At 34.7% G+C, this 144,179-nt stretch overlaps 7 protein-coding genes and 1 long non-coding RNA gene across 34 annotated transcripts in view; 4 read left to right on the top strand and 4 right to left on the bottom strand.

The window, feature by feature from the left end:
* Positions 1-3,174, top strand: part of LOC105346663 (microtubule-associated protein RP/EB family member 1) — an 11,858-nt gene extending 8,684 nt beyond the window's left edge. For 6 of the 9 annotated variants that reach the window (XM_011455388.4, XM_011455382.4, XM_011455404.4 and 3 more), the window contains exons 8-9: positions 4-24; positions 2,343-3,174. In XM_011455388.4, coding sequence (XP_011453690.1) covers positions 4-24; positions 2,343-2,399 — 78 coding nt within the window. In that variant the 3' untranslated portion in view covers positions 2,400-3,174. The remainder of the gene's footprint in view (positions 1-3; positions 25-2,342) is intronic. The other 3 variants (XM_011455412.4, XM_011455420.4, XM_011455374.4) reach the window with 1 other exon arrangement.
* A 1,610-nt stretch (positions 3,175-4,784) lies between these two features.
* On the bottom strand, positions 4,785-30,887 carry LOC105337130 (uncharacterized). 4 transcript variants are annotated; one of them, XM_066066024.1, is made up of 34 exons: positions 30,848-30,887; positions 30,620-30,728; positions 25,143-25,445; positions 24,597-24,908; positions 23,960-24,262; positions 23,242-23,544; positions 22,579-22,881; positions 22,147-22,449; positions 21,539-21,850; positions 20,902-21,204; positions 20,185-20,487; positions 19,521-19,823; positions 19,082-19,384; positions 18,474-18,785; positions 17,837-18,139; positions 17,118-17,420; positions 16,454-16,756; positions 16,016-16,318; positions 15,407-15,718; positions 14,770-15,072; positions 14,051-14,353; positions 13,387-13,689; positions 12,949-13,251; positions 12,341-12,652; positions 11,704-12,006; positions 10,984-11,286; positions 10,320-10,622; positions 9,882-10,184; positions 9,273-9,584; positions 8,635-8,937; positions 7,917-8,219; positions 7,249-7,551; positions 5,378-7,165; positions 4,785-5,281 (listed from the first exon to the last, which is right to left on the bottom strand). In XM_066066024.1, the coding sequence occupies exons 2-34, from the start codon at positions 30,675-30,677 to the stop codon at positions 5,202-5,204; spliced, it is 11,070 nt and encodes a 3,689-aa protein (XP_065922096.1). In that variant the 5' UTR covers positions 30,678-30,728; positions 30,848-30,887; the 3' UTR covers positions 4,785-5,201. The 4 variants fall into 4 exon arrangements, with proteins under 4 accessions (XP_065922096.1, XP_065922097.1, XP_065922098.1 ...); XM_066066025.1 differs by having other exon boundaries at positions 30,824-30,850; XM_066066026.1 differs by lacking the exons at positions 21,539-21,850; positions 22,147-22,449.
* A 5,631-nt stretch (positions 30,888-36,518) lies between these two features.
* On the bottom strand, positions 36,519-38,550 carry LOC136270082 (uncharacterized). Its single transcript, XR_010707754.1, has 2 exons — positions 38,150-38,550; positions 36,519-36,912 (listed from the first exon to the last, which is right to left on the bottom strand). It is a non-coding gene; the product is annotated as an uncharacterized lncRNA (long non-coding RNA).
* A 14,189-nt stretch (positions 38,551-52,739) lies between these two features.
* LOC105337128 (protein wech) lies at positions 52,740-54,645 on the bottom strand. Its single transcript, XM_011441719.4, has 2 exons — positions 54,571-54,645; positions 52,740-54,371 (listed from the first exon to the last, which is right to left on the bottom strand). Exon 2 carries the CDS (start codon positions 54,369-54,371, stop codon positions 52,740-52,742), a length of 1,632 nt encoding a protein of 543 aa, XP_011440021.3. The 5' UTR covers positions 54,571-54,645.
* A 13,655-nt stretch (positions 54,646-68,300) lies between these two features.
* On the bottom strand, positions 68,301-74,828 carry LOC105337126 (guanine nucleotide exchange factor C9orf72). Of its 2 annotated transcripts, none has more exons than XM_066065761.1 (9): positions 74,703-74,828; positions 72,855-73,812; positions 72,558-72,671; positions 72,198-72,326; positions 71,253-71,369; positions 70,791-70,984; positions 70,313-70,370; positions 69,679-69,788; positions 68,301-69,380 (listed from the first exon to the last, which is right to left on the bottom strand). In XM_066065761.1, exons 2-9 carry the CDS (start codon positions 73,389-73,391, stop codon positions 69,182-69,184), a joined length of 1,458 nt encoding a protein of 485 aa, XP_065921833.1. In that variant the 5' UTR covers positions 73,392-73,812; positions 74,703-74,828; the 3' UTR covers positions 68,301-69,181. The 2 variants fall into 2 exon arrangements, with proteins under 2 accessions (XP_065921833.1, XP_065921834.1); XM_066065762.1 differs by having other exon boundaries at positions 71,253-71,333.
* Positions 74,829-74,865: 37 nt separating this feature from the next.
* Positions 74,866-76,642, top strand: LOC105337125 (deoxyhypusine hydroxylase). The gene is made up of 4 exons (XM_011441717.4): positions 74,866-75,148; positions 75,630-75,706; positions 75,832-76,075; positions 76,295-76,642. Exons 1-4 carry the CDS (start codon positions 74,866-74,868, stop codon positions 76,612-76,614), a joined length of 924 nt encoding a protein of 307 aa, XP_011440019.3. The 3' UTR covers positions 76,615-76,642.
* A 2,766-nt stretch (positions 76,643-79,408) lies between these two features.
* On the top strand, positions 79,409-82,612 carry LOC117684381 (uncharacterized). 2 transcript variants are annotated; one of them, XM_066066514.1, is made up of 5 exons: positions 79,409-79,505; positions 80,195-80,275; positions 81,185-81,259; positions 81,434-81,601; positions 81,829-82,612. In XM_066066514.1, exons 2-5 carry the CDS (start codon positions 80,205-80,207, stop codon positions 81,875-81,877), a joined length of 363 nt encoding a protein of 120 aa, XP_065922586.1. In that variant the 5' UTR covers positions 79,409-79,505; positions 80,195-80,204; the 3' UTR covers positions 81,878-82,612. The 2 variants fall into 2 exon arrangements, with proteins under 2 accessions (XP_065922586.1, XP_065922587.1); XM_066066515.1 differs by lacking the exon at positions 79,409-79,505 and adding an exon at positions 79,582-79,738.
* A 16,627-nt stretch (positions 82,613-99,239) lies between these two features.
* Positions 99,240-143,235, top strand: LOC105337123 (axotactin). Of its 14 annotated transcripts, none has more exons than XM_034456220.2 (37): positions 99,240-99,299; positions 109,130-109,197; positions 111,921-112,316; positions 115,261-115,437; positions 116,624-116,872; positions 118,614-118,720; positions 119,365-119,546; positions 121,309-121,463; positions 121,621-121,940; positions 122,072-122,208; positions 122,753-122,865; positions 123,058-123,306; positions 123,552-123,786; positions 124,296-124,388; positions 125,852-125,967; positions 126,227-126,376; positions 126,505-126,678; positions 127,003-127,228; positions 127,407-127,505; positions 127,687-127,829; positions 128,452-128,703; positions 129,508-129,642; positions 129,832-130,005; positions 130,306-130,443; positions 130,611-130,767; positions 131,345-131,415; positions 131,783-131,868; positions 132,931-132,948; positions 134,251-134,410; positions 134,810-135,000; positions 136,405-136,636; positions 137,121-137,363; positions 137,495-137,541; positions 137,871-138,027; positions 138,393-138,490; positions 140,312-140,338; positions 141,695-143,235. In XM_034456220.2, exons 3-37 carry the CDS (start codon positions 111,938-111,940, stop codon positions 141,986-141,988), a joined length of 5,784 nt encoding a protein of 1,927 aa, XP_034312111.2. In that variant the 5' UTR covers positions 99,240-99,299; positions 109,130-109,197; positions 111,921-111,937; the 3' UTR covers positions 141,989-143,235. The 14 variants fall into 14 exon arrangements, with proteins under 14 accessions (XP_034312111.2, XP_065921101.1, XP_065921109.1 ...); XM_066065029.1 differs by lacking the exon at positions 99,240-99,299 and adding an exon at positions 102,015-102,168; XM_066065030.1 differs by lacking the exon at positions 99,240-99,299 and adding an exon at positions 104,627-104,838.
* The last annotated feature ends 944 nt before the right edge of the window (positions 143,236-144,179 follow it).

Below are 144,179 nucleotides of genomic sequence, written 5' to 3'. Positions count from 1 at the left end.
CAGAGTCAAGAAAATGCACCAGTGGCAAGTGTTTATTTGAATAAAAAAAAAAAATGATTATTTTTGATTTTACACAAACAAAATTTTTACATAAAATAAGAAGTTTAAAATGATTTGGGGATAAGGGTGGAGATTTAAGGGACCCTCTACCTTGCCATTTACTATTTGTCATGCTAGGTGACTGTCACATACAAGCCTCAATATACATGTATCTGCATTCATTCCACTCCCCATAACTGATCCAATTGTTCGTAATGTAAATAGCTAAAGATATAAAAACTGTTTCAATGGTCTTTATTAAATAATTTTGAAATTGATTCCATCTTTGCACACTGCACACAAATGCTTCAAAGGAAACTTCACAAATATATAAACTATCCTAAAACACCAATGCTGTCATGTTGCAATGTTCCGTACATGTTTTTGATTCAGCCCTACTCAACATTTAATATGCTTTGTCGTAGTTGCAACTTTTTTGTCAGCTCTCTTTTTCTCTCAGTATTTTAGTATGATTTGCATTGTTTTTCCAGTATTTCAGTAGCAACAGTTACAACAGCTCATCTTAGTAGCTGTGCTTCTCTGTATTTACACTTCATATTGCCTACAAAAGTGTTTTATTGAAAGTTGTTTTACTGAATCCAGACAAGTGGGAAAAAGTTTTTCATTTGTTCTTTCTTCAAAATATATGTGTAGATGTTAGATTTGTAAGTACCACTTAAAGAAGTTTATTCAACTTAATGACCCATTTTATGGACAAGTATCAGTAATTGAATTAGAAAGCTTTGTACAAGCGTAAAATCATGTCAATGTTCTGATGGTCAGCAATGAAATAGATTAATTAAGGGAAATTTGTACTTGCTGGTGTCTATTTTTCTATTATATATAGTAAGTCATTAAAACTTGAAGGAAAAAAAAACAACACATGTAGTACCTGTATATGAGTCTGGAAGTGGCTCTTTCCCTTATTTTATGTAATTTTGCTTTTGTGTGTATTGCATGATGGCTTTACACTTTATAGAAAGTGACTAATTTTGCAACATTAACACTCAGACATCATTTTGTCATATTTGTCATAAATAAGATGTAAAATAGTGAACAAGATACCTAAATTACTTTATCTTGATTACAGTTTTGATTTTGTTGTTGGAATTATTAGTTTCTTATATAAAATTTTGTACCAAAGAGAAGAAGAATCCCTCGTGAGTAACTTTAATCATGAGGAATTTGTGAGAGAGAAAGAAGAGCATAATCTTTATTCAACAAGAATATATTGGTTTTATCTTTTCTCTTAATAATTCTAAAAACCCCACTTGATTTTAGTATGCAACAAATTAAATTCTACCAGTACATATATTTAAGTTGCAGTATGAAAGTTATTTCCAGATTAAAAAAGGGGGCATTGTGCAATTGACATTGGAATTGTTTAAAATAGCAGTATATTTAAGAATTGTATAAGTTATAGATAGAAGTAAAGGAATCCCACTTCTTTCAAGATTAGCTACCTTGTTCAACCATATGTAATGTCCATCAGGTTTTCTGCCATTCAGAATGAAATAATAACTTTTGCAAACAAAGTTGTTAACTTTTAATTTTGGTACTTCTTTCTACAAACAACTTTTCTTCTAACAGACATTGGTCTTTCTGGTTGTGTTATTCCATTTACATTTAACAATGAGGAAGGGGTTCGTTAAATTAGTGGAATTTTTTCTTTCAGTTTCGAAACCTAATTCAAGATGTTTTGGTTTTTTTAATCTTTTAACGAATGTATTAGCTGATTTCCCCAAATACTTGTGTTGAGCAGACTTTTACTCCAAGGGCATAATCTTCTCAAAAATTCATTTTAGTAAACCTCTAAGATGATTTTTTCTTGTTAAAAATAATTATGATGGATATTTTGGCTCTCAGCTGTAAATTCAAGTTATTTTTCTATTTTCAGTTGCCTTTATACTTAATTTTCCCCCATTCATTAAACTGTTGTATAGCAACAGTTATTTAAGTTAATATACTTATGAGCATGATACATGTATGTTTAAACAGGAAAATACTGTGAACCAACCTTTATTTTTGTGCAAGAAATGTGTATGATGTATGCTACATATATGTATACACGAAAATGAAATCGCAAAACACTTTTAAGTTGATGATTCACATAACGAAGCCTAAATTGCCAAAAGATAAAAGTTGGTTTACTAAATATAGGTTGAAAGTTGTTTGCATGTGAACAGAAAGGAATAATTGATAAAGGCTTGAAATTGAGGCACACTGGGGAATGAGTGTCACAAATGCATGACATGATTGGGTCTGAAGGTCACTCTTAAGCTCTGGTTTTGTGTTTTTTACAGGATGGATTCGCTCCTCCCGAGGAGGATGGAAACGTGGAAGAGGAGGAGGAGTATTGAGGGCGTAGGCCACACCCACTTAGTGCTATTTAAAAACACTCATTATTTTGGCTCAACCGGTTGCTTTTGTTCAAAGTTCACTTGAATTCATCTGAAGGGCTTACATTACACCTTATCCAAAGGATTTTCCCTCCATTTCTACATCAAATGGAATTTGGAAGGAAAGCTGTGTCATATGACAATATCAAGTGCTATTGCAGATGCCGCTGATTTTTCAGAGGAATCTCTTGTTTGTTGTATTGCACAGTGTATGTATTATAGCTGTGAAAAATATTTATAAATGTGATAACTTTGTATTATCTTTGACCATGCTGTATTATTTCTCCTTTTTTTCAGCAACTGTGTAATTTTTTTTTTTTATATAACATTGGTTTTTCCTTATTGTTTGTATGTATATCTGTTCACTCAAATTTTGTAAACATTTCTAAAACTAAAGTTAAATTTGGATTTAAAGCAGTTGAGACAATTTAAGAATTATTAGAATCATGCTTTTTTTAATGTTCATTGTTCTTTATTTTTCATTTTTCTTAGCAAATTGTTCAACTCATTTTGACATCATCTTAATTTTTTTGTTCTCGTACTACTGCTGACTAACAAAGAGAAAATTAGAAAATATAAATATAGAGCTAAAGTTTATTATCATTTAGGAAATATATTCAGTTGACTACGATGTGATAACTTCATACAATTTTAATTGTACATGTAATTACATCAAATGCATGAATCAAATTATGTTGAACAATAAACTCAGTTTATTAAAGCTATACAAGATCCGTATCTTCCTATTTATTGACTTTGACAATATTGACCACTGCCTTTATGCTGTATATTTACCAACTCAAGACATAAAGTGAACATTGGAAAACTCATGTCCATCTAATTTCTTGATGTGAAACGTTTCATGGACTGACTTTTAATTAAAGAGAGCTTTGTAAAAGAGAAAATAATTACACCCTAATACATGATTTCTCTCTTCTTGTAGAATACAGATATGATCAGAATATGTCATGTTAATGATATATTGCATAATTTTTTTTATGGAGATGTACAGAATTAAGATAAAAAGGGTTATGTTTACTCGGGGTTTAGTTGACAAAAACAATTATAATTTTTTTTATTTCTACTGGTTTATGCATTCTTATCACCAGATATTTAAAAATACTACAAACACATACAGGTTACTTGTATTTGAGAAAAAAAGTACGAGTTTTCGTGAATGTTGCAGAATAACGTCCGAGGTCTCGAAATGCTGTTTTGAAATATTATATGTTATATTTCAAACAACATTTCGAGACCAAGGAGGTTATCCTGCAACTTTCACGATAACAAGAACTTTATTTCTATTCTACTAACAGCCCAGTATTTCTACAGATCGTTTCCCCTATAGAGAGACGATCTAGGTCATTTTGACGGCTGTTCCGTGTAACCCCAATGGTTTTGTTAGTAATGTTTTCATGTGTATCGATCAAAGGAATCACATGCAGACGACAGAATTTTTCTTTGGATATTTAATACTCTTTACTTATTTATAAAATATCTTTGAATCATGTTCCTAATATTTTAAGGGCAATTTAATACGATTATTACTACTACACATTATATATTTTATGTAAAAACACGCAGTTAAAATGTGCTAGGGAGGTCCTAGGAACAGCCGCATTGATCTCTTAAAAATAAACATTTGAAGCAATACACATCGTTTTGACCGGAACTAACACGAGAAATTGACATAGTTTTAAAACTTTTTACGGTTTGAAGTTTTACTCTCATGGTCATTGGGAGACAAATAGGTATATCTGATCTGATAATTTACTCATGACGTTCGTGGTATATTGGAGAATAATGTCCGCGGCATCTCTTTGATCTCGGCAATAACTGTATTAGAATGCTTTATAACCTTTATATATTTTTTCTAAGTAACCTTGACTCTTTGCGTACAGAAAAGCCTCAGTTTCTGAGATTTTCATTAGAATCGTTATATGTCCTTCTGTCTGTAGACATGGTTTTGTCCTGAGATATGTCCTAAGTATCTAATGCATGTATATTTTTTAAGTATAATTAGAGACATTTAAAAAGTTTTAAAACGATGTTAATTTTACGTCTTAGTTCCTGTCAAAACGATGTGTATTGCCTCAAATGTTTCTTTCGAAAAGTTCAATGTTGCTGTTCAGTGAGCTTCCTAGCACATTTGAACTGCGTATTGTTACACAAAACAAAAGAGTGGCATAAATAATCGTAGTATTAGATAAACCTTAGAATTAAACAGATAAGATTTAAAAATATTTTATAAATAAAATAGGTGTATTTAATATCGATCAAAACATCTGTCGTCTGCATACCCTGTATACATGCAGCTATTCAGAAAATACCTTTTAAATGACATAGTTCGTCTCTCTATAGCATTTAGGAAAAAACAATTTTTTTTATCTGTTAGTAGAATCGAGAAATAAATCTCCTTGGTTTCGAAATGTTGTTTGAAATATAGAATTGTCAGCTTTAATAGTTCGAAATATTTCTCAACCCAAAGTTATTCTGCAAAATTCATGAAAACTAGTACTTTTTTTCTTATTTTGAATTATTTATCCACCGAAAAATGAAATTACCATACGAGAATGTGTTATTTATATACTTTATTGTAACAAATATATTTATTAAGATAAAAAACAAGTGCTATCAACGTATAGAGTTGTCTTTACGCAAGGTATCGCCACATTTATAAGATAGTATTTAAAAAAAAAAGTGTCGTCGTTGCCGGTGTTCTATAGCATTGGCAAGTCATTCTTAAAGTTCACTGAAATATGTCTAATACATAAAAACAAGGCAAAGGACGCTGACAACAGAGCTAATCACAATAAATACGCTTGATGCCATCCTCGTTTCCGCTAAAAAGAAGAAAAAAAGATGTAAATTAGAGCAATGTATAAGTTTTCATGATTTTAATGATGATACCGTATTGAGAAAAAACAACAAAAACCTACCTCCTGCACCCAAAGAATCCATTTGCAAAATACACGACCCTGATCCAGGTTGACAGTTTATAGAGGTAGTCTGGGATTGAGTTGTTTGTCCTGCAGACGGTGTTGTGGTCTGTCCAGCAGATGCCTGGCTTGTTGTTTGGGTAGCTTGAGTTGTAGCTTGTGTTGTTGTCTGTCCAGCAGATGCCTGGCTTGAGGTTATGGGAACATGAGTCGTAGCTTGTTGTGTTGTGGTCTGACCAGCAGATGCCTGGCTTGAGGTTATGGGAACATGAGTTGTAGCTTGTTGTGTTGTGGTCTGTCCAGCAGATGCCTGGCTTGAGGTTATGGGAACATGAGTTGTAGCTTGTTGTGTTGTGGTCTGACCAGCAGATGCCTGGCTTGAAGTTATTGGAACATGAGTTGTAGCTTGTTGTGTTGTGGTCTGTCCAGCAGATGCCTGGCTTGAAGTTATTGGAACATGAGTTGTAGCTTGTTGTGTTGTGGTCTGTCCTGCAGATGCCTGGCTTGAAGTTATAGGAACATGTGTTGTAGCTTGTTGTGTTGTGTGACCAGCTGATGCCTGGCTTGTACTCATAGGAACATGAGTTGTAGCTTGTTGTGTTGTGTGTCCAGCTGTTACCTGGCTTGTACTCATAGGAACATGAGTTGTAGCTTGTTGTGTTGTGTGACCAGCTGATGCCTGGCTTGTACTCATAGGAACATGAGTTGTAGCTTGTTGTGTTGTGTGTCCAGCTGATACCTGGCTTGTACTCATAGGAACATGGGTTGTAACTTGGTTTGTTGTATTTTGCCCAGTAGAAATGTGGCTTGAAGTTTGTGGAACTTGCGTTGTAATGCCTTGTGTAGAGGTTTGCCCAGCTGATGCCTGACTTGTACTCATAGGAACATGAGTTGTAGCTTGTTGTGTTGTGTGTCCAGCTGTTACCTGGCTTGTACTCATAGGAACATGAGTTGTAGCTTGTTGTGTTGTGTGTCCAGCTGATACCAGGCTTGTACTCATAGGAACATGAGTTGTAGCTTGTTGTGTTGTGTGTCCAGCTGATACCTGGCTTGTACTCATAGGAACATGAGTTGTAGCTTGTTGTGTTGTGTGTCCAGCTGATACCTGGCTTGTACTCATAGGAACATGGGTTGTAACTTGGTTTGTTGTATTTTGCCCAGTAGAAATGTGGCTTGAAGTTTGTGGAACTTGCGTAGTAATGCCTTGTGTAGAGGTTTGTCCAGCAGATGCCTGGCTAGTAGTGTAGGAGAATGGCGTTGTTTGTTGATGAGAAGTTTGACTTGTTGAGGGGAATTGAGTCGTGTGTTGTTCTGTCGTGCTATGTCCAGGGAATACTTGGCCGGTTGTTTGGGAGAAGTTTGTTGTTGGTTGTTGAGTATTAGTCTGGGTGTAGGGAAATTGCGTTGAAGCTTGTTGAGTTGATGTTTGTCCTGCGAAGGTTTGCGTTATTGTAGTTTGAGTAGATGGATATTGCGATGTCATATTTTCACATTCTACTCCTGCATCATTTGCCATTGGACAGTTTCCTGTTGTATCTGAATGCTCTACAGGGCAAGCATACACATCAGGTTCCATACCCATACATTGAACATTAAAAATAACTCGATTATAATTATGATCAGTTGGTATTTGTTTCGCAATCCCAGATGGATATCCAAATTGCTGACACAAAACCATGGCGTCTAGATCATCCCACATATAACCACAAACGGTTCCTGTGTAGCCCGTTACATTATGTGATGCCATTACCCTTCCATCTTGCCCAATGTACACCGTATTAACGACACCTGAAAGATGAAATCATCATCAAAATAACAAACAAAAAACACTTTAAAACTTTTAAGAAATACTTTAAAAATACTAAACAAACCTGCTGTTCCATTTTGCATACAACTAACGCCAGCATCGCCAATTGAAGAACAGCTGCCAGTCTTATCGACAGGACATTCTTGAACATGGGTTTCATTCCCTAAGCAACGTACATTGTAAATGTGTCGGTTGAACATGTAATCACGTGGTAAATAGGTCGCTGTACCAGAGGCAAACCCCATCTGACGACAAAGAACGTTCGCATCAATGTCGTCCCATTGATCACCACAGACTGTTCCGGTTCCATTCACATCTTGGGCAAGTACCCTACCTCCTGGTCCGATCGTCACATTGGAGTGACCACCTGAAAATAATAAAATCAATTTGACAGAACTTGTTAATTTTGTTTACTATCAAGTACTAGTACACAATTTCAAAACAATAGTAATAACTCTCAATGGGCTTTGCATTATTACGTTCTTGCAAAAATGAAACTTTTAATATCAAGGAATGTCAAATTATAATTTTCCTAAAAACGTCTACATTTCAAATAATACACTTCTATTACTGTCTCTAACAAAACTCAAGAGTTTACGTTTATAATGCTTGTATGGTGCACAATTTGAACTCGACGTTCAAAACTGTCATTTTATATACGTATATATTTTTATCAATATTTCATATGTTCTCAATGATATTTAATCATCTTCATTACTCAGTTACTCTTACCACTTGTCATTCCAGAACATATAACTCCGGCATCTTCATACATTGAACACAGTCCTGAAACATCATAATCGAAAGCAGGACAGGACTGGATGTCAGTTTCATTTCCTAGGCAGTTGACATTAAAGACAAATCGGTTGAATACAGGATCCCGGGGCATCAGAATTGCTATTCCAGATGGGAATCCCATTTGACGACAGAGAACGTCAGCATCTGTGTCGTCCCACATGTACCCACAAACGGTTCCAGTTCCGTTCATGTTGTTAGCCAACACTCGTCCGTCATGTGCAATCGATGGACTACCTCCTGGTAAACATTTTACAAAATGTATTAAATCATTTATATTCCAGTCAAAATGGCTTTTGACAGAAATTAATTTAAATGTGTATTTTATCAATTTGAAAAATAGTGCATCGTAGATTCCTTATTTTACGACTGTTCTGATTACTTACTATTCCGAAAAACTTGTTGAACCAAAAATACTTTTTTCTGTACTACTTTTTATTTATAGATGTTCTTATTAATTAAGTAGTGTCAAATCTTTATTTAAAAACAAATGTCGTGAATATATCGAGTGGTTATCTCATTATTCTCTCTAGCAAAATTCCAGAATCTGCATTTCTAAGTTTGTATGATCAACATTTGGTTGAGAACATTGATAAAACCATTATTTATACATGAATACATATATTGTTTGATTTTCGTATTCAATTAGCCTTACCACTTGTCATTCCAGAACATGATACTCCAGCATCTTCATACATTGAACACATTGCCGAAACATCATGATCGAATGCGTGGCAAGATTGGATATCGGTTTCATTTCCAATGCAGTTGACTTCAAAGAAGACACGGTTGAACACAGGATCGCGAGGCAGTAGAGTTGCAGTTCCAGAGGGAAATCCCATTTGACGACAAAGGACTTCTGCGTCTACGTCATCCCACATGTATCCACACACCGTTCCTGTTACGTTTGAGGTGTGTGCCAACACTCGACCGTCTGTTGCAAATCCGACAACTGTACCTATGCTCAAACAAAGGGATATGCTTATTTAGGACTTCCCATTTTTTAACACGTATGGTGTCCTCTTTAATAACTATCATTTTAATGATTTGCTAATCTTGTAAGAAGTGTATCTATTCATACACAAATGTATTGATGTCAATACATACAAAAACTATTTCCTATATTCAAAACAGTTAGGCGTGCATATTGTATTTGTTAGATCATTTGTGGTCGACATTTCGTTCAGACTGTTAACAACACACAAATCAAAGCCATTGTATATCATTCATCACAAAAGGAATTTTATCTATTCTTTTTTCAATTTTTTTCTAAACCTTGAAAAATCAACAAACCTGCTGTTCCATTTTGCGCACAAATAACGCCAGCATCACCAACTGAAGAACAGCTTCCAAACATATCAGTCTTATCGACAGGGCATTGTTGAACCTGAGTTTCATTCCCTAAGCAACGTACGTTGAAAATGTGTCGGTTGAACATGTAATCACGTGGTAAAATGGTCGCTGTACCAGAGGGAAATCCCATCTGACGACAAAGAACGTCCGCATCAATGTCGTCCCATTGATCACCACAGACTGTTCCGGTTCCATTCACATCATGGGCAAGTACCCTACCTCCAGATCCGATTGACACATCTGAGTGTCCACCTAAATAAGGTATTTTAGAAACAATTTCAATATTCACTCTTACACGGAGAACATTCATGTTTTCCATATCATTCATGCATATATTTCAAAACTTTCAAACGCGAATGATAACACTGCGAACATTATGCAGGCACAAAACTAAGCTTAAATTTCAATTCAAATTCCGAGAATTTAAAAAAAAAATGCTTAAGGTAATAGCTGTCTCGATTGAAACAAAACATGTCTTTCACATGGTCCACATTTCTAGTTACTCTTTGTCATCTGATTTTTATAGTTTTCGATTTCTCTAATTCTTACCACTTGGCATTCCGGAACATGAAACTCCTGCATCTTCAAACATCGAACATACCAATGAAACGTCGTAATCGTAAGCATGACAGGCTTGGATCTCGGTCTCAGTACCCATGCAGGACACGTCATAGAAAACACGGTTGAACACAGGATCCTGTGGAAGCAGGGTTGCAGTTCCAGTGGTAAATCCCATTTGACGACACACGACATCTGCGTCTACGTCATCCCACATGTAGCCACAGACCGTTCCTGGTCCATTCATAGTGTGAGCCACGACACGCCCATAAACATCGATCGAGACTGTAGTTCCTATAGTTGGAATATAAATCATTGTAGTATTTATTTGATATACCTGCACTTTTTGTTATGTTTTGATTATGATGATGATGATGATGGTGATGATAAAAAATATAACATCTTGTCAAACTTTCTAAATAAACAAACCTGCTGTTCCATTTTGCACACAACTAACGCCAGCATCGCCAATTGAAGAACAGCTGCCAGTCTTATCGACAGGGCATTCTTGAACATGGGTTTCATTCCCTAAGCAACGAACATTGTAAATGTGTCGGTTGAACATGTAATCACGTGGTAAATAGGTCGCTGTACCAGAGGCAAATCCCATCTGACGACAAAGAACGTTCGCATCAATGTCGTCCCATTGATCACCACAGACTGTTCCGGTTCCATTCACATCTTGGGCAAGTACCCTACCTCCTGGTCCAATCGTCACATTGGAGTGACCACCTGAAAATAATAAAATCAATTTGACAGAACTTGTTAATTTTGTTTACTATCAAGTACACAATTTCAAAACAATAGTAATAACTCTCAATGGGCTTTGCATTATTACGTTCTTGCAAAAATGAAACTTTTAATATCAAGGAATGTCAAATTATAATTTTCCAAAAAACGTCTACATTTCAAATAATACACTTCTATTACTGTCTCTAACAAAACTCAAGAGTTTACGTTTATAATGCTTGTATGGTGCACAATTTGAAATCGACGTTCATAAAACCGTCATTTTATATACGTATATATTTTTATCAATATTTCATATGTTCTCAATGGTATTTAATCATCTTCATTACTCAGTTACTCTTACCACTTGTCATTCCAGAACATATAACTCCGGCATCTTCATACATTGAACACATTCCTGAAACATCATAATCGAAAGCAGGACAGGACTGAATGTCAGTTTCATTTCCTAGGCAGTTGACATTAAAGACAAATCGGTTGAATACAGGATCCCGGGGCATCAGAATTGCTATTCCAGATGGGAATCCCATTTGACGACAGAGAACGTCAGCATCTGTGTCGTCCCACATGTACCCACAAACGGTTCCAGTTCCGTTCATGTTGTTAGCCAACACTCGTCCGTCATGTGCAATCGATGGACTACCTCCTGGTAAACATTTTACAAAATGTATTAAATCATTTATATTCCAGTCAAAATGGCTTTTGACAGAAATTAATTTAAATATGCATTTTATCAATTTGAAAAATAGTGCATCGTAGATTCCTTATTTTACGACTGTTCTGATTACTTACTATTCCAAAAAACTTGTTGAACCAAAAATACTTTTTTCTGTATTACTTTTTTTTTTTATAGATGTTCTTATTAATTAAGTAGTGTCAAATCTTTATTTAAAAACAAATGTCGTGTATATATCGAGTGGTTATCTCATTATTCTCTCTAGCAAAATTCCAGAATCTGCATTTCTAAGTTTGTATGATCAACATTTGGTTGAGAACATTGATAAAACCATTATTTATACATGAATACATATATTGTTTGATTTTCGTATTCAATTAGCCTTACCACTTGTCATTCCAGAACATGATACTCCAGCATCTTCATACATTGAACACATTGCCGAAACATCATGATCGAATGCGTGGCAAGATTGGATATCGGTTTCATTTCCAATGCAGTTGACTTCAAAGAAGACACGGTTGAGCACAGGATCGCGAGGCAGTAGAGTTGCAGTTCCAGAGGGAAATCCCATTTGACGACAAAGGACTTCTGCGTCTACGTCATCCCACATGTATCCACACACCGTTCCTGTTACGTTTGAGGTGTGTGCCAACACTCGACCGTCTGTTGCAAATCCGACAACTGTACCTATGCTCAAACAAAGGGATATGCTTATTTAGGACTTCCCATTTTTTAACACGTATGGTGTCCTCTTTAATAACTATCATTGTAATGATTAGCTAATCTTGTAAGAAGTGTATCTATTCATACACAAATGTATTGATGTCAATACATACAAAAACTATTTCCTATATTCAAAACAGTTAGGCGTGCATATTGTATTTGTTAGATCATTTGTGGTCGACATTTCGTTCAGACTGTTAACAACACACAAATCAAAGCCATTGTATATCATTCATCACAAAAGGAATTTTATCTATTCTTTTTTCAATTTTTTCTAAACCTTGAAAAATCAACAAACCTGCTGTTCCATTTTGCGCACAAATAACGCCAGCATCACCAACTGAAGAACAGCTTCCAAACATATCAGTCTTATCGACAGGGCATTGTTGAACCTGAGTTTCATTCCCTAAGCAACGTACGTTGAAAATGTGTCGGTTGAACATGTAATCACGTGGTAAAATGGTCGCTGTACCAGAGGGAAATCCCATCTGACGACAAAGAACGTCCGCATCAATGTCGTCCCATTGATCACCACAGACTGTTCCGGTTCCATTCACATCATGGGCAAGTACCCTACCTCCAGATCCGATTGACACATCTGAGTGTCCACCTAAATAAGGTATTTTAGAAACAATTTCAATATTCACTCTTACACGGAGAACATTCATGTTTTCCATATCATTCATGCATATATTTCAAAACTTTCAAACGCGAATGATAACACTGCGAACATTATGCAGGCACAAAACTAAGCTTAAATTTCAATTCAAATTCCGAGAATTTAAAAAAAAATGCTTAAGGTAATAGCTGTCTCGATTGAAACAAAACATGTCTTTCACATGGTCCACATTTCTAGTTACTCTTTGTCATCTGATTTTTATAGTTTTCGATTTCTCTAATTCTTACCACTTGGCATTCCGGAACATGAAACTCCTGCATCTTCAAACATCGAACATACCAATGAAACGTCGTAATCGTAAGCATGACAGGCTTGGATCTCGGTCTCAGTACCCATGCAGGACACGTCATAGAAAACACGGTTGAACACAGGATCCTGTGGAAGCAGGGTTGCAGTTCCAGTGGTAAATCCCATTTGACGACACACGACATCTGCGTCTACGTCATCCCACATGTAGCCACAGACCGTTCCTGGTCCATTCATAGTGTGAGCCACGACACGCCCATAAACATCGATCGAGACTGTAGTTCCTATAGTTGGAATATAAATCATAGTAGTATTTATTTGATATACCTGCACTTTTTGTTATGTTTTGATTATGATGATGATGATGATGGTGATGATAAAAAATATAACATCTTGTCAAACTTTCTAAATAAACAAACCTGCTGTTCCATTTTGCACACAACTAACGCCAGCATCGCCAATTGAAGAACAGCTGCCAGTCTTATCGACAGGGCATTCTTGAACATGGGTTTCATTCCCTAAGCAACGAACATTGTAAATGTGTCGGTTGAACATGTAATCACGTGGTAAATAGGTCGCTGTACCAGAGGCAAATCCCATCTGACGACAAAGAACGTTCGCATCAATGTCGTCCCATTGATCACCACAGACTGTTCCGGTTCCATTCACATCTTGGGCAAGTACCCTACCTCCTGGTCCAATCGTCACATTGGAGTGACCACCTGAAAATAATAAAATCAATTTGACAGAACTTGTTAATTTTGTTTACTATCAAGTACACAATTTCAAAACAATAGTAATAACTCTCAATGGGCTTTGCATTATTACGTTCTTGCAAAAATGAAACTTTTAATATCAAGGAATGTCAAATTATAATTTTCCTAAAAACGTCTACATTTCAAATAATACACTTCTATTACTGTCTCTAACAAAACTCAAGAGTTTACGTTTATAATGCTTGTATGGTGCACAATTTGAAATCGACGTTCATAAAACCGTCATTTTATATACGTATATATTTTTATCAATATTTCATATGTTCTCAATGGTATTTAATCATCTTCATTACTCAGTTACTCTTACCACTTGTCATTCCAGAACATATAACTCCGGCATCTTCATACATTGAACACATTCCTGAAACATCATAATCGAAAGCAGGACAGGACTGAATGTCAGTTTCATTTCCTAGGCAGTTGACATTAAAGACAAATCGGTTGAATACAGGATCCCGGGGCATCAGAATTGCTATTCCAGATGGGAATCCCATTTGACGACAGAGAACGTCAGCATCTGTGTCGTCCCACATGTACCCACAAACGGTTCCAGTTCCGTTCATGTTGTTAGCCAACACTCGTCCGTCATGTGCAATCGATGGACTACCTCCTGGTAAACATTTTACAAAATGTATTAAATCATTTATATTCCAGTCAAAATGGCTTTTGACAGAAATTAATTTAAATGTGCATTTTATCAATTTGAAAAATAGTGCATCGTAGATTCCTTATTTTACGACTGTTCTGATTACTTACTATTCCGAAAAACTTGTTGAACCAAAAATACTTTTTTCTGTATTACTTTTTTTTTTATAGATGTTCTTATTAATTAAGTAGTGTCAAATCTTTATTTAAAAACAAATGTCGTGTATATATCGAGTGGTTATCTCATTATTCTCTCTAGCAAAATTCCAGAATCTGCATTTCTAAGTTTGTATGATCAACATTTGGTTGAGAACATTGATAAAACCATTATTTATACATGAATACATATATTGTTTGATTTTCGTATTCAATTAGCCTTACCACTTGTCATTCCAGAACATGATACTCCAGCATCTTCATACATTGAACACATTGCCGAAACATCATGATCGAATGCGTGGCAAGATTGGATATCGGTTTCATTTCCAATGCAGTTGACTTCAAAGAAGACACGGTTGAACACAGGATCGCGAGGCAGTAGAGTTGCAGTTCCAGAGGGAAATCCCATTTGACGACAAAGGACTTCTGCGTCTACGTCATCCCACATGTATCCACACACCGTTCCTGTTACGTTTGAGGTGTGTGCCAACACTCGACCGTCTGTTGCAAATCCGACAACTGTACCTATGCTCAAACAAAGGGATATGCTTATTTAGGACTTCCCATTTTTTAACACGTATGGTGTCCTCTTTAATAACTATCATTGTAATGATTAGCTAATCTTGTAAGAAGTGTATCTATTCATACACAAATGTATTGATGTCAATACATACAAAAACTATTTCCTATATTCAAAACAGTTAGGCGTGCATATTGTATTTGTTAGATCATTTGTGGTCGACATTTCGTTCAGACTGTTAACAACACACAAATCAAAGCCATTGTATATCATTCATCACAAAAGGAATTTTATCTATTCTTTTTTCAATTTTTTCTAAACCTTGAAAAATCAACAAACCTGCTGTTCCATTTTGCGCACAAATAACGCCAGCATCACCAACTGAAGAACAGCTTCCAAACATATCAGTCTTATCGACAGGGCATTGTTGAACCTGAGTTTCATTCCCTAAGCAACGTACGTTGAAAATGTGTCGGTTGAACATGTAATCACGTGGTAAAATGGTCGCTGTACCAGAGGGAAATCCCATCTGACGACAAAGAACGTCCGCATCAATGTCGTCCCATTGATCACCACAGACTGTTCCGGTTCCATTCACATCATGGGCAAGTACCCTACCTCCAGATCCGATTGACACATCTGAGTGTCCACCTAAATAAGGTATTTTAGAAACAATTTCAATATTCACTCTTACACGGAGAACATTCATGTTTTCCATATCATTCATGCATATATTTCAAAACTTTCAAACGCGAATGATAACACTGCGAACATTATGCAGGCACAAAACTAAGCTTAAATTTCAATTCAAATTCCGAGAATTTAAAAAAAAAATGCTTAAGGTAATAGCTGTCTCGATTGAAACAAAACATGTCTTTCACATGGTCCACATTTCTAGTTACTCTTTGTCATCTGATTTTTATAGTTTTCGATTTCTCTAATTCTTACCACTTGGCATTCCGGAACATGAAACTCCTGCATCTTCAAACATCGAACATACCAATGAAACGTCGTAATCGTAAGCATGACAGGCTTGGATCTCGGTCTCAGTACCCATGCAGGACACGTCATAGAAAACACGGTTGAACACAGGATCCTGTGGAAGCAGGGTTGCAGTTCCAGTGGTAAATCCCATTTGACGACACACGACATCTGCGTCTACGTCATCCCACATGTAGCCACAGACCGTTCCTGGTCCATTCATAGTGTGAGCCACGACACGCCCATAAACATCGATCGAGACTGTAGTTCCTATAGTTGGAATATAAATCATTGTAGTATTTATTTGATATACCTGCACTTTTTGTTATGTTTTGATTATGATGATGATGATGATGGTGATGATAAAAAATATAACATCTTGTCAAACTTTCTAAATAAACAAACCTGCTGTTCCATTTTGCACACAACTAACGCCAGCATCGCCAATTGAAGAACAGCTGCCAGTCTTATCGACAGGGCATTCTTGAACATGGGTTTCATTCCCTAAGCAACGAACATTGTAAATGTGTCGGTTGAACATGTAATCACGTGGTAAATAGGTCGCTGTACCAGAGGCAAATCCCATCTGACGACAAAGAACGTTCGCATCAATGTCGTCCCATTGATCACCACAGACTGTTCCGGTTCCATTCACATCTTGGGCAAGTACCCTACCTCCTGGTCCAATCGTCACATTGGAGTGACCACCTGAAAATAATAAAATCAATTTGACAGAACTTGTTAATTTTGTTTACTATCAAGTACACAATTTCAAAACAATAGTAATAACTCTCAATGGGCTTTGCATTATTACGTTCTTGCAAAAATGAAACTTTTAATATCAAGGAATGTCAAATTATAATTTTCCAAAAAACGTCTACATTTCAAATAATACACTTCTATTACTGTCTCTAACAAAACTCAAGAGTTTACGTTTATAATGCTTGTATGGTGCACAATTTGAAATCGACGTTCATAAAACCGTCATTTTATATACGTATATATTTTTATCAATATTTCATATGTTCTCAATGGTATTTAATCATCTTCATTACTCAGTTACTCTTACCACTTGTCATTCCAGAACATATAACTCCGGCATCTTCATACATTGAACACATTCCTGAAACATCATAATCGAAAGCAGGACAGGACTGAATGTCAGTTTCATTTCCTAGGCAGTTGACATTAAAGACAAATCGGTTGAATACAGGATCCCGGGGCATCAGAATTGCTATTCCAGATGGGAATCCCATTTGACGACAGAGAACGTCAGCATCTGTGTCGTCCCACATGTACCCACAAACGGTTCCAGTTCCGTTCATGTTGTTAGCCAACACTCGTCCGTCATGTGCAATCGATGGACTACCTCCTGGTAAACATTTTACAAAATGTATTAAATCATTTATATTCCAGTCAAAATGGCTTTTGACAGAAATTAATTTAAATGTGCATTTTATCAATTTGAAAAATAGTGCATCGTAGATTCCTTATTTTACGACTGTTCTGATTACTTACTATTCCAAAAAACTTGTTGAACCAAAAATACTTTTTTCTGTATTACTTTTTTTTTTATAGATGTTCTTATTAATTAAGTAGTGTCAAATCTTTATTTAAAAACAAATGTCGTGTATATATCGAGTGGTTATCTCATTATTCTCTCTAGCAAAATTCCAGAATCTGCATTTCTAAGTTTGTATGATCAACATTTGGTTGAGAACATTGATAAAACCATTATTTATACATGAATACATATATTGTTTGATTTTCGTATTCAATTAGCCTTACCACTTGTCATTCCAGAACATGATACTCCAGCATCTTCATACATTGAACACATTGCCGAAACATCATGATCGAATGCGTGGCAAGATTGGATATCGGTTTCATTTCCAATGCAGTTGACTTCAAAGAAGACACGGTTGAACACAGGATCGCGAGGCAGTAGAGTTGCAGTTCCAGAGGGAAATCCCATTTGACGACAAAGGACTTCTGCGTCTACGTCATCCCACATGTATCCACACACCGTTCCTGTTACGTTTGAGGTGTGTGCCAACACTCGACCGTCTGTTGCAAATCCGACAACTGTACCTATGCTCAAACAAAGGGATATGCTTATTTAGGACTTCCCATTTTTTAACACGTATGGTGTCCTCTTTAATAACTATCATTCTAATGATTAGCTAATCTTGTAAGAAGTGTATCTATTCATACACAAATGTATTGATGTCAATACATACAAAAACTATTTCCTATATTCAAAACAGTTAGGCGTGCATATTGTATTTGTTAGATCATTTGTGGTCGACATTTCGTTCAGACTGTTAACAACACACAAATCAAAGCCATTGTATATCATTCATCACAAAAGGAATTTTATCTATTCTTTTTTCAATTTTTTCTAAACCTTGAAAAATCAACAAACCTGCTGTTCCATTTTGCGCACAAATAACGCCAGCATCACCAACTGAAGAACAGCTTCCAAACATATCAGTCTTATCGACAGGGCATTGTTGAACCTGAGTTTCATTCCCTAAGCAACGTACGTTGAAAATGTGTCGGTTGAACATGTAATCACGTGGTAAAATGGTCGCTGTACCAGAGGGAAATCCCATCTGACGACAAAGAACGTCCGCATCAATGTCGTCCCATTGATCACCACAGACTGTTCCGGTTCCATTCACATCATGGGCAAGTACCCTACCTCCAGATCCGATTGACACATCTGAGTGTCCACCTAAATAAGGTATTTTAGAAACAATTTCAATATTCACTCTTACACGGAGAACATTCATGTTTTCCATATCATTCATGCATATATTTCAAAACTTTCAAACGCGAATGATAACACTGCGAACATTATGCAGGCACAAAACTAAGCTTAAATTTCAATTCAAATTCCGAGAATTTAAAAAAAAATGCTTAAGGTAATAGCTGTCTCGATTGAAACAAAACATGTCTTTCACATGGTCCACATTTCTAGTTACTCTTTGTCATCTGATTTTTATAGTTTTCGATTTCTCTAATTCTTACCACTTGGCATTCCGGAACATGAAACTCCTGCATCTTCAAACATCGAACATACCAATGAAACGTCGTAATCGTAAGCATGACAGGCTTGGATCTCGGTCTCAGTACCCATGCAGGACACGTCATAGAAAACACGGTTGAACACAGGATCCTGTGGAAGCAGGGTTGCAGTTCCAGTGGTAAATCCCATTTGACGACACACGACATCTGCGTCTACGTCATCCCACATGTAGCCACAGACCGTTCCTGGTCCATTCATAGTGTGAGCCACGACACGCCCATAAACATCGATCGAGACTGTAGTTCCTATAGTTGGAATATAAATCATTGTAGTATTTATTTGATATACCTGCACTTTTTGTTATGTTTTGATTATAATGATGATGATGATGGTGATGATAAAAAAATATAACATCTTGTCAAACTTTCTAAATAAACAAACCTGCTGTTCCATTTTGCACACAACTAACGCCAGCATCGCCAATTGAAGAACAGCTGCCAGTCTTATCGACAGGGCATTCTTGAACATGGGTTTCATTCCCTAAGCAACGAACATTGTAAATGTGTCGGTTGAACATGTAATCACGTGGTAAATAGGTCGCTGTACCAGAGGCAAACCCCATCTGACGACAAAGAACGTTCGCATCAATGTCGTCCCATTGATCACCACAGACTGTTCCGGTTCCATTCACATCTTGGGCAAGTACCCTACCTCCTGGTCCAATCGTCACATTGGAGTGACCACCTGAAAATAATAAAATCAATTTGACAGAACTTGTTAATTTTGTTTACTATCAAGTACACAATTTCAAAACAATAGTAATAACTCTCAATGGGCTTTGCATTATTACGTTCTTGCAAAAATGAAACTTTTAATATCAAGGAATGTCAAATTATAATTTTCCTAAAAACGTCTACATTTCAAATAATACACTTCTATTACTGTCTCTAACAAAACTCAAGAGTTTACGTTTATAATGCTTGTATGGTGCACAATTTGAAATCGACGTTCATAAAACCGTCATTTTATATACGTATATATTTTTATCAATATTTCATATGTTCTCAATGGTATTTAATCATCTTCATTACTCAGTTACTCTTACCACTTGTCATTCCAGAACATATAACTCCGGCATCTTCATACATTGAACACATTCCTGAAACATCATAATCGAAAGCAGGACAGGACTGAATGTCAGTTTCATTTCCTAGGCAGTTGACATTAAAGACAAATCGGTTGAATACAGGATCCCGGGGCATCAGAATTGCTATTCCAGATGGGAATCCCATTTGACGACAGAGAACGTCAGCATCTGTGTCGTCCCACATGTACCCACAAACGGTTCCAGTTCCGTTCATGTTGTTAGCCAACACTCGTCCGTCATGTGCAATCGATGGACTACCTCCTGGTAAACATTTTACAAAATGTATTAAATCATTTATATTCCAGTCAAAATGGCTTTTGACAGAAATTAATTTAAATGTGTATTTTATCAATTTGAAAAATAGTGCATCGTAGATTCCTTATTTTACGACTGTTCTGATTACTTACTATTCCGAAAAACTTGTTGAACCAAAAAAACTTTTTTCTGTACTACTTTTTTTTATAGATGTTCTTATTAATTAAGTAGTGTCAAATCTTTATTTAAAAACAAATGCCGTGTATATATCGAGTGGTTATCTCATTATTCTCTCTAGCAAAATTCCAGAATCTGCATTTCTAAGTTTGTATGATCAACATTTGGTTGAGAACATTGATAAAACCATTATTTATACATGAATAGATATATTTTTTTATTTTCGTATTCAATTAGCCTTACCACTTGTCATTCCAGAACATGATACTCCAGCGTCTTCATACATTGAACACATTGCCGAAACGTCATGATCGAATGCGTGGCAAGATTGGATATCGGTTTCATTTCCAATGCAGTTGACTTCAAAGAAGACACGGTTGAACACAGGATCGCGAGGCAGTAGAGTTGCAGTTCCAGAGGGAAATCCCATTTGACGACAAAGGACTTCTGCGTCTACGTCATCCCACATGTATCCACAAACCGTTCCTGTTACGTTTGAGGTGTGTGCCAACACTCGACCGTCTGTTGCAAATCCGACAACTGTACCTATGCTCAAACAAAGGGATATGCTTATTTAGGACTTCCCATTTTTTAACACGTATGGTGTCCTCTTTAATAACTATCATTCTAATGATTAGCTAATCTTGTAAGAAGTGTATCTATTCATACACAAATGTATTGATGTCAATACATACAAAAACTATTTCCTATATTCAAAACAGTTAGGCGTGCATATTGTATTTGTTAGATCATTTGTGGTCGACATTTCGTTCAGACTGTTAACAACACACAAATCAAAGCCATTGTATATCATTCATCACAAAAGGAATTTTATCTATTCTTTTTTCAATTTTTTCTAAACCTTGAAAAATCAACAAACCTGCTGTTCCATTTTGCGCACAAATAACGCCAGCATCACCAACTGAAGAACAGCTTCCAAACATATCAGTCTTATCGACAGGGCATTGTTGAACCTGAGTTTCATTCCCTAAGCAACGTACGTTGAAAATGTGTCGGTTGAACATGTAATCACGTGGTAAAATGGTCGCTGTACCAGAGGGAAATCCCATCTGACGACAAAGAACGTCCGCATCAATGTCGTCCCATTGATCACCACAGACTGTTCCGGTTCCATTCACATCATGGGCAAGTACCCTACCTCCAGATCCGATTGACACATCTGAGTGTCCACCTAAATAAGGTATTTTAGAAACAATTTCAATATTCACTCTTACACGGAGAACATTCATGTTTTCCATATCATTCATGCATATATTTCAAAACTTTCAAACGCGAATGATAACACTGCGAACATTATGCAGGCACAAAACTAAGCTTAAATTTCAATTCAAATTCCGAGAATTTAAAAAAAAATGCTTAAGGTAATAGCTGTCTCGATTGAAACAAAACATGTCTTTCACATGGTCCACATTTCTAGTTACTCTTTGTCATCTGATTTTTATAGTTTTCGATTTCTCTAATTCTTACCACTTGGCATTCCGGAACATGAAACTCCTGCATCTTCAAACATCGAACATACCAATGAAACGTCGTAATCGTAAGCATGACAGGCTTGGATCTCGGTCTCAGTACCCATGCAGGACACGTCATAGAAAACACGGTTGAACACAGGATCCTGTGGAAGCAGGGTTGCAGTTCCAGTGGTAAATCCCATTTGACGACACACGACATCTGCGTCTACGTCATCCCACATGTAGCCACAGACCGTTCCTGGTCCATTCATTGTGTGAGCCACGACACGCCCATAAACATCGATCGAGACTGTAGTTCCTATATTTGAAATATAAATCATTGTAGTATTTATTTGATATACCTGCACTTTTTGTTATGTTTTGATTATGATGATGATGGTGATGATAAAGAATATAACATCTTGTCAAACTTTCTAAATAAACAAACCTGCTGTTCCATTTTGCACACAACTAACGCCAGCATCGCCAATTGAAGAACAGCTGCCAGTCTTATCGACAGGGCATTCTTGAACATGGGTTTCATTCCCTAAGCAACGAACATTGAAAATGTGTCGGTTGAACATGTAATCACGGGGTAAAATGGTCGCTGTACCAGAGGCAAATCCCATCTGACGACAAAGAACGTTCGCATCAATGTCGTCCCATTGATCACCACAGACTGTTCCGGTTCCATTCACATCTTGGGCAAGTACCCTACCTCCTGGTCCAATCGTCACATTGGAGTGACCACCTGAAAATAATAAAATCAATTTGACAGAACTTGTTAATTTTGTTTACTATCAAGTACACAATTTCAAAACAATAGTAATAACTCTCAATGGGCTTTGCATTATTACGTTCTTGCAAAAATGAAACTTTTAATATCAAGGAATGTCAAATTATAATTTCCTAAAAACGTCTACATTTCAAATAATACACTTCTATTACTGTCTCTAACAAAACTCAAGAGTTTACGTTTATAATGCTTGTATGGTGCACATTTTGAAATCGACGTTCATAAAACCGTCATTTTATATACGTATATATTTTTATCAATATTTCATATGTTCTCAATGGTATTTAATCATCTTCATTACTCAGTTACTCTTACCACTTGTCATTCCAGAACATATAACTCCGGCATCTTCATACATTGAACACATTCCTGAAACATCATAATCGAAAGCAGGACAGGACTGGATGTCAGTTTCATTTCCTAGGCAGTTGACATTAAAGACAAATCGGTTGAATACAGGATCCCGGGGCATCAGAATTGCTATTCCAGATGGGAATCCCATTTGACGACAGAGAACGTCAGCATCTGTGTCGTCCCACATGTACCCACAAACGGTTCCAGTTCCGTTCATGTTGTTAGCCAACACTCGTCCGTCATGTGCAATCGATGGACTACTTCCTGGTAAACATTTTACAAAATGTATTAAATCATTTACATTCCAGTCAAAATGGCTTTTGACAGAAATTAATTTAAATGTGTATTTTATCAATTTGAAAAATAGTGCATCGTAGATTCCTTATTTTACGACTGTTCTGATTACTTACTATTCCGAAAAACTTGTTGAACCAAAAATACTTTTTTCTGTATTACTTTTTTTTTATAGATGTTGTTATTAATTAAGTAGTGTCAAATCTTTATTTAAAAACAAATGTCGTGTATATATCGAGTGGTTATCTCATTATTCTCTCTAGCAAAATTCCAGAATCTGCATTTCTAAGTTTGTATGCTCAACATTTGGTTGAGAACATTGATAAAACCATTATTTATACATGAATACATATATTGTTTGATTTTCGTATTCAATTAGCCTTACCACTTGTCATTCCAGAACATGATACTCCAGCATCTTCATACATTGAACACATTGCCGAAACATCATGATCGAATGCGTGGCAAGATTGGATATCGGTTTCATTTCCAATGCAGTTGACTTCAAAGAAGACACGGTTGAACACAGGATCGCGAGGCAGTAGAGTTGCAGTTCCAGAGGGAAATCCCATTTGACGACAAAGGACATCTGCGTCTACGTCATCCCACATGTATCCACACACCGTTCCTGTTACGTTTGAGGTGTGTGCCAACACTCGACCGTCTGTTGCAAATCCGACAACTGTACCTATGCTCAAACAAAGGGATATGCTTATTTAGGACTTCCCATTTTTTAACACGTATGGTGTCCTCTTTAATTACTATCATTCTAATGATTAGCTAATCTTGTAAGAAGTTTATCTATTCATACACAAATGTATTGATGTCAATACATACAAAAACTATTTCCTATATTCAAAACAGTTAGGCGTGCATATTGTATTTGTTAGATCATTTGTGGTCGACATTTCGTTCAGACTGTTAACAACACACAAATCAAAGCCATTGTATATCTTTCATCACAAAAGGAATTTTATCTATTCTTTTTTCAATTTTTTCTAAACCTTGAAAAATCAACAAACCTGCTGTGCCATTTTGCGCACAACTAACGCCAGCATCACCAACTGAAGAACAGCTTCCAAACATATCAGTCTTATCGACAGGGCATTCTTGAACCTGAGTTTCATTCCCTAAGCAACGAACATTGTAAATGTGTCGGTTGAACATGTAATCACGTGGTAAAACGGTCGCTGTACCAGAGGGAAATCCCATCTGACGACAAAGAACGTCCGCATCAATGTCGTCCCATTGATCACCACAGACTGTTCCGGTTCCATTCACATCATGGGCAAGTACCCTACCTCCTGATCCGATTGTCACATCTGAGTGTCCACCTAAATATGATGAATATGTATTTAAGAAACAATTTCAATTTACTCTTACATTGATAGTATTCATATTATCCATGTGATTCATATTTTATTTTTTTTTTATTTTCAAAGCGCATGTCAAAACAAGATGCATCCAAAATTACGATATTTAGGTGTATATTTCAATTCAAATCTCAGTCATTTAAAGTAGCACTTTTCTATCTAATTTTTATAGTTTTCGATCTCTATCAATCTTACCACTTGGCATTCCGGAACACGAAACTCCTGCATCTTCAAACATCGAACATACCAATGAAAAGTCATAATCGTAAGAATGACAGGACTGGATCTCGGTCTCATTACCCTTACAGGACACGTCATAGAACATACGGGTGAACACAGGATCCTGTGGAAGCAGGGTCGCAGTTCCCGTGGCAAATCCCATTTGACGACACACGACATCTGCGTCTACGTCATCCCACATGTAGCCACAGACCGTTCCTGGTCCATTCATAGTGTGAGCCACGACACGCCCATAAACATCGATCGACACAGAAGTACCTATGTATATTATATAAGATAAAATCAGTATATATTATCATTTTTAATATGCATTTTGATAATAATGTGCAATTTTCAATGATTTGTTTGAAAATTCTTTTTACAATTCATAGCTACCGTTATCTATTGTTACTTAAATTCTATGGCATTTAGACTTTTTGTGCAGTTTTAACAGATTCAATGATATTCAGTATAAGAGGAAAATGAATAAGAACAAAAACACCCTCTATAAAAAATCACATTGTAAGGTGTGACAATAGTAGATACGTTTTGGATATCCCGACGCTTCACCTATCATAGCGATTTGAAGGAGGACATACTGTATATATCCGGAATTTTCCCGTGACACAAATTTTGCGAAAATAGGAAAAATATTTAATTTTCTTTCGGTCAAGATTTTTTTATTTTTTATTTTTTGCAATCTAAAAAGTTTCACATATCAAACAATACCGGATACAATATCTGCTTATTAAAAGTTTGGGATGTAAAAGTGAGCACGAAAATTTTATCCTTGCAAAAATTTCTGGGTGCACGCGTCTAGATTAAAAATTTTCACTGTGCTTACTATTTATATGTGCGGTGACAAAAACATAGAATGTTGCATTTGAAATCAGTTTAAGAAGTTGAAGGAATTATGCATGCATACTGGGACAAATTAGTTTTTAATAAGTTGAATCTTCGGTTGGTTTTTACCGTAGCTATATAAAACACAGCCATGAATAGACTAGAGGGAAAATACTGATTGGATATAAAGATGCCGTATTCCATCATAATAATAATGTTTAATATCATTATATACTCAGTCGAGTTTTATTATCAGATAAGGTTGAAAAATAGTTATTCCTGTTAAACCTATTACACGGTCTTCAAATCCCTATAATCTTGCCTTAGTCTTTGAATGTTCTGTTATATATCTGTTGAAAGTTCCACTCATATTTTTTTTATATTAACAAGTGTTCTATTCTTTTTTTTTCTACTGACATGCTAGATACCTTGTGTCTAATCCTTACATTCTACTCATTTACTTTATCGCTTGAATTTATTTCAGGCCGAATGCGGTAAAATAAATTGAAAATTATTTGATTCTCTGAATATTTAACACAGATTATTTCTTATCTCTTTGGTATTATAACGTTTTGAAAGGCATTTAAAGAATTTATCAATTCAGAAGTCTTTCTTTAAACATCACTCTTTGGCTTACAGAAAAAAAACCTTTAATAGCTTCAAATGCCATTATTTACTTATTGCTTTCTTGTTAAATGAAATATTTTCAATTGCATTTGACACAGACTGCATTTGCCATGGACGGGATTCTAAATATCGTCGGTTTCTATTGTGGTAACACTGTGCTTTATAAACAGCAAAACAAGTAACATTGACGTCACACTGTATACTCTTTCCTACCATGGATGAAACTCCTTGAAACAACAAACCTATTTTTAATACTGTATGCTGGTGACAATTTTTAATAGTTCCTTCTTTCACACGTCTGAATTATTAATGGGTCCCTAAATGTAGATGTGTAACAATAACCCCCTCGCGCTAACATCCGTGCCAACGAGAGATACTAGTATCAATTTAATTAAGTTGTAGAACTTGTTTATCAATCGTTGTGAAATAAAGAAAGTTCAGGTTCAGATGTGTAACAAAGAAAAATGATATATTTTAAGCAGTGTTTTTAGGGGCTCTATTTTCTTCATTTTCATTTTAACAATACAATGCATGTACCATGTGAAAATTGTATTATGAAATCAATGTCGTAAGATTAGCTTTATTGATTATAAAAGTTTTGATGGATTTACCATTTAAGGAATTTTCTTGAACTCAGGAGATACTCTTTTTTGAAGTTATCCTCGATGTTAATAAAAAAAATAAATTACCCTGAAGGCATGCCAAAGTAAGTAACTGGGTATATGATTATGTTTTATTATATTTCCAGTGAATAAGCTTAAGTTGAAAAATTTGGAAATCAATCTTTGTAAAATAAATTTAGTTTAACTCAACTGGAAACTCAGCCAAAAAAGATCTTTTACTTCCACATAAAAAAAACCCCAACAAATTCCAGTAGCATAATATCTTAGTTGTAGAACTCGTTAGTAAGTAGATATTGTTCAACTATACGGGAAAATCAGCCAAAAAGATCTATTGATAAAAGCTCTGACGTAACTAAAGAAAGGTAGGACAAAACAGCCTTCTGCATAAAGGCTCTCACTTAGTATTTAAAACTCTGGAACAAGGTGACATCTGATTTGTTTGTCTTGCTCTTCAGTTATATGTGAGAATGTTTAATTTCTGATTAATTCTTCGCACTTCTTTAATCCTGACTGTGTTCTGATGTTTTAAGAAAAATTTCGCAACTAACTGTCTCCCGATTTACTGGTTTTTTTAACACGACCATTATGCATACGTTGAAAACAATACAAACTTGAGAAAGAAAAGTGCAATACCCTTTTATATTATAAAGTCTGTTTGAGAACAACCTTTAGATATCATTTTTCTACAGATATTCCTACTATTAAACATACTCTAAGCAAAATCGTCGTTTAAAGATGCTTATTCCGAATTTATATCAATTTTTTGTACGCTTTTAAATCATAGTTATTCTAAAATGTGTATGATAATAGACATTGCAGTAGTCTCCGGTCAATAAATCCATATTTTAATGAGAAAATTTTGTACGAAAGTTGTTTAAAAAACAAACTTGTCGGAATAAATTACCGCGATATTTCGCCTTTAAAAATCTCCTATGACGTCTAGCCGGGTATGACTGTATTACGACTTTGATATTGCTTTAGCTAAAGTCAGTGATTTTGCAAATAAAAAAAAAAAAAAATGTATACAAATTTTTCACTAATATTTCTAAAGTTTGTTTATGCCGATGCATGATATGCAAGTTTAATAAACCTAACCATTCGGGTGGACGAAACCAAACGGTTCCCTTTGCTAAACATGCTCAGGGTGCATTTTTATTAGGGGAGGGGGGTGTTGTTGTTTTTTTTTTTGGGGGGGGGGGTCGTTGGAGGGGGTGTTTTGGGCTTTTTGGGATCCCACAACGAAATTATTTTTAACGTTTTAGAATATTTCTAACTTTGAAAGGAGACCGATTCTACTGGTGTAAATAGGCAAAAGTCTATAACTTTGTAATATAATTTCTGTACATGGAAAATTACTCATTACCGTTATAACGAAAAATCGGACCTTGCAGCTTTAAATGCGTACATAAACTTTCGAATAAAATCGGACCAAGCAGCTTTTAATGAATAATCGGTCTTATGATAGCATCCTTCTCCAGTATTGTAAACCATGCATTATTAAAACGCACTTTGAAATATTACGCACGTTGAAAAAAAAATCAAATTGCGTTAAATTGTATGTAGGTTCCAGACGAATTTGTTAAGACCCTCAACTGTGGTTGATAATTATTTTAACCTAGTTAATTTAGCTTAATGGGACATTTAAAATAGAAGTCATGATATATTTGGCTATCCTGAATAGCAATTTCGCAATGAAAAGGCTTGTCGAGATCGTTTAAGTTTGAAGAACAACTATTTAAAAGTTGTTAGAGATTGTGTATCAAAATATCACATGAACTGCACAAATTTGTCGTCAGTCGTCCTTCCAACTGTTTTTTTTTATCTCGTAACTATGCGAATATTTCTTATTTTAAGGGAAAATGGTCCATATACTGCGATTATAAGCTTATGAATGAACATGATGACAAAAAACATATATATCAAATACAGTACTAGTTTGATATTTTTTTAAGTTTGGCAAAATATTGCATACTCAAATGCCTATTTTTAGTTGAGATTGCTTTAACAGTTGTACTTGTAAATACTTTATGTATACTTTATGTACCAAAATAATTTATTTGGCTTGAATTTGAGAAATAAACTTTTGTTTAGAAACCTGCAGACATTTCAGTTTATGGAATGAACGTGATGCTTCATTAGGAAAGAGACGGGTGTATTCTTCTAAACAGTGTTTACAAGAAAACATATCAGTTTAGAACGAAGTTCATATTACATGTATGTATTTTCTCAAAGTGCGTTAAATGTATTGATGATAATAAATGTTGAAGTACACTCATAACGCACTTTGAAAACAAAAAAAATATATATTCGAAGGTCGAAGTAGGTCGCTTGGGGAAAAAAAACATTTAAAATAAAATGTCCTTATTTTTCTTTAAACCCCCCCCCCCCCCCCCTTTCCCCCTATTTTTCAAAAATTAGAACGATTCTCCGTTTTTATCGCAATTGTTTTACTAAAACATTTTCAGCATGAAAACCCACACGATGGGGTTCAAATTATGTCCTATGTTTATTCTATCAATGTCTACTATTATTAGCTTTTTAAGAAGAGTGATATTTTGAAATATGTGTTAACTAAATTGATTTAGCTAATATATGTAGTAATTCAAAATAACTAAAAACATTTATTACTACAAATATATATCAATAATATTGTTTTACTGGTAATCCATTTTATTTCGCCAACATTAGTAATGATGAAATGTATTTTAGTACAAATATTTTATCAAATACTGTAGATTCCTTATTTTACGCGATGAATTAATATCTGCGTAAACTCGTCAGAAGCACATCTCGCGAATTTCAAAATCTCCCCATTCTTTTTCTAGCAGTAAACTACATGTAACATGGAAACTAAATAAAACTAATCGGTGTTCGCGATTTTATATATCGTGATTTGATGCAAAAACGGCTAAAACGGAATTAAAAACTTGCAAAAAATAAGAAATCTACGGTTTACTTTAAAAATCCATTATACTGTGTTTCGATATAATGGTATCGCTCAATTAATAAAGTGCGGTATTTGTAACTACTTCATTTGAATCCATATCTTTTAATTGATAATCTTTCAAAAGGAAATTGATACAGATTTATACAATTTTAATATATATATATATATATATATATATATATATATATATATATATATATATATATATATATATATATATATATATATATATATATATATTTACATAAAATGATATATGTATATGTATGTCCTGTTGGTGATTATTTTATTCATCAAATATTCGTTTATCCTAACATAATTACATTTTCTTCTTTTTTGAATCATACAACTTTGAACAACTGACAGGTGCATATGAAATACTCTACATTACTATCTTGAAATCTCAAACTTACATTTTACGGCCCCAAGTCCCACCAGAAAGAGGAGTAAAACTTTTATAAAATCCACCATTCCGTTTTTACACGGAAATCAAACTCGAAAACTGAAGACAGAAATTATGACCTACAAACAATTAGAAAAAAAAATCAATCCATTCATAAGTGTGACCATAAAGAACCATCAGATATCTGTTTAAACTTTCAGCCTTTATTGTATACCTTAAGTTTGTGTTTGCTACATACCCACAACCATCGATTACGCTGGCTTGCAACTAAGTAAATCGTCGGCTGACGCTCTGGCCAAATATACGTCCGAAATTATTTCAATATTTTAAATTCGGATTTTAAATTCAAAATGGACGAGTTCACTTTAATATATGGTTTACTGACTATACAAGTTTTTAACACAAACTGTTGTTACAGCATAGTTACATGCATTCATATCACATGTATAGAACAAACGTGACTGCTGGCATTGAATGCTGTTTTCCAGACTATAGTTCCTTCTAGTTCTTTTCTATGACAGAGATGAGATTCGAAAACAAATAAAAATGAGCCCATGCACCTGAGTGAAGGCTTGCGTGAGGTTTTTTTTAATCAGTTGTACATGTATTCGTGTCATATAGGCGGTGTTGACATTTTACAGTATCACTTTCATTCAGAACCACTTAGCCATTGACGCCGCGAATATACAGAGATATTTTTCCAATCTTCCGGCTCCATAGCTCTGCGTCTCATCTCCGTTGGAGATCGGGAGAATCTTCTTGCCGTAGAATCGTCATTTCGTAGACTTAACAATTTCATAAGATTTCTAATAAAAAAAATAAGATCAGGCTAATATCTAAACGGGAATCTGTTGACCAAATACAAGATTTTTAAAATAAATTATGAAAAACAGTTTAATTTTTTACGATATATTTAAACAAATTTCTTTTCTTTTGTGTTTCGTGCGCGTATGAAAGCATTAGAAAAAATATACATGACCTTCGTTGGCCGGTTATTCAAATTTGGTCTCTTATACTGTATCTAGCTACCTTTATAGCCGGATAAAGTATTTTTATTATTTATATTTACAAAAGTATGTCAATAATTGTTATCGATTAAATATATATTAAGCGACCAATTTTCCATACATTTAAAGGTTCCCATGGAAACTACAGTCTTCTTGGAGTTCCCTGGAGTTCGTGCTCTGGATGTAGTTTTAGTTTTGAGACCTATCAAGAAATAATCCAAACAAAGTGAGCAACAAAACTTTATAGAAGACATCAATTTTAAACGTCAGAAGAATGCATATTCTAAGTATTTAAGTATTGAATCATTATTTTTCGAGAGATGTGGTCGCAACTGCAGCGGTGTGTGCATACAAATTGAATAACGCGCGCTATTCATACGCACCAGATTGGATTTTGTTATGCGTAAATACATGTATCACTCAAATCAATCAATGCAATTTAATTGGGGGAAAGAGAGTGAATGTAAATATTGATCTTTATATTCTTACGCCAACAACTAGGTCATGCGTTGGATTGCGAATATATCTGTTTTGTCATGCTTGCAATACAATCAATTTTCCGTAAGAAATAAGAGAATATTATACTTGAAGGGTGTACATGATGTAAGCATAAGTTATAATGATGAGCTAGTCACTATTTTAAGTTGTTTCAGAAGATGGTAAAGCTTATGGCATAAAGATAGCATACTTGTACACATTTATATTTCACGCTGTGAAACTGTTGTCACTACAAAAAATTGAACTTAATCAGAACCGTATGGGAAATTACTCAATGGCATATCTATAATGATAATAATAATAATAATAGTATAAATTCTTTTATTTAGACAAGCTAGCACAATTTGTATCAAATAGCTAGTTTACATAAGGGTAAAAAAAAAAAATATCTGTAGGGTTACTGTATTTCACAAGAGCATATTGAACCAATCTTGAATCAAAAATAAAAATACTATTCACAAATTTAATCTTGCAGACGAGTTCATTAACTAGCTAAATATTAAAAAGCCTTAAAGCTGCTTGGTCCGATTTTTCTGTTATTACAGTATCAAAAAATTTTTCCATACAAACCATTTATCTTAGAAAGTTATAGACTTTCTCCTATTTACACTAGCAGAATCAGTCTCCTTAGAGAAAATATATATTAGAAATATTCAAAGTAAATAAAAATTATATCTTTTTGGGCAAACGAAAAAACAAAACCAAAATCCATCACGGGAATGTTTAGAAAATGAAACCGCTTGGTTTCGTCCTCCGAATGATTGGGGTTATTCAACCCGCATGCTATGCATCGATTGTAAAGAAAGCGGACTTCAGAAATATTAGCGAACAAAACGTACACATGTTTATTTGTAATTTGTCTGATCATTTCGACCTTTATTTAAAGCGATGTCAAATTCGTAATACAACCATACCCGTCTCGTCGTCAGGGGTGAAATTTAACATGAGGCGAAATAACGCGGTACCTTTTAATGTCGTTTGTTTTGTTAGCAAATTTTGTACGTATTTTTCTTCATTGAAATTTGGCATAATTGACGGGTAAAACTACTGCAATGTCTATCATTATACATATACTAAGCATAGCCATTGTTTAAAAGCGTGCATAAAATTTGATATAAAATCGGACCAAACAGCTTTAATACATGTAGGTTTTGGTTGACATTAGAAGTCGTAATAAATCAATGCCTTTTTAGATTCGGTGTTCCTGTGAACTGTTTGCTTTCTATTCAAAATGCTCGACGTCATTGAAGAGAAGTTTAATAACCTTGATCTACATTGGAAATTACTTATGTACTACAATATTGAAACATGGCTAACTCTAGCTGGAATACTGACACAGATATAAATACACATTATGTATATGCTTGAGTAAATATTTCTCTGTGTCCTTGGTGCGATTTTTTTTTTAAAACAGAAAAGAAGTATATAGTAGCGTATTTAGGGAAGGAAGGGGGGGGGGCTCCCTATTAAGAGGTAGTCGAGACGAGTGGATGGGGATATCAGGATAATCGCTGTGCAACTTTTTCATATATCTAATTATAAGCACCTTACTTGTTCATTTACCTAATTATCTAATCAACCTATAGTACTGGCTTACAGTTTGTTTTAAATTAAAACCCTGTTTTTATGTAAATTTTCACAGAAAAAAAAAACGAAAGAAAAATGCTGGTGGTTAATAAGTAAAGGAAAAAAGATCGTAAAACAAAATATTGTTTTTATAACGAGTCAAACAGTCAAATCGATATTTGGTCTTACATGTGTCTGTTTGTTTTAAAGATTTTAGTCTTGGAAGGTTTCTAAAAAGAGTTTAAGGTAATGGAATATTTCCAATCGTCATTGATTCGACATTTATGAGAGGAGTAAAAGTAATGTCACAGCGTTTAATACGTTTGGATCTTTATTTTTTAAAGGGTGAATTAAAGTTCGAGTGACTTCGAAAGATTCTTATATTCACTATATTAACGATTTTCTATTGAAAACTTATGAAAAGGGCAGTCATATTGAAATATAAATTCCAGTCAATGGGTCTGACAAATATTTGCCTGAACTTAATTTTGGTATTGTACATTTGTTCGACTCTCTGAGAGAGAGAGAGAGAGAGAGAGAGAGAGAGAGAGAGAGAGAGAGAGAGAGAGAGAGAGAGAGAGAGAGAGAGAGAGAGAGAGAGAGAGAGAGAGAGAGAGAGAGAGAGGCAGAGAGAGAGAGAGAGAGACAGAGAGAGAGAGAGAGACAGAGAGAGAGAGACAGAGAGAGGGGGGAGACGCAGAAGCTTTTTTTGAGTCTTTTTTGTTTTGTTTTATTAATTTAGGGGTGTCTTTATGGAGGCTGGATGGTAAATAATTTAGCCATCTGGGTCTTCCTTAATTGTTTAGATATGACGTCAATAGCTATAAACTACTAGTACTATTATTCAGTAAATAAAAAATCCATATATATTATCTTTTAAATTATGTCATTTTCCTATATATTTTTTTATAGAACTCTCCTTTTAAAGGAGATCAAAACAGTCTAAAAATGGCCACGACCATCGATCCCTCTTAATAGCTGGAATTTGTTTTTAGAAAAGAGTGTCAATACAAGTTTAGCTTTAAAAAAAAAAAAAGCTTACCGTCTTTAGAGCAAACCCTAATCAGCATTTAGTTATCAAAAATTCTAATTCTCTTTTTAAATAGATGTCACCTTCCTTTACATAGCATGGCGAGTGGAACATTTTTATGTTATTATGTGTCTTTTAAGCCTATGTGTCTAAAATTGAGAAATGCGTACCCAGCTTGTAAGTTGTGATCGACTATAGTAAGGTAAAAGAAATCTTAGAAAAGGTCGTAGACTCCTATTACTTTGATAAAATCAAACTTACTGATATTACATATAGTTTAACCTATCTAAGGTGCAAATAACTTTACCGATATTAGCTATACCGCATCAATTTACATTTTTGTACTAATATTTGATTAACAATACTTTCAATAAAACAAATATTTTCAATAGATATTATTGAAATTTACTTTTAATTAGTTGGACCTTAAAATCAAAGGCTGAATTTCATTCATAGCAATTTGTATTGCTTTTTCGTTTTCTCACTTTTTAAGAATTGAAATGTTAAGTCGTGAGTGAACCGAGTGAAAAAGATCATCAGAAAATTATCTCCCTTGTGCCGAACAGTATTTCAACCAATGAAATAAATGTAAATTTTCACATCCTTGGAAGACGGTAATAACTTAATGAAACGACTTTGTCTTGTTATCATGTGTAGGAACTTGACACTTAAACACGTTCAGAAGCAATGCTTGAATCTTCAAATTGATTAAGAACATTACCATTATACCGACAAAAAGACAATTATAATGGTCCTACATCTTCTCATATTGAAAATCAGAACAATTGCTCCATAAATCCCGTGTCGGCTTAATCATATTTTGCTGTGAAGCCTCCTAGATTTTAAAATGATTGTGATTCAAAATGTCTTCATATCATTTGAAATGAATTTTTTTTTTTAAAAATAAGATTATTGTTAATTAAAAACTTCTTGCCTTTATTTATTTTGGATCATAAATAACATTAGTTAGACTACTCCAATAGGCACTATATGTAAAATGAATGTGTGTCTGATTTTTTTAAAAAATATATTTGTTTCAGGTAATAATGGGCAATGAATGTATAAATTAGTTTATAAAATTTAATGTATTTTTTCATAAAAGGATAATTTAAAAAATTGGCGAAGTCCAGGGGGTCTAGATATTTGGGGTGAGGATGGATGGGGTTGTCGGCTGTGTCCGCAAGCATATGTGGCTCCAATAGGCGGTTTTGTAAAAGATTTCTGAAGTTGTCAAAATTAAGTATGTGTTAAATATACCGTGAACTACAATCGACTGACATGGCAAGGATTTTAAGAAAAGAAAAATTAAACTTAAATTCTACTTGTCTTACACATATATCTCCTTTCTTTTCGGTTCAAAACTCAAACATGTAAACCGCCCAATCAGGTGGAGAAAAAAAATCATTGTCAAGACTGGTTTTTATTTAATTTTTTCTCTAGTACATCAAGCACTTAACAAAACAACAATGGAATAAATTAATATGTAACAAAAATTAAATGCAACAATAAAATTACTTCTCTAATACACGTAGTTCAAACGAATACATCTACGTGTATGAAATGTGACTTTTTTATTCACCGGGATTTCGATAAATAATCTTGCACTTTATTTCTGCGGGTTTGCATGTTTGTGGGTGCCCTTTAAGCAAGAATGGCCACATTTGAACGCTGTGTGTATAAGTTATAATTCGCACGGTCTGGCGGTGCCAGTGTTACCGACGAATATACAACAAGTTAATTGCAATGAACACACTTGATATCCGTACCTCCTCTCAAACCTGAAGTTGCAACGAGGTTAAATTTGCCTCATTGTATCACAAAATCTTTTTCACTCTCTATCCGTCTCCTCAGATGATGACGCTGTTTCCTGACCTATGACCCTGTTTCGCACCGCTGGAAGTGTCTGTCTCATAAAGTCTCGGATGAGCAGACGAGCTGCTTCCACTTTCTTCTTCATGACGTAACGCTGATACACTGCGCGCACATTCTGAGCGACTCGCTTCCGGTGTTCCAGAGTGTATTTGTATGCCTTGTTTCCACTTTTGGAACAGCGTTTTATTCGGACTTTCAGATCCCGGATTTTGTTGTCAAGCAGACAGAGTTGGGATTTACCGTGCGTTTCCGCTTGTACTATGATCTTCATTCTCTCCATGAGCTCTTTTGGCATTTCTTGGGAATCCATTTCGTCCCAATAGTCTTTAGCTATATATCAAATTAAAACATAATTGAAAACTATTGAAAATAGTAAAGATAATGCTAATATTTATTTCTTCATTTTTATATTTTGTAATGATAGTTAATATATGTATGAAAACCAAATTAATGAAAGTATCATCGAAAAATCTAAAACGATCCGTTACGATAAAGATCAAATTTATTTCTCCATTATATTTTGCTATTCAACTAATGTATGGCATACATAGGCATACTAATAAAAGTTGCTCTTTTCGAGTCAATTTTCAACTAAAGTAACATAGACACTAAATGTTAAAATAGCTCGCAGTGCATTCATACGATCATACTATATATTCATTTATTTATAAGTTTATTGTGCATTGATGGCGATTGTGATTAAAATTGTAAACTCCAAACAGAAAAGGTAGATCTTTTTTTCAAATGTACTAACTTAAAATTTTGAAGAAAAATATTGAAGTGATCATGAAAGGGGGATAATACTTTATTATTACTATAATTTTCAAACGGACCTAAAGACATACGAAGCATCTTTCAAAACGATATCTAAATCATATCTTTGTTCTCTTTTTCTTATTTTTACTTTTTTATCAAATAAGTCTAATATTGAAAAATAAATATTGGTTTGGTCAGTATCGATTATCGTGTCAGATATCAACGAGATATTCACACATCTGTCATCACTTCCTTATGGCCCCAGTGACACATAGACTCGTCATTACACATTACAAAGACTACCTCCGGGCCAGATAATTATCTATGCCTGTCAGCGTGCATATTTTCTAAATAAGGAATTAAAAATACCTAAACCATTATTCTCTGGGTTTTCTATTTCCTTTTTTGTTTTGTTTAATGTACTACTCTGGATTTTTTTTGGGGGGGGGGGGGGGGTGTTTAAAGAAATACACTGAATGAAATGCATCAATTGATTCAGAGACTTAATATCTACGTCTCGGGTAGAAGGAAGCATTAATTACCACATAATCAAAGGAAATTCGCATGAAATATCATAAGATCAAATACTGCACAGTGCAAATCTAAATTAAAAAAAAAACACACTCTAAACAAAACTTAGCGCTTAACACTGTATACTGTACCAGCGTTTTGCATGTAAAAAAAACGTTTCACTATAAATTAATGGTAAACTTTTAAAGTAGAATATTTCCAGTTTCCTACGTACTGAATATAATATGCAATAATATACACTTTAAATACTGAAATTCAAATAAATTGAACAAAATCTTACCATGTAATAGTTCAGACACATTCAAGAGGTATAAGTTGTAAAAGTGACAGATGTAGTATTGTACCGTCTGTGTATATAAATGGACATTGTTTAACGTTACGTAATATCCCGTAATGAGCAATCAAGCAGAACCAACAAACGGTTTACATAATGGGCGAACAAGCACAACAAAGTGAATAGAGCTTCAGCCGTGACAACAAAGGGATTAGTACTGACAATGGATTAGCGGGTTTAACATGTCTTTTCAGGCTTTGTAATTTAAGTTAATGGCTTCAATGATGAGATTAACACGGCATTTTACAGTATCTGACATTTCTATTGAACCGAAATTCACTTTCAAGTAGAATTTTATTAGCAGCTTAACTTTAATTTTTGTTTATTTGTTAAGGGGAAGACCCAGAAAGGGATATGGCTGATTACTTTTCTTCTTTCTTTTTTTTTTTTTTTTTTTTTTTTTTTTTTTTTTTTTTAAATAATGAACTTCAATACAATAGAAAACGAGATGGTTTTGTATTATCATGGTTAATTCGAGGGGTGGTGGGGTTATCTGGCACCTGTTTAAACAAGTATAAAAAAAATAATTCTGTAACTTTTCGTAGGTAAAATGTCGACTTTTTCTTATCCATGTGAGGAAGTATAGATGTATTGATAATCACGAATTTGACCCACCGCGGGATTTTTTCAGAACGATGTCTTGAACAAAAATGTATATTCTATTATTTGATATTGGATTTAGCTAGAAATTGTGGCTTATATTAATCTATGATGGAACTTACAATGTAAAAACAACCAAAAACGATAATCACATTATTTTATCACAAAACTGGGGCTGGGGTATTTTTAGATAGGTACATGTAAATTTATTCAGATAGGATTTTGAGTTTTAACTTGACAAGAAGCATGAAGGATAGTCTGTACGACATATTTCTCATATTTGCAATCCGTATCTTAATAGAGAAATAACAAACAAATATTCCAATATCATCTTTTCTTTTTGAGAGAGACTCGTAAATCACGTAAAATATCACAACAATCTCCCTCCAGGAAAGAAAAATACTGATTTTCGAACTTGTTATGACATTTAAGATTCATTCAAAACATTTACATTTCTCCTTTTAAAAATCACTAAAACGCTTGATTTATTCACAGGCAACTGTTGTTATATATATTTCTCATAATAAAGAATAATGTACCATCTACCTAAAATTAGGTATAGAGGGTATATGAATGATATTTCTTATCATTTAAAAGATATCTATATAACGCATGGTGCTTTTGGATGTATCATCTTGGGTTGTATGATTGGATATTAGGACACCAACTTATTACACATGTGTTTTGTTTTTTGATTAATATTTGTGAGAATGTATTTCATTTTAAATAGCCAAAGGCACTTGTATTAAACACAGCATTGAAAAATTATGCATTAAAAAAAAAGTAATTTAATAGTTTATAAAATTCAGATTTTTTGCTGACACCTCTTTACATAATTATCATCCTGGGAATTAGAGAGTAAAATTAAATGATCTTAAGATTTGTCAAGGAAAATGAAAAAAAAACCCAACTTTTTAGCATTATATAAATATTGTTTGCTTGCCTGTGCAACATTATTTTAAAAAAAAAAAGAGCATTGCCAACCGAGGCGAAACCTGATGATGCATTTCATTATTCAAAGGGAACTCAGATTCTTTATAAACTCTCTTTATCAGCTGTTTATAATTGGTAGAAAACAAAAGATCTGCCACCAGATTTTGAATGATAAACAGGTTCTTTCATTGACCACTGTACTATTTAATTGGAATCTCATAGACTTTACGGTATACTCAAGTGTGCGCTGCGGACTTATCATTTTAAGATTTGAAGACTGTGTCCTTATAAATTGCCCATATAAGTACGATGCGTTTTGATAAGTGTTTAATGGCTAGAGCCTTTATCTTAATGGATTTTTTTTAAATCCCTACACAATCCTTATAAAAAATATTTGCAATTTGAGGTAACTAGTAAATAAAGATTTGTGGATTTCTTTTTTAGAGTTATTGCTCAACTTGATGAAATAATGGAATTTTTTTTAAATCCCTACTTAATCCGTATAAAAAATATTTGCAATTTGAGGTAACTAGTAAATAAAGATTCGCGGATTTCTTTTTTAGAGTTATTGCTCAACTTGATGAAATAAGTTTTCCCTTTTCATGCATATGATTCAAACTTTAATAAAAAACTCGGTGAAAATTTTGAAATAAGCTGTTGTAAAATGTAGGATAGGATTTGACTGCGTTATTTTGCTTTAAAAAATCGTGCAACTTTTTATGCATGTCATTGTTCTATTTAATTCGGATTGAATAACAATACCTGTTTTGAAACATTATTATAATAATGTTATAATGTACAATGTAACTGCGCTTAATGGATGCATCTAAGATCTTTCACAGTTTTTCTTGAACATTAATCAATTCTTATAAAAAAAGCAAATGGATTTGTCTACACTTAGAACACCGTTGCCTTTGTTAACATGAAAACTTTAAGTCCTATTGTGTCGGCCTTTGTTGGATAAATATTTTTAAAAGAAAAGTTACATGTAAATTCTGAAGTAGGCGAGATAGAAAGTTGTAAACGAAAGTGCAACATCTGATAAGAAGGCCATTAATCTTTCAATTTCATATAAAACATCCATTCAAACATATGATAGAAATAAAAACCATTTATTGTGTGATTTTGTTGTCATTTTAAGAATTCATAAAGAGCTGACCTGTCAAGATAATAAGACATTTCGCCTCAAAAAGTATTTTGATCCGATTACCCTGTGAATCGGTCGTAGCAATTTGCTACAACCATGTGAAGTGACAGAGGCAAGGATTTGTTTTACCTTTATCTTGTAAAAATAGCACTTTTATTTCACTAGGCTAGGGAGACCCTGATCAGTAAACCTACATGTACTTACATGTATCAGGGTTGGGACACCTACTTACAAGGAAATGGACGACGATGACACTTCTGACCCGGTAAAACATTCGGTGTGAAAAAAAAACCCGCCATGATCCTCACTTGACTTTCGACTATATGAACACTCTGACATAGAATGGGACAGTAAATCTGGTAAACATAATATACTTTTACTGGTAATCTAAAGGGGGGAGGTAACTAGTCCACAGTGATTCATGTAAACATGCTTAACAAGTAACCAACCAAACAATTCACAATAAAGTAAATTTTTTAAATTGATTTTTGTAAAGATTTTGTTACACAATACAAATGTGTCCCGATTTAAGGTGGCTCACTACACCGTAAAATATTTTCTCAAATCAGCAGAAAATTACTTAATTATGAAAGATATCATAATGGATAAGAAATATTTAAGTCTAATAGGCCAAAATATATGCAATTTTGGATGAAAAATTACATTTTCAAAAATTTAATTCTGTTAACATGAACAAAAGCTCCAGGCGGATACGAACTCATAATCTGCGGTTTAGATAACCACTGACAGAGCTACGACGATAAACAACCCAAATGAACGGTATAAACAGTTTAACAAAACATTTAAATCGCCATCTTGTGAAGTAAGGACTTTAAAGTGTAGTGAGGTACCTTAATTGACATTTTTTTTTAAATTGAGAGTTGTCTTTCTTTGAGTTTACGCGTCTGTGAGAATCAAGGGGTGTATCTGCCGACCAACTTTCTTTTGATAAGTTGTGTGGCACCATTCCAGTGGTCAGAATACAGTGCATCGACTGCATGACCTTACTAACGTTGTTTAGAACCATTTTAACAAGGACTTTGGGTAGTTGTGAACAGCAATGTGACATAGGCATGTATATTTCGTTGCTGGCCACGTAGATATGGCTCTTTGAAATCAACAAGTTCTGCTAAAAATACGCAATCTGTGCATATTTTACGCGAATCGGCGTCATTATTTACTTGTTTTGATGCAAGAAATAGATAGTTACGCCACACCGAAAGTCCAAGGTCTCGTTAAAATAGTTTTATTAATTCATTTTTTTTTATCACCGAAAGACTAAAGGCTGGACCAGGAATTTTCTTCTACTTATAAGTACCATCATCCATATAAGTAGTCTCAGTGCAAATAGTTTCAAACATAAAATATCACAAAAATTGCACCACCGATTACATGATTAGAATGCATCGTCACATCTGAACTGTCACCTTGCATAAAACTACAAAAATAAAGTAAATTTATTGTTGGACCCAAACACGACGATATGCCTGAATGCTGATCAGCTGATCGCCTATTAAAACTTCGTAATCATTGTTACTATAATGAATCAAATATATACATGTATGCAACTTCATAAAGGATAAAAAACTAATTTCTTTTTAAAATCGGACAATTTTTGGAATGTATGTTCAAATATACTCAGTACATGAATATAAAAAAAAAAATTAAAAAATCAAATGTTAGAAAATCATCTTTCAGATTCAGGATTTTTGTTTTTTAAAGTTTAAACTACCACACGCACATGTACACTTAGAGTTTATAGTTTTTGTCATGCCTTATGAAAAATAGAGGCGAAAACTCGCATCCTTTCTACTTGAGTGTGCTTAAGTCTTTACCATAAAAATATACCAAATATGTCTACCCACAAATTGAACGGAAAAAAAGGAAAGAAAAAAAAACATAGTTTTAATAATAAAAGAATTCATGTTAGCTCATATGAGGAAAAGATCGATGCCAAAATAAATAGAAATAAGCAGGGTTTTTTTTTTGGGGGGGGGGGGGGGGGAGGGGGGCGTTCTCATTCATTTATCAACGCTACATGTACAAATGTACATTTCCTGACATAATTTCTCTTCAAATGATTTTTCTTGAAGAGGCCCCCCCCCCCCCATATCTTCTCCTACCACTGCATGGAACATCTGGACTCAAAAGGCGAAAGAAAGGGACACGGATAAAACCAGAGAGGAAGTGGCCAACCAGACAAACAGACCAGCAGGCAAAGAGCAGACTCGAACATGCAGGCATAGTGGAGACAGAAGCAGAGGGGTGACGGGTACTGTACTATGTCAGGAAGTACTCTTAGATGTAGTTAGACGATTAGTAACAACATAGGGATCAATGGGATGGACCAGGCAGAAATAATCTAAATCGAGTAAGAGTGGATGAGAACAGAAGCGACCAAATCCAAGTCCAATTTGCGTGAGAAAAAAATCTAAGTCCAAGTTGCGTGGATAAATCCAAGTCTAAGTTGCATGGACAAGTCCAAGTCGCGTCGATAAATCTAAGTCTAAGTTGCGTGGATAATTACAAGACCAAGTTGCGTCGACAAATCCAAGTCGTGTAGATGAATCCAAGTTGAAGTCGCGTGGACAAATCCAAGTCCAAGACGCGTGGAGAAATCTAGGTCTAAGTCGCGTGGAAAAATCCAAGTCAAAATTGCGTGGATAAATCCAAATCCAAGAAGCGTGGATAAATCTAAATCCAAGTCGCATGGATGAATTCAAATCCAAGTTGCGCGGATAAATCAAAATCCAAGTCGCGTAGACAAGATTACAACAGCATAGAAAAGGCTAAGATGAGAAGGAACTTAACGGATGGAACCACATTATATTAAGTTCCTGTTAAAACTCAAATCGAGTTGCTATAATCAGCAACAAATATATCAAATTGACGAGTAGTGTCTAATTAGCAAATTTTTGTCACTAGCGTATTCATTGAAATCATTTTTTTTTTCAATTTCAAATTCAAAACATATATGTTACGCATTTTTTCTCTATATAGGCAAATATTTATTAGATTAAATTAAATTTAATAGATTCCATTGCTCTCTTGCATGACTGGGACATTTTTAAAAAAAAGTGCACATATTCTTCGATATTATAGTTTGAATATATCTGAAGCCATTTATAATCACAGTCTGGCGAATCAAGACTCTCTGGCAATAAATTAGCTGTTCTATGTACTAGAATGAATTTTATACATATCATTATTATAAATTCATCCTACGTAGAGTAGCCATTCCATCGCCAGAGAGTCTTTGATTCGCCTGACTGCAATTCATTAAACATTTCATTGAAAAATCAATTTTAGAATTCCAACTTCTTCGAAGTCTTTGACCTAGTACAGAACTATCAAAATTCTTGCAAAGTTTTTTCCACTTTAATTAAAAACTGCTCTTGAAAGATACTATGGCATCTAACATTAATCTGTTTCATGCACAGATAGATACATCTCTCTACTAGGATCTGACATACACCTGTTGGTTTAAATAATCTCATCAATTATAAAAGGCTTTAGTTCGATCTATTTATCATATTTAAACTTGAATTAGCCCAATCTTTCATCAAAAAGTTCAATTTTTTTTCTTTCAAAAATTTTCAAACAAGAAATTTATTGCACCCCGCTGCGATGTGTAATTTTACGCTATGGGTTTCATATACGTCTGGAAGTTGCATAACCTGTCATAAAGAGAAGGGGCTGGGTTGAATTAGACATCGGAGTGTCTATTTGCGTTGACAAGATAAATCGTTAAATTGAAATGAAATGGAAATTCATTGCAATTTAATTGTTTTCTGAATCCCTACTGTGGCTATTCTACCATCGTTCCTGAAAGGTTGATGGGTTCATGTCGGCCTCTTTTGTTGTTGAAAAAGTTTTCCATCGATTAAATCATCTGTGCTTCGGAGGAAAACAAGAAAACTACAAGCAACACCAAGGTTCGAGGGGTTTTTAATTTTTTTTGTCAAGTTTCATCGATACAGGGATACAATACACAACCTTTCCTTTCGCCGTAAGTTGAAAACAAATACATAGCCTTTGTCCGCTAATTGGCTGCTGAATTTCTCGTATGCAAATATCGTATTGTGTTTGAGCATCGATCACTAGTAACGACGACTACTCGATATAGCAATGTTTTGACAAGCAACAATATACATGTACATTCAAGGAGAAGAAAAAAAAATGTGATTTAAGGATTAAGCCGTGAACAAAATTTATGGGCAATTAATGACATGTAAAAAAAAGACCTATCAACAAAATCATGACGCTAACTCAAGAGAAAAGGATTATGTCTAAACCCAAAATTGTGTTAAGTGGAGCCGTTGAAAATGGATCGGCGGGAAGAAAAATGATACCCTCTGTTACCGAGAGCGAAGAGTGGTTCACACAAACAGCGCAAAATTCGGCCAGTAAGATTCGCCATCGACGATCAAGCCGCGACATTTTGGTCAGGCTCTACTCCTTGTGGCAGCCCCAAAACAGCGAATCCTACCGACCGAGCGCCGTGGAAAAAGTTCGCAGTCGCTCCACGCGAACACCCGAAAATCCACGAAATCAAAAAGGCGCGAAAAAGGACGGGAAAGAGTCGCGAAATGGCAGGGAATCGTCACGGTCTATGTCCAGATCGAAGCTACGGGTCGTTGAATCTGTGGTAGAGACCATTCACCATCTTCAAAAAAGCAGAAGTAAGAGAACGGCGTCAGAAAGCACCTCGCCGACCAGTAGTGTAGTGAATAGTAAAGCCAAGGAACAGTTTAAAAAGACCGTTCAACAGACTATAGAGACGGTGAGAGGAGAAACTACTTAAAAGTTTACAATGCCTGTTTTCAATCGGTATTGCCTCTTTTGGACTTCAAGGTCTGGTAAAACTCTCAGGAAATTCAGAAGTGCAATTCATAACAGTTACCAAGGCGTCTCTGATTTTGCATGTAGATACAGAATACATGTAGGACGTTTAGACGTATTAATGGATAGCGTGTAACACAGTGGAACGGTGACATATGAAAACAACAGAAGAAGCGCCCACTGAAACTTTTATATTAACAGTGATATTGATGATTTATAGACAGCAGTTTTGCAAACTTTATAGTATTCAAAAAAGTTATATAATATAAATGGATTTCATAGAGTATTTAGATACTGGAGAAAGTTTTTCAAAAAAAGTTATGAATGTGTTTTATATTTTGAAAATATAATTCTTTTATTATCAAAAAATCGTTTTTCTTTCATCGTAATTTATAATAGTTATCAAAGAATTCATATTTTGGCTTTTGTTCGAAACATTTTGGTACTTAATTAATAAGAATTTGCTGTGCTTTGGTCACTTAAGTTTATCTTACTCTAGTGATCATTTGAATGTAACAGACTTGATTGCTTTCATAGCAGGTAAATAAAATAATAGACTGCTAAAATTATGTGTAAAGAAAATGCAAATACTCGTGAAAATTGCTATGGCAAAGTTTAATTCAATCTGTATTACAAAACACAAATTATATGTGTATACAAATTATATATGTATACAAATTATATGTGTAATGTCTAAGTCACTAAATGCATTTCATTTGCAATAGCAACGTTGACTACTGTATAGTATTGAGTGTGTGGTAAATTAACTGTATACATAATCTTAATAAGAAGGGTAGCTTTTAGCATTTTGCCGTGTGATTGCTTTAGGTAGTATGGGTCATATGTCAATATTTATATGGATTATACATCTATACTACTAAAAAAAATTAAAATAATAGACTCCAATTTTTGGCCTTCAATACCGATAAATCGGAAGAGTACTGTCTTTCATTTTATATATTTGAAACATCATTGGAGCTTGAAGATTACCAATTTGTTTTTATATTTTCTCAATCAAGCTTCGCTAATTAAAAATCAACGAAAATTCCTCAAAAAATTACGAAAATCATCTGTTGTTTTTTTTTTTTTGGATTTTACAATTTTGCGCATGCGCATTATATTCACGCTAAGTCACGAGAGGCTCTTTAGTTTATGTTTCCACAATATCACATTTGCATGGATAAACTCAGAAACGATTAAACACATTTGCTATACATTCTGTTCGTCAAAGAAAATACGGGATACAACTCTAACACATGTACAGTGCATTAACTATGAAACATCCCGAGAGTTCCGAATGTCAACTTCGAAGACACGTTGATGAAAAAGTGTTGAATTTTCAATAATATGAATCAAATTTTTAGTGAAAGATTTACAGCCTCAAAATGGTTTGTTATGAATAATTTGACTATTATTTCAATGCAACATTAATTTTTTCCAAAATCGTTTCGGTGCGATTCTGCAGTTTTTTGCTACATTACAGGCATTTTATGGGAGGCATTTTAACTGTGTTGAAGGCCAGTCCCAAGACACAGTTAGATTTCTCTAACTAAGCAGAGTATAGTGATATTAAAAGGGTTATTTTAGGCTTAAAGATTGGTCAATAATACGGTGTGTCGATGTATATCTATTTCGTAAATGTCCGTTATCATATGCAATGTCAACCCGTGCACGCACGGGTCAAAGTCCAGTTACTTTCACCGGTTTAGAAGTTTTGAATTTCACAATATTAAACCAAATAATAAGTTTTAAAAATTTTTAGAAGGGTAAAAATTTTAAAATTCCCAGCGGGAATCGAACTCATGATTTACAGATTTGTAGAGAAACCTCTGACCCACTGCACTACGCAGTTAGATGACAATTTGGGGGAAAGAAACTACATGTATTTACAATATTACACTGGATTTTATTGGGGTTTTTTTTTTATAAATAGTACGTCACAACATGGAGGTGTCCCTTACAACCTCAACGTTTTCGTTTACCTCTACGTTGTCGATAAGGGCAAAAACTCGATCATCCATTGGCCGGTGACATACAAAAGCCCAGAAGGCTAATCTCGTATTTCGAATTTCGAATCTCGAATGAACCTTCTAGGTTTTCGTCTCTCTCTCTCTCTCTCTCTCTCTCTCTCTCTCTCTCTCTCTCTCTCTCTCTCTCTCTCTCTCACACACACACACACACACACACACACACACATGCGCTGAAAGAATTGTATAAAAATATAAAATGCATTAATTGCTAGTTCATTATTTGGAAAAAATTTTCTTAGTAATATAATGCCTTTTGTCAAGACGACTGGGCGAGATAAGCTCCGTAATGTCCATGTATATCGCCTCTTTCAAGAAACATGATAAACAGTTTCAACATGAAATTGAAAAAGTTAATGTAGACTATCGATCATTTAATTGCTGTGTGATGAAATGGCGGCTATTATGCATTTTCTAGCATATATGTACCAGTTATTCGATCTTGCCATGCCGATAAGTGAGTTTAAAGATATAATTCGGCGGCTGTTTACATAAGCTTTTTCATCTACCACCTATTTCAACTTCTCTTGACTTTTAAAAATCTTTATCGGTTTTATATCTTGTATGTTTTTAAACTTTAAGAAATAAAAGTGTCTGAAATTAATGCAACAAAAAAAAATCAATGATTAAAGATATATCCACGCGAAAATAATAATCTTTCTTGGATTAGGCGTCAAGACCCCCATCTAGAGGTAAATCATGAATAAAATATATCTCCTTTTTTTGCATGTATTAAACATATGAACTATTGAGAATGAAAAAAAAGTTTTCACAACTTTTGATTATAGAATATTGAGAACCTTAAACATAAAACAAGAGACGCGTTACTACTAAAGAGATATTTAAAACGTCAAATCATGCATCATTTTCGTATTTAATGCTGTAAACCAACTTTAATTCGCGCGTGTGAGGTTAGCGAGAGCCTTGTCGTCGCGAATATTCCTCGCCGCGAACTAATCCTTTGTCTAAAGTTTTTATAACAATACGGGTCTAGATAAGGCTTGGTCGCAAACATTAGTCGTCACGAACCAGTTTATTGGCAGTTGATCGCTAAATTACGGCGGCGTGGAAGGGCCAGATGAAAAAAAAATTAATCTTATTCGTTCGGACGAATAACCTATTTGTTCGGACGAATAAGTTATTTGTTCGGACGAATTAGGATTTGTTCGGACGAATAAGGATTCGTTCGGACAAATAAATTATTTGTTCGGACGAATTAGCTATTTGTTCGGACAAATAAGTCATTTGTTCGGACGAATTAGCTATTTGTTCGGACGAATTAGGATTTGTTCGGACGAATTAGGATTTGTTCGGACGAATAAGCTATTTGTTCGGACGAATTAGGATTTGTTCGGACGAATTAGGATTCGTTCGAACAAATAAATTATTTGTTCGGACGAATTAGGATTTGTTCGGACGAATTAGGATTCGTTCGGACAAATAAGTTATTTGCTCGGACGAATTAGGATTTGTTCGGACGATTTAGATATTTGTTCGGACAAATAAATTATTTGTTCGGACGAATTAGGATTTGTTCGGACGAATAAGGATTCGTTCGGACGAATAAGTTATTAATAGTGGTACATGTATAAGAGAGAGAGAGAGAAAGAGAGAGAGAGAGAGAGAGAGAGAGAGAGAGAGAGAGAGAGAGAGAGAGAGAGAGAGAGAGATGTCATAATCATGGATACATAAATGTGAAAAGTCTAATCAGTTTACATGATCATGCGCGGATCCACAAAACTTTACCGGGGTGGGGGTGAGGGGGGGGGGGGTCTTAGAGATAATTTTGTTTGCGGGTTGGGGGTCCAAGGCCCCCCGACCACCCCGGCTCTAGATCCGCGTATAGATGTATGCCAACTCTAGGCAGCGCAGGTTTTTTCTTTGGTAACTTTAAGGTTTTTTTCGCGCAATGCCGGAAGAAATGTTTCCAATAGTCATAATTATATGATTCCGCAGGTGGATTTCGATCGCGATGTTTATATTGAAAATGTAGTCATTCTCCTGTTTACTTGGGACACTGGACATACGAAATTATCTCTCGCCTTAACTTTATACATATACATGTATACGATTAAAGTTAACTGATATGCTTCGTGGAATTGTAATAATCGCACAATTACTTAAGTGATTATAAAACAAACTAATTTTACTTATACTATATAATATAAAGTCAGCAAAATAACCCAACATCCTAACTATAATATAAAAAAATAATAAACATAGAATTTATTGATAAAAATACCTATCGTCCGTCAAATAGACCTCTGATGACGTATTTACATGTTAAAATTATCATATGGCTTTGTAAAGTTTTCCTTTGTTTGGAATCTTAGGAGCGCAAATAAAAACGTTATCAATAATCATACAATTGATCATAACTGATTGAATCAAGTTCTGGGGAAAATTTAAATAATTGGACGATTTAAGGTGAAATAAATGCTTACAAAACAATTGACAATTTTATACAATATTTTCAAAAGGTTGTATCTCATTTTTCAAAAATGTTGTTTATGAATCATACTATCTGAAACATCTTACGCCTATTTTCATCGGTCGAATTCGGCATCCAGATTATTCATAGATAGAAACTGCATATAATGACGATTAACCTTGTTTTTGTATCGACGATTTTTGATGCTATGTCTAATTTTAAAAATGAAATAGATTCAAAGTTGACTAAAGAGACAACCATTAGGGTTAACATTAGTTTTAGACTATCGGAAACCCATGGCACCATGATAATATAACTCCAATCCTTTAGATAGATAGAGTTTGAAAATTGAGCTTGACAGCAAAATATGTCAGATATTGCATACATGTCAGATAATATAACACCTATGTCTATATTATTAGCAATTTATCATTTGAAGGAAAGGGGTGGCTTGACCCCCACCCCCCCTTTCATCTACATCATTACCAGAGCAGATAGTCTAAATTACTCCTCACTTAATTCGTCCGAACAAATAACTTATTCGTCCGAACGAATCCTAATTCGTCCGGACAAAAAATTTATTCGTCCGAACAAATCCTAATTCGTCCGAACAAATAACTTATTTGTCCGAACAAATACGTAATTCGTCCGAACAAATCCTAATTCGTCCGAACAAATAACTTATTCGTCCGAACAAATCCTAATTCGTCCGAACAAATCGTAATTCGTCCGAACAAATAACTTATTCGTTCGAACAAATCGTAATTCGTCCGAACAAATAACTTATTCGTCCGAACAAATAAGAATTATTTATTTTGTCATCTGGCCCTTCCACGCCGCCGTACTAAATAAAGTCGCCGCGATTAAAAATTGGTTTACAGAAATTAGTTGTTGCTTTTAAATGGAGTTTTTAAAGGCACAATATAATATATTGATATTATCATTAACAAGAACACAGAAAAATTTTTATGACTGGTCCTATTTTTACTAAACGTGCATAGTGCATTTGGGCATACTTAAAATAGACTTGGATGTTTATTTCAGATGCTGAAGTAGATTAACGTTTTTGGAGCAGGTGCCCTTTGGTGGCCCTATCTAAATTATTATTGGTTCTGTCTTCCAACAAACTTCACTATATGATACATCGAGAGATACTGATGGACTGGACAGACTTTGATACTAGGTTTCAGATGATTGCGGAGGCTGACTAAAGGGTTCTGGAGCAGGTGCTATTTGATGGCCATATACAGATTGCCATTGGTTCCATCTTTACCTTTAGATGAATGATGCATCTAGTGATACTGATGCACTCGACAAACTTGAGTAAATAATAATCCTTACTTATCCAATCTTGCATGGTTGTCTTGATTTTGAACTATGTAAATGAATCACATAGCTAGCTTTATATACGGAGAGTGCACGATCAAGATTTTCCAGATGCTTACTAGGCAAGTTTAAGATTTAGAACAACTCAAATTGCGTTAGGTTCTAGAAGCTGGTTACTTTATGAAATAAAACCTGGATACACCAAACTCGACTTCCACAATTTATATAACATAATAATTATATGATATGATACGATACGATATTGTATCATATATCATTAACTATGATTTTCAAATAAAATAATAATAAATGCTCGTCTGGGTGAGCTTTGTAATATTTGGTTACCTATGTTCATGATGTTGTTTGGGAACCAAGATACTGATATGTCGCAACTATGCTAAAATATTCATGCACACACACAGATTAGTCAAACACACTGCTGAAATTCTTTAAATACAAAGCAGCAATCGGTAGATTTAGTACTAATTCAGTACTAATAGGAATGCTAATTAACTTACAGTAGTGTTAATACGAACAATGAGTTGACAAGTTTGTTATTTTTCTTTTCCATTGCATCCCAAATCGTTTTGAATAATATGTATTCTAACATTATTTTAATTAGATTGAATGATCTTGATACCAATATTTCATTTCAACACAATACAAAGTAGAAATCATCATCAAATCAATGCTTTAATTACCGTTCGTTTAATTTCTGTTTCACTGCGTACTTAAGATTTAAGAAGCTTACAAGACATTTACATCCTATGTATTTGTGTAACCAAACAGTACGGCCATCCAAAAGACAGCCGTTTTGTTTAACAGATTTATTAGACGTTTCAAAGCATTGACCTATAAACAAAGAAAAATACATTAGACAAAATACAATTTTACATGTACGTTCGATATGTTTTAGTTTCGATATTTCGTTGACAATAAGCAACCGTTACTACAATATTCATTTATAAGGTAAAACATGTTTTGTAACAATTTAATAATAGAACTTACAAATAAGTTTTAGAAATTACTATGGCAAGTTTAACTGCAAAAATACGATAAAGTATAAACCTTGCAATTAAAATAATATGCCCTAATCACTATCACGGTAGTAAAGAAATATATAACTAAATATAATATTAACATACCACAAGATGCAGCTGATTTACACTAGATTGTCCGATGTCGTTGAAAATGAAATACTGCCCAATTTTATTTAGTTTGAACGGTTACTTATGGTAATAGAGAATAAACTGAAATACCATCACAAACGATGATGTGACCAACGATATCAGTACAGATACCATAGGGACGAAAGTCTGTCCCCTGACCTTTGTAGGAGAGCCTGTATTGTCCTGATTTATCCACCACCACTACAGCTTGTTTGTTATAATCTGATGTACAGATATCACCGTTGATGTTTTCTGTGATGTAGTGTGGATCACCATACAGTTCCTTTCCTTTGTTGTCCCTTTGTATGGTCTGTATTTCTTTCCCTGTTTTGCTGTACCTGGTAACTTTAGCCTCATAATCCTTTCTCATCCCCACCAGTATGTCCACTTTGATGCGGGAGCAGTATATGCAGATTGGTTCCCAGTCTCCAGTTTTAATGAATTCAGTGATTGTATTATCCCGTGCTATTCTTTTGATGACTTTGTTCTTTCTGTCTGTATAGATGAAATCCCCGTCCTGTGTGAGTGTGTGGTAGCCATATTCACCTCTGGAATGTATCTTTTGTAGCTGATTCCCCTGTAGATCTGTTTGGATAAGGTAACCGCGATCATCACTGACCCAAATTCTGCCAGCTTTACTTAGTGATATATGCCATACACTGTTAACACCTGGTACTGTGTATTCACTGACCTTTGTGACAGGGAAAGACAGAGGCAGTGTCTGTTTCCCACTGTTGTCAAAACTAGCATCTACACCAGATATAAATAAAATATACAGTATACAAAAGAGAACCGTTAAATATAAAGAACAATTGTATAAATTATACTGTGTAGGGGCAGTCTCAATGGGTTTTATCTTTCTGATTCTTGGTTTAGTGTCAGGAACAGTTACTCTACCCAGTAGTTTGGCGACACCCTTCTTGCTGTATTGACCAGCAGTAAATACTGGAGGGACTGGTTTGACTGTCTCTGGTATGGGTTGGATTTTGAGATGGTTCGAAAGGGAAAAAAATATTGGATTGTTATAAAGTTTAGTGGAAGACATGTAAACATGACATTCTTTGACAAGGTCTTCAAGATAGGAAATGTAATCTTGATAAGTTTTGTCCTCAATTTGAAGCTCTTCCATAAGTGACTCTTCCATTTCGTTGACTTGTTCTATATTATCTGACGTCACTGTATCAACCAGACGTTTCATAGATTCGGCTTCTGTCATCAGTGACCTTCTTACACTATCAATGATTTCCTTTATTTGTTTTACATTTTCTTTTATATCTTTCTGCATATTTTGTGAATTTGAGATAAAATACTGATGAATCTTATTGATATTATCTAAGCAAAGCGTGAAATTCTCTGAATGTTTTGTCTGTAAATCGTTTAGCGCGTGTTTTCTATGGTCTTGCATTGCACATTTGGAACATACTGGAATATGACAGTCCTCACAGATTATGTCTATCTCCTTGGTCGGGTGTTCTTTGCATTTCTCCACAGGAAGATGCCGTTTGGGTTGTCTAAAAGGGACCATTTCATGGTTCTTGGTATCTGGACTCTTCTGATGTTCGTCTCTGCATTGTTCACACATTGGTCGATGACAAGAACTGCAGTAAAACTGACATTTCTGTTTACAGTCTTCAGTGCCACACATCAAATAGTGCAGGACAATCAATGGTAAATCTGTCTCGGATAATGGCATCTAAAATCGATATTTTGTTTATCATTTTTCTTAATCACCACAATTTCAGTGAATGAAAGTAGATGTACATACATGTATGTTTTGTTTAATTAGTTATGCGCACTAAGCTTTAATTGTATAATAATTTTTGACATGGAAAATATAGACAAAAATTGTTTCAATGGATTAACAAGAATCATAATTTATTTTGATGACTTACCTTGTTTTGAAAAGGTGTACCGTCACGTTAACGTGTTATAAAAGCCTGGCACGCCTTGTTGGACTTTGATAAAGCGAGACTTTACGAGATTTTTTTTATCTTATTTACCTCCTGGTTTATAGGTAAAAAAAAGATTCAAATCAACGGTAGATCATTCCGACAGATTGTACAAATAATTTACAGGAACGCAATCTCTTTATGTACGTATCTAAATGAAGTTTGAATGAGTTTCGAAAGTCTAACCATAAGAAATAAAACAATATTTTGTTCAACACCCAGTATTTTTTCATAGATTATCAAAAACCAAAACCCAATCACGCTATGCACATCTCTGATAAATGTGCAAATGATCTACAAACAACAACTTCCTATCTTGAAAACTGTATGAGGAATTACATATATCTGTACATTAAGGGTGCCCAACCGCCCTCATGTTTCACCATTTCAGCAACCGGATTTTTGCTTCGGCAAACACGGTTAAAAATATATGATATTCTTGTTTAGTAAAATTTCCATTCGTTTACCGGAAAATGAAATACACCTTTCGATATAAAGGTGGCGACCTTGCAGAAAAAAAAATAACCCGAGTAAACAGGTTATATAAAATTTTTCTGCAATGATCGCTACCTTCATAACCCGCATGAATCATCAAAGAAAGCATTTTATTGTTTATATTTACATGTTCTTTAACAAATTAATAATTTGATTGTAAAAAGTAAGTTAAATTAACTAAATATTAATGTTAATGTACATCACTACGTTAGATAAATAAAACAGCCAAATTGTCTCCTATGGGAATTCGAGCCTGACATCATCATAATTATTTCGTACAGTCCGTGATTTTTCTTAGAGTTTTCGATCAACTGATAAGCGGGGGTGTAGATTTCAGTCCTGTCAGTTTCTATTGAGCTATGAATTAACAATAAGTTTTCGTAAGAAATAGAGAGAACCATACTCGGTTACTGTAAATATATTATTATATACAATGTATATTATTACCGATCAACAAAGTTAAAATTAGTAAAACTAGCGCAATGAACACCTTAAGTTATTGTTTATAGAAGCATCGTAAGAATTTGACTGGAAATAAAAGCTAAACTCCATCAATTTCTCATAAGCAATTTTTATTAGCAATAAAAAAATCTAGAGCCAAACGCCTCGGAATACAAAACAGTAAACCGTAGATTCAGATGATCATTTAATGAACAAGAACAGATATTTATGTCTCGTACAACAACAACAACAACAACAACAACAACAGTAACAAACAATAGGAACATATGCATGTATAGTGTTAATGATAAAAATAAAATAACAAGACGTTCATTTCTTGTTCTTTGACTCTGTGTACTCGTTTGAATAATTGGCTGTCTATCGTAGAGAAGCAAATTTACAAGTTATATCTGATCTTGATACCAATCTTCCCTTTGGCACAACACAAAATGAAATTTCAAATTAACACTGTAATTAGAATCATTTCAGATTCACTACGTACTTAAGCTATACCTGACTGTATTAAGGACATGCATATATTATGTACCTGTAAATAATTAGTTGTTTTAATTTTAAGTAATGATCACTTTAGATACTTGTACACTGTCACTCTTTTGGTGTTCCATCGTCGCATTTTCTGGAATCTGTACATATCATGTGCCATGCGGACCACTTAATGGTGTTTGATAATAGGATATAGGGGTTCTCTACAATCTCAATTTAGCTTTCACAAGTAAGTGGTCTGATGTGTTCGATATTACACCTTCGTGAATAACATCATAATCTACTAGGTGGTTCTTCAACGATTCACTGACAAAGGAATAGTCTAACATTGTTTTACATGGTATTAAAGTATATACATCTTAAATTGCATTGTTCAACATTTAAAAAAAGGGAAAAAAACAGGTTATTTTTTCTGTAAAAGGTCACAAATTTCGCTGATTTATAAGTATTTGTTCTTTCAACATCTTTTTTTTTGTTGAAGGCTTCCATTCATGTCACCAGCCACTATCTAAAATGTGTTAGATATTTGCGCGAAGAAAATAACTTTATCATTCTAATCTTCCTTTTTCAAATAGAATTATACAATCCTGCGCATCTATTCATTATTCCTAATCATATATTAAACTTTTGCAGACCACGTGCTACCCATTTGTTTTTATCGCATACCAAAGCAAGAGTTATCATTCGTTCCTCCAACCTTCCTTTTTGAGATAAACATAAATTCAATTAACATTTACTACATATCTTTGCTATTCGGCATTTTTCACATAAATCAAATTGATATTCATGAACGTATAAAATAGTGTTTATACCAGTTCAAGTTGTATGCCATTAGTTTAAGTGGAAGTACCATAAAAAGGGGGAGTAATTCGACCTGTGACGAAGAAGGTCATGAAATTAATTGCAATAGGTGCTTCCGCCTAAAAATCAGGTAGCTTGAATCCATGGAGATCTTATGTAATTGTAAATAGTATATTTCAAAGAGTGAAAATCACTGTCGATACTTGTACACTGCCACTGTTGTTCCACATGAAGATTGTTCTCATCATCCACACACCGTGCTACATGAATATAGTACCCCTTCAGGTGGTGTGAGTAGTAGAGACAAGAACTGACCGTCCTGATCGAAGGTAACGATCACTGTAGGTTCTTGTACACTGTCACTGTGCTGGTGTTATATGGGGCTACATATGTAGATTGTTTTCATCATCTACATACATACTTAATGGTGTCTGTATACCTTGATGTGGTGTGTGTAGTACAGATAAGAACTGGCCATCCTGATCCAGAAGATGAACTGTGTTACTTCCTAAATCAGACACCAGGATGTTACCGAAGAGATCAATACAGATACCCCAAGGAATACAAGTATACCCTGACCCCTGACCTTTGAGTGAAAACCTGTGTTCTCCTGATTTATCTACCACCACTAACGCTTCTTTGAAATAATCTGATGTACATATATCACCATTGATTTTTTTGTGATGTAGTATGGGTAATCATATAGATCCTGTCCTTTGTTGTCTCTCTGTATGTTCTGTATTTCTTTCCCTTTCTTGTTGTACCTGGTGACTCTAGCCTCTTTACCCTTAACCATCCCCCACCATTATGTCCCCGTTGATGCGGGAGGGTGTATGCTGATTGGTTCCCAGTCTCCTGTTCTAATGAATTCAGTGATTGTTTTATCCTGTGTTATCCTATTTATGACTTTGTTCTTTTTCTCTGTAGAGTCTGTGTGACTGTATGGTAGCCTTCAAAATGACCACTGGTTTGTATCATCTCTAGCTGATTCCCTTGTAGATTTGCTGGGACAAGGTAACCAGTCAAACCACTGACACAGAGTCTGTCTGATTTACTTATAAGTGATATATGATATACACCATCAACACCCGGTATTGTATATTCCCTGACCTTGATGACAGAAGACAGACAGTGCTTGTACTGGTGTCACGTCAGATTTCCTCTGTTTCCCTGTACGGTTGTCAACATCTAAATAAGGTATGAATAAAAGGAATAATAATAAAAAACGCTTAAATATAAGGAATACCTGCCGCTCTGTGTATATTATACCTTGTAGAGGCAGTCTCCATAAATTTTATCTTTCTGTTCTCTGGTTTAATGTCAGGAACATTTACTCTACCCAGAGGTATAGTGACATCCTCCTTGTTGTATTAACCAGCAGTAAATATTTGAGGGACTGGTTTGGTGGTCTCTGGAATGGGTTGGATTTTCAGTTTGGTCAGACAGAGAGAGAAAGAGCAGATTGTTTTGAAGTTTAGTAGAGGACAGGTAGACATGGAACTGTTTAACAACATCTTTAAGATAGGAGATGTAATCTTGATAAGTTTTGTCTCGACTATGAAGATATTCCAGAAGGGACTCTTTCATTTTGTTGACTTGCTCTATAGTATCTGACGTCACTGTGTTCATCAGACGTTTCAAAGATTCGGCTTCTGTCGTCAGTGATCTTCTTATATTATCAACGATCATTTCTTTTATTATTCTGGCATTTTCTTTCATATCTTTCTGCAAATCATATGAACTTGGGTTGAAAAGCTGCTTTTTGTAGATAGTATCAAAGCAAAGCGTGAATTTTTCTGAAAAAATTGCCTCTTTAAAATCATTAAGTGTGTGTTTTTGATGGTCTTGTGTTACGCATTTGGAACATACTGGAACTTGGCAGTCCTCACAGAGCATGTCTATATTCTTGGTCGGATTATCCTTACATTTTTCCAATGGTAATTGTATTTTGCGTTGTCTGTATTGGACCACTTCATGGTTTTGTTGTCTGGACTCTTCTGGTGTTTATCTCTGCATTTTTTTTTACATTGGTCAGTGACAATCATTTTAGTAAAACTGACAGTTTTTATCATAGTTTTCAGTGCCACACACCAAGTAATGCTTGGCAGTCACTGGTAGGTCTGCAACAGTTTTTGGAGCATCTGACTCGGATAATGCCATCTGAAATCGATTACCATAGTTTCTTTATAAATTTTGCTCACTATAATGAACCCTTCAATTTAATCTAAAGTGTATAATTGATTGATTTCTCATGTACATGTACATACTTGTATGTTCTATTCAAATATATGTGCACATAACTTCAAATGTACATATTTACATGGAAGATAATAATAAAATTGTTTCAATTGATAAACAAGCAATGATTTTTATGACCTACCTTGTTTCGACACGTTCTTTCGTTACATAAAGTAAGTGTAAACACGGTCGAGACTGAGACTTTATGAGATTGTTTATTTTATTTACTTCCTGACTGTAGGTAAAAATATATCAAGATCTATTGTCACGAACGGTAGATCATTCCACCAGATCGCACGGATTTATCTTTTACATTTTAAAACAAACTCTAAGAAATAAAAGGTATATACCGGTATATGGCGTAGGTTGGCTATGAAAAATGCGTTTGACTTTTCGTTTTATGCCTATAGGGTACACATGTATCTTGAAAAAAAATTCGCATCATTCAGAGAATTATTCATTTAAATTAAATCAACCATCTTTTATATAAGGAAGGTGTCTTCTCATTATCAACCACACTTCGTTTAATAAGAAATTTATGAAATTTTGACACAGTCAAACAGATCATATTACCAAATGATTCTATCAGTTTAATCAAATTTGTCCTTCTTGTTTTGCATAAAGGTCAGGTCAAGATCACTACCTTTTTCCTCAACTTAAAAGATGATAAAAATAAATGTAGTTCTTTGCAGTTATGTAGACATCTGTTTAAGAAATGAAGATTCTATTCTTCAATGAAATGACAGAATATCAGATGTCTATCAGCTCATACCACTAAATTGGAATAAATATACCGGTATATACTTAAATTTCCTCTAATTTTCTTAAATTTTGAAGATATTTTGATTATTTTCTTATGCTTCCAATATTAAAATATTTCTGATTTTTACGTATTATGAAGACTGCATTTAAAGATATAAATTGACAGAACAGCTAATATATTGACAATTTTTGATAAGAGAGAAAAACTGATTTTAGTGATTTTTTCACACAAATCAATGTATAGAATGGGCGCTTTAAAAAGCTTATAAAAATGTAATTTGATAGGCAAATCATATTTAAAAACATATTCTAAAACCCAATTATCATAGCATAAGTTCACATTAGTAAAAAAAATCCAACATTAATGTTATTGTTTTTAAAACGCTAAAACAGACTCATTGATCTGCAGCAAATCTGAATTGCGAAACGTGATATTTTCCTACGCAAAAATCACGCCAAAAATATAGTCCTTGTTAGATTCTAAAAATTTATTACGATTTCTATGCCAAGTTGTATGATAGTTAAATAAAAGAAAGAAAAATATACTATTTTAATTTCCTTTCATCTTGATCTAAAGAACAATTAATCAAATTTATGTTGGACACCAGAAAAGATTCCTTCCTTAATACATTGGCTTCTTATAGTGATAACATGTACAATAAACATCATCACATTGTTTTATTTTGTTTCGTTTATTTGTTTCTTTTGGGGTGTTTTTTTGGGGTGGGGGGTCTTTACGGTTCCTTTTTTTAAGCTCACCTGAGCTGAAAGCTTATACTAGTATGTGTTTTTCTGATCACATTTATCCGCTGTCTGTCTGTCTTTCTGTCCACCCATCTGTAAACTTTTCACATTTTTTGACTTCTTCTCCAAAACCACTGGAACAATTTCAACCAAATTTCAAATAAAAAGCAGGTGAAGAGGATTAACAAATGATAAAGGGCCACGCACTCTTTCAAAGGGGGATATATTTAGAATTATTGAGTATGTTAGCCTTTTCTCTCTTCTCAAAAACCATTTGGCCAGAAAATCTGAAACTTGTTTTGAAGCATCATCAAGGAGTGTAAATTCAAGTTTGTTCCAATTGAGATCCTTGGTGGAGGGGTGGGCCAACAATTAAGAGGGTCGAATATTTACATAGGAATAATCAGACACCTCTGATATACCAATTGGTCAAAGAAGCTAAAACTTGTTTGTAAGCATCCTTAAGAAGACTGTAGATTCAAGTCATATTTACAATGAAGAATCAAAGTACTGAAGTACTGACGGGAGTTGATTTTATCGATTATCATTTATTTTAAAATCAACTTATCTTGCGTGGCAATTAGTTTCTAGTCTGTATTAAAATTACGCACTTTTTTATAGTATGAATTTTAATTAGACTTTTCAGACAAGAATTTAGAGAAACCCAATATGAATCATGTTGTGTAATATTTAAAGATAGATTTCAAACTATGTATTAGTAATCGAAACAATTCTAAAAATTGTATGGATCCAAGCACTATTGATATTGAACTCCAGTTTCATTCAACCAGACGCTCAGCTGTCTCCGTTAATCTCCGACAAGCAAGAGAGCCTCTCTGTTTGTCGGAGATTTACGGAGACAGCCGAGCTTTTGGTTAAACGAGACTATATTAAACTCTGGCGTATGAATACATGAGACTACATAAATATCTAAATTGTTCATATTATATAAAATCTTACTATTTTCAAAGTGTTTATAGATAAGTTTTCTTGAAAAACAATGCTTCAGCATACATTGCATTGAATTTTTCTGTTATATTCAAGAACTAAGACTTGTCAGCGGTGATGATTTGTGCTTAGGTCCAAACACTGTTTCACTTTCGGTTTGCCAGAGTGACTGCATAGGAGGGTTGATTAAAATCAACTCCCAAAAACCTCCTTGCGCTTACATCCGTGCCATTGAGAGATATTAGTATAAGTTGTAGAACTTGTTTATCAATCGTTGTAAAATAAACGAAAAGTTCAGTTCAAGAAATGCAAATGTAAGTGTCATTTATGTACAATTTGAGCCGAAAATGTTACGGGAGTGAATCACTCCCGCAATTTCACCATTCCGGAGATCCTATGGAGTTGTAGCCCTCTCCCAGACAAAAAGAAAAAAAATCGGGAAAGGGGGCCTACATTATTGCAGCTACAATATTGTAATGTATGGTACTGAAAAATAGTGTATCATATTATAAATTACATGAAAAAATTTACTTAAATTATACAATATTGTACCATATCATATTGTACAATATTTTAACAAAGATCTTTAACCATGATTTTCATATTATAAAGTAAAGGTGATCTAATAGTGATTCCTCCTCTCGGATTGCTCTGTAATTATTGAATACTTAAAAATTATGTAATTGGCTTGCCTTATACATGTTTTTTTGACTTCACACTGTTTGTAATGTAAGTTTTATGCCATTCCTTTTGATGTGAGTCACCTTATAACATTGAAGTACGTGTATGTGATAACGCTACTGTCAGCACTATCAATGCAACATCTACAAATTAAATAGATTGTCGAATGATGTTGCTTTATACACGTACTTATAGAAGTCATTTACATTTAAAATCAGCCATTGAATCAGACCATAGATTTGACTTGCCTAGGTCTAAAACATATCCCAGCCACCAATCCTCAAACCCGTTTCATTTCTTTGGCCACTAGTGTATGAATTAGCAAACGAAACATGTATACTAATAAACCGTTGTATGCGATGATTCTATTAATTGACGAGTTATTGACATACCTCCTCAACGTTAGGAGTAAATATTTTTTGAACTTCAACCGGTTTCTGTCGACAGTTTTGACACAAAAATTGGTTACAGTATTAAGTTGTTCTCTGGTATATTAAATATAATTTCAAAAACTATTTTTACATCATTTATTGTATTTAATATCAGTAAATATATATATTTTTTTTATTCATTGGTATCGAGGATGCAGTTTTTTCCTGATGTTTGTAATACAAGAAATTAGAAATCAGATATTAACCCAAATACATTATGTACTAGCACGACATAAAAATACCGTACAGATTTGTTGCCCACCATTTTGGAACTAAAGAAGACCTAGGGAGATCATTTAAAATCATCAAGCAAAAACCTTGAAAATCTGAACGTTTGATTCGTTTCTCTTTCAGTCATGTTAAAGGTTCTTCTGGATCTAACTGTCTAAATGTTGCAATACATTTTGCTTGGATGTTTTATTAGTTATCTTGTCTTGTTTGTGCATTTTGCTCTGGTGATGAATGTTCAGAGCCTTGAATAAAGCAGTATATACATACATACATCGATATGTATGTAATAGGCACTTTTTTTCATTTTTAGTCCACAGTCTTTCAGAAAATATGATTTTTTTCTGATAATTTAAAAAAAAAAACCAACAAATTATTCTTTAAAAAACCCCATCAAAACAAGTCAGTGTGAGAAAATATAAAGAAGAAAAAACAATATGGAAATGGAAAAGTTGATATCCTTGTTTTATTAAATTAGATGAAGTTTCTCTTTCAGAGCAAGTTGTTATTCTGTGTATTTTTCTGATTTTGCTCCTTATCAGTCGAGAAATAGAGGAAACTTTGGTTTATATGTTAAAATCTATTTAGGATCACAGCGATAGCTCATCAATATCACTGATTTCATTTTAAACAATTATCAGTGTTGACAGAAGCTTAAGAGAGATTCAAAGAGAGGCGTTAGTTAAACTGGGGATTGGGTGCTATATATTTTTTTCATTTTATTATCTAGTGAATCATTATCAACTATTCTTTTAAAATTTTGATGCTATTAGAATCTCTTACTCGTGTAGACATTTCTTTTAAATGTTGAACACCCCCACCCCAATAAAATAAAAACCTCAGAGTTTATCTGACCTTTAATAAATTCATTTCATCTCATAATTCATGTGTAGAATGTATTTTTTGTTGAGCAAAGGGAAATGAGCATAGCCCATTGATTGCAGCACAAAGAAGACCCCCAAACACCGTGGGTAAGGAAGAATTTAAGTCTCCTTAATGCCTTTAACCCTTATGTTTAAATTACGGGATTGCATAATGAGTTATGTTTGTTCTATAATAAAGAACATATGAGATTTCATAAAACGGATTAAATACACCTTTTAAAAGACAATGACAACACGATATATGAAAAGCAAAACCTGACCCAAGCGGGTACACATAAGTTAAAGGACTAAGTTTTTTTTTTAATTCATACGAATGATTTATTCAAGACACAAAACACATACCAATGTAGCTCTTGCTGGCATATCCAATCCATACGGACACACACATATTTTCAATAACAATAGATATCGGAATATAATAATATGTTAACCCTTTCACCGTAATTCTTTTTTTTTCTAAAATTGTAAACTAATGTATCATTTTATCCCTATCACACTGCTTTTTCTTCTATTCGTATTAAGATTAGTCAAATCGATGATAGATTCCCCTGCCTTGACCAGTGATTTCCGGGAAACAGACGACCGTTCGGAGCTGACGGAAGTCGATCTACTCCGAGGTGGCACATAGTGGACAAATGGTCTGTAATTCAAGCTCAGTTGCGGTATCCAGATTTCATACAGACTGTGAATTATTTGCTTAGTGTTTTGCTGACAGCTTCGAACTGAAGTCTGGCTTGACATGGCACTTTTGGTCAATCTGGTTGGGGCGCGGATTGTGGTAAAACAAAACCCAGCCGGACCACCGGGGAGGGACTGGACATTGGGAAACGTGCTGGTTATTTTCTCGTCCTCGGTAATCGACGTCAAACGGTGGTCTCGTCTGCTGGCACTGTGAGCAGACGATGACCGCCGAGTCGCAGACGATGAAAGTGAGTAGTCTCGAGGCCAGCGATTTCGTGGATACTTCAGAATATCATCACTTCTGTCACTCAGCTTGGAAAGATCCAGACTTATTTCACTTTTCTCTGAACTCTTCTTCATTGTTCAAAAATCGATTTCATTCAAGAACAACGGCTTAAGATTTTTGATTTCAATTGCTATATCGAAATCAATATAGTAATAATATTTTTCTTCTTCTTAATATGAGGACCCCTCTGTAAGGACAGCAGAAAAACTGTTATTTGAGTTGTTTAACTCCATGAGAATTGTAAACTCCTTCAGTCTTCGAGTCGCCATCGGTACATCATCGGCATAAAACACAACACTTGATTATTCCCCTACTAAGTGTCCTTTCTTGTCTGATAATTCAACAATGTCAACAGAGTAAGCAACTGCGAACGAGTTGTTGTTTGTTAAAATCCTCTTTTTTTTAAATCGTTAAATAGCGACGTCCCTGCCAATAAAATGAAACGAAAGTATTTGTAATCCACTTAAAGACTTAAGTATGAGTGACTGAAGTTAAAATTTCTAACAATGGAACATATAGAAAAATTTGGTTAAAATTAATAAGAAAGTTAGAAAATTTTGGTTCAAATGAACCTTGTCCCCGTAAAAATATGTGCAAGTAATCTGGTTGAGGTAAAATGCCAGACTATGTAGTATACAATCGGGGAAATTCATTAAAGTTGCAAAGTATTTTCTCAAAAAGGGTTTAAAACGAGTTTTAAAATCGTTGCGAAATGATTGGAATTATGAATGCTAGGGCATAGTAAGGCGTTTAAAGGAAACGTGTATGGCTGTCAATCTATAGATATGAGAATTGACAATACATTTCGAATACAAACACTTTGCTCATTTATGTATCATAATTAATATTTATTCACATAGTGAAATCTGAAAGCTAAATTCCCTATTCGCCTGTGATTTTATTTATTCGAAAACTGTTCTTTTGTTTCCTTTTTTTGAAGCTCTGACTTTTTTTACTTAATTACTACCATTCATTCAGTTACAATAAAGGACACACCTTATATTACCTTACCTACCAATTTTAAGATGACAATTGACAATGTGAAAATAATTTGACCTACCTGTTTTCGCGATCGCCGCAATTTATGTCCATTTCAAATATTTGCAGTTTCAATACTTTAAAGTGAGCTTTTCAATATCGCAATATAGAATAAATAATACACGTCTGGACGAGGAAATTTAAATTTCAATATTCATTACACTTCATGTCTGGTTAATTAAAAACAAAAAGACCATTTTTTACACACGTAATTGTACGAAGAAAATTTGATATGTTTTAAAGATCAACTTTCGACCATGCATTCATTTCAAACAAAGATAAAATACAAAGGGCGGTAGTTGTCAAGTAAATAAACGTTGTTATTCATAAAACATCTCTTTCTCTCTCTCTCTCTCTCTCTCTCTCTCTCTGAACCGCGTTTAATTAATAAGGGATTACTTTAAACAAACAAAACCTTGCTTGTCCGATTAAAAGTTTATGTGTATTTTACCATATGTTCACATGTTCCTCTCGGCAACTAACTCTCAAATCTGTCAAATCTGAAAGTCAGCACTGAAATATTGGAAATAGAAGTCAAATTTTCTTTAAGAGAGAGAATAGCTGTGGCTTTTCTCATGGGAGCTTAATCTTAAATTATTTTTTAAGGATTAAAATTAAGCTAAATATTTGGGACTCGGTCATAAGAGAGAGAGAGAGAGAGAGAGAGAGAGAGAGAGAGAGAGAGAGAGAGAGAGATTTCGCAACTCTTTCTATTACAACCTAATTTTTTGTTATTTATTTAAAATCCTTTATCATTGTTGTTTTGTAATCTGGAATTTAATGAGAAGAAGTACCTTGAATTGTGTATTTCAGTCCCAGAAATGGTCAAATATTACAACATCAACATACATGTACATGCAAACGATAACAGCAAAAGACGTATGCATCACACAATTACATGATGGAACCATTTAAAGGATGAGAATAATTATCTATCTAATTTCCGTCCATTTTTTTTTTAGAAATCCATTTTATAGTCTTTCTCTATTCCACAGTTTTATACATCAATATCATTTGCCAGACGTTCACGACGCAAGGGATTTGGAATCGATATTTTCCTCTCTGTTTTATGAAAAAGATCCATATTTTCATCCCAAAAGGGAAGATACAAAAGACAAAAGAAAATGATACCAAGTTTTTAAAAAAAAATCAAAAATGCATTTACTATTGTGTATAGCACATATTTTATTCACCGTGGCATTGGTTTAGAACGATTAGCAAACAAAATAAATTAACAAAGAATACAAAAATCAAAATGCTTGGTTACTCACCAACTTCAAAATCGTTGTCATTTAACATGCAACTGTATCCAGCACTCTTTCTGTTTTTCAATACAAGGTTTCTTCAATTCATTTGCAAATATTGATCAAATTCACACACACACATGAATACTCATCATAAAATATCTTGATACCTAACCAAAATTCACAGATGATATTTATAGAAATCAAACATGGTATCGCAATCATTTGAAATAAATACTGCTACTTGTTTACCAGTAAATATGGAAAATCTTTTGATATTGTTACATGAACATGTACATTTGGATCCAGTCATCTACCGTTTCATGTAACTATCATAAATTAGTAACCTTTGATTCCCCCCCCCCCAAAAAAAAATATTTTCAATCAAGGTTAGTAGATAAGTATTGAGAGCCTATACAGTATTTAAAAACAATTTACATTCCTGAAAAAAACGCAAACTACATCCACATATATATGACGTATACAAAAATCAACAACAAATACCATTTCTTTCTCCACAGTTGAATATGCAATTCTATAGCATGCAACTCCCTTTTATCTTTCTAGCTAATTCCACTTGTATTCAATGATCATCAGAGACTTCATAATCCAACACTATTCTAGTGATGACTAGCAACTTGACTATTTCTATAAAGCTTTCATCAGTTCTTCCATAAAATATTTAGGCATTACAAAAGATACCTGTTGATAATCAACAAATCAATAAAAAAAAATGAATAAATATATTACAGTGAATCACAGATATATCATTCTATTAAAAACACTCTTTAAGGTGGTGTGGGACACCTCCATGTCGTGACATACTATTTATCGAAATAAACAATAAAATCAAGTTTTATTTTATAAATAGTTTCTTGTTTCTTTCCCCTTATTGTCACCTACATGTAGTAGTGTAGCGTAGTGGGTTAGAGGTTTCACTACGAAACTGTAAGTCATGAATTCGAATCTTATTGGGGATTTTTAAATTTTTACCTTTCAAAAAATCTAAAACATATTTTTTGGTGAAATTTTGTAAAATATGAAAATTCTAAATCGGTGAAAGTATTTTAATTATAATGTACCTTAATCCACATTAACAATGACAGATGTCCCATACCACCTTAAACTGCACACTATTTTACAGATATATCTTTATATAATTAAAACTATCAACCATTCAATGTAAAATGGAAAAAATGCATCCTACAGTGTCTGACCAAATATGTTATTATATCATGAACATAACCATTGGATCAAGAGAAAGTAATTTAAACCCTTTATATTTGCTTTTATTTTCCGAAATGAACATATGTTATCAAAGGCTTTTTATAGTTGAAGTGTTTTGCCATCTTTGAAGATTTTTATTGGGTATATGTAACAGGACACATTTCTTACATTTAAACTGAAATACATGTAGATGTAAACTCAAAGTCAAAATGTACCCTTCCTCTCCCTCTCTCTTATATACTATTATCCAAAAGACAATAGTATATAATTACCAACATTGTATACACACACACACACACACCTATGCATATGCCAAGGAGTACTATATAATAAGTCCAAACAACATTTCTAGTGGGTCCTTAACTTAAAAAAAAAAAACAAATCAAATTAAAACATTCGTTCTTAAAACCAAAATCATCAACAACAAAATTAATCACAGATTGCAACATTGTGGAATGTATTGCCAAATTGATTAAGCTGTCACCTTGCATAGAATCTATAGTAAAAAAAAAGGAGTCCTGACACAGAATAAATCTAGGCATCTCTATTACATATAAACTTTGAGAATAGTTTTATAAATCATATACTGAAACAAACAGAAGTAAAGTATGCTAGATGTTATACAAAAATTCATCTAAATCACATTATTCTTAGAGTTTAATGGCAATTTTGGAAATAAACATCAAGCTATTCTTCATACTTTTTTCTTCCTATTTTGATTAAACACTTATTTTCATTATTTAGTCAATTAAATTATTCAAATATGCAAGAAATTGAGAAATATGATAAAAATTTGCATGCATTGTTTACAAATCTATCTTAACAATGTGAAAGCTTGATGTTTATGAATATTGATATAACTAAAAAGCATCCTATTTTGTTGCTTTTTCAGTTTTCTAAATGGTACTACATGTATCATCATCATCGTACATAAGGTTTACTAGTGGACAAGCCAGAATTTGAATGTTCTCGAGAATATTTTGAATATAAAAATCCAATCAATCCTGGCTTTAGTTTCTCTGCCGCAGACAAATAAATCCTGAAGTCGCCTTCAGAAAGAATGCATACATCCTTTTGGAGTTTCTTATATTCCCCTCTAAATGGAATTGTTCCTGAATTTCTGCAAAGAGAGAACCAGCAAAATGAAATACTGACATGACAGAGAGAGTATAAGCAGAACAGAAGTTTATGTCTATGTTTATATTTCTGAGCAAAACGACAGCATGATTTATTAAAATACTGAAGGAAAAAGAATCTGAACAGCAAGAGTTATTTCCTCCTCTTGAAACTACTTTAGATCTGTTAAGTGTTTCAATAAAACAAAAGATCAGGTAAATATTTTGAAAACTACATGTAGTACATAAACATCTCTTCCCCCCTTCTCCCTCCAAACACCTATATATGGTAACCATACTTACGTTTCGCCCTCTACATATTTGATGATACACAGGGCCTTATATTGTATGCTTCGGTTAAACTGCTGTATGTAAGCCTCTCGTACACCACAATCCGATGGCAGCTTGTCAAGCTGCAATTAAATCACATTACTGTGTAGTGAATAAGGAAAATGCGGCAACATCCAATTTTGATTAGATTTCCAAGGAACAAATAAGAGCGAAAATGGCAAGTAATACATCAAAAAAAGTAGTTAACTTACAGTTTAGAAATACAGTCAAACTTTTTTATCTCGAACTAGATGGGACTGTTTAAAAACTTTGAGATATTCGAGTATTTGAGATATTGAGGGTAAATTACTTAAAAACGAAAGGAATAATATCCGCGTAAAATCTCGCAAATTTTAAAATCTCGCTTTTATTTTTTAAACATACCGGTATGTAAACTTGATAAAACTATAATAAAAATTTGGCATTCGTGATTTTATGTTCTTGTGATTTGATGGAAAACTGCTGAATTGTGGAATTTACTCGTATAAAATAAGGAATCTGCAGTATCCATTGTATTCAAGATATCAGTATTCGATATATCGAAGTTGAGCTGTACATGTACCATAAGGAGAGAGGAAAAAAAGGATTTATAATAAAAGGTACCTACTTCATCAAGTAATCCAGAGACTAGGGTGTCTGATTTTTCATGTTGAGAGAATAATTCTCTGAAAACAAAATAAAACATATAACTTGTTAAAATCTAAAAAGTTATGTCCTTTCCTATCTGAATACCTTCTAGGGTTAAACATGTATAATCAATATTTAATATGGATAGGCATAGTAACAAAAATTGATTTTCTTTGGAGAAGACATATATTAGCTACCCGTTTTTTGCAGTGTGACTATTTATTTTTTCATATCAATTGTAAATAGGCATTAGCATGTATCTACAATTTTTCCTGAATGCGCCACCTCAATCTATGTCTATCTACAATTATATCTCAAACTCTTGACCTTAATTGTAACTTATATATGAATTAAGAACTTGAAAATAATTGCATCAGATTATTTTTTTTACAACTACACAGATGTAGACACATACATACACAGATGTGTACTCAGCATGAATATGTGTATATATTTACCCTTGAGGAATGCAGGGCTCCACCATGCCATATTGTAGTCCGACCAGCTCATTGTACCACTGGTCCTGGGCGTGGGTCACATGTTCGCTGTAGGTAGGGGATTCCCGGACCATTTTCTGAGACAGGTCGATCAGTGTGGTGGGGTAGCCGCTGTATAATATTTCAGGAACAGGCAGATCCAAATGGTCAGATGTCTGATAATATACATATATCACTGTATACATGTACTTATACCCAAGAACCCCTCAACAAAGTTCAACAACTTTCTTGCATGGGTTTAAGGTCCATAGATACTTTGCAAAGATTTTTGGTGCCATTGTATTTTAGAATAGTACTTGCTAGAACTGTATACAATTTTGCAGGCCATAAAATTGAGAGGATTTTTTTTCTATCCAAGTCTTTTATTCTTTTATGCATATTTGGCAAGGTTAAAGATCAAGGCCAGGGGTTAAAAGTTTTTACCTGGACTTGGCCCTGGAGCCACATGTCATGGTGGTACTGGCTAGGTTCATTCTGTTGAACAAGTCTAGAACAGCATCTCTCCTTAGGTGAATTAAACAAACTTAGAGTTTTTAACATCTGCCAAAAAGAAATAAAAGCAAAAGGAAATGAATGTTTTATAGTAGCATGTGTACATTCATAATCAAAGTACTGAAGTACTGATGGGAGTTGATTTTATCGATTATCTTTTATTTTAAAATCAACTTATCTTGCATGGCAATTAGTTTCTAGTCTGTATTTGAATTACGCACTTTTTTATTATATGAATTTTATTTAGACTTTTCCGACAAAAATTTCGAGAAACCCCATATGTATCATGTTGTGTAATATTTAAAGATAGATTTCAAACTATATATAAGTAATCGAAGCAATTCTAAAAAATGTATGGATCCAAGCACTATCGATATCAAACTCTAGTCTCGTTCAACCAGACGCTCGGCTGTCTCCGTTAATCTCCGACAAGCAAGAGAGCCTTTCTGCTTGTCAGAGATTTATAGAGACAGCTGAGGGTTTGGTTGAACGAGGCGATATTAAACTCTGGCGTATGAATACATGAGACTATAAAAATATTCTAGTTGTTCGTATTATATAAAATCTGACTATTTTCAAAGTGTTTATTGATAAGTTTCCTTGTAAAACAATGCTTCAGCATACATTACTTTGAATTTTTCTATTATTTTCAAGAACTAAGTCTTGTCAGAAGTGATGATTTGTGCTTAGGTCCAAACACTGTTTCACTTTCGGTTTGCCAGAGTAACTGCATAGGAGAGTTGATTAAAATCAACTCCCAAAAACCATACAGTATGTCAAAATTGAATTATGGTTTTCAATTTCTAAAAGTTAGAATTCTAATTTCAACTGAACTGTTTAGACAATTTTGCTCAAAAGCATTGATCATTGGCTTACCATGTTAACAGTATCTACTTTGTCCCCAATGACCAAGCTCCTACCAAATGTTGATAGATGTGAGCTGATACAGCAACTCAGAAAGTCTCGGTCTAGATGATGAGCTGGACACAGGTATGTAGAAGACAGCTGAAAGGAACAGGGATCCTGACTTTTTAAATAATCTGTGTATCCCAGATACTAGCATAGAAATATGACAAACAATATTAACTTTAAATCTACAAATTCAATTAATCAAATAAAATTGTAACATTGTAGTTTTCTTGATGATCAATGGATGTACAAAATTATTGAAATTTATTAAACATAATGGTAGCATTTAAGTTTTCCTGATGAGAATGGATGTTTTAAAATCCATACCACAATTTTCTGTGGAAAGACAGACTTTTTCAGGTATCCAATGTTTTCAATGCAAGGATGACAACAATCATCAAAATCCTTGTAAGTACTTTCAAATGTTGAGTCAAGTGAAACCTAAAAAAGGTTCATCTTTCTTAAGCTAAGAATATCATAAGACAAATACCAAGATATTACCACATACATTTGGATTACATGTACTTATTAGAGTAATGTTAGATTTCAAATGAAATACAAAACTAACACTTAATTATTGAATGCTTAAAATACCGAAAATGATTTAAAAAAAAATAAAATTACCTGATCAAGATTAACTTTGAACTTCCGAATTATTCTTTCAAAACACTTCAGAAACAGCTGCTGTATATTTAAAAAGAATGTCATATCTGATTTTTGTATCACTATAGACAGTGTGTGAACACAAGGGCCACTGATACCCATGGCTGTAAAGATAAATGCAGTCACAAAAACATCAGCGTCTGGGATTTCATACATCTTGTGGTCTATGAAACTGGTCACTTCACGGCAGATCTCCCCGCTCAAACTCTGACTACTGATGCGTGACAAGAAACCGGAATCCAAAGAATCGGTTCCCATATTCCAGACATGCACCACTCGTGGTCCAAGAATGTTATCCCAGTGAGACAGCATCATGTATTTGATCAAGTTTTGTCCTGGAATGTCAATGCTTGATTCTGTGAATTTGGATGAAGGACTCAGAGGAGTTATTTCCCCTGAGAAAGAATGAACTGGCTCCTCTTTTTCCTGACTCCCAATCTGGATCACACCAGCACTCATGTTCCGAATGATCTTCTTAATATTCTTGGAAGCTGACATGGTGTTTTATATATATTCTGTGTAATGATTACTCTTAAGAAATGGTTGGTTCAAATTTCAATGAAGTTTTACCCAATTCTCATCACTTTATTCTGATTTCCCTGTGGCTGTTGATAGTATATACAACATAATCGGCCAGTATGATAGTGACAACAACAAAACTGTAGGCAATAAATGAAATAGAATACATTATGTCATTCGGAGGAGATGTTGTATGCGTCAGACACAGTACAAACAATAAACAGACTAGTGAAACTACAGAGAAGAAGGTGTAGTTGACAAAGAGAATAATAAGACCCTCTCGGTTTTCTATTTGTGTCAACCAGTCTTCCCGCATAGCAAATGGTTTCCTTTTTCTTTCAATTGATTGCTATGATAAAAAACATTTCTGACTTTCCTCTCTGGAACAATCTGTTTTACTCTACAAAAAGAAAAAAAAAGTTTCTAAAACAGGTTGCTTAGTTAGATCATTTCAATAATCGGTGCCAGATAGCTCGTGTAATAGAGCACCTGACCAAATATTCAGGGGCAAGTTTCAAATATCCAATAACATTTGGTACTGACAAGATTACCCCTGCTATCTAAAGAAAACCTAGCTGCGGTGTTGATCATTTACATTATTATGTGAGTGGGAAGATGTGACAGGCAGACCAGCACCAGATAGCCCAGTTGCTTGAGCACCTCACTACTGGGGTGCGACCAGTTCTTGCTGAGTACCAGTTCTTGCCAGTACATTGTTACATCATTTTATCAACACATAAACTTGAACATGAAAAATGAAGTAACAATGTCGTTGCAAGAAATGGTACTCGGCGAGAACTAGTTCATCTTTATTTCTCCCCTCTCATTTCATTTTGAACGAAACATTCATGAATATAAGTTTGATTTAAAAAAATGAACAATAGTCAGACTTGAAAAACAAATGTTCATCCCCTATTACATGTACATGCATGTACTATAACTTAAACCAGGGACGTATATACGTCCCTGCTTAAACTGTTGTTCGTGTGATAGCAGGGGAGATCATGTTTCTCTTTTTTCTCACTTTTACACACTAGGATTGTTTGGTGTGACCATAACCAGTACAACAGTAACCAACAATAATCAATTCTTATCTCTTTGGGGGTGGGGACAGGCATAGACTTCATCCAATGGGTGAGGGCTATGCCTGCATGTCCACTTCTCCTGATTAATAGATGTCAGAATGCCAGTCTTTTTCAGTGTTAACCTTTATGTTGATATCACAGAACAAGAACAAAAGAATCATAAAAAATTTGTTTCTTTTTCCCTTTCGAATAAAATATTACATACATTATTTTTTGCAATCAGTCAATCTTCGTCTGTTTCTATCAGATGACAACTCTTCTGCAAAAGAAGAGAACGTTTAGCCTTCACTTCCGGTTCAACAATAACATGAGGTTGTGACATATTGGATAAATTGTGTTTAAACGTATTTGCCTAAGTTGAGACAAACATGACCACAATAACTGACGATACATCAGTTCAAGCAGTTGGTAACATTTTGACAGACAAATCACAGCCTCTAAAGGACAGATTCCGAGCTTTATTCACTTTACGTAACTTGGGAGGCGAGAAAGCCATTGACTATATTTCCAAATGTTTTGATGATACATCTGCGCTTTTGAAACATGAACTGGCATACTGCCTTGGTCAAATGCAGGATAAATATGCCCTGGATACGTTGTCTCGTGTTTTAGCGGATTGTTCCCAAGAACCCATGGTTCGACATGAAGCAGGTAACACCCCATGAAACCTAATTCAGTGTGAGAGTGTATAGTAGAGTAGACTCGGTACTTCTACGCTCCTACTAGCATTACCTTGTGGGTTTACCTTTAGTTCAGCCAGTAGAATATTTGTTTTTAAAATAAAGGGTCCAGGAATTGAGTTTAGTTATGGTCATACATCCTATTCTCAATAATTGTGTGCAAATGCAGAGTTGTACACGCATAGATTTTGATGATGATGTTGTAGTTGAAGGTATACACCTGTTATAGACTGACAAAATACCATTGATCATATATAAAATATCAAGAATTCTGGAATGAATTACCCTAGCTGATATACAATTACTTCCAAGATTTTATATTTTTCAAACATGCATGTTATTCAATTGAATGAGGATACAATAATACAATGTATTATGTTATATCTTGTTAACATTTAGAGAGAAAAAATGTTTACAGTTGAGTTGTAAATAAAAATTTAGGTGTTTTACAGGTGAAGCTTTGGGGGCCATTGGAGCACAGGAGTCAGTTAATATCCTTAAGGAATATCTTAATGATCCTGTTATAGAGGTATGAATTACATTGAATAATATAATTATGTCTATTTAGAACACAACAAAATATAGTGTATCCTCTTTAACATATCTATATGTTATCTCTAACAAATCTTAAATTGATTACATTGATCATATTAGGTAGCTGAAACCTGCCAACTAGCTCTCCAGAGATTGAACTGGTTAAAAAGCCAAGAGGAGGAGAATGACTTGCTACCTAACCCCTACAAATCTGTGGACCCTGCCCCCTCAACTAGTAAAATGGATGTGGAAGATCTGGAGAAAATCTTACTGGATGACACACTGCCTCTCTTCCAGAGGTACAGAGCCATGTTTTCACTGAGAAATCTAGGCACAACAGAAGCTGTGAAAGCGCTTGCAAAAGGTAATTTTATAAGGTTCAATAGCAATAGTATATTACTAAAGAAATTCTTTTGATTCGATTTTTATTCAATATGTCTTAAAATTGAAACATAAAATAAAAGCTTTTCATTTGCATATAAATATTTATCAACCACTATATCTGTACAAAAAAGAGTACGCTCAATTCTTATGATGTAATTTAAATATGACTTGAAATTGACTTATTTTATTTTTAATGCAGGTCTCAAGTGTTCCAGTGCTCTGTTCCGCCATGAGATTGCCTATGTTCTTGGTCAGATTCAGAGTGATGCCTGTGTGGATGAACTCAAGTGTAACCTCCAGGATAAGGAGGAAAACCCCATGGTGAGGCATGAATGTGCTGAGGCTCTAGGCTCCATCGCTACCCCAGAATGCACCAGGATTCTGGAGAACTATTTGAAGGATGAGGAGAGAGTGGTCAAAGAAAGCTGCATTGTGGCACTGGATATAAGTGAATATGAAAACAGTGCTCAGTTTCAGTACGCTGATGGTCTGGCAAAGATGAACAATGTAGCAAGTTAACAAATAATAAAGTATATCTTGGATTTTATGGTTGATTTCTTCTTTTTTTTAATTTGCAATTTTTTGTAATTTCATTTTTCACATTCATACATACACAAACACACAATAGATCACAAGTAATTATACTATGAAGTTGATACAGTCAGAAAAAAATCTATATGACTTCTGCTCTTGTATATCTTATGTATTACAGAGTAGATTTTTCCATTCAGACCATATTGTAATATGTTGGTAAAAAGAATTTCTAATTGCTAGACAACTTTCAATTTCATATCTAAAATGTAAATGACACATCAGCCCAGCAATGTATGGGTTTTTTTTTATTACTAAGACATTGAAAAATATACTGTTCGGTAAATAAAATTAGAAAGTTAATAACTAAATATGACTTTGAGAGAGGAGCCTCTCCAAATAATATATTGATTACGTTAAAACCAATAAGTTGGTTTTATGGTTGATTTCTTATTCATTGTTTCAATAGATTTATGCAAACATGTTAAATGTGAGATATCAGATATTGAAGTTATGGATTGTCCACATTTTTTTCACCTATTTATGAAAGGATGTACACTGTTAATTCTATGTTTAATGTCTTCAAACCAAATCTACAAGGGAGGGCAATAAAGGTTTTCAGCAACAAGTGGTTTCATTCATTTACAATGAACACAAATACAGTAAGTATTCAGGCTACATGTAGATTAGCTGTTGAATGCTCTATCCTGTCACAATCCATAATGTGTCCTAATCATTTCATATTTCTACAGATGGTAGTACAATGTATTTAATTGCAAAATATAAAATCAATCGGCATTGAATATACAATGTAGGGGTTTATTTAATTTTTTTAACAATGATTTCTCTTTAACCTTAGCTCACATATGACAATAAACATTTAATTAACTATGAACAGTCTCATGCTTACTTGAGAGACTGGATAACTCTTTCATTCCGCATCCAATTTGAATTTGTATATATACATGTACATTGTATTTCATAAATCCTTACAGAAAATCATTTCAGTAAAAAAAATAAAACAAAACAAAAGTTAGTTTGTACATACCAAGATAGAGAACCCTAAATTGTTTAATATTTGCATATATTTATTTTTTCATTCTAAAAGCGATTTCTGTTCATAAAATCCAGGGGATCAAGACCCCCCCCCCCCCCCCCGAAAGTAGCGTTGAATAAAATAAGGCACACATACAACTATTCCAAACCTTTGACAAGCATATAATTAATTTCATATTCCGACTTTATTATTAAACATGTATTACCTTTTTATGCGTTTAAAAATGTGCATCTATATAAAAAAATCAACAGCTCTGGGTTCGAACCTAATCAAATCTCAGTATTTGGTCAACCTGCGCAACCACTTTGCTGAACTAACCACGAAAAGGAGTGAGGAAATTTACACACCATTCTAAAAAAATGATATATTCATGTTAGATTTTTAAAGGTATTCTTCTTTCAAACAAAAATAGGAAAAGGCAAGAAAAAATTTACCCTTTTAAACATGAAATATGCAACATTTTTCTTTATAATCATTCTAAAATTCATTTCATATGCACGGTCTTACATGTATAAAATGGAAAAATAAACATGCAACATTCAATTCAAAAAGCTTTTTGTATTGAATGTTGCATGTTTATTTTTCCATTTTATCCGTAATACGTTTAGAAAAAATATCACGGGAATTGCAGGATCTTTGATCCGTAGTATTTTCACAGATAACTACACTGAAGACTGAAAAATATTCGGGGGGGGGGGGGGGGTCTGTGGGCTGCATTTACACGTATGTTTAAGGCGCGTAAAAACAGTTCGCGCAAAAAATCACCTCAAATTCTAAATGATCTGTGTTGGTGGGTTAATTGTGTAGATGTGCACAGTTACGTACATTGATATGATAAAGTCGATAAATGTTGTGAAAAATACTGAGGAGGGATTCAGGGGTCCCTGGTGGGAGTCCCTGATAAGCTCTCTCATTTTAGAAACTTTAAGAGAATAATGAAATTATCCGTAAAATTAGCCTTAATTGGCTCTTCTGTTAATGCAAGAATAAAAATACTTGCAATTGCTTTGAAGACATACTTATATATCAAAAAGAATTTTACATAGCCTATACATGTATAGCCAATGAATTAAAAAAAATATTTTTCATACCTAAAATTTCCCATAAACACCTTCATTGAGAATAGATGTCTTACTGTATATTAGAAAAGTCACGGAAATATTGAGTCAAAACAAAGTCAAAGTCAAACAAAGTAAAATCTTCTATTGTTTTCATTTACACAACTTTACAAAATTTGTTCCATAATAAGATTTATAATTCTAGAATGTATGAAAAAGGTTATGAAGTTTACTGTATAATAAAGTAGTAACATACCTTAAAAGTACATGTACAGCTCTTTATATTACTGAACCTGTTTTCTCTCCATTTCTGTTTCTTGTTCCTTTATTACACTATGAAATTTATAGTTTATTGGGTTTTTACTTCTCCATTTTTCCCTACTTCTGCCACTTTCGGTATTTCTTTTTTTTTTTGAAAAAAGAAAAAAAGATTACGATATCAAAGAAGAAATGGTAGTTTCTCTAAAAAAATGCTACTTGACACTTTGTTATTTCAATGTGGACGAGAGATCAACATATATACATGTAATCACCCAGCTGCAGGTCTGTAGCTCCCCGTAAATGTGATGATTTTATACTTTCTTTCTAATTTTTAAAATCAAAATTAGCCTACTTAGATTAAACTAAAAAATAAAGTGCGCCAAAACAAACGCGACATTCAATTTATTTCATGACGTCAAATTTTATGATAAATGACTCAAAAATCATTTCATCGACTTTGCATCAGGGATTATGCTATTTGGTGGATATTACTTAACTAAAAGGTATGTTAAACGTGTGTGGCGTATGAATTATCCCCGGTATCCAGCGTATGACGTCGTTAAGGGTAACGTCATCACTGTAGGTATATATACCGTTTCGTTTTGGTTACCACGTTAGTTACTGAATTTGATCGGTGGCAATCAGACGTGTTTTTACACATAGCGCAAAAATCTAAGAATTCACTATGAAAAGAGAGCGATCATCCGAGAGAAAGAGCAAGAGCTCGTCAAAGAGGGTAATGGCTCTCAGAATCAACTGTTTTTAATACATGAGCATTAATATAACCTTTTATAAGGTGAATTCTTTCTGTGCACGATGCTGGATGCCATTTTGTCCAAAATGTCGCCATGATGGATATCAAATTATCATTTACTGAACCATTATTTCTCCCATATCACGACTTCCAATTGATATTAAATGATGCAATTGCCCTAAATATTATACAAAAAAATATTTATTAAGTAGGCATTATAACAAATAGTCAACATGATTGGCACGGGGGGGGGGGGGGGGGGGGGGGGGGGGGGGGGACATGATGGATAATATGGTTCTGCAGTGCAATACTTATCTTTTGTCATAAAGATAAAAGACACATTTTAAGAGATTAATTGATCATTCATTTCCATTTTCCAAACAAAGTTGAATATTTAAATATTGGATGGATATTTATATAAAATATTAAAAATTTCAGCATAGCATAGATGCTTCATCTAATCATTCCAATGAGAGACAGTGGTATGATGTGTTGCTGGAACTCCACATCAAATCTAGTGTGAGTACTCATGTAGTCTGGACAGATTAAAAAAAAATAACATTTTGACCTTGCACTATAGATATAAGATTAAATAAGACCTTTAAAATCAATGAATGCTATAAATATAAAATAAAATATGAAAATAATATAAAAATTCTATATTAGAGGGTCATATTCTTTTTAAAACAACAGTCTATAATATGTTAAGAACTATAATACATATACTCTATAAAATATGCAATACATCATGAATTTGGAAAATACACGATATGAATTGAATAAAATACAACTTGAATAAAACACTTGAATGAAATTCAAAGTTATTCAGTGAAACAGTGTCACAAAATGTACATCTCTTCTTTTCTCAGTCTCTGTCTGTCTACCTCTTTCTCTCTCTCTCTCTCTCTCTCTCTCTCTCTCTCTCTCTCTCTCTGTTCAAAGTCCTCTCTCTCTCTGTTCAAAGTCCTCGCTCTCTCTTTCTGTGTACTGTTTCGTTCTCTCTTTCTACTGTTTCATTCTTTCACTCTGTGCTTTATTGTGTCCTACAGCAACAGCCATATTTTGTCTCCTTCCGTCATGCATGGAAAGAGCACATGAATGACTATGTAAGACTTTCTGAGATTTGTGATCATTTCTCATGATTGTTGACCTCCTATCAATGTTCTAAGATCATCTCTACCACAATTTATTACTAGTTGACTTGTCATAATCCATCAGTTTTGCAATATTTCAATTGGCATATGATTCTTTGAAAACTAGCAGCCCAAATTTATGTTTATAAAGTTTTATTAATGATAAACTTGACCTGAGTAAATGCATTGATGAAAATGCAGTGTCAATTTAAAAATACACAAATTTTAAAATATGTGACTCAGTGTACATAACAAAGAGACAATTTCAACTCATTTTGTTGGTTTTGGTTTACAGTACAAACTTACGAGTGCAATCAACAAGTCAGAAGAAAGAAGGGGGTTGCCTACAGTCCCGCAACCCACCCACACTGTATGCATTAACAATAACTGTATTAATATTCATAATTATTGGTACTATGGTATACATATATCAACTGCAGTTAATGCAGGTATTCATGATTGGTACTGTTTAGATAGGGAGTAATATGAATAGAGAACTTCTGAAAATTTTATAATGAAAGTGATCATTCTCTTCTTTGAACAGATTGAGTGGCTGGCTCGCACCAGTTTCAGACATCGCCCCATGCACCTCAATGTTCCGCAACAAAAGAAACTGCCCCAGCAAAGGAAGCACAAAGTTGCCAGGAGACGGTGTGTGCAGCATTCTGAGCTTGACACCTCCTTCATTGTCTACTAAAGGAGGAACTAGTGTGTAAGTATAGATGTACTAAAGTTTGTCTGTCTGTGTGTCTGTGACCTTGATAAAAAAAGTAAAGGTCAAGGTTAAATTCTGATAATCATATACAGGAAATGAATGTGAAATTATTAACAATGTCAAGTGAATAAGAATTGGATTATCATTATGTGTTGGGCACTGAAAGTTTTCAAGATAATTTTCTGATGGTTCTTATCTTGCTTTCTTTTTTCTTCTCTTTTTAGCAATAAAGCTCTGATACCAGTATGGGTAGAAAGTGCTTTGATCATGTGAACCACTGTGCTTGCATGAGAAAAACTGTCTAAAAGACTTGTCTTGTGGGAAAATTCAGAAAACTCGGTGCTCTCATATTCTGTAACGTTTCTGTACATGTGTTAACTGGGAATTAAGAGACAATGGTAACAAGGCGGTGCTTATCTATAGTGTATAAATCCTAGAAGGATTTTATGGCACTTAACACAGAAGAAGACAACTGTCAAAGATATTTTAGTTGTGCAAGTGTACTGGTTTGTGTGGACACTGAGACTTTCAATCAGTTTGATGGACACTCCATCCAGTTTTAGTTGTATATTATATATACATGTAAATATTGAGATCTGTCATATTGACAGAAATGTTGTTTACAACTGTAATCTGTATATTATATATACACATGTAAATATGTAGGAATGATCTGTCTGTCATATTGACAGTTATTGTACATGGTGTAAAATGGTGCAAACTTCAGTTGAATTTGGGTAGTTGTCATACAGATAGGTTAAAAATCATTATACATGTAGTATAGTACTGAAAATGTTGCAATTAGATCTTCATGAAGTTTACCTAGCACATGGATCCAACTTGCACTATAACCTTTTTTTGCAAAGTTCAACTTTTCACAACATGGGATTAAAATAATGAATATTGTAAGGCACAATCAGAGAGAGACTGATATACCTGTACCCCTGGTACATCCTTGATAGGAGGCAGAGAAAAGTAGTTTTTATCTTGGGGGTGGGGAGCTGGAGGCGGGAGGGCTGGGGTGGGAGTGGGGATGTGAACCCTGATGGGTAATTTTTATACTGGTACTCTGGTAGTAACTTTTTGGGGGGATGGACTAGGCTAGTTTAATTTATTCTGATATATGTTATATGTTTGTGGGGTGGACCCCCTCTGGGAAAATTTGTTATACTGCTGCTCTGGTAGTTTGCGGTTGCTCGCATTGTTTGTTTGTTTTTTTTCCTTCAAGCATGAATGATTTGCATTAAATAAAAATAAAAATGAATTTACTTCAATATTTTGTCATTTTGAAATGAATTAAATCTTACTTAGAGTTTCCTGAATACATGTAATACACTGAAACTTAAAACTCTAACGGAGTGCTTAGATCACAAATTAATAGTACTCCCTCCATTTTTTCTGTTTAATGAAAGAAAAATATGAATATTTCATTAATATTGGACTCTTTAGAACCCGGAAGGGTTATGGTATGACTTAAACTGAAAACTTTTTGTAGCAGGTTGATTGATATATGATTACAAATGATAGTCTTCAATTTCAGAGAGGCTCAATAAAAATTCTGCGTAAAAATTGCCAACTATCCAACTCTTCAGATTGTGATGCCCAGAAAAATAAATCTTAAACTTCTTCACTTTAGCTTATTTTTACATTAATTTCACAAATTAAAAGCTTAATTTTGCTACAAAACAATTTTTCTCCATATTAGTTATACAGTCATTTATAAGGTGAAGTATATGAGGGGTAAACTTTTACTAATTGTTTTACAATTTTCTATGAATAGCGATACCAATGTTACTGTTTATATTGCACTGTGTTGGTCCAATGTTTTGTCTTGATTGTCATGTCATATACTTATGTAGTGTTTGTGAAGTCTTCCACTTCCTGAACAGGCCATGATGTCATCCAGCAGGGGCCCCTGCACATGCATATGGACCAGAGACCCACCCCATATCTCTGATAGAAGATGACAACATTGGATAGACTACAGAGCTATATGTATTGGTGTCGGTGAGTCTAGTACCCCACTTTAAGTACACAAACATTATATTGGCACCCAATTCAAAGCCCCCAACTCCAACACTTACCAATATTTGATTTATAATTTTTTTTTCGATAACAGTTTGTCAATTGAAGTCACTCCATTCTATCCCAAAAGTTTAGGGGGATCTGGGGCCCCCATTCTAGTCCCTGCTCTTTCCTAGAGGGAAAGGCCAATGCGTATTATACTTTAATGATGAAGTCTAGTCCTTGCCTGCGTTTTAGTCAAATCCTCTTGAAGTTTGACAAGACCTTGCTTCCTCAGCACTGGATCTGACACTTCAACCTAATTTCCAGCCAGCAACCAAAAAGCAGTGGTGAGTCCCAGAGACAATGGATAGACCCTATGCTTATTCAGCCACTAACATCTTCCCCAGCTTCCAAATATCTATGCTCAGGTCATATCCCATCTGTGTTATGGGGCAGAGGACCAAAAGGAAGGCCAAAATGTATGTTTTGATAGCAAGCTGAAGATGGTAAAAATGGCTGTCAACAGAATGTAATACTTCTGCACTCCTGACAGCGAAGATTGCTCAAGTTGGAGCAGGAGGCAGTTAGGACCATGGCTGACAAATATGATGAGGCTACTGACAGCAAGAAAGACACTAAAGCAGAGAGTAAGAAAAAGGACCTCAAGAGCCATATACAACAGCTGGAAAAGACCCTATAGGGAAAGTCTATGCCACCCCAACCCTAAGTGGAGGCGTCCACCTGGACAAGCCAGTGTTTCAAGTGCGGGAGGACCTGACACTTCAGAAGGAATTGCTCACCAAATGGGGTCCGATCACCCCCTCAGTACCTTGGTACACTTTAGACTGAGAGTTGCTGCAGAGGATCCAAACCTGGAACCAGAGGAGCAAGGGATCGCCAGCCCCCCAGACAGTGTGTATGCTGATGCCTAACAGGGATGCTGGTTTTAAGAAGCAATGGTGAGATGACAATCTCCCGAACCTACCTTGTATAATGTCTGAGTCTGGTCGGTCATGGAAGGATACCCCCCGGTTCCTGCCTGAAGCTTAAGAAGAAACATGTTGGACTTTTAAGTGCATTTACAGAGGCAGTCTACACTGGGGGTTTTCTCTGAGATTCCAGAAGACAGTGTACTGACTCCAATACCAAGCAGCCTGGAGTGACAGGGGTTGCCCAAAGAAGACACAAAGAAGATACAGTGTTCAGGTGCCCTTAGGACAGCTCAGAAAGGGACTCTGTGCAGCAGGTTCAGGGAGCAGTCCCTCAGGATGCCAACAAACTCTATACAGTTAGGCTGAGAATTCAGAAAGCCCATCATAGAGGCTGTGGTGGATACTTGAGCAGGAGTGAGTATTGTTCTTGGGAAGAAGTTTTACAACAAATTGAAGTCCAAGCCCCCATCAAGAAATATCTCACTTTGTTGCAAGCCAGAAATAGAGCCCAACTTAGGGGTAAATGTTGCTGGCCCATTCAACATCAGTGTGGGTCAACACACACATCAGGTTGAACAATATGTAGCCCACATCAAGGACTGGATGCAGTTTGGAATGGATATCTTGAGGAATCGTAAGGTAAGTTGGACTTGAAGCACAGTGTCTTCACCCTGTGTGGGGAAGATATCTAGATGACTTATGGTTGGAATAAGGCCAGAAGTGTCACCTCTGTACTGCTGTTACACAGCACCCAAGCCCTGAGAAGGTCTATATATTACTGAGCAGAGGGAATGTTAACTATACCAGTATTTTACCTGCTAACCTGATCAGTTGCCATAGCCACCTTCCCAGCCCTATCACCACGGGAAGGAGGGGAGTAGAATAACGCAAGTTTATCCACAATCTCATAAGCCCAATCACCTGGTTGATCATGTGTACACCCCTGTACATCTCTAACATGAACCCCTTTCATTTGTAACGCCTTTTCAGGGTAATAATGTGAGGATCCCTGTAACACCCAGCAAACTGGCTTAACCAAGTGGACACTAACAGTGACCTATTGCTCACCTGAATATGTGCAGATCCTGAAGTGAGCTATAAATCAAAAGAGTTTGCCACACCACTCATCAACCCTGGCAAACTAAGAGCCTGCAGTAGACGGTTATAAAGACTTATGCTATGATAGGCAGAGCTTTGCCCACAGACTGCCTATACAATTTGAATGAAGTTTTATGACAAATTGAACTGCTTCCCTGTGGTTTCTGCACTACTTAACCATTTCAAGATGGTTTTCAGAGTACATGACCAATTTAGGGAAAGAGAAGTTATTGGAGTTCTTGCTCATGCCCCATACCTTTCATGCCAAAAGGATATTACCTTGAAGAAATGGAGCCTATTAGGGGACGTGGCAGAGACAGACTTGCATAGACTGGTGCCTCACTTGAGGAGGGTCATCTGTAGTGTAGCAGAAAGTTGGATCCCTATCGAGGTGCCCGCTCATCATCAGGTGCCTCACTTGAGGAGGGAGATCTGTAGAGTAGCTGAAAGTTGGATCCCCTTCGAGGTGCTCGGTCATCAGCAGGACCTTCTATAGAGATCCTCCACAAGTGAAGAAAAACTGTCACAGCTTGCAAATTTACTATCCCAGTTCAAGAACATATTTTCCCACAGCGAATTTGGTTTTGTAAACTTCACTGCTCTAGAGCTTGAGATTGACACTGCTGATGCAGCACTCATTAAGGAGATGATATGACAGCACTCAGATTCTTTGCGGGCAAAGAGGAGCTACACCTACAAAAGATACTCGACGCCGGAGTCATTTAGACTTCTATGTCTAATTGGGCCGAATTGCCCGTATTAATCAGGAGGAAGGACAGGCAGGTACATGTGCATTGGTGGCTCAACTACCGCCACCTAAAGAAGATGATGTAGAAAGACATGCTCCTTATTTCCCTCATAAAAGTGCCATGACAGTCTGTACAGTACATGTATATATGGCCTTTACTTGCTAAGTAAGAGGTTCATAGTTTATCAAAGTCTCGTCTGATTGCTAAACTACCAGGTTCATGCTATCTTGAAGAGCTCAGACAGTGACATAGCACAGACGGTGCCTTATCAATACTGATATGCCATCCCAACCAACACTCCAATCTAGGTGATGAGGTGTGGACTAAGGCATCAACCTCAGCGACTTGCTGTGTGAGGTGCTGCTCTAAGTACACCAGAGCCCACCAGTCATGTATGTATTAGCTGAGGAAGTCAGTGATGTGGCCTTATTTGTGGGGCCAAGAAGCTGGACGTATTTTGGGGGAAGAGTTCAGCATTACAGCTGGCCCTTGTCCCACTGCCAGTGACTAGATGCCTGGCCAGCAACTCTATCAGCGAAATAGCCTTAAGACTTTGGGCTGAACTAGTGGTATCCACTATCCAGAGGTCAACTTTGAGAGTGAGAATTAGTCACATGTCAGCATTAGCAGATGTTCCTGGAAGATGGGGATTTTTTTCTTGCCAGCCCAGCAGTTAAACACTACTTTATTTACCACAGCCCTTTTAGGTTGAATTAGGACAAGGTCATCTGGAAAGAGATAAGGATTAGAAAAAGGGGGAGAGTTTCAGTTGTTTTCAGGGAGTTTAGGCAGGACATCTTGCGTCTCTGTCATAATGTGACTATGGCCTGTCACCAGACAATCAAGCATACTAAAGCTATACTGAGGGAGTGTTCATTTTGGAAAGGAATGATTCGGGTTTTGTTAGTACTAGTGGTCCTTGCAAGAAAAACAAATGCTCACAGCGCCATGCCAGAGCTGAGACAACCACGAACCATACGGGAGCATACATGGAGAGAGTGCACCTTGACTTCCTGGGACTATTTTAGACTCAGAAATGAGAAGGGGAATGGGTATTAGGTATGTTTCAGTCTTGATGGATCAGTTCACTTAGTAGGCGAAGGGTATCTCAGAGGGCTGAGGTCCTAGCCACGGAAGCAGTCAACAAGTCAACAGGCAATGTGAGGTTCGGATGCTCCCTCCAGATATTTACCGACCAAGAGCGAAACTTTGAGAGTAAGCTGTAGCCTGAAGAGGTTGACACTGCACCTGTATAAAGTAAAGAAGAGGACTGCCATGATGGTGACCAACTATGATTGTCTGAAGAAGTGTGCTGATCAGGATATCCAATTTGTAGCTAGATTGGTACAGAAAAAAGTGTGGGGACTCTTAGTTTTCAACAGAGAGCTGCTAAGATGTCAGGTGAAGAGTTGGGTTCCTGCCCCTCTCTTGAGATGGCAGATGTCTGTAAACCATCTCAGCCAATAGATAGTTCCTAATGACCCCACAATGCCAGGGCTGTCACCAAGCAAATTCCTGCTTCTGACATTACTGACGGTCCATCAGTGATGGAAACAGGAGTGTCCTGGAGTTTTGAGTAAGCCCTGCCAGGAGACCAGCTCCCGGAGGGGCCACACACCAACTAAAAGCCAGGTGCAAGAAGGTCCTTGGAACCCACCCCCTCCCACAAGACCAAACTGTTTCCCAGTAAGCGGCCCCAAGAGCTCACAAAGATTAAGGAGTGCAGGCGTGGAGCCCATGGCCTGCAGTACCTCTACCCTTTCCATGGTTGCGATGAGCAGGCACAAATGATTAGGGTTCATCCTTGATGGTTTGGTTAAAAATACTAGCATACAAACCAGAGATGTCTTTAAAGACCCTTTTGCCTGCATCACTTTTGACCTGGTGGAGGGGTTGGACACTCTGTGCAGGCACATTGATGAGGATCCTCCGATGAGCCACTGGTTCACAAGATCCCTCCATCTGGCTCTTCTTCTCCTCCTCCTCACTGCTGTCCTCTTTGATCTCAGCTTTGACATCTACACACCCAAGGAAGTTGATGGGTAGCCCCTCATGGCTTTTGGGATGACTACCATCATCAGTCCCCAGCCAAGACCCAGTAGTCTTCGACACTGTGAAGGAGGAGGCCACACCAGCCAACCAAGCATCAGATGGAGAAGACAATGTGAAAGAAACAAACTAGGCCGGTGGCTCCCTGGTCCCTTGGGAGTCCTGGCACCCTGGAAGAGGAACACCATATGACAAAACCCAGATCCAGCACCCCTACCAATCGTTATATCTAGCTACAGTATCTCTTACCACTCCCAAGATATTGAAGTCAAAAGTGGCATCCAGGTATGAACCTACGTTGAGAGGCTTTTGTGAGTGGTGAACAAACCTTTGTACCTAAACTTGTAAACATGTTTAAGATTTCAAAATTGTTGGTATTCGAAATATTGGATAATTTTGATACTGAAGTGGTCATTAATTTACATGAAGAGGGATCCAAAAGAGACCATACTGAGTATGACGAACTAGGACAGGGTGATATACATAGCCAACAGAAGGAGGATCAGGGACCTAATATGTTGAGATCTCATGAATGCTGTGACCCTGAGGTACATGAATGGAAAATTGCACGGATACTGTCTTTCCTTTCAAATGCTGAATTGTCATTAAAGACAAAACTGAGGGGAACATATCAGTCATTTCACACTGTGTTCCGTGTTGGGGAAATGCTCAGAACCAAGAAAGGGTATTGGCTTTTTCTGCGAGTTTCATAGAACAAGTGAGGACATTTTATATATAGTAAAGTGCAACAAGATCCGGTTTTTAATTTAAGTCGTTTTTTTTTTTTTGCAACAATAGCATCACCTTGAAACAAACAAATGAATATAGAACCATTCAAAATGCATAAAGTAAATAATAAGTCAGACCCTCGTGTCGCTCTATATACTGAGCGATGTGCTGTTACATACTGTCTACCAAACTGTCTATACAGTTCTGATCCAAACGTGTCCACGTTTCCATGATTGTAACTTTTCAGTCTGATATTTTCTGGCTGATTTTTTCCACACGATCTCTCATGATCTGCCAAACATTTTCTATTGGATTTAAATCCGGGAATCGGAAGGCCTTTTTCATTACGGTCACGTGATTCTGTGTATAGGTATAGTATGCTGTGTAGCGTTGTCCTGTTGTAAAACATGAGGTAAATCGTTTGTCACAATATTAGACAAGAGCAATTCCTCCCCCAAAATTTCACAGTACTTGATTACGGATATATTTCTACTCACAGATACAGAAGGAGTTGAGCCTTACTTGCTTATTCAACCCCACACCGTAACAACTGGTGACGAATTCGGCACCATTTTTGGACAATATCTAAATTTTGCCCACCATTTTCAAGTACATATGTTAAAATTAAATCATCTTTCTTTCATAAAAAGCGCTTCAAATTGGAAATCTGATGAACGATACACCATGCCTATCTAAGACTTCCCTTCAAGAAATCTTTTCACATTATTATACACTGTAGTCATTGGTATGTTTGTTATTTCACATAGTATTTGCGCTAAAGTGATAGATTAAGAAGACGTTTTCTATTTTCGGTTTCTGACATTGCTGAAGTCCGGAAACGTATCGTCAGCTAAAAGCGTCATCACGTGACATCACATAGAAATGAGGGGAATTACTCTAAAAGCATCCCATCAATTTGTCGGTGTGAAAAACTTTTTAAGAAATTATATATTTTTTAAAAATCTGTATGCATACGATATTCAAAGAAAAAGCCGGATTGTTTTGCACTTAACTATGGTATTTTTGATCTTTCTAAAGAAGAAAAGTGCAATCATAAAACATTAATGCGAGAAGCTATTTGGCAGTTCACCTAAGAAAAAGGAGATGTGTCCAAGGCTGGAAGACCAAAAAGAAAAACAGAGAGCAATGATCTGCAATATTATGTAATTGCAAACATTGCCAGGCCTCTTCATCACATCTGCGATAATTCTTTTATTTTGGACACAGTGCAGTGGGAGCTGCCCTGGCCCAGGTAGTCAATGACAGAGAGCATGTAATAGTGAAACATTATTCCTGTGTAATAAGGAAAGAGTTGTTAGCAGTAGTAAATGGATTAAAATATTTCCATTCGTACCTTTATGGGCAAGAATTGACTCAATAACTGATAATACAACTGAGAAAATAAATTTGGATGAAGAACTTGAAAAAACCCACTGGTCAGATTGTGAGATGTTTGTAATTCTTAGAAACATACAGTTTAAAAATGATTCACACAGCTTATGAACATAAAATAGTAGATTTTAGCAGACATCCATGCATGCAAATCATTCACGTAAATCAGAAACAAGAAGGAAATAACCAGAAAGATGATAGAGAGCGTTTTCATGAAGATGCCAATCATCAAGGAAAGTCCAAAGTACTACTTCAGCAACTGTCAGATTTTGATATATGCCCTATTCTTTTAAAAAAAGAAGAAAGTGTCATCTAATTTGGAAAGAAGTATCACCAGGTAGTTTCCATCTGAAGACCCTTTGGGCCCCCTGGAATTGTCTCCATGTTATTGTTGGAGTATTGCACAGGACATCAAAAAAAAAAGATTTAACTTATAGTCTCAGCAGCTATGAGACATTGACCTTTAGAAGTACTTACATGACCTTCTTTCTTTCACCAGCACACATAGGCATTGACAAGACTCTTGAAAAATTTAAGAATAGATTATTCTGGCCTGGGATAAAAGAATGTGGTAAGGATTACTGCAAGTCATGTTCATTGTTAAGCCAGAAAACCATCCAGAAAACAAAACAAAGCAACACTAAGAAATTACATTTTTTGGACCTTTTGAGCGAATAGAGATTGACATTTTTGGATACCTACAAATCATAAACTCTGATCATTAATATAAAACATAAACGTATTTGATTGTTTCACAAAGTGGACAGAAGCCATCCCAATACCAGACCAGACCCTGCAGCTTCTTTTGCAAAAGCTTTTGTCAATAATTACATTAGTCACTCTGGATGTCCTCTTCAGATCAGAGAGATCAATTTTAAATCTTAAGTATTTCAAAATACATGTTTATGTGAACCCTTTCAAATAGATTTGACAAAATTGACAAAAAATATAGCCCTTCGACCACAATCCAATGAGAACATTGAATGATTCCAGAGGACACTTGCATCTGTGTTAACTATATATTTGTTAAGAAGACCAAAGTAGATGGGATGATTATTTGCCCATGGTTACGTACGATACATGTAGCTTATAAGTTCTCGGTTTATGCAAGCACCAATCACATTCCGAATAAAATGACATTGGGTAGGGAAAAGGTGATGCCGTTGCAAGCGGTTATTGGACAACTAAGATGAAGACTGGGAGTAGGGAAGAAAATGTTCAGAGCCCTAAGAATAACTTATAGTCAATCCGTAAGCTGGAAAGGTTAGTCTTAAAACAGAGGTTTCAATAACTGAAAGGCATATACATGTATGCCCTTATGCTAAAAAGCGATTAAGGACTGGACAAGCAGTATGGATTTATACGCCAATCAGAACCAAAAGAGTTTGTAGCAAACTGACCACCTTGGAAGGGTCCATTTTTTCGTGACCAAATGTATTGATGATGTTACATACAAAGACAAATATAGCGAGTTACCTTAAAATAGGAGAAATTCTGTATAAGAGAAGAAAGAAAAGCAGGAGAAGTATAGGTACTTAATGGTGGAGCTGTTGTAGGCTAGACTGATCACACAGTATTTTCAATAAGATTGCTTTATTTTTTTCCATTGTCAAATTGGAAGGTGTTTAAGGTTTTATAACGGGGTTATCCAGGAGTCAAAGGTACATTGTTGGAATTTTTGTTGTTATGGTGTTGCCTTATATCTGTTGTGATGCTCCATACCGTTCTGATTGTCCATACCCATAGTTATCCCCCCCCCCCTTCGTTAACGTTTCTTCACTATCTTTGGACTTGAGGCATTTGCACGACGGACGAAGATTCCAGGTTGCCAAGTACACTACCATCTATGCAGTTCAATATAACAATTCATATCAGAATGGCATCCAACTCGATGTTTCCTGTTGAAGGTGTAGTCAGATATTCAAGTCCTTGGATAGTCAGAAGAACCACAAGTCGAGCAGGGACCATGACAGTTTGAGGGTGGTTTTTCCTTTTTATCGAACCTCATGAAGAAGCCTTTGTCTCCGATTATGAAGAGGAATTGGAGCCTCGGACGATTAAGTACCCTCCTCAAAAACCAGCCATTGAAAAGTTTCTCTTTAGACAAATTGTGTGCTGTTGAAATCGACCTCAACCCTGAACTTAAACTACAGTCCAAGGGCCATATACTGTTGTATAAGGTAACCATACAATCTCGCAATGAAGAACCCAAGATGATGGTAATGTATACTTAAGTAAGTGCAAACCTGCTCTACAGATCCTACCTTCTTTTACAATCCAGAAAAAACGCAATCAAAAAACGTATCAGATATGATTGGAGTAAGAAAAAGTGACATCCTGAAAATAAAGAGAGGGGTACAGCCAACATTTCTATATACCAAAAAGAACATTGAAATGAAAAATGCAGTCAGATTATAAAAAACCAGATAAGAGTAAAGACGTGACATTGATGAATTGGGGAAGATAAACTAACGGAAATAACAACACAACGAATCAACAAACAAACAACATAGTGCCAACAAGGATGTAAGCCTCGAAGAAACGTCAGCGAAGCCAAAGGAGTCCATCCAAGATAAGCCTGTTGATTAGGTCTTCTGTTCCACAAAGACTCCATATGTACCTGACCTGACATGTACAGCCAATAATGACGGGAGATCAATCATAGCTGACCAATGTCCTTAAAATTTCCCACAAGAAATCATCTTGGAATTTCCAGTGGAAGAGTTCAGATCCTTTCATGTCCAGTAGACAGACAGCAGAGAGCAATAGAGTGTAAAGCCTTTTACCATGCCAAGCAGAAGTGGGATGGAATTCCGCCAACCACAATTTTGGATGGATCCGTTCTTTTAAAGTGACCTCCGGCAAACTATAAGACATTCTCTCCAGATCAAAAGCAACATGCCTGGAAGATTGCAGTCATTTATATCTTATCAAGGACCGGAAGCATTAGACTTTTCTCCTGACAGAAACTATCTTTTGTCACGCTTCATCTTCCTTGCTCTTGCTGGGCCTTCCATGCCCAAAAGGCTAGACCTATGAAAGAAACATATGACTTTGTAATTATAAAGCAGTCTATGACATTCCAATGTTCAGTACAAAAAAAGTGCAGCAGGAGAAATTCCTGGACATGCGCACAACACCCTGATACTTCTCTGGACTGGATTATATGAGTTATCGAAAAAACATAATGGCAATTTGAGAAGACCTATGAAATTATAATATTTTAATTCAGGGGAATCGGGAAATTAAAGGAGTGGGGGTAATAGTCATTTTAGAGACTAAAAATATAAGAGGTGGATTTTTACTACTTCTACAATTTACCATGAATCATGGTGCCACTGTTTGTTATTGTTTATATTGCATTATAAATTATGTTGGTCCCATGTTTGTCTCTTTTTTGATTTAATATCATGTCAAATACTTATTTCATTTAGAATTTGACAGTTAACTAGATTTTCCGCAAAAAAATTACATGTTATGGATAACGAACCTATTATTATTCAGCATGAAACTGTACTTGTAGTAGTTTCTGTTATGATATACATGTAAATCCTCTTTATAAATATCATGGCTTCTACATTTTTACCATAGTTTGGTGTACTTTCTTCTTTTTTTTTTTGGAAATGTGGGTTAAGGATGACGTTTACTCAGAATGAAAAAAAATTCCACTGATGATAATGAAAAACCATCTATTGAATGTTATATACCTTTAAGTGTAGTGTTATTTTTCCCTTTCAAAAAAGTAGGTCAATGACATACTTTTTGAGTTAATGGCCAATGAATATATTTAAAAAAAATCAAGAAAACCCCTCTAAAATTTTACACTACGATTGAGATTTTCTTTATTGTGATAATATTACAAATATTTAAACACTTTTAAAAATTAAATACAGTTTATGAAAGGTAGTGGCATTAAATAGGTACAAAGTATAAAAATTTCTGCAATATTTTTTTGAAAATATTCCAGCCCGAATTTCCTCTATCAGTTTTCAAATCCCTACCCATTTTTGATCCAATTTTACAACAAAATGAATGATGATAATACAAAAACATTTATAGTATGAAACTACTTATATAGACCTTATTCTGTTGGTGTAACATTTATATGAGGTCAGTGATCAAATTTTTTTTTGATGGGACCATGGGTTTGTAAAAAGGAAAGTATATTGATGACTAGTGGAAGTTAAATTTGTTGAAGCAAATATATGTAGTAGAAGCCGGAAAATGAATAAATATGAAATAAAAATATCATAACAAACAGTCGAAACATTTGTAAAGTGTTGAAAGAATGAGTAATGTTTAGCAATTTTGGGGGGATAGAAGGTCATTTTAAAATAAATATATGAATACAAAATGCAATGTATAGACCTGTACTGTATTCGGACATTTTTTTTTGGCAGAATCGACTGATGCTAAATCAGAAACCCAATCCCACTGCTAGAAAAAGCCTTAAGAAATTGCCCAATTCGGAACTTCTCGGACTTTTCCAGCACACTTTTTTCGCTTCTCGAAAAGGCCCGAGAAGTTGCGATTGGCTACTATAAAATCCTTAAATTCCGGTGGCATACAGAGATGATTTTAGCCAAATGTGATTCAAGACCATACGTCAACCATAGAATAGTATGTTTGCTATTTCAAAACCGATTTACAACTTGAAATTAAAGAACTGCAGCATAGACAACATCGCTAGGAAGATAACAGACAAGGAAAATGTCATCACATCTCAAGAACATCTCATTGCAACACTTGGGGGCACATCTGATTGAGTGCAAAAAAGACAGGAAGCCACAAGACTGTGGGAAGTAACAAATGTCCACTTTTATTCTAGGTCTACTGGAGAAATAAAGCATGCGCACCCAGAAATGCATGCTCGTTTATAAGTTCATGGTCTTGGAGACGAGCATGTCTCTAAATTGTGGGCGGGCGGGCGGCTGCCAAAATGGTACCCTCATTGTACGGATAACTCTTCTTACAGTTTTCAAGATAGGAAGTTGTTCTTTTGCAGATCAATTGAACATATATCAGAGGTGTGCATATTGCTAGGATTTTGATTTCTGATAATTTATGAAAAAAATACCAGCTTTTGAACTTAGTCATTTTTTGGGCAAAATATTGCATATAGGGTTCTCCATTTTACTGGATACGGTAGGTAGTGTTTATCAATTCTGGGTTGACATGGATTATGGATACAGGTCACATAAAAGAAAACCCGGTTTGCTGTCACATTGACAGCTTTTCACTTGTTCATTGAATGAAATGATAAACTTTATTTTAAAACATTATTGCATGAAACACTTGTTCTCAAAATTTTATATTTTCCCTTCACAAATTAATTAGAATGTTAACTAGAGTGCTTATTGCCTTCTGTTCAAAACATTATAAAGAAAACACCTCATTTGCCCCGTTGATACATGATGGGGTCAAGATGAGAAAAAACTTCAATATACAGCATATAACAAAAAGCTTGTTAAATTTTGGATATTATAGGCTATTTGGTTCTTGGCAAGAACTTTTCTTCTAAACACTTTACCCTATTTTCATTCTTTTTTTCCCACCCCCTCCACTTTTTAAATGTGGACCTTGTCTTTCACTTGAACAAACTTAAAAAACCTTCGTCACAAAATATTTTGTGCCTATGCAAGTTTGGTTGAAATTAGCCAGTTGGTTCTGAAGATATACTTGAAATTACTAATATTTATATGTGTGCTGGTTATTCACAATAGTCATATCCTATGAACTTTTTACAATATGCATTAATTGCTCCTGACATAATTTTGTTTTTGATTTGTTTTTTATATTAAAAATGAAAAAAGAATCTGAAAATGATGAATAAGTTAGCCGAGTTCCTTGAATGCTTTTGAAAAAGTAATTCCTACTTTGTTTACAATAATGTGTCTAAAATACATAAGTAATTGATATTTAAAGATTTCCAATAAAATGAAAGAGTGTAAATTTATAAGAAACAGCTTTACTTGCAATATAAAAACAAAAGATCATTTTTCGTAGGCCACTGTTAAAAATTGTACGTGACTGAGATGTAAGATATAGATGCATCATGCCTCAAAACTCCATCATTTGATTTTTAATCAAAGTGTTGGGAAAACATGAAAGACTCGCAAAGTGTTGAGAAAATTAAACGTTCCATTAATGCGCAAACGTTTTGCTTAACAATTGCAAATCTTTTCGAAAAGCCATATTTTGCTTCAATTTGCAAGTTTCTTTGTGCCCCCCCCCCTTTTTTTCATTGACAAAAGAAATTAAGCTCGATGCATGGTATTATTTTGTATTTGTATTAATGCCACATATCCATTTCGCTGCTAAGATATTATTCAAGTCACGGTTAGGAAAGTAAATAAGCAAGGTATTACGCTACTCCTCAATTCCCACATACATCATTAACATGTGTATTAGGGTATTTTAAATTATGATTGGTGAATTTTTTTTCTTATCAAGTTTTTGAGACCCCCCCCCCCCCCCCACACACACACTTTCAAAAGTATACACTTAATTAAAGAAATAGTTTATAATAGTTTTTTGTGTCAACACAAACCAGACACTACCCAAATATATAGCCTACATGTATAAACTCAGGGCAAATATCAAAAGTTAAAAATATCATGTTGTACTGAAATTCAAAAGTAATGAAAGAAACATATTTATTAAGAACTTAATTGATTAAAACATATATTGTACATAAAAATAATTCACTCTTAATGGTAAAGCATTCAAGATAGTAATAATTGGTGAGCGACGAAAGTTTATGCTGCGAATAATACATTGTACGATCGCGTTAAATATCCGGTTCCAGAAATTTTGCAGGCGGGATAAATTGAAATTTGGTGCAGTGCTGTGTGGTTTGTGTATAGATTGTAAAAGAAATCAATGCGGATTATATAATGTAAGTAGTAACGTTAAGTTATAAAGAAAATTCAAAGATTGTCGTTTCCTCTTTTACTTTTCGACCTAATATCGCTTCAGAAGTTACTTTGTATGATGACTTTTCGTAGCTAGACGATCTTTTCTGATCATATTTTTCTGTAGCTGAAGCTAAATGTGTTGCCATTGTCATTAACTTTTCATAGTTTCATCTTCTCTGAAAACCTTAAAATTTGGTTAATACTAGCATTTAAATATTCTTGGTAACCAAGGTATTCTTGGAAGTCTCAAGACGAAGTTTTGTTTTTTCAAATGAGGACAGCACCGCTTGGAAGAAGAGATAATTATAGGGAAAGTGCGAATAATGTAGGGTGTTGTAAAAATAATTGGCAGCAAGCTAATGGATATGGCATTATGCTCGAGTTTGTTACAAGATACTTAGTTTAAACAATATTTATTTAGTGAATTTCATCATACATATTATAATAACAGTACACAGAAGATTGAGAAACAAGCCAAAAGGCTTATGTTAATCTCGCTCTCGTCATTTTACAAATGAGAGGTGGGTAAAATTTTCAATTACAATAACATTGCACATAAACATTGATTAGGAAAAATGTAGGAGAAAGAAAAAAAAAAAGAAAGGCGAGAAAAGAATAGCTGGAATTGAGTATTGGGACAATTGTATCAAACCAATAGATAATGTCTATACTAATAGACTAAGGTTACTTAAACATGTATTAATATTGAACCATAATGTTGCTTAGTAGCTCTAAATAAGCATTATATATCTGTGAACATACAGGTACATACAAATATGGTATTTAATGTAATACAGTAGTTATAGTAAAACAAGTAGTACAAGATACTTGAGGCCATATATAAAGTAGTGTGCATATAATATAATGTCTTCTACAGGATATGAAGTTTGGAAGAAAATCTGACTCAGAGCGACAATTTATAAAAGTATTTTTTATAGTGTAAATTACTGGGATAAGAAAATAGCTACTTTTTAGGGGTGGAGAACGGCATTTTGTAATTGAGTTAGTAAATATAGTAAATATCAATTCATGGGTATTTTGGAAAAGGTTTGACCATCACAGAGCCTCGTGCCCCTGTCTTCAGCTGATATTGCATGATGAAGTTTGAATACCAATAACTGCCATTTTGCAATTTATTTCTCAAAACATAACACCATGTCCACTTCAAAATTAAACCTGTGTACAATCAAGTTCATATAAGTTCTATAAACCATATTGTTTATACTTATACCTTTAAACAAAAATTAAGCAATTTACTTGCCAACTGCCAAGAAAGTATGAAAAGCAATTCTTTAATTAATTTCTATTCACAAGTTAATAGTATGTTTCCATTCACAAAAGAAACTTTTTTGTTGTTTTATGATATGTACTATTAAAGACTATGATATTTACAATTTACCTGTGCACATTTCTTTACAGATTATTGATGGAACCTTTAAATGCTGATAAATATTTGTATCTTATGTAGTAGCTCCTCCCTTATTGCAGACTATGTCAATATAGAACGGTTGGCGCACATTGAGTCAAATGCACTCTCATTAATAAAGGTATAGATTTTTCAGCTGCGGAGCAACAAGCCCAGAGAAAAGAGGATTAACAGGAAGAACTGAATGCAGGTGTAAGGTGTTTCAGTATTTTTATCGTAATTGTAATGTAAAACTTTAAGCATATAGACAAATGAAGACCTTAAAAAGTACACAATGCATCATATATTGCATTTTTGACCCAAACTTATTTATATTACTTTTCATTTTCTCTTCAGGGAAAACTTCATAGGAGATACAGATTTGTTCTACTCTACCACTTTGGGAATGCGCTGCAGGTAATTGCAAGACTTGATAAATTTCTAAATGTTAAAAAGGAAAAAAGGGAATTTAAGTTTTGTGTCAATTGAAATTGATTAATGTACCATTAGATATATATGAAAGTTGCATATATATATTTAAGATTTTAGATTTGATGCGATTTTAGCATGAATGTGCAGAATATTTGTCCAGACATATATTGGAACTATTTTCACAAGCCAAATTAAGGTTGACATTGCCAAGTCATACTTTTGCATTTTTTTTTATTTAGAGAAAGAAAAGCTTGCCTGATGTTACATAACTCTGGAAACGATTAGACATTATAAAGTGATTACGCTATTCTTCAGTATTCCTATCAATATTTATTTGTATTTTATTGGAAAGTTGGTGCAACAAATAGCAGTTTTAGCATTTGGGATTGTCATTCTAGATAGTTTTTTGTTATTATACTGCCGGATAGATTGGGAATTGACTAGACACTTTGTCTGAGTAATAGAAGAAATTAATGGTGTTGTCATATTCCATTTGGTTTGTTCATTTACTATGGAATTGCATCCTGAAAGAATGATGGGATTGGAGATGCTTTTATTTACTGGCGGTACAAATCACACTCTCAAATCACAATTTTTTTTCAACATTTATTGTTTTTAGTCCATGCAGCTTTGTTCAGTGTCTTCAGGTAGATACCCAAATACCACAATGAATAAATGAATTATCAGTAATTCCATATAAAAATATTTTGAATAATTTTACACTGAGACATGAGAAACAGACAATCCCCACATAGGGCAGGCTTGTAAACTTGTTGGAATATTACAAAAAGAATTTTTTTGAATATTTGAAAAGAAGAATTGATTTCTTGTGATTGTTAATGAATTTTACGTGGGTTCCCGGTATATGTACGAGCCAGTAGATATATGGGAGAAAGTTTTGTTAATGTTATGCAAAAGTAGTCAGAATGCTTTTCTTGCAAATTTTAATCATTCTTATAATTCTCACATTTTTTTATTTATAGTAACAATATCATATGATGTTTTGAAGGAAGTGTTCAATATTTTAGAGAGAAGTTCAATTTTTTGACTGCAAAATATTGAACCTTCAAAGGTTAAAAATATTACCATAATGCAGGGTTGTTTCTAAAAATTGAAGTAGAAGGGAGAAATAAAAAAGTAGAAGGGGTTCTGGGGGTCTAGCTTATAGCTAGATTGTGTTTGAAATGCAATAATAGCCGGGTAATTACGTCACTTTAGGCGGGGAAATTCCCCGCCTCCCGGGTCTTAGAGACAACCCTGATATTGTATATTGAAACCGGTTTCAATATTTTGTGGTTATGTACCAAAAAATTAAATGACACAAATATGAGCAGTCATGATGAGTCTTTTTGTAGAATTAATGAATGGAATTGTTAACAGTTATGAAATAACATTGTAAAAACATAAATTTAGATGAGAAATAATTCATTATTATAATTTCAAAAATTCACAAATGCTTATTATTCTAGATACAGATAGTTGTGAAATCATAAAAATCTGTTATATATTAGTTAAAATTAGCAGGGGCATGAATATTCTGAGCAGAACAGGCTGTTTCATGTACTGTATTTTCCACAATTAGTTTTTGTATGAAATATGTACCTTATACCGTAATAGTATGGAATATACATTAAATTCTAGGTCTGTGAGTGGTGAACAGAGAAGCATATTATTTACCGGTACTACTGGTACATTAAATTTTGAAAAATGGTCATCTTTTGATATAACGTTGCGTCATTGTACATGTCTTTGAACAACAAGATCTGAGAGATTTCCGTGGAATGGTTAGATTATGTAATATATAATATGTGTCTGGTATTATTTGGGTAGATTTACTATTCATGGCTGATATTAACACTAATTAAAGAATAGATGATGTAAGCAGTAATGGTTTCCAATATTATATATAGCTGTGTGAGTGACTCTCTTCTTAAGAAGCAGATGGGCTTGCTGCGTACATTTACAATGGCATTAGAATTGAATGAAAGGGCCGGGGGGGAAGAAATTACCCAGCTAGGGTACCCTGACTTAGAAAGAGGGTTAGATATTTCAATTAAACCTATGTGAGAGGTGCCAATCGTTTGCCTTTGTGGTCAGAGTTCAGATCTGAGCTGACAGAAAGCAATAAAAAGGGCATTTATGTTGACAATATTTATGGATAAATGTGGACATTTAAGGGAGCTTTTATTACAAAATTTACTTAATGATTTTAAACTCCTATGGTCAATATAGCCCAGGATCAGGGAAACCAAATATTTAACCAGCTTTAAAGATTGTTGAAATAACAATATTTCAATATCTGGTGTTTGCTACCAACTTATTCTTTGATAATGAATGAAAATTTGAGTTTTGATCTGCTGTGATTTTTAAACTCTGCATGAATTTGGGAGGTAAAAATAAAAGGGGGGGGGGGTGTCTTGTTTCAATGGTATTTTACTGTATACATGCCTGTATATGATTAACACATGCAATGTTGTAATGTTATTTCCAATATTTATTTACTAAAGAATTAGCATGAGTGCTTGGAATATGTTTATACTTGTAACTTAGAAGCTCATTTTGTGCATGTCGGCAATTATTGATTGGTTTACTGTTGGTAAAGGTTATGACCTCATCAATAAATCAGAGTTGTGATTACAGCATTAATAGGGTTTTCTTGGCTTCCTCTGGATACAGAATGCAGATTGAGCAAGAGTGATTTATTCATATGCTTCACTGTGCATGTTAAGAATAAGTATATACCATAGGTAAAGAATATATCTAGAGCAATTTTAATCCCGGGACAAGTACTTGGCTGCAGCTGGTGCAGTTGATGTACATGAATCAGGACTTTTATGATATCTTATGTGACATGGTAAGTCAGGTGTTTAAAAATAAGGTCTTGATTGTAGTGAAAAATATCTTTAGATGTATGTATGAATGTTAGCAATATCAGAACGAGATAATGGTAATACATTCAAAATTGCAGTGCAAAATAATTGAATTCATCTGAAAAATTCTTTCTTTCAAGTTTAGTAACATTTAAATCTATCAGAGCATAAAATTTAATTTGTACTACTATATTAATGTGATTTTCATAGCTAGAAGGAGCAGCTAGTATGTTTTGAATTCGGTCACCATATTATGTTACTGGTTATTTATAAATAGGTTTTAATCTATCCCAGTAAACACTTTGTGTTATTCTTTTTCCCTTAATTCTAGCTGGCATTTAATTCAGTAAAACTACTTAATTAATCTACATGAGAGTCAGCTCTCTTACCTTTATTCACTTGAATCAAATACAGATACATTTATACTGTAACTGTAGATGGTATAAACTACATATCATACATGATTATATCTTTTCTTGCTAAGGTGAGCATCCCAGGGCTCTTTATACTCTTCATTTCACCCTTAGCTGCTCCTCCTTTCCACAAATTTTACATATAGACTCATAACAGTTCTTAATCCTAATTCTCTTTGTGTATAGCTTTATCATTTTGCATCTGTTCTTATGCTCTCCACCCCTTCAGTTCACAAATCAGTGAAAAATTGATTATGTTATGGTTTTCAGATCATTTGTGTTTTGGCTAGACTACTGGTAATTAAATTATTCATGATAGCAAGCAAATACATATTTGTGAAATTGCATAAATGGGATTGACTATTATTCCTTCAGGGAAAGTAGCTTCATGCACATAATATTATTTTTTATTTAAATTAATTTCCATTTCCCTGATTTGTCATCAACACATCTGTAGACAAGAATGTTATTTGTTAGAATTGACAATAATGACTATAACCTATGATGAAACACTGATTGTACTGTACATAAGTACATTGTATTGACTGTTTGCATGCTCTTAATTTTGTCCTTGACTCGTCTGGAATTTCAATATTTTATCTGGGTGCGCTGTGTTGGATTTTTTTTAAAAGTATAAATAGCAAACTGATTTCAGGGGATTGTCTCTTCTGCTTTTATTATCCACCCCAAGCGAGTATCCATGAAGTCTAGCTTTTAAGTGTTTAGATACCTCTATATGTAGGCAGAATTAATTCCTGTAATGTACCTGTGGATTTTATATACCCCCCCCCTTCCCCCACCACTCAAAAAAGGCCACCCATAATTGATTTGTTTACCACATATTCTCCAATGTAGATTGATTATGGGCAAAATAAACAAAGCTGAACTTTTGGCCTTCAATCTGATCTAGGTTTTAATTACTGTTTTTTGTAAAACTGTTCGTGCTGTTGCATTTCAAGTTGATAAAATTTCTCTCGGTAATGCTAATCCTTCAATCTTTTTTTTCCCTTAGCATAAAATGTAAAACTTTTTTGTAGATGCTAGTAGTAATTTGTTTTGAATTGGAATAACATTGAGGTTTATATTGTTTAATTGACGCCTGAATTCAAGGTGCTTATCTGATCAGAAGCTAATCAGGTGCACCGAAATCTGGCTGATTAGGGGGAGTGTTAGGGTGTTGAATGGGTGCCGATTTTCTGATAAAGGGAGGGATGGAATGAGAGGGACCCATTAATTGACTTGGGAACACCCACCAGCATTCAAGTTGGCCTGACCCCCCTACTGTTTGTTTTTCACCTTCAATAAAGACTTATCCGCATGCAATACCAGTAATGGATCAATTATTCAAATGCAAAAATCGTAAAAATGTTTTAAGAAGGGGTTTTGAGGTCCTCTTGAGAAAGTTATTGATTGGCTCTTTGGTGAAAAGTGTCAAGAGTAAGGGTTACACTGAAACACCTGAAATGGCCACTTTTGATAGTGAATATCAGGAGAAATTTGTCACTTCTTTGACCTTAACCTGTCAAAAGAAACAAGAAAACTCTTAATCATGACCGTTTTCAATAAAGGGCTGAAAAATTTCTTTAATGCCTTTGTTTGTACATTCATGAGAGGTTTGACATGAGTTCCATAGCCAAGCATTTTGGGTCCAGGAAAAGTCAATTTCAGAAGAAAAAAAAAATCACCCATTTAAGATATAAATTACTTCAGTTAATTTCTATACTTTAGAGCAAGGTGAATTTCATTGATGAAACTTTCCAGCCCCAAGGATGTTAATGCTCCTGTTGACACACAGTGATATATAATCCTGACATCTTTGGTATTGTAAAGATTCCTGGTTTACTTCTTCCAACATCAGTTTCTATGTGGTGGCAAACTGCAAGCCTTGTTCCATTGGGAACTGCTATGTACATTCTGCAACTATGGAAGTTCTCAAAGCAATGCACACTGAAACATGAGTGAAGTTGGTCTATTGATTACTCTGGCGACTGATTGTGATTTATTTTTAAAAAAAAAATGGATTCTGCACGGTTTCTGTGCTTTTCCCTTGTAACGATAAGTTTCTGACAGTGGCAGGAAGTTCGAGATTCTTTGGCAGTGGATTGTAATTAATACTACAGCAGCTAATTGCACTTACTATCTAGACTACTACTGGAGAAAGGAAAGAACCATATTGTCATTGAAGATGTCTTGGTGTGTTTTCTGTTTGTGAGCTGATGGAAATATAGCAAGTGAAATCAGGTAGGCATTTTGTGTGTTTTTGTTGATCATTAACAGAGGACAAAGCCAGAGGGGTCAGTGTCCATAAATACATTGACAATACAATGCAAATATCATTGAATTAAAATGTCATGAAGTCCATTAGTCGAGCAATTTCAGGCAGAATGGAACTTGTTGACCGCTTTGATAATCAACATAGTAGGGGAAATATTTATCTTCAGATGTAATGCAAGTTAGAGACCATCCAGACTGTGATGAATTTTGTCAAGGGGTAAAAGGAAAATATTAACACTGGGAGTCGAAACATTTTCACTTAATGGTCTGATTACCCAACACATACCCCTATTGACTAAAGAATGACTTTCTAAGTCCTATTTTTGTTGTACATTGTTCTTAAAAGTGTATGAAATTGATCTTTTTAGCAAACCTACAATTCAAACCAACATTCATGCTGTGCAGGCATGGGCATACATGTATATAAAAGTTAATTATTTTTCTCCAATAAATTGTTCGGTGCTAATTCCAGGGGCTGCTTTTTATTTTCACAATACATGGTTCTCATACTTCAATATACAATGTATTTTCTGCTGCTTTTGAGTGTCTGATGAATTTATATTAGGGGCTTGCCTTCTGCAAATTATTAATCCATATCTCATTTGGGTTTTGCAAGCCTATATAATATTGTCTGCAGATAAATATTCTTTGTTGCAGCTGGTATTTAATGGATTTGTTCTCTTGTTGCCTTCCAGCTAGATTAGGATGAATTGTGAAAGAATTCAGAGGAAACTTGAGGAAAATTCATTTATTGACATGTAACAACATCAAAGAAGTAAAAAAAGATGCTTGAAATGCAAACAAGCTGAGCATGTTGCTACAAGAATTCTTCTCTCCCAAAAACAGAATTGCAAATATAGATTTAAGAAAATCAAATTTCTCATATTTCAATTCTCTTGAGACTTTGAGCATTTAAAACAATTACTTGTTTAATATAACATAATGAGTTTTATACTAAGTCTTGAAAACTGAGAATTCTCAGGTTATGTAGAAATCATTAGAAAATTCCTTATTTTATTTAGCATTATGAAGAAAAATGGGCCCTGCAGACTTAAAGATGTCTTTCATTTGTAGTTTGTTGCATTCTAGAGTTGTACTTATGTCTTCAATTGCACCACTTGTGATCTAATGCAGTGAAATGTTTCCTTAATGACAGATAGCGATTTTTTTTCTTGCCTTGAGCCAAACATCTTTCAAGTTCTACTTTCCAATCTAAAAGGAATATGCAAAAACTAAGAAAAGAAAAAAAATCAAACTGAAAAAACCCCCAAACTACTAAAGAGTTAGTGTAATTGATTGAAGGTGACACTTACTAGCTTTTCACATGCTGTACGAAGGAGAGGAAAACAACTTGTGACGAGTAAGTCTGTTGGAGCACCTGACAGTAATCTGAAGGTGTAGTAAATCTTTTATATACAGCTGTGAAGTACTTTTGCCACTGTGCTGTATAAAATGCTTTTGCTTATATAGTCATACCAATTCATTTCTATGAATTTCATGCTGATTGATCTTTAAAAAATCTGACCAGCAGGTATTTTGATTGAATACCTGTGTTAAAAAATTTTGCACTCTTAAGAAATAATCTCTTGATACGGTAACTTTGATTCATATAGTGCGGACTATATTATGGCAGATTAATTAAAATGTCAGACCTCATCTACCGTGAACTCGCTAATCATTGATTCCCAGGTAGATTTTCTGTGGCGTTTTTTTCCCCTTATCAGTCAAATAGTTTAAAAGCTTCAGAATGACATGTGGTTTGGTAGCAGGATCGTAACAGTTGTGACATTTAAAACCCTCATGAATTCGGAGTTACTGAGTTTCTTCCTTTCTTTCAGCTTGCATGTATATAAGCAGTGGTGAAGTGTTGTAATGATAATCTGATTTGATTGGCGGAGATTAGCGAAATAGACTTTGTTATGATATTTCAAAGAGATATTAGGAATCCTTGTTGAACAGTGAAAATGGAGATTTACTGAGGACAACAGGTGCTTGTCTTGTACTGGTAACTGTTAATGTGCCCCTGTGGAAGTTTTAATTTCAGCGCATATAAACAGGTAATTTAATTTCTGGTATTTTAGCAATCGGTTTAATTATTATTAGATTGCAAGGTCAGCAAAAAACTTAATTTAAAATGCTTAACGTGGTTTTAGAAAGGCATTTTCAAAACGGAACTCTGTTTTAAACTTTCACGATGTCCATATATAGGGACAAGTTTGACATCTCCATTAGCACATGTTCTCTTTCATAGAACACTGACTCGTGTGTTGGAAGACTTTCAGGATTTAAAAGATTTACACACAGAAAAAAAAGAAATTTATCATTAATAAACATTCAGAAATCTTTATAACTCTGCAGTTTCACTGACATTGAAAAAAAGAAGTAAAAATAGAAGTATAATGACCAAAAAATAATGAATTATCTTTTATGGCTGCATGAATGTAGAGGTTATGTGTATTGTGGTAAGTTAATAGAGGATGACAGAAATGATTTAACACTTTCTCATGCAAATTCTGGGTTTTTTTTAATCTGAAGACCTTGATCCAGGAGCTATTTTGTACATAATGTACAATCTTCACCAGTAACAGTGAATAAACAGGAATTAATAAATAAACATCATTTATTTAGAAAGTTAGCATGCAGCCACTGTGAAATGAATGAGTTTTGATGTATGAAGCAGGAGTATTATTGGTGCACAAAAGTCTGGCCCTAATTTCTATTTATCATTAGCTCAAGCATCTGTTTGTTTACCTTTGTCTGTCCATAAATAAATACAAGATGCTTCATCTAACTAGCCAGCCCTGATCAATGTGCCACTTTCTTTTTTATTTCCTTTATACTATATTGTTCATATTGTTAGCTTGCCAAAGGACATTAAAAAAAATCCAAGAATATAAATTAAAATTCATGTTAAAATTCATGGTCTTAGAATATACTCAGAGTGAAGGGGGAATTTAAATTTGCACGTAATGCTCTGTGTGAATGAATGCATAATCTCTCATTCCGTTAAAGAGAACATTTGTTATCACAATTACTGGCTTGTGCGTAGAACAGTGTTTATGACATTGCTTCAGTGGTGTAAGAAAAGTTCTGCCAAAATGTATTATCACATTTGTAAAGATTCTTTTGGATCTGTGATGCCAGCGTTTTAATATAACAGTGGAAAATGGTAGGTGTTTGTGAATGAACCGTGAGATTTCTTCTCCCTGGAAAACTTCATTTCATTTATCTCACCTGCGGGATATGTAACTATAGGTGAGAATCAAAGGGTACGTTCGCGGGTATTGATCGGTTTGTGCTGTGTGAAAAATATGGCTTACAAGCATGTGTGTTTGCATACATATATAAGTGGATAAAGATGTGATTTAAAGGCATAAGAGAAATGTTTTTTATTTGTCAACTGGAACAAATAGCAATTGAAATGGAAGTTCTTAAATCCTGTTTCAAGTGGGAAATTTGTTGTACATGTATCATTGTAAGAAAGGATATTTAATCTTGTTTGTCTTTCCAGTGGCAGATTGGGTAAATGCAATCATCCTATTTTCCAGACGATTCGAGTGATCATTGATCTTGCCGTTTAAAGAGCGAATTACAATAAAATCACGGTGTATGGATATCATTTGAACCTATCTAACATAGTTTCAGGGTAATTCTAAACTCTTTTCCTGAACCAGCAACCATTTTAATGAACAGCATCACATAATGGACTTGATTTCTATCCTGAATGCAAAATAACCCAATTTACTCAATGTTTTAACTGTGCAGACAGGAATAGGAAATCAATTTTCAAACGCTCAGACTATAATTCAGACGACTCGGAATATTTTTTTTTCCAGTGAGTATGAATAGCCTTCGGATTTAGTCACGATTTCATATCAGGAATGCATTCTCAAAGCAGAAGAGTGAAAGAGGTTTCCTTGTATTGGAGTTCACTATATTGACGTAAAATGTTGAACCTCATCTTGCAGGCAACAACTGCATGCTCTAGTGCAGGGTTTTGTGTGCCACTTGTATGACAATATGCAGCAATTGTGATTGGGTAGCTTTGCTTTATCTCTGCCGCAGATGTCAATGAATACCCAATTTATTTCACTGAATGAAAATTAGATTACTATTAAAATTTTTGTGATCTCTATCTGGAGTGGTATTATATAGGCAGGAATATAAGGATGTACCGATTATTTTCTCAAGAGGATTTTCTAAACATGTACAGACTTTTATTTAAAGTTGGATTGTGATTTTTCATTTTTTTTTTCAGATATACAAATGGAACTAGATATCTGTAGTTATGAAGAAAATGCACATTTCATTTGACTATTGAATCAGGTCAGTACACCGAAGTAATATATTAGAATAATTTACTGGTAATTATGGTAAATACTGCCATTTCTTCTCCCAAAAATGAATGAATGAATGAAAGTGGGATTTTGAATGCTATGACATGCATTTTACTGCAGATAGAGTTGAATAGGGAGTTTGAGATTTAGCAATTTGAAATGATGTATTCCATGCACTTTCTTTTATTACTGTTGTTCTCAAAATATCACTCTTCTTTTTATTAAAGATTGCTATCAGTCATGTTTCTGTTGTGTGGCAATTTTATTACCGGTACTTGATAAATATCAAGACAACATATTTGCAGGAAGAATGAAAACTGGAAAACTGTGTGTAATGTGAAAATATCTTTTGTGCTAGCTATACCAGTTCATTCTGTTTCGTATTAAGATATGAATAATTACTACACAAATTTGATACCTGAGTGAAAACATTGTTAAGAATTGGGAGATTTAGTTGTATTAATGCTCTCATAGGAAGAGGATCCTGAAGAATATACCTGAATTTGTTGCAGGCAACCACTTTTGATCAGCCTAATCAAGTTACCTTATAGCGCATCTGGTTTAGATCAATAAACAGCTAGAACATGCATGTAGAGAGATTGTCTCTTCACATGCAATTCTATCAATATTTCACTGCCAGATTTCAAGAGCTCGGGATACATTTGGTTGATTGCAGGGGAAACTCAAAGTAATTAAAACAATGAGTTTCATCCTTGCTGCACAATCAGTTAATTTAAGGGGTTAATTAAAGCAGTCAGAGTTTCTCAGCTGCTTCAAAAATAGTAATGATATATTCCCAGGTGATGTAATTATCTCTAGGGAGCCCCCCTCTCTCTCTCTCTCTCTCTCTCTCTCGCTCTTGCACACACATACTTTCTCTTGCCTGTTTATATATAAACATTTTGTCTCTCTACTTTAAAAAGAACCATTTTCATGAAATATTTATCACTCTAATTGGTGAGTTAAAGCATTCTTATGACCCAGTCCAGCTGTGTCGGAGCACAGCAGGGAGGCATTGCAGATAATGGAACAGCAAATAACATTAGTGTGTCCAAAGTAATGGCTCAGCATCCAGGTGTGTTTTAAGTACAAGGGATCAATGCCTACCTCTGGTTCTAATTGATAGGACAATCAGAGTGATCTCAGGTAAAAGGACACACCGTGTTTGTGTCTGTTTATTGGATATTAACACATTGACCAATTTTATGGTCTGTTCGGTGTCAATAGTGGTATGTAAACTTGGGACACTTTGAAGTAGGTCTATCATAATTAATAGGTATGATGTAGTGGACATTAATTATCAGAAGTCGGCTGTAAAAATGTCAGTGAGGAATCCATTTACATTGTGACTGAGCATATTTCTGTGTGTTCTTGAGGCTGTAAAATAGGTGAGGGATTTATCATGAGCTAATATGATGCATGATGAGGTATTGTCTGAAATTTATTTATTTAGGAAAAAAAATATATTGAATCATTAAATGTGGGGGAGAGAGTGGGATGAGGGAGGTGTTTGTTTTCTGCATTAAGTTCAACTTGAATTGGTGTGACTTTTAAAACTCTCGATAAGTTTTAAAGGATTCATTATTCATGTTTGTTTGCATAGTGTTTTCGATTGATTTTTTCATTCTATTGTGTCAGTGGCCGAGGAATATTTGGAAATTCCATTTACGGTATAAGAATATTTTATGCAAGCTTGGGTAGTCTCTGAGACAAGGCCATAGATAATATACTAGAGTTACTACCCAGAACTGAATAAAAAAGAGAAGTACCAGAAGCAAGTTGTTATGGTATTGTAATTTACTGGTGCTGTAGCACAGCAGAATGCCATTAGGTTGATTACCAGAGTAATTACAATGACCCATTCCAATCAATCTTTGCCACCTTCCAGTATCCCCCAAAGCAGATCGATTCCGATATGCTCCACTTGCTTACATAGCAGACCAATTAGTGAAACCCTCCCAAGAGGTCACAGGGAAACTGGGGGGTCAGGAGTAGAGGATTACTTTATCAATAACTGATCCAGACTTGCAGGAAACTCCTGTGTTGACATTGCAGGGATGATCACTGTGCTGGATGGCTGCAGTTGTAAGGCTTTTGTGTTTGTTTTTTCCAGAGATGAGATTGGGAGTTATTGAGGTAATCAAGCTGTTGTTTTTTATTTCCATTGAATTTATCCTCTTGGAAGTCAATGTAGCTATGGATTTGTTCTGCTATTTGAATTAGTTTATCATAACATGCTTCTGGAGATTTCTGTTTTGTCATCTTTATGGCAGTGGCCATGCGAGTGGAATGTCGGGTCAATAATTGGATAAAAGAGCAAATGATTTGAATTGTTTTCCACCGGAATGGAATGGGTCAAGATCCTAACCAACGGGGGTCTTTTTTTTCTATAGCTACAAAAGTATCTCTTAATTTACAGGAATATTGGTCTGATTTGGTTATGTTTAGATATAGGATGTTGTCTCAATCTTTTCTCGCTTATTTTACTAAGACCTAAGTAACCTGAAATCAAAGCCACAGGGGTCTTGTTGGATGTATTGTATTCCTTGGTGTACATTCTGTATTACGAAACTTGACAATCATTTTAAGGAGAACCATTTTTAAACACTATTTTAAATAATTGACAGCTTCAGGAGAAAATGCTTTTAGGTTCCAATAATGATTGATTGGTTAGCAATTTTCTTGACATATATTTTGTTGATGTAATTGCAGGCACATAGGATGAGCTGATGGATCAAAGATATTCCTGTAACTCCATCATTGGGAGGTTACTCCTTCTGTTAATATGGACCAGTGGCTACCTGACCCTAGAAAGCACCACCCCCAGTGTAAACCCCCACCTCTCCTCCTCAGGATGGACATTCTCAAGAAACCAGTCTTTTGTGGCCTTTTCACCCAATCTTACTCTAGAACAGGACCAGGAGATAATGTTCAACTTCAGGACGCGGTCACCTAATGGATTACTGTTTTGTCACTTAGTGGAGCAGTTTAATCAAAGTGTTCACCCTTTACTGAGGGATTATCATTTCTGTGCAGAATTAAGCCATGGACATTTACAAGTGAAATATAACCTAAATCAAAAATCTGATGTCTTGGAGTTGGGAAGAGGTAAGCACAGAGCAGAGAGAGAGAGAGAGAGAGGGAGAGAGAGAATTTAATTTTAAAGATATTTTAGTTCCTTGCAAAAAGATATTACATACACAGAATGTATTGTCCATATCACTGCATGATGAGTCACTTGACATTTATAAAAGTGATAGTGAAATATATGTAATGTCTAAGTTGACACTTGTCCATCACCACCCTTCATAGTGCAATGCCATATTAAAGGCCAGTGAGTGGATTTCAGTTTGCTATGTGAGCATATTTTTGGTGTGTATATTGTTGCTTGCAGTCATGCACAAACCCCAGCTGAGGCACACTTTTTTGTCTCTATCAATTCAATGATTTTTTTTTTATTTGCATGTGCTAAATTGCAGGTAGTTTTTTGTGCATGTAGAGCAATTATGTTGAAATTTCCCCTCATTTTAAAGCATGCGTTTCTCCGATAACATTACAAAAACCTGGAGCTATCAAGAATTTAAAGTCTGCATGTTACATCATGTGAGATAAACTTGTAGTCATGAAACGATTACCACTACACTTTCAGCATGCCTTGAAATCATTTCCCAAGTTCCTTGGTATGCAATGTCAATGAAAAATGACAGGACAAATAAATCATTTTACTCCAGATCTAATTTGGATTTTGCAGATTAGGCAAAGCACCAAGAATTTATTACCGGCATATTGACATTTACAGAAATAAATATTGTACAAATTAGGTAGATCAACATAAAGATAACTGGATTATTGGAGCAGCAGCTTGCGACACAATAATCCCATTGTAAGGGGGCATTGTTGGTGTAATCAAATCAATTTTCCAGTTGCTCCCTCTTTGTAGCAGCTATCAGTCATTATAGTTTGTAACCCCCATCAGACGTGGGAGGGTGATTGTGAGAAATGAATTCTACTATCTCAAGGACCTGGTGTCAATCTAGACAAATCATTTCATTGAAAAGCTGTCTCTATGTTCAAAGAGCTTGTTTAAGATGTCAGTACCAAATTGTATTTATTTCATGGTATTGCTACCAGTAGATGTTTTCCTTATTCATATTCAGTTATTTTAAGTGCTTTGTAAGTAATAATGAAACTGTAATAACTGTTATCCTAAATTCAAATGCTTTTTATATAAATATACAAAAATAAGTCCTCAAAGGAGACCAAGTGTTAATGCTCTAGAAATAAAATTCCTCTTTTACACGGGTTCTTTGTAAAGTATATGTGGCATCTTATTGTGATTGGATGGGGATAAGTCTGGACAAGATGCAGGCTAGACCCTCTATTTTCACTCAGGTGCTTTATCAACTTGGGAACTGCATGAACACCACTATGGCACCACTGTAGATTTAGAATCATTGCCTAACAGAACTAGTTTATCAAATCATCAGTGGATAAGATTTATTTTCTGGACGCCACAAGGATAAGCTCCTTTAAATAATTATTTCTTTTTTTTTTTTGTTACCCACGTTGTGCTTGTTCAAGGCAATGTCAGCTATTGGCAGGAAATAAGAAAAAAAAGACATAGCTGGTTACTGAAATTATATTGTTGTCTGTGATATTAAGCTGTTAAATGCCAGTGGACACTTTCTTTGATACTGATCCTCTAATTGCTATCAGTCTATTAGCTCCTTTGATAAAATCAGGTAGGTCCCTTTGTCCTGTGATTGTCCTGGTGTCAGGACAATGGAGTTCTCTATTATTGATTAAGTCCACACCTGAAGTAAATCACAAAATCAATTGGATAGGGACTCTCTGGGGATTCCGTCTCAAGATGATTTTCAAAAAGCCCTATTTGGATACTATTACCCATTCCTGTTTAGATCTGATATGAGGTGTGACCTGGTACTTTTAGCTTCAGACGCACTGGGCAGTAGCTAAGTGACTGTCAAATGGTCGGTGCCACTAGCAGCAGGGGCCTTATATATCTATGATTCATGAATGCTAGTTGAAGGGTAGATTTATGGCTGTTCCTTGGTAAAATAATAATCAAAGGTGTTGGAAAGGAAGTGGAGACAAAACAGAATGAAAGAAGTGTAGGATTTCCTGTTGTGAGCTTATCTGTGTGGCATTAGCAGGAATTAGTGATTTGAGATTATGATGGTCCCCGTCTGGGGGTAGTTCTTGAGTTAACTCAAGTTTCAGTGTTTAAAGGGACTGAAGATATTAAAGATTTCGGGAATTCCCGTTTAAAATTTACATGCTAGTGATGCTACACTGATATATATATATATATGCAAAAGAAAGTATGCCAATAACATTAAAATATGAAAATGAATGGAAAGATTCATTACAGACTTTAGTTACGTAATCTGGGTCACTTGCATGAGTGAGTTGATTACAATAATATTCAAGTTTTTGAGTCATATGTGATATAGCTCCCAAAGATTGACCTTGACATGGCCCACTTTAAACATGCTCATTTATTGAAAATATTAGCTTTATAAAAGAAAATTCTTTGCAGGTGAATGGCTATTTTTTTTTAACAACCATGACATTTTTTTTTTAAAAGAATGATCAGATTAGCAATGTAGTACGTAGTGTATAAGGCCACACCAATATAATTTCTTTTTCATTGGACCTTGCATGCTCGTATTTAAATAAAACTCTAGAAATTAAATTATTAATTTCCAGCATTTAGGAAATTCTGCACTTGTTTTCTGTTCTATTTCCACTTTTTTTTTTGGTATTTTAAATAGTTTCAATTTTTAAATCAGAAACAAGAAGAAAAAATTTAACAGTCGGCACAAATTTATTTGTGTACTGCCTAAAAAATTTGGCAACAAAAAATAATTTTTGCCCGCACTTGTACGTTTTTTCACTGGATGTCCGAGGAACAAGAAATTATATTGGTGTGGCATGATAGTTTTTTTTGATTTGATGAAAAAGAAGTTGTGAACAACAGTACATGACATTCTAATAATTGTCTTGACATATGCATTTTAATTTTTTACAGCATTAAATGACGACTCTTGGCATTCGGTGGAAATATTCTTAGAAACCTCAAGTGGGAAATTAGTCGTCTCCCTTGATGGTCTCCCCAGCACCTCATTATATCTGAGAGCTTACACCCATTTGGATGTAAAAACTATTCTGGACTGGACTCGATTAAGATCCGTGGTGTCATTTGCAGGTAAGATAAAAGACATGTCTGTCCTCTCTCTCTCTCTCTCTCTCTCTCTCTCTCGTGCACACACAGTGATTGTTGATTAAAATAAGCAGACTAGCTTATCACATGCATCCATTAGCTGTTAGCAGTATTAGTTTGAATAAATAATTTCTTATTAAAAAGAAATAAAATTTGAAGTCTGCAGGTCTGATTTTACATATCTGCACATAAATATTGTTGCTTTGTCATGCTTTTCTTACACAATTCATTAAAGATAATGTTTCCTACCCTGTGATATTTGAAGTGAAGATTTAGAATTGACAATTTTATTAGCCCAAACATTTAAATGTATTAGAAGTTCAAATCCTACTCTTTGCCTTGCAACAACCCGGTAAAACAGCATTTAACCTGTTTGAAAGTTTTATTATGTGCAGAAAACATATTAATTTACAAGTATTTAAGAGAACATCAAAGGGGATATACTTACTTACATTAAAGAATTAACTTCATGCATATTTAATTGTATGTAGGTGTTAAAAATGACTGTGAGATGGAATATGGTGGGTTTTTAATTCAAATTAATTTTGATTATGGTTACAGTTCAGAAAATCTTTTCAAATTTTTCAAAACTAGTTGAGTGACTAGGATATTAAGTATGTGATACAGCAAATTTTCTCATGTTAATTATAAAGTGTACTTTTAACCATCCAAAACCAGTTCTAGGAATATACTCACAAAGAATTCACTTAGATTGATTCATATGATATCATGAAATGTTTTTTAATGATAATCTGTTAATATTGAATACTTCTGAATTAAATTAGTTTTGACATTTGAAATTTCATTCAAGAATCAAGTATCAACCACTGTGTCTATGTATTTTATCTTCTGTATCTCAAACCCTTGGTGACCTCAAAAGTGTTTTTCTTAGTTCTCACAAGTTTGAGATAATAAGAGTTGACTACACATTTATTATACTATGCTAGGTGCTGCATTTCTTGTATCAGTCAACTTTCATAACAGCTAGTCCCAATTTTGGTTGATTTTAGAGGAGATAACAAGGCTGTTGAATTCTTTGATTGCTGTCTTAGTTTATATCATAAAGAATATTCATTGAGACAAATTAATTTAACCTTTGTAGCAAGTGATTAGTATCCATCAAACTGATTGATTTGCGATTTTAATCTTATACACAACATTTGTATCACAGGGTTGATACATGCAGTACCTATAGAACATCACCAATTCATTGGCTGTCTAAGCTCACTGAAGTACCGAGAACTGATCGAAGTCACATGGGAGGTCTCCCCCACCATTGTGATGCAGGCAACCCCTGGTTGTGTGGACCTGTGTCAGGAGAACAATCCCTGTGGGGAGGGGCGGTGTGTCAATCTGTACTCCTCGATACACTGCGACTGCTTCTCTGTGGGCAGGGAAGGGGACAGGTGCCAATACTCCAGTAAGTTTCTTGTACAGTTAAACACTCCTCAAATGAAGTGCCGAAAAGAACCATTTTGATTTTTTTAAAATTATGATTTGTTATGTTCTATAAATTTGTAATATATGTGCTTTTTGAAACTACAGAGAAATGATGCTGATGTCAGTTTAAGGTTGATTTTGTTATTGGAATGTATGCGTTAATCGTATTTTACTGTCTGATATTAAGCGGTTACTTCAGCACTCTCATTGATTGATTACATCTTTTCAAATTATATTAGTTGTTTTGTAAAGAGTTAACCAAGAAAGCAATGGCAAAACAGTTGTAGCAAAAAAAAGGGTTTTTATGTGTGGCCATAAGAGTCTGTACAGACTAAAAACTATTTTGACAAACCACTGCTTGTGGTGCTTAGAGAGTTAACAACAAAGTGCTGGAATGTTGCCTCATGTCTGAGGTCTGCAGACAAAAACGATTGATCGATCTGAAATTACCATTTGTTAATGGTTTGAAAAGAACCACAGAATTCGAAAATTGTTTTCGTAGGTGTATTGAAAACAAATGTTTGTAATGTGTAAAGGGGGAAAAAAATTAATAAAACAGTCTTAAGTGTCACACAATCACTTTGATCAATGAGGTTAATGAATTTCTACCTGCCAATTTAAAAGTTATTTAATCCCATATAGCTTTCACCTAGCCCAGATACTTCTAGTCAGTGAAATAAATTTTATAGGTTTAGCAAGGTCGCTGATCTTTCAGAAGTTATAGCATTGTCAATCCTCCAAGTGATAAAAGGATATGAATGCAAAGAAGTTATTTTCATTTCATCAAACTTTATTTAAAATTTTCCCCATATATTCTGATAAGAAATGGCATGTTAATAGACCAGAAAATCCATTTCATGATAACCTTTTTCAAAATTATTCCATGTAAAAGATTTTATGCACTACTTGCTCTGAAAGTAGGGTGTCAAAATATTGAAGGTGATTTGAATATTTTGGGATTGTCAAGTTAAATCTTAATTGATGCAATCTGTGATGGTAATTTAAGCTGGGTATATTAGCTAGATCACACCTGTTTATTCCGGTTTTCATATCATCATGATTATTATGAAAAATATAAATCAATTGTCAATACATGTATATTGTTGTGAATCATAGACCTCAAAATTATGATGAGAGATTACATTTTACTATTTTAATTTTCTTGTTAATAATACAATTTTTAAGACTAGCTACCAACAAGAATCTCCATTGACATGTATAAATTGATTAGTCAATTTGAAATGATAGAAACTTTTCTTCCTTGCCAAGGAATATTGTCTTTAAGAATATAGCTTGTTTCAGGAGGTTAAACAGAAACTAGTATTTTGGGTTTCTTTAAAAAAATTTTTGCTATTCTAGTTTATATTAGGCTTTAATTCTGCATCAATTATTTTTTTTTCTTTTTGCAAAAATTATCTAACCCCCTACCCCTCCCAACTTAACAATAAAAAAAAACATGAGCGAAAATATCTAAATGCATTCAATAAATTGTTAGATGTAATTTATTTACAATGAATATTTACAATTTGACCTGCATCTCAATTTTCACAATTCAAACTCCCCAGGCCCCTTATAGATGTTCATGTATGTAGAAAAATCACTGGAGGGAAATTTAATAAGAAATTAAAAATAAGATCTCGGCCTCCTTTCATGAATCTTGGTTTCGGTACAATTTCGATCGTTTTCATGTAGGATGAAATCTCATCTGGTTATTGTTGTAGACATCACAGAGATCACTCTACACGGCTATGAATGGCTGACCTACCAGCTGTACTCGGAGCAGGAGAAGACCTTACGTGACAGGAACCGATTCAGCTTACAATTCAAGGTAAGAGCCGGTGTACAAGATTACGCAGGCTGCGCCGCCAGGATTTCGGTGTCTATCCTTAGCTCTTAATTTCTTTTGAAGTCTCTGACGGACGATGTGTAAAGTATTCATGAGAGAAAAACTTGCACTCTAAGTCCTAGCTGCTAATCTATGGGTTATTTTTTTTTCTCTTAGCGCAATTGCAAAGCAAGAGCTTAGCCCTTATTGACCAAACTTGCATCGATTTCTGGTCCATTAGCACCTATATGTGTTGTTCAACTCATTCTTGTACAATTTTGGGAAGTTCAATTTGTATTAGTTATTCTTCATTAAACAGAAGGTTGCCTTTTAGTTTCACGGTTCCATTCATAATATCAGTCTGCCTGGCTGTAATGTGCTAGCAATTTGTTAAAGAATATCCAGTCTTTATAGTGTGAAATTTACCAAAATGATGAATACATTTGGTCCTCTCCTTTGGTTAATTCAAAGTTACAAAGGGCAAGATAAATACTGGTATAGAAATTTTACAGTTTCATGTACTGGTATGTTATAGAACAAACTTAGCTTTATAATATTTCAAATGGAACATATTCTGTTTATTCATTTTGCCTTATAAATTTTTCAAATGACCAAAAATTTATCGGTTAATATTTTTTAAATTTCAGTCGGACCGTGGTTCTGGAGTACTACTGTACGCGGTGGGCAGTATAGACATAGGGGGCGGGGTATCAGGGCAGCACCACTCCCACGTCATCGCCTCTGTCCACCAGGGGACAGTCAAGGCCTCGGTGGCCTTCGGATATGACATACTAGAGCAGACCATGGGGGTCAGTGTGGACGACAACAGGTAGATATTGTACAGGTAGACAGTGGGGGGTGGGACACAGAATTCGATGTCATTCCTTCTTTGTTTGCTCGCTAGCTAGATGATTCATATTTGGATCACTATTTTCAAAAGTCTCTGGCTGCTTATAATGATGCTTTCTGAATAAATGAGTGTAATATACAGTATATGGAAATGAAAGTTAACGGGATATTAAGAAAATTTATTTTTAGAGACTTTCTGATGGGTTTTTAAAGAATTTATAATTTAAAGAGTTGAAATGACTATCAATGGAAATGATCTTCAAAGCCAACCTTTTTAGATAATTAAATGCTAAATTACAAAAACAATTTTATTTCAATTCTTTGATAGATTTACAGTAGTATTAAGTTAGCAAAAAAGGATTTTTTAGATTTTTTCTGTTTTGTTTTTTACACGGAGTCATATATTTTAGTGTGACAATTATCAATAGTGTTAACCCTTCTCTTTCATTTGGCGCAGTGATGGGTAAGTCAGTTGTGCACCGTCGCTTTGCTAACGACCTACCTTACAATGCGACAACGACAATGCCATATTTAATTACCTAGCATGTGTTTACAAGAATGATATAGTTTTTGTCCAAAGAAACTTGATCCTCAGACACTATTAAAAAAAGAAGAAGAAAAAAAATTCATACTCTGACACAAAAATTAATTATTTTCTTCCAGTCATTAGACAATCATTGAACAATGAGTGTCAATTTCCATCAAATTGAAATTCATGTCATTTTTTTCACTGGATGTGTTCAACCATCATGCCTAAGTTCACTGTAGACAAAAAATAAAATATATCATTGACTGTGCAAATGTTGATCATGTTTCATAAAACCCCTTCATTCATGTTTTCATTTAATCTTTACAAGTTGCATTCTATCATATATTTATTTTATATTACCATTAAGTTTTAGATCAATGACTATTGTGTGCATGCATTTTCTAAGTTACAAGGTATACACAATTTTTTCAGAAAGTTGTGATGTTCGTTTTTTTTTATTTCTTTATCATTTTTTTCCCCTTCAAGTTTATAGTTTGGTGTCAATCTTAATATTATCATAAATCATTGTTGTAATGATCGTTGCTTTTATTAAAAAATGATTCAACAGCATAAAACTCACATCAGATGGATGATTATATTAGGAATGTTCATGATGTTAGCAGACCATGGGTTATTTTATCTATAAAGCTTATTCCATGCTGCGTACTACATGTATTTCTTTGGTACTGTTGTTGTGTCACTGATTCACAGATGAACAGTAAATAGACTTATATTTCAAATGTATCAGAACTATAGTAGCTTAATTTGTATTACAAGTGCATTTTAGAAGCTTTTGTTGTTTTGTAAAAGAAAATGCCATAAAAATGTACTGTCTTGCTGCATATTCATATCATATTTATGGACATGTATGTAAGTTACCATATATATATGATGGTGTGGTCAGTCAATGCAGCTAGATATAACTCAAGTGGTAAGGCACCTGGAAGGGACCTGGGTTTTAATTCTGGTGCTCTCTCTCTCTCTCTCTCTCTCTCATATCAACATCATTGTATTTATGAGGATATATAACACAATATTATTAATGGACATTTTAGACAATCTTCATACAATGTTCAACACTATCTGCTCTGCTTTGTATGCTCTCATATTTTTCATTGTTTAAATAGTTGCTTCTTCTTTTTTTTTTTTGTATAAAAACCCCCACATATTTTAAGATCAAAATACCAGTAATTAATTCTGAATTATTTTACAGGTGGCATAATTTGACCATTGTCCATGAAAAAGTGAAAGTAGAGTTTTACCTGGATGGAAAGCGTTTTGTCCATGTAACAACCAACGACTTGTACTATTTAGGCCTGGATCCATTTATCTATATTGGAGGAGGGAAAAACTTTGTTCAGACGTTAGGCAAGTGTAAATGTTAACATATAGTTCAGCAGCCCTTATAGGTTGTGGTTATATACTTAAACTATCACACTTCAGTTTGAGGGAAAAATGTTCATTTACATGTACTTTTCCAGATCAATATCAGACTCTAATATGTTTATTTTCTGTTTATTTTCAGGACTTCAAGTTCGACAGAACTTTGTTGGCTGTTTGAAAAATGTGTATGTAAATAATCGTTCCATCCTGTATGATCTCAGAAGTAACATTTCAACAAGTACTCTCCATGGCAACACAGAAGTCCAATATGGCTGCCACAGAGTGTCCAATATATCTTTGACGTTCCCCAGGTCCAAATCAATCCTGTATTTATCTGGGTACTATGACAGTGTTTTCAACGTGCAATTTGACTTCAGAACTGTCAGGGAAACAGCCCTTTTACTTTATCTCAAAATTCAGACCATTGATTCATTTGGATACCCAGCAAAGGGCTTTGTTGAGGTAAAAATTACATTAACTTTAGTCATATCATTGAATTAAGAATAAAAAAGACCTTTATAGTGCCAAAACATGTTCTCTTTTAATTACTATGTAAATCGTTTTGCTTCCATGCATTTGTTGTATATCACTAGGTCTGGATCAACAAGACTCTTCCCATGATGAAGTTTGTGAGGACGATGTACTATGACAGCATTGCCAACGTCTCCCTTCTTCACGTCAACGTCAGCAATAACCAGTGGCACACACTGTCCCTCCAGCTCAAAAACGGGTATATAATTATACATGATCTAATTTATATAACAAGGTTGTTATTTAACCTAGGAGAAAAATGGTTATAATGTTAATCCATTCTATTATATGGCACACATTACAGTTTTAAATAAACTATGTGTACTCTTATATCAAAGTACCGGGGATGAACAATTTTGATTCATTAAAAAGCGTAATGTTGATTTTATGTTTAGGACTTGAGACTTGGCTTATACATGTACTAGTCCATCGTAGTCATCTTTTAACTTTTGAATACTTTGAGATGGAGTGTTAATGCCTTTTAAAAAATCAAGACTTTTGAATGAAAAAGTTCAATGTCATTGACCAAATTGAAGGCAAGGTACATTTTAAAGTACTCTGAATGATAAGATTGTTTTCTATCTACTGTAAAGCCATTAGTATTAGTAGGACATTAGTATTGAAAACATTTATTGCTTATTAATGGATGTATGTAACACAGTTTACTGTTGAATTATTAGAATGAAAAACATGTTAGACTAGTAAAAACATTATATCATTTCATTGTGAATTTTGACTCCTAGGCAGGTTAAAATTTCTGTGGATAACTTGGCCTTACCTTCCCTTTTTATTGGAAATGGTTCAACAATAGACAAAAGCATCACAGTTGGATATGGGTTTCACAGAAATTATGATGGTATGGTTAAAACTGGAAAAAAGTCATTGCATCAAAATGAAGAGTTGAATTTTGTTTTAAGTTTGAGTATGGAACAATTAAAAACTTTTTAAAAAAAAGGTTAAAAATTAAAAAATAAACTTCAGTAAAATCTAAACTTTAAAACAAAATCTTACGTATAAATCACTGATACAAGTATGATTTTTTAAACAGATTTTGTTGGTTTTGTTGGCTGCATCAGAAATGTGATAGTTCAGAAGGAATTCCTAGACCCCATCAATCTCATGGAGCGACCTTCCTCTGGGGTATCGCAGACGGGCCTCATTCTGGACGGGTGTAAACTGGTGGATCATTGTCTGGTTCACCAGCACTGTCAGCACGGTGGACAGTGCCTGTCCGACTGGGATGGAGTGTCATGTGACTGCTCCAGCAGCGCCTATCAAGGAAAATATTGCCAATTTGGTATGGTTTTGAACCTTTAAACTACATGTACTTGCTATAATTCTCCATTTTTTTCTATTTCACTTCCACAGTTATCCATTTTCATTAGCTTTTAATCTTGTACTCTTTACAATTGCACTGACACAGGGACTTTTGTTAGGATAATTCATTGCATAGAATTAAAATTCTGAGGTGTATGTTTATAATATGTGAGACAGAAAATTACAGAACCTGAGTTTATCTTGTATGTACCTTGTATATCTCAGCACGGTACCACAGTAGTTGTGACAGTTACTATCAGAGTGGATGGAGGAGGTCAGGAGTGTACGTCATCGACGTGGACGGCAGCGGGCCCGTGGAGCCGACTTATGTCAGCTGTCAGATGGGTATCGGTGCGGAGGGAGATTATTACGGACAGACAGTGGTGGAACACAATCTACGTAATCTGACTCAGGTCAGAGGAATCACGCTGCCAGACATGAGGATAAGGCTGACATACAGGTGAGTGGGGGGAGAAGTAGTTCATGTATTTAATGATGTATGTTTGTATTGGTTATAGCAGGGTTGTCTATTAGACCCGGGAGGCGGGGAATTCCCCCACCTATAATGCCTTAATTACCCGGCTATTTCTGCATTTCAAACACAGTGTAGCTATAAGCAAGACCCCCAAACCACCTTCTACTTTTTCATTTCCTCCTTCTACTTCAATTTTTAGAGACAACCCTGGTTATAGTGTGTGTTGGGGGGGGGGGGGGGATTATTTGGATACTAGTATTTTATAAGCTGGAAATGATGTGTGTGTGGGGGGGGGGATTTTTAGACATTTGTATGGTGGTGGTATGTTTTTGTGGGGGGTTAGAAATTTAGAAAATTGCATGATCATGAAGTAAATTTATAAAGAATTATAATTTATGTGTGAGCAGTCATTTGACAAACTTTTTAATAACATATGAGTAAAGTGTATATTTATATATCTAAACAATTATCTCTGGAGTTTTGTCTATTTACAGGGAGATGGGATTTGTTGAGCTACAGCAGCTGACCAAGATATCTTCTTGGTGTGAACAATATATCCAGTATAACTGCCTCAATGCACCACTGAGGTCAGTCCATGTCCTCACAACTTGTATCTGTCTGATATTTATGTCTCCCCTTTCAAAGGGGAGACATATTGTTTTTGTCGACTTTCTTATTCTTCTTCTTCTTATTCTTCTTATTCTTCTTATTCTTCTTATTCTTCTTCATCCAAATTTGTCCAAGCCGTAACTTAAATACCCTTTGACATTGAGACTTCAAACTTGGAACATAGGTAGATGGTATTAAGAAGGAGTGCACGCCACCACAATTTTTGACCTTGACCTATTTTCTTTTTCAAGGTCAAGCGTTTTATAAAAAGATAGAGTTTGGACTATAACACAAGATTCCTTAAACATACAAACTTTTAACTTGTATCATAGATAGATGGTATATAGTCCAGTTGAACCTTACCAAAATTTTTGACCTTGACCTTAAAATTTTATTTCAAGGTCAAATCAGAAAAAACTTCATTGTTCACCTCCTAAATATTCTTTGACAGAAGGACTTCAAACTTTACACAAAGAACAATTATAATACACTGAGGTGTACTATTGATAAACATTTGACCTTGACCTTGTTTTACTCAAGGTCAACTTGAGAAAAAATAATTAAGTTTTGTCTGGGTGGTAACTTAGATACCTTTTGACATTAAGACTTCAAACTTGGAACATAGGTAGATGGTATTGAGAAGAAGTGCACGCCATCAAAATTTTTGACCTTGACCTATTATCTTCTTCAAGGTCAAGAGTTTTATATAAAAATATAGTCCGGACCATAACACAAGACTCCTTAATCATACAATCTTTTAACTTGTATCATACATAGATGGTATATAGTCCAGTTCAACCTTACCAAAATTTTTGACCTTGACCTAAAAATTTCATTTCAAGGTCAAATTAGAAAAAACTTCATTGCTCACCTCCTAAATATTCTTTGACAGAAGGACTTCAAACTTTACACAAAGAACAATTATAATACACTGAGGTGTACTATTGATAAACATTTGACCTTGACCTTGTTTTACTCAAGGTCAAATTAAGAAAAAATAATTAAATTTTGTCTGGGTGGTAACTTGGATACCTTTTGACATTAAGGCTTTAAACTTGGAACATAGGTAGATGGTATTGAGAAGGAGTGCACGCCTCCATAATTTTTGACCTTGACCAATCTTGTGTCTCAAGTGACTTCATTTTCTAAACTGTATCATATATGGATGATATCTAACATATAGCTGACTTCATTCTTTTTCACTTATTAAATTTGCCCCATATTACAATCCTTGGGGAGAAGGGGAGACATGTGTTTTTTTGTATAAAAAAACAATACCCACTAGTTTAAAACTATATATATTCAGATTGGTAAAATTGGTTTAAAGTGTTAACTACCGTATGTAATGGTGGGGAGAGGGGGGTGAGGAGGTATTATTTTTGTAATCATAAATATAAGGTTATACATGTATTTTGTCTCACTGTCAATTTATTAACTGCAGGCTGAGCAATCTGACCCATTTCAAGTCCATAGATGGTGGTGTGGTACAATACATAGGAAAGACTGACCCAGAGTTTACTCCAGGCTGCTCTATGGGGACCTGCAACTGTGATAATGGTATAATGATACAGTTCATTAATGTAGACATTTACACTGTACATGTAATAGGATAGTTATATTTTCTTGAGATTTCCACATGTATTACCTGTATACCACAAACACATTTATTAAAGTGATAATGTGGCCTTTTTTCCACATAAATAAAAATTAAATTTAAAAAAAAATTAAAATTAAAATTTTTAATTTTAAATTAAAAATAATTTATTACAATTTACATATAAGTATTTTATTGGACCCTTACTCATTATGATTTCAGAGGACTTGGTCGCTCAAGAAGATGGTGGATATAACAGAATAAAGAGCCAGTTGCCCATTGGAGAAATCACTGTGTACCAATACACAGACTTTAAAACTCCAGACTCTAAAGGAACCCTTAGCATTGGCCCTCTTAAATGCTGGGGAAATAGTAAGCAGAACTCTGTTCACATTAGAGACTGAAATCAGAATCAACACTGGTAATTTGTATGTTTTGATCATGTTTTGCTGCTGTAGTGATTAGCAAGACGGCAATACTTGATTGGTTTAATTTTACAGAGGACAGCTTGAGTTCGTCGTCAGTGACGTTTGTGACAGAGGACTCCTTCCTGAAGCTTCCGGGCTGGGTGTACGGGGACCTGGAGTTCAGCTTCCGTACACACCAGAGCTCCGCCCTCCTCCTGTACCAGTCTTCCTCCAATGGGGACTGGTTCAAGGTCACTCTAGAAGCAGGTCAGCCGATGAAGAATTACTCTGTCAAATTCTTATACAGTAATGATTTGTAAATACTGAAAGAAAATGCATATACATGTACCTATATAATTTTTTGAACAAAGTTAGGTTTAGGATAATGTATCCGTTCAAAAGATGAAGTGTGGCATATGCTTCTTTTTTTTTTTTCTTTTTTTTTAATATTCAGTAGTTTTAATGATACTATTTATCATCATGTTTGTCATAATCATCTTTGCTAGCTGTGTCTGATTAATGAGCCGGTCCTGGGCTAACAATAAGAGTAAGGATATGAATATTTCAATTTCTTTGTTCTTGTTTCTAAAGAGGATGCCATTAAGATGGAAATGCAAATCAAAGGGAAAGTTATTCTGAGTGAGACGCTAGATGCCAACAGTTTGGTGAATGATGGGGATTGGCACCGTGTGACCTTTGAACTTAGTTCTCATGAAGTCAGGTGTGGACTGGACTCCCAGAGGAGAATTGTGACCATTCCTTTCCACAATAACATTACATTTGATGGTTTACTGTATCTAGGAGGAAAATTGTATAGGTAAGAGATCGATTCATATCTTTCAAAATTTCTACTGGGAATATCTGTCAAGTGTTTCTGAACAAGGCTATGTTTCTGGATGAATTAATCTTAACTCAGTTTTATATAATATGCATTTTTATTTGCAAATACATGTACTTTGATCCTTTCAATTGTAACAAATTGCATTGTATTTAAGCTATGGATCATACAACAACCTGCCTGGTTTGATTGGATGTGTGAAGGGATTAGTGTACAATGGCAAGCTACGGGATCTTACCTTTGATGTTTATGATGAGTATGTACTTTATACTTCAAAATGCACAATGAATGTAACTACATGTACACTTGTATTGAAAAGGCATTTTAAAGACGCATCATCTTCTACTACTTTCATTTTTAAGGCTCATTGAAAATATTTTAAAAGGAGATGCAATTATAGTTAAAGTTTGATAATTTTTTGGGATTTTTTTCTCCAGCATGCCCAACATTTTAAGTGGCTGTAGACGTCATTGTTCACCAGATCCCTGTCAGAACGGAGCCCTTTGTGTGGAGAAGTGGAACAATTACCAGTGCATGTGTACTAACAAGTGGGCACACTCCGGCCACAGCTGTGAGACCAGTAAGTATTCCCAGAATGTTTCCAGAACGCAGTACTGTAAATTCCTTATTTATGCGAGTACAAATGTACTTAATTCCAGGATTCCATTGTTTTGCATCTAATTGTGAGGATATAAAATTGCGAGCACCAATTTTTTTGTCAAGATTTCATATGGCTCAAAACTGTCTGAAAAATAAAAGGTAGATTTTAAAATCTGCAAGACTGCTTCTTGCAATTTTAAGCAGATATTATATCCTCGCGTTTATTGAGGAATTTACGATTTTCAGGATCTGGGCAGAACTTTAGCTATCAAAGAGTCTGAGAGTTTCTTTGCAAGGCTGAATGGGGTTCATGATTTTTGCATAAAACTCTTATGTTTTAAGAATAAAACAAGGCATTGTTTTTATTGTGAGTACATGTAGTAGGAAAAATATTTTGACATAGAAAAACGCCCCCAAAAAATAGTTCTATATTCACCAAACAAAGTTTGTTATCTGACTGAGGTGTGCTTTTCAATATTCCATAAAACTTTTTAAAAATGACAGAATATAGTCACAATAGATACTTATTGTTTTTGCTCAAAACAATAACAAGCCCTTTCCGAAAGAACTTCAAATGATAAACTTATGTCCTTTTTTTGCAGACATCAATGAGAATGCAGTGACCATTACCGGAGATTCGACAGCTTTCTTTGACCTGCGAGTCAGCTCTAACCCCCTGGAGATGGAGGAGAGAATCATCTTCAGCTTCCGCACTCAGGTCTATAAGGCCCTCATCTTCTATATGTACGATGAACTGAACAACTTCATCCAACTGGAGGTAGTGGAAGGCAAGAAACTGCGCTTCACAAGGAACAACTTCCAGCAAATCTTCCACCAAGACATAGAAGTTCCAGGTTTGTTTATAAATGAATCTGTCCCTGATCTTGTTTCTTTTTGTCAGTGTATAGTGCTCATTAAAGGTTTTCATGTTTTTGGTAAAGCCAGCTATATAGCATTCCTTCTAGCTCTGGCTATTAAGTTAACCCTTAGCTTGCTAAGTAGAGTGCTGGATTTGTATATCGGAGTACCCAAGTTCAAACCCCAGTAGAAACAATAAGTGCCTCTGTTACATTTTGATCATGATCCACTTTTTACACTACCTAATATGACGATAATTTAAGGTTCTGTGAGCATCAATAATATAGAGACCCTTTTTTGACAAAGACCTACTGTAAATGTATTATATTTGGTGTGTACGATATTTGGCGGAAATTAGTTTTTTAACAAGTTGGCATGGATTTGAATTAGCATATTTCTGAATTTGACTATTCTTAAACATAAATACATGGCATTTAGCCAGATACCGGTTCTTGATTTAGCGGAAGCTGCATTCCGCCAAAAGGGCTAAATAGAATACACAGCCAAATGTAGTTTGTTGACAGTATTTTGGAGTCAACTAAGAAGAAAAATTAATGAAAAACTATAGTTCAAAACTGTTTCTTTAATCAATTCCAAATAGAAAATTTATCAAAACATTTTGGTTTAAAGTAAAGTACAAGTTCTCCTATGAATTTTTATCAAAAAAAATTGGTAGGTCTATGAGTAAAATCACTAGTATTTCTGAATACATGTAATGATCCATGTGATCTAGGACATGTATTGATAGTTCAATTGAAACAACTTGTTTTTAAAATCTTTTGTGTGTTTTTTCTCTGCAGGTATCATACAGCCTACCTGGAAACAAGTTGTATTGGAGCCAACAAAGATAATTGTGGATGACACTGTCACATTCCTCAGCCTGTCAAACAATAAATTGGAGTCTAGCTACAGAATCGATCCATTCGCAGGGGAAGGTAACAGTTCAATTTATTTCCATGCACCATACTTATAATATGGTTCATGAGGAGAGGGAGGGTGTATAATGCTGTTTATTATATCGTAATTTGAATGATGCTGTTTTTAAATGAAATTATTTTACAGTATATTGGTGGAGCTATATTCATTGAAAATAAATTTACTTAAAGGGATGTTTAATTTTGTAGGGGAAACTGTAAGTCCGCCAAGACCCGCAGAAAAGTTGCCCCCATTTCTTAGAATGTACCTGGGTGGAGCTCCGGTCAATGTCACCTCCCTGGAGAAATTCGGGGGATGCATCCGAGGATTCAAAATCGGGGACCGTCTGTTGGATCTTCAGAAGCACTCCCAGAGTGTAGAAGGTATTGTACAACTTGAATCTCTTAAGCATGTATGTCTCAAATACTGATGAAATATCAAAGTTTGTTGGAAATTCCAGCCACTATTTTTTTTTTATCTACTTGAACCTCTATATCTGAAATCATTGGAAATCTGAATTTTTTTCTTCTTGGTCCAAGTGCATTCAGTCACGGCAAAGTTTGGCTGAATATAGTTGAGATTTTCTTTAAATAGAAGTTCTACATTTATCAGTGGATCATTCTACATGCTGAAAATGCGAACAGAAAAATGAACTGAAAACGTGTTTGTATTTCTTTAAAAAGGCTTAAAGAAGGGCTGCAAAAAAGGGTGTACAAAGAATCTGTGTTTGAATGGTGGAGTATGCATTGAGAGATGGGGAGAGGGGCATTATGAATGTGATTGTTCTCATAGCAACTTTGCTGGAAAGCAGTGTGAACTTGGTATGTGCAATTTCTTTTAAATGATACAAATCTTGTTTCAATGTTTTCAAATTTCACATGATAACAGAATGTCAAATGATGACTAATCAATTAAGCCTGTACATTTTACTGAAAGATTTCAGTAAATCTGTTTTGCAATGCTAGTTTACAAAAATCTTGGTTTGCAGAGGCATCAGGAATATTCACCGGGCAATCTGTAGTCCACTATAATTTTATTCCCCTTGGTGAGGCAGCCAGAACCAACAAGGAGCAGTTCTCCTTCATCTTCAAGACAAACTGTACAGACAAAACAATGGTCCTGTTGGTGATACTCAGCAAGAATAGGCAAGTTCATTGTCGTGGGTGATCATCCAGAACCCGCAATCAGGAATTTGTACATTTTGAAGAGGAAAATTTTTTACAGTCAATTCCAAATTACATGTATTGTTGTGAGGAAAGAATTTACAACCAATTACAAATTACATGTATTACTGTGAGGAAAGAATTTACAACCAATTACAAATTACATGTTTTACTGTGAGGAAAGAATTTACAACCAATTACAAATTACATGTATTGCTGTGAGGAAAGAATTTACAACAAATTACATGTATTACTGTGAGGAAAGAATTTACAACTAATTACAAATTACATGTATTACTGTGAGGAAAGAATTTACAACCAATTACAGATTACATGTATTATTGTGAGGAAAGAATTTACAACCAATTACAAATTACATGTAATATTGTGAGGAAAGAATTTATAACCAATTACAAATTAATTTTTTGATGACTTTTTGGTGATACTCGTCAATTCACCCTTCCAATTTTAGAGAAAAAAAATTACATAAAAGAATTTATTGCCAGAGTTTACGACTTATGGTTTTGACATCAAATTTTTTTTATCTTATTTATTGTAGGGGAGATTACATCATAGTTTCACTGAGCACCTCTTTTGTGAGAGCAGTGTGGAATTTACAGAAACGTCTGTGTGAGTGTTAATGTTTATCTATACAGTATCAGACATATACATTGCAGTTTGTGGTATTATTTTGATTTTGGAACAATCAAAATTATTAAATACAAATGTAAAATTATGGTATGTGTTCTGGAAGATTTCTGAAGACTTGGTCATTGCATACGTTCTTGAATTGTGGAGTTGAATTTTTTAAATATAGCAATTGATAACTGATTATATAGGTATTCATCTTGATGATATAACCAGTAATTTGAAGTCACTAAAATGAAAGTATAAAATTAAATAAACTACCGTAAATAGTTTTAATGGTCTAACATTATATATAATAAGTCATATCACAGTATGGTATATACTGGTAATGTGTAATGTAAATTTACAGATGAGGAGAAAGTAAAGGGGAATTTCTGTGATGGAACAGCTCACAAATTTATATACCAACGGGAGGGAGAGGAAATGTGGATAAAGGTATGTGATCAAATCTAAAGGTGCAGAAGTAATTGTTAACATATTTCTCTGTTTCTGTCCTCTCCACAATAGTAATGAATGACATCTTGAGTGTCCCCTGTGTGAGTAAGTCGAGCATTTACACATAGTGTCAGTCTATTTTTTAGTTCAAACACATTAACTTTGATTTTTTAACTAATTTGATATTGGTTTGAAAATTTCTATGCTAGTCGCTTAATTAAAATATCGGTAGCTAAGTTGAATTAGTTCTCCTTGAAATGTCATAGTATACCTGTATATTTGAATTGTAGTTTTGTAGCACGTACAGGTGCAGTTCTCACATAAAACTATTACTGTTTTAAAAGTGATTTAAAAAAATAAAAGCAATAGCACCTTATATATTTATTATATAACTTTTTTTTTTTATTTCAATATTATTCATATCGATTTGCATAAATTACTGTATACAGGGAAATATTTGCCCCTTTTTATTTTTGCCCTCGTTTTTAACAAGCTAATTTAAGACTGGGCGAATTCCATGTTTCATATTATCTCTCTTTAAACACAACTTTGTCTTGGTAAATTGAAGGTGAGATGTTTGCAAGTGTAGAAGGGTGGGAAAATAACCCTGTATACACTAACACGACAGAGAGGGTTTTTTTTAAAATGTGTCTTAAGGTCAGACGACACGTTCCTCAATTTATATAACTTTTTAAAGGAACTCAAGACCTATGGTACCTATGCTCATAACAGCGAGCAGCTACAGCTCTAAGCACTTGACCATATAAGCTTTTATATATAAATTAATAAGAGTTTAATCATATTACATTATTATAAATAGTAATAAATTTATTGGAACTCTTTTATTAAAAGGAGATACAAAAAAGATGCTCGAGGAATGTGTCATCTGACTTTAAATGTATAAATTAAAACTCGCATCAATCTTTGGTTGTGGATGAGCATGCCTACTCTAGATAGTTTGACATATCAGATTAACTGTTAATCCCTAAATGAAAGGATATTGTTTTGTCTTGATGACTGTGTTTTTATGAAATATATTAATAATAATCAATGATAATGCAGGCTGCAGACATTCACAGTGTGAGTACTGATACATGTATAGTATAGTGCATGTTGAAAGATGCCCTGACACTTTCAGTTTGATCTGTTCTTTCATTTTATTTATGTAGTACATCTTGTACAGAACTAATTTTTTGTAAATGTCTATATATACAATTCATTATTATTCACTAACAGAGATTCAGCATGAGGGGCAGGGAATTAGGGAAAGAGGTTCTGGAACTTATATGTGAACCTTTTATTAGGGTCTTCTGTTTCCAACGGAAGACCCTATTGTTTTTGTTAGGTTTCTTTTTCTCTATTTTTCACTATTATTATTCTTTTTTTTCTGAACATTTTTCTTAAAACTCAAATATCTCAAAGAGTAAAAACATGATCGTCCGTCACTTCTGGTATGCTCAAACAGCATTTCTAAAAAGTTGTGTTTTTAAAATTTTTCAAATTAAAAAATTTACGATTTCTTTTCATCAGCATACATGTATGTTTTAAACTTATCAAGTTTTATTATGAGCAGGTTGTCCGTCACTTCCGGTCGTCACCGGAAGTGATTCCAAAATTTCAATTTTTGGATTTTTAAAGCATTTTGTAGACATTTTGTACTGAATACAAAACTAAAAACCGTTTTAAAATTGGACAACGCATTGCAGAGATGTTGCAGTTTTAAAATGACCTTTTCCGGAAATCTCAATATTCCAATGTAGGTCCAAAAATTAGTTTAAAAGGAAGTTGATATAGTAACTCGTACCAAATGTCAACATTTTGATTTAACCCTATCATATATTCATAATCAAACGGAAAACCCACTCGTTGCTCGCAACGAGGTCATGTCTAGTTATGGGTTATAATTCTTTTATGGGGGAAAAACTGTTACTCACTGCATAAACAACTACATGTACATGTAGCTGCACAAGAGAGAGCACTGTATTGTTGAGACAGTTTAAAAAACAAAAAACTTGTTGTTTTTTTTCTTTTATGTTAAACTGTTGCAGATTTTGATATTAAAGAATGTTTTGATTAGCTTTTGCATGCTCTAAAAATTTATGTTTCAATTCATTTTAATTTTGTCTGTTCCTCTTTTTAATTTGATATTTGTCATTTATGAATTTTTTCACTTGATATACATGTAGTTATGAGATACTGTATTACCGGTATATGCAACTATAGATGTTAATTTCTGGATTGTGGTGCAACTTTAGATGTTATATCTAGATTTTAAAGCAACTATAGATGTTATTATCTACATTTTAAGGCAACTACATGTATAGATGTTCTTTTATGGATTTTGATGCAAGTGAAGAAGTTATATTCTGGATTTTGATGCAGGTTGATCGATCAGACTGGAGGAGAAAATTTATAACCAACACACTTCTGGAGAACATGGACACAATGTTAGTAGGGGGCTTGATCCCAGGAGTCCTCAATGACATGGAGTCGCAATACAAAGACCCTAACAAGACTGGCAATTTCACTGGATGCATATCAGGTACATTGTGGAATTTTTTTTGGGGGGGAGGGAGGGGGGGGGGGGCATGGTTTTGGTTTATAAAGGTTGCAATTTCAATGCTTTGATCAAATAAATAGATGTACAGTCAAACCTTGTTATCTCAAACTCCTTTAGACTAGCTGTGAAAAAACAGAGATTTTTATGACTTAAAATGTTAAAGCAGAGATACTTAGACAAAATAAGTGGTTGGAAATTCCAAATCACATTGTAATATTCATGGGTATTCAAGATACATTTGTTCAATTGTAATATAATCTTTATGCATTATACAATATATTAAAAGGAGTTTGCAGGTGATTAACATAATTGATTATGCTGATTAAACTTAATGAATAATACTACAGAATGAGGCTAGCCATATACTGTATTGTTTTACAGAAGTAAAATATGTACCAGTAAATGAGAGAACGTTTGTGGTCCAGCCAATGAAAGAGTTAAGGGACTTGAAGAATGGGTCCATTACTGTGCATGGTCCTGATGTGCCTCAGTGCTCGCCTGTAGATTATCACGACCCCTGGCTGACCTCTGAACCCACGACATCTGTCCCAACCACCAGTATACATCCAACGGTGAGCACCATGCAGCTACCACACCCACACACTGTACCATGCAGCCACCACACCCACACACTGTACCATGCAGCTACCACACCCACACAGTGCACCATGCAGCCACCACACCTACACACTGTACCATGCAGCTACCACACCCACACACTATACCATGCAGCCACCACACCCACACAGTGCACCATGCAGCCACCACACCTACACACTGTACCATGCAGCTACCACACCCACACAAGTTACCATGCAGCCACCACACCCACACACTGTACCATGCAGCTACCACACCCACACACTGTACCATGCAGCCACCACACCCACACACTGTACCATGCAGCTACCACACCCACACACTGTACCATGCAGCCACCACACCCACACACTGTACCATGCAGCTACCATACCCACACACTGTACCATGCAGCTACCACACCCACACACTGTACCATGCAGCTACCACACCCACACACTGTACCATGCAGCTACCACACCCACACACTGTACCATGCAGCTACCACACCCACACACTGTACCATGCAGCTACCACACCCACACACTGTACCATGCAGCCACCACACCCACACACTGTACCATGCAGCTACCACACCCACACAAGTTACCATGCAGCTACCACACCCACACACTGTACCATGCAGCCACCACACCCACACACTGTACCATGCAGCTACCACACCCACACAAGTTACCATGCAGCTACCACACCCACACACTGTACCATGCAGCCACCACACCCACACACTGTACCATGCAGCTACCACACCCACACACTGTACCATGCAGCTACCACACCCACACACTGTACCATGCAGCCACCACACCCACACACTGTACCATGCAGCTACCACACCCACACACTGTACCATGCAGCTACCACACCCACACAAGTTACCATGCAGCCACCACACCCACACATTGTACCATGCAGCTACCACACCCACACACTGTACCATGCACCAGTATCAACAGTGAATACTGATCGTCAAGTGCAATTTGATGCAAAAATTCTATTGATATCATATGATTTTGTTTGTCTATGATGCAAACATGTACATGACCTGTGTAGAACATGAATAAATGCACTGGTTTTATGTGTATACATCTAAATTAATATCTTTCAGTTTATTGATGTTCATATGGAAAAATAGTCTTATTTTTGTGTCATATATGATTGAAAATTCAATTACAAGAAACATATCTCATTCTTGAATTAACTTGGCAGCTCATCTGTTTAAACTGTAAACTAAATCGTCCTTATTCATCCTAATCCATTTTTTGCAAATATAAAGTTAATTGAGTTATAATCTCATTTTTTAAGTTGGATATCTAGAGTTTTTTAATAGAATTTTTTGAGAAATAATGCTGGGAATGTATTTATTTTATCAATAGCTGGGCATCACGATGCCACCTTGGGACATCAGGGGACCCGATATCTATGTCATTGGAATAGGAAACAATATCACCACTCCTGGACCAACCACTACCACCAGCTCTACCACTACCTCAACCACTGAAATGGTTACCACTGCCATGTACCACCCAACCACTGAGCAGGAACCGGCAAATGTCACCCTGCTGCTGGGACAAATAACAACAGAAACTGTGTCCTCTATGACCATATGTGAGTTTATAGTAAAGAGCAGATTCAAATTTTATATTCAGTTATTTAATATGTGGATGGTTGTACATAAGAACTAATGTTATGAACAGATGCATCCAGGCAAAAAAGCCTTTGCATACTTGCTGCAAAAAATGCCTACAAGATTTGGCTGTTGAGGTTAAAAAAAGATACTCTTGTGATAAAAGGAAATACCCTCTGTGTATAGGTCCCAGTATGTAAAAGTAAAGTCTTGGATAGTGATAAGTCTGAAATTCCTTTTACCTTAAAAATGTCCTAATGTCCTATATTGGTACATCAAATGTATTTAGAAAATTACATACTATTAATTACTTTATTTTTATAGAAAAGCTTAAAAAATTCAAGAGTACCCCGGTACATGTCAATTATTAATATTCAATTACTTTACATATATTAAATTTGATGTATGTTCCTGTCTACATTACGTTCCTGTCTATATTAAATCTTGTTGTTATATTGGTTTCAGTGATTGTGTCCTGTGTGGTGACTCTCATGTGTCTGATAGCCATCCTGATCGCTGTCATCATGAGAAAAAAACGTAAACGCTATGTCACCTACGACGTCCGCAAGAAGTACATTGATGACTTTGAGATGAAGGAGCCGCTGAACCACAACATGGAGACGTACAGCCCCGCATCGCCACCACCCAAGAAAGACATTCATATCGCCACATGGGATGAATTCAGCATGGTGTCTGCTACTTTAGGGCGTAAGTTGGAGGAGGAAGATTAAACTAATATATTTATTTTTCCCCCTTATTTCAGGAATAGTTATGAAAATGCAATTTTAAGGTTATTCTTTTATATATTGTAATTCCTGGATCTCTTCTTTTCACAACAGCCAATAAAAAGAAACAAAATGGAATTACACCTGGAAAAGTTCACACAGTAAGTCCCATCTTGATGATTGGTTTAAAAGCAAGTTTTAGTAACTTAAATGTGCCAATTTTACTGGTACTGCAATGTTGCAAATTCACTTGCAAAAAATTCAATTTGATCATGATACTGTAATTTTCCAAACATAGCCAACTCTGGATAGCACTGTAAAACCAAACCTTTGCCAAAATATAGGCATTCAAATAGGTATTAATCTGTATACATTGTCATGTACTCTTTGGAAGTTCCTAATGGTAATGACAGGTTAAAGATTATGACTCCTCTTTGTAACTTAGTTTGCTAAATATCTCACTCTTGCAATATTTTTTTTTCTCAATCAGTTACCTGCAGATCTCAGAAACACAGAATACCCAGTTCAGACCACATTCCTGCCAGAGGATGGAGTAAAACACCCAGTGTACAACCGTAAAAAGAACAGACCTGCCTCCTCAATATCGGAGGTCCTTGAGGAAATGGAGAGACAACAGAAAGCTAAAGGTTTGTACCTATAATACAGTTGAGCAGTACAGTGAAGGTGATGCTTTAGTGAGGGCCAAGCTAGAAGCCCCCAAATTGAAATTAGCTTGACCCAGACCCCCCCCCCCCCCCCAATTCTTGTTTACCTATCTTTATTTAGATACATGTGCACGAAGTGATGTTAGAAATCACTTGCAGATTCTTTTGATTCTTTTGTCATAAGGGTTTATTATTGTTAAGCTTATAAATGTCAATCAGGGAAGCTTTTTGTGTGTCAGTCTTGTTTTAAAAATGAGAATTTATTGATGTGCTTTTGTGCAAAAACTCGATCTCCTTTTTTTTGCTGTTTTGTTTAAGCTTTTTGCTATAAACACTTTGAATTTCAGAGCTTGGCCTTGACCCTGAACAGTTTGAAGACCCAAAGTCTCACGGAGAGGGTGAGCTAGAGTGGGACCCTCTTGTTGACCGCACCCCCCTCACACTAGTATGTACCTGCTGGTCTTTTTACTTATCTAAAATGATAATCTCTTGCTTTATTTTTTTAATTGTTAATTGTGCTAACACTTCTATTTACAGTACAAGATTATACAGTTGTTTTGTTACATTCATAGTCAAAGCAATATGAGCTGCAATTTTCATGCTAAAATTTCTTTTTACGAAAAGTGTTATTTTCTACTAAATCGACAAAAATATCATGGTTTTTAAAGTTCTGTTAGCCATATTTTTATTGGAAAAGCAGTAAAGAAGCCTTAAATGAAGCAAAATTGAATTATTGTCGTCCTGTACAAAAATTGATCTGCTATATATTCCTTAGAAGAAAAATCTTTCTTTTGACGAAAATCAATGATTCTTTCAAACCTTTTTTAAAGCGCTAAGCATAGCTCAGCGCTTTATTGTCGTTAGACTTCTATTTCCGGTGCAAGGAATAACTGCCCTCTATGAGCAGAAATATACATCATTTAAACTGGTAAGAGGAATAGGGAACCAGTTATCTGGGTGACGGAAATGGCCGAGTAGATAGTGATACGATTAGTTTGCGGGGCTTACGTACATCAGCACGGGATGCTACGCAGTGATGAAAAAATATATAGTGCGTATTCAGAAGCTAAAATATAGAAAAATAAAATCGATTCTTTGCAAGAAAATTTCAAAAACTGTGATAAATAACTGTTCAAAAGGTATAATTTGTGATTTTAACATATCTTTTTTCAGGCAAGTATCCATATACAAGTCGTGTTCAGCTTTAATTCACATCATCTTCAGAAAGTAACATATATTTAAAGAAATCTGGCCTTCAATACTTTAAATTGATATTCATTAAACATAAACCAAAATTTCAATAAGGCTCATTTCCGCCTACGCTTGCACACAGTAAATTTTCTTAGAACCAAGCTAGGTTAGCGCTTTTCAGTGCTTTCAGTACTTTGATTATCATTAGAGTTTAATTTACATGCAGACTTATCATACTAGCAGGTTTTTGCAGCAAAATAAAATTCTAAAAGATACAGCTCATATTGCTTTAAGTTATACTTAAAAAATAAACAGTATTGTGTTAATTTTATTTTAAAAATGTGAGTACTAGAATTATCTAACTATAGACTGTTGTAAAACTCTTCATATTTTTCAAAGCTGTTCTTCTTCACACTTTCTCATATGCAATGTGCAGGCTGTGTAATATATGTACTATATGTCTTGAATTGTAATTTCATCCCTCAAAAAAAAACAACTTTATACTTTGCTATCATTAACAAATGTATTATAATTTTATTTGCATGGTTTTTATTTACTCCCATTTTGATATAACCTGGTATTTATATATCAGTTTACAGTGTATGTCAAGATAAGATAATATCATCTCCAAACCAATGGAATATGTAAATGTATTCCATTTACTAGTACTGTGCATTCTATTTAGGAACTTTCGTGGAAAGCAGCTTCCATTAAATCAAGTGCATACATATATGAATTTGTACATTCAAAAATAAGCCAATTGATCAATGCCAACTATTGCGCATTCTAAATGATACAAGCAATTATGGTAAAAGCCCAACATATTAGAATTCAGTGAATCTGAAACATTATATTCTAAAATTGCAGACAAAAATTGAAAAATATGAAGTGTTCACAATTCACTTTGTTGTCCATTGCTTTTTGTGGTCATTTGTGTGTTGAGTCGATACACTGCAAACCATGTACAAAAGCAGTTAAAGCTAGTATGTCACACATTGCTTACTGTTGCAGCATTTTAAGTTTTACTCGATGTTATGAATGATTTCCGATTTTGACCATATTTTTCGTTCACTAGGGAATTCACCATGACACAATATACGAGGTTTGTATAGTTTACAGTAATCTGACGTTTTGCATCGGAGCAAAGTCTGGTTTCAGGACGCATTGGGGTGGCTGTAGATCTCTCTGCAGATCTCTAACGTCTCTTTTCTTCTCTAGATTAAGTTCTCTTTGTGACTCTGTGATTTTTCATCTCTTCCTCTGCCTCTCTTCATTAACCTATGTTTGTTTGGAAATCTTTTCTTCAAATTTGAAACAGTCACTATAGACTCCTAGCCAATTTGATTTTTAGTTTAACAATGATGGTGTTGTACTTTTTAGCAATGTGATACCACTTTCTCCTTCTGTGTGTCATCACTGTTTATCTGTCTGTGTTAAATATTGTGTGCTAGTTGTGATGTGACATTTACTCATTTACCAAAACTGCCTCTGAGCTCGAGCTACTCATTCTATTATAAAGCCAGCTGATAAGATGCTATTCCAAAACTTTAAACCATGTATTATACCATTGATTCATTGAGACTGAGGCAATTTTTAGATAAATGCAGTAATATGATAGCAATGTATGTTCATTCTATGCTTGAAAGATGAATAGAATTTTAGATTCCTTTGTAAGTTTTTACACTGATAATGATTGTAGAAACAGAGAGCTTCATTGTATGAGGCCATTCGAGATGCTTTCGCGTTGCTAAACTCAAGGAAATAGTTAAAGGAGAATCGGATTCTGCCATGCTCAACATGTGTGCAATAATGTTGACAAAGGGTATATTCATGCACCGATTCAAATATAAAGATGTATTTATTCATTTTGATATGGTAAATGGGATAGTGGATTTCTATCTTACACAGATAGTCTTGGTCATCAATCGTAGAATATGACATTGAAAAAGTAACAAATAAAAGCATTAAAATTCAATGCACTTTATATAGTCATTTGTATTTGAGAGCAATAAAGAGCAATAAATCATTGGGAATCATAGAAATGGGCAAATAGATGATTGGTAAATCTTCCAGCATAAACATGTACACTCTTTCTGGGTTGCGGTTCTTTCTGGTTTCTAATGGCTTTAGCAATTCAGAAGGTATAAATGCTTTCAGCTTTTATATATCAATTTAATATTTCAATATTGTCATTTGTGTAGTACATGTACATGTAAATGGATAACTGTTATTCTAACTTTAATGAACAGCTTTCAAGCATTCATTTCAACCCTGACATTAATGTCTTATTGTGTAAAACTATCATGATTTCATTCCGGTTTTTTTTCTCTCTCATTATTTTGGGTTTTTTTGTTTTGATAATTTAAATTAATTTTTCTTTAGTTTTCTTTTTTGTTCCCCTAACATTCTCCAATTTTTAATGTATTGGAACGAATCTCACTGGTATGTTTATTTTTAGACCCAGGATGAAGATTCAGACGGTAAAAGTCGTGCGACATCCTCTGGATCGGAGGACCCGCTAAAAGTATTAGATCAGCAGGAGGACCTGTTACAGGAATACAACGGAGACAGCGGATACGAGGCGGAGTCCCAGCGTAACGGGGACGACGACCTCGACCTCGGAGAGTCACTAACTCCGCCCACCCCTGATAGCTCCAAGCTGTATTATGACATTACAGGGGTGCCGGAGTCGCCCAAGTGTACCTCCACTCCATACAGACTTATTATTGAATCAGAGGAGCAGTTCGTCTAGTCTCGTTGTGTGCTAAGCCTGGTCTCTAAATATCCGTGTTTTTGTTTGTATTACGTTTCTTCTCGGTGCTTTGTTAAATCGGATGTCTCAATCGTATGCTCACTTAATTTTTTATTACATGTTCCAAGTACATGTAAATTGTGCAGGAGTTGCATGATATTTATGTGTTCATATATTGATATCACCTGGCAGAGGAGAAAAATGCTACGTTTTAACTGACATATGTACCTGCTTTCCGAGAGGAGAATTGTGGTAATGTGAACAAAGGGATAAACTTTGTGTCTGATAATGTTAGTTTGGTTATTCTTTTGAAGAATATATTGTTCCTTAAAGTTCACATGGTTACAGAAAAGTCTTTATTATATAAAACTGCTGGAAAATACTATACCTAGATTACAATGCAAAACAAGATATATATTGACTTTAAAATGCATGAGTTGGGTATATAATTCTTCAGCTGTAATAATATGTTGTTATGGAGTTGTAGATTGAACACATTATTAAGTCTTTCTCTGATTTTGATGCATAATTTATTTTATAGATTTGTTGTGTATTATGTATATGTATGTCATTCCAGAATGCTTTAGAATTGTGAAATGGAATCGACTTGGAAATACATGTAGTTGAAGATAGCAATGAAACAATTCACTGCTGTTTCTACCTCCTTTTAGTGTCTTTGAAAATTGCATGTGTCAATGGTATATGCATGTATATGAATGAAATCAAATTACTTCTTTCTTTTTTTTACTCAAGGTTGTAAGTGCTTCTCAAGAACTGATTTGCAACACAATGTGATGGCTTTATAAAGCAATAATTTGTCATGTATATATGTAAAACTTGTTTTTTTTATTCAAACATTCCAATGCTGATTTACATGTATTTTATTTATTGCCAATATCATGTGAATGTACGTATATGTTACTGAGCTTTTAAAACAAATTTTCTATCTTGTCTCTATAAAGATTATACGTTTTTAAAAATATTTGAAAATTATGCTTAAAATCTCCAGAGGACAAATATTCATTAATTAAGATTACCAACAAATTTCACTTTGGCATGTTCTTAGAGTTATCTTTCCTTGCTCTGTATTTATTATTAAGATGTTTTCTTATTCAAGGCAGCAATAAAAAGTATTTGTGGAGATGGTTATTGAAGGAATAATCATCCAAATTCATTCTGATAATGTTCACATTTTCTCACATTATTTGTATTACCAAAGAACGTGCAATAAACTTACTATAACGTTTTTTTCTGGCATTTTTTTTCCAATATGAAGATTTTTACTGATTCTACTAAAAATCGGGGGTAGGAGGATGCGAGTCTTTCACACCATTTGAACAGTTATTGATTAAGGGCTTGGTTAAACATTTTCACACATTTAAGAAGCTTTGGATTGGGTATATTTCTATTATTACCCCCACCCATCCACCAAGTTTTGAAAGTATTCACGCTGCTTTCTTGAAAGCATTTCAATGGATGAAAACCCTGTGGATTCCGACGCTGCATGAAGAAGTTTCGTCCATCTTCGGTCATGTATCACGGTAATAAAGATATGAAATTGTAAATTATTTTTGATATCGGCAATAACACTCCATGCAGGTCAAAATGCACTATGGGTGTTCGTGACTGGATTCTCGAGTATTTATTAGAGAAGTCCGCCAATTGAAATTTGAACATTTTCTTTACGAGTGTCACCGGCAGACAATATATATTGCTGCCAGACGATTGTTAAATTTTTGAAGAGATTAGATAAAGAGTTTTTCGGTCGTTTAAATGGTTGACCCACTGTGATAATCCAGTGTTCCGATAGCTTTGTAACGAGATTATTCATCAAAGTGATTCCTGCCATGCTGAGTAAGGTCTATCGTCTAGCTGGTGTCAGATTATCAACGATGCAGTCTAGCGATATGCTGCAGGTTTTTTGTCTTTTCTCGGTTGCACATTAGCCCCTTCTTATTACTTATGGTGCTAGATTTGCAAATAATGAAAAGTTTTTTCCACGGGTGTGGGTGGCCTGTTGAGAGCAATTGATCGATGCTAATTACAGCATCCATCTTTTGGTACGTCCAAACATTTTAAGGTGCAATAAAATACTTGGCCCCATTACATGTATATCCGTACGACTCTGACTCTCTCTCTCTCTCTCTCTCTCTCTCTGGGATGGGGTGATGAATGCAAACAGAGACGAAAG

The sequence above is a fragment of the Magallana gigas genome, chromosome 7 (assembly GCF_963853765.1).
Source record: "Magallana gigas chromosome 7, xbMagGiga1.1, whole genome shotgun sequence".
NCBI classification, from domain to species: domain Eukaryota; kingdom Metazoa; phylum Mollusca; class Bivalvia; order Ostreida; family Ostreidae; genus Magallana; species Magallana gigas.
This window is presented reverse-complemented; position numbering and strand designations above follow the sequence as displayed.

Coding starts and splice junctions, on each gene's coding strand:
- LOC105337130 (XM_066066024.1), bottom strand. CDS start 30,677: ATGGTGGATTTTATAAAAGTTTTACTCCTCTTTCTGGTGGGACTTGGG. Junction 7,552..7,916: donor ATGTTCTGGAATGACAAGTG/GTAAGAGTAACT, acceptor TATTATTTTCAG/GTGGTCACTCCAATGTGACG. Junction 5,282..5,377: donor GGATTCTTTGGGTGCAGGAG/GTAGGTTTTTGT, acceptor TCTTCTTTTTAG/CGGAAACGAGGATGGCATCA.
- LOC105337128 (XM_011441719.4), bottom strand. CDS start 54,371: ATGCCATTATCCGAGACAGATTTACCATTGATTGTCCTGCACTATTTG.
- LOC105337126 (XM_066065761.1), bottom strand. CDS start 73,391: ATGTCAGCTTCCAAGAATATTAAGAAGATCATTCGGAACATGAGTGCT. Junction 72,327..72,557: donor TCTTTCCACAGAAAATTGTG/GTATGGATTTTA, acceptor TGTTCCTTTCAG/CTGTCTTCTACATACCTGTG. Junction 70,371..70,790: donor GAGCCCTGCATTCCTCAAGG/GTAAATATATAC, acceptor TTTTGTTTTCAG/AGAATTATTCTCTCAACATG.
- LOC105337125 (XM_011441717.4), top strand. CDS start 74,866: ATGACCACAATAACTGACGATACATCAGTTCAAGCAGTTGGTAACATT. Junction 75,149..75,629: donor CATGGTTCGACATGAAGCAG/GTAACACCCCAT, acceptor GGTGTTTTACAG/GTGAAGCTTTGGGGGCCATT. Junction 75,707..75,831: donor TTAATGATCCTGTTATAGAG/GTATGAATTACA, acceptor TGATCATATTAG/GTAGCTGAAACCTGCCAACT.
- LOC117684381 (XM_066066514.1), top strand. CDS start 80,205: ATGCTTCATCTAATCATTCCAATGAGAGACAGTGGTATGATGTGTTGC. Junction 81,260..81,433: donor TCCCGCAACCCACCCACACT/GTATGCATTAAC, acceptor TTCTTTGAACAG/ATTGAGTGGCTGGCTCGCAC. Junction 81,602..81,828: donor ACTAAAGGAGGAACTAGTGT/GTAAGTATAGAT, acceptor TTCTCTTTTTAG/CAATAAAGCTCTGATACCAG.
- LOC105337123 (XM_034456220.2), top strand. CDS start 111,938: ATGGATCAAAGATATTCCTGTAACTCCATCATTGGGAGGTTACTCCTT. Junction 112,317..115,260: donor TGTCTTGGAGTTGGGAAGAG/GTAAGCACAGAG, acceptor AATTTTTTACAG/CATTAAATGACGACTCTTGG. Junction 121,464..121,620: donor AAACTTTGTTCAGACGTTAG/GCAAGTGTAAAT, acceptor GTTTATTTTCAG/GACTTCAAGTTCGACAGAAC.